This window comes from Symsagittifera roscoffensis, chromosome 2, assembly GCF_963678635.1.
Source record: "Symsagittifera roscoffensis chromosome 2, txSymRosc1.1, whole genome shotgun sequence".
Taxonomy (NCBI): domain Eukaryota; kingdom Metazoa; phylum Xenacoelomorpha; order Acoela; family Convolutidae; genus Symsagittifera; species Symsagittifera roscoffensis.
In genome coordinates this window covers 48,957,727-49,101,905 of record NC_087063.1, presented here as the reverse complement: position 1 = coordinate 49,101,905, position 144,179 = coordinate 48,957,727, and the positions used below count along the sequence as shown (strand labels likewise).

At 36.0% G+C, this 144,179-nt stretch overlaps 2 protein-coding genes across 2 annotated transcripts; both read left to right on the top strand.

Moving 5' to 3' along the window:
- The first annotated feature begins 41,648 nt into the window (after window positions 1-41,648).
- Window positions 41,649-42,958, top strand: LOC134839608 (glutamate receptor 1-like). Its single transcript, XM_063855214.1, has one exon. It carries the CDS (start codon window positions 41,754-41,756, stop codon window positions 42,894-42,896), a length of 1,143 nt encoding a protein of 380 aa, XP_063711284.1. The 5' UTR covers window positions 41,649-41,753; the 3' UTR covers window positions 42,897-42,958.
- A 33,185-nt stretch (window positions 42,959-76,143) lies between these two features.
- LOC134838978 (anoctamin-7-like) lies at window positions 76,144-136,392 on the top strand. The gene is made up of 21 exons (XM_063854350.1): window positions 76,144-76,993; window positions 89,533-89,797; window positions 90,089-90,152; window positions 90,230-90,345; window positions 90,610-90,717; window positions 90,945-91,087; window positions 98,662-98,719; window positions 98,802-98,912; window positions 99,527-99,786; window positions 100,089-100,188; window positions 104,274-104,386; window positions 123,582-123,750; window positions 124,242-124,415; window positions 124,755-124,903; window positions 125,482-125,640; window positions 126,062-126,204; window positions 131,361-131,513; window positions 131,750-131,802; window positions 132,176-132,327; window positions 135,769-135,859; window positions 136,135-136,392. The coding sequence occupies exons 1-21, from the start codon at window positions 76,509-76,511 to the stop codon at window positions 136,306-136,308; spliced, it is 3,240 nt and encodes a 1,079-aa protein (XP_063710420.1). The 5' UTR covers window positions 76,144-76,508; the 3' UTR covers window positions 136,309-136,392.
- The last annotated feature ends 7,787 nt before the right edge of the window (window positions 136,393-144,179 follow it).

Below are 144,179 nucleotides of genomic sequence, written 5' to 3'. Positions count from 1 at the left end.
AACATCAAACAAACCTTTAATGGTTTTCACAGGAACAGACCCTGAATACTCTGTAGAAGATTATTTAAATGCAGTAACAGCAAACCTGATTTTAAATATTGGACCTGAACCAATTAATACGCCACTACATCAAAACTGGATACATCGACGCACAGCGTTAATACAAACAACCTTAGATGGCGCAGCCCAAAAATGGTTTTCAGTACTACCTCTAGAAATAAAATCAAACTGGAAAAGGTTTACACAGGAATTTTCAAAAATGTTTGACTCCGAAAGAAACAAACAACAACAAAGAGTTTTATGTAATGAAATTCGCAGATTACCAAACGAAACCATCAAGCAAATAGCAGTACGAATCGAAACACTAGTTCGAAAAGCATACTCACTAAATACACATGACTATAAAAACACAAAGATGACAGAAATCTTAATGATGACCTTAACACCACAATTAAGGAAAATAGCAATAAAAAAGAGAGCATCCCATCCTTCTTCAATTCGAGAACCCGATTTAGATTTTCGAAAACTAGTAGACAAATTAGAACAAGCAGAAATCACGATGAAACTAGAAGAAACGGAAAATCTGAAATTACAATACGTTAACAGAATTGAAACGACTCCCACTAATATTAATAATATACAGGAATCAGAGACAGACCTCGTTGAAAAAATCACTGAAATACTCAATATTTACGAAAAGAACCCAAACTTTAAAGGCAAACCCTCGTTGAAAAAATCACTGAAATACTCAATATTTACGAAAAGAACCCAAACTTTAAAGGCAAACCATCTTTCAAAAAATGGTGTAATTATTGCCGACGATACGGACATAGTATTTCCGAATGTAGACAAAAACAGCAAGACAATCAAAATAAACCTCAAAAATATAAAGAACCAAATAAATCATTCTATCAATACATGAAAAAAGATCAAAATCTACCGAACAAAACAGTTTACAGTAACAACAGTTCAGGAAAACCACTCCCGAACAATACAAATTATACAAGAAATCAATCACCATATAACTCAAGTTATAGAGGAAGATCACCAGAACGAAGAAACACGAATAATTCATCACAAAATCACTACAATAGACCAAATAGTCGAAATAACTACTCCAGATCAAATTCAAATACACAACGATTTGTTTCTAGATCTAATTCCCAATCAAGAAATAACTACTATCCAAACAACCAATCACGAAATTCATCATACAATAGGAATAGAAACTACTCCTATAATCGAAATAGAAGTTATTCAAACAACCGAAACCAGAATTACCCGAACAATCAATCAAGGAATAACTCATATAATAGATCGAACTATAACAGACCAAACAAGAATTACCAAAACAGATCGCGAAATAATTCACAAAATCGACACTCAAGTTATAATAATCGTTATAGAAATTATTCCCAATCACCACACCGGAATAATAATAACTATAATAATTCTAATAACCGCCACAGAAGTAGTACACCTAAACATCAAAGACAAATCAATCAAGTACAATCTAACCCAGAAACAACATCAGACCCTCCAGGTATTGATGACACAGTAACTGATACGTTACAACTCAATCAAATAAACTGTACATCATCAGATTCAGAAAGTGATACTGAAAACACTCTTTCTATCAATATGATAAAAGTCGAAAATGACTATGAATCTGTCATATATGAACAATCCTTTCCATCACACATATATGAAAATCAATCAGAATTTCTTCAAAATTATTACACTACACCCATAAATTCCACACCAACGACGCAAGAAACAAACGAGATTAACACTACAGATCAAACCAATAAAAATACCAAAACAAAATGCTTGAATACAAACCACATTTATCAAAATATACAAAAAGAACAACCCAAAGAAAAAATTTGGACAATACCATTTCTCTTAGAAAGCCCAAGAAATAAAGAATTTCAACCACCAGACCTTGAAATAGATTTTTTAATTGATTCAGGAGCAGAATCAAACATAATAAACATCCCCACATGGAATGAAATAAAAACTTTACACCCAAAGCTAACACCTCTTGAAACCTCCAGTAAGTTAGCAACAGCACAAGGATCAACATTGATAAACTACGGAAAAATCCAATTATTTCTCCTCCCCACCAGAACAATGGAACAAAGCAAAATTTTAAATAAGCCATTTAAACAAATATTCCATATCACTGACATTAAATATAATATCATTGGAATACCATTTATTTCGAAGTATATACCAACAATTAACATACTAAATAGTAAAATATTAATCAAAGATAAATATACAAAAACAAAAGAAACATCCTTAACATTTTTTCAAAGATTAAATAAACAACCACCATTCTTTTCAAAATTCTACCCGATATTTAACCAACAAAGAAAACACCTAAAACCACTATCAGGAAACATCTATAATTTTTCAATCAAACAAGTTCACCAATATGATAAAGAACAAAACAAACAAAAATTTTTTATGTCAGATTTTGAATTCAAACCTATTCACAAATTTTTCAAAATCACAATCTCATCCATAAAATATTTGAAAAATTCGAATTCAGATATCATTTCCTTACATGTCTATAACAACACACCTTACCAAGTAACATTACCTTTAGGACTTTTAGGATATTGTGAAACCAACGCTACAATATCACCAATACACGAAAAAGCCTATCGCGTAAATAATATACTCCAATTACTAGATATTTGCCAATCTACAATTCTTAATGAAGAATTATCTATAAATAATATAATAAGTAACGAAAACAGAAATACGGATTATTTCACAAAAACTCCATATTTCAAACCTACATTCAACATAAGTAACTACACAGAGGACCAACAAAAATTTTTAACAATGTTTAATTTCCAACATTCACAAATAACACAAGACGAATTCGAAAAGTTAGCCAAACAGCTAATTAAATATTCATCAGTCTATGCAACATCAAAATTTGATGTTGGCAAAATCAGTTCATCACTACATCTCCCGTTAAAACCAGACGCAGTTTTCAAAAAACAGAGAGCAAGTAAAGTACCAATTCACTTACATGATAAAGTGAACAGATTACTCGATATTTTAGAACAATACAACATTATATCACCAGTTAATAAAGAAGAACAACCAAAAGGCAACACATTTATCAACCCCGTTATCATTCTAGCTAAAGGAGAATCATTAAAAATCGTTCTCGACGCTAGATACCTCAATTCACTCATAGATGAATCAAAATGTAATTGGCCCATTGAACCAATACAAGTTATTTTAACAAAAATAAACGGCAAATACTTTACAACCGCCGATATGAATAGTGCATACAATCAAATGCCACTAGATGAACAATCACGACGTTTAACACAATTTGTTATCGGAAACCAACAATATGAATTCAACCGCTTATTCTATGGAATATCCATAGGACCAGCAGCATTTTCAGCTTTTATGAGCAAAATTTTTAGACCACTGATACTCAAGAAAAACGCAATCACCTATTTAGACGATGTTTTTATGCAATCACAAACAAAAGACGAGATGTTCAATGTTTTAGAAAAATATCACCAAATACTTCAGAACGAAAATCTGAAGGCCGCCCCCGATAAATCACACTTCTTTTTGACAAGAGTTAAATTCTTAGGACATAATATAGAAAGAAAAACAATCACTCCATTGAAATCACGCATTGACGCTATTCAAAAACTTCAACCACCAACAAATAAAAAGAAAATCCAAGAATTTCTTGGAATGTTAAACTTTTTAAGTAAATATGTTTATAAAATGCAATTATATCTACGACCATTTTATAACATCCTTAGACAACAAAATAATTTTGAATGGAACACAGAACATCAAACACGATTTGAAGAAGTAAAGAAACTTTTAACTGAACAAATTTCAAACACAATTCCAGATTCAAATCAACCATTTTATGCAATGTGCGATGCTTCGAACTTTGGCATCGGTGCAGCACTATTACAATCACATAATGGTACAAATAAAATGAACCTCATATCAGCAAATTCTCGATTATTCACTCAAGCAGAGCTACGACTCTCAACTCTAATGAGAGAATGTACAGCCATAATATATACGCTGACAGAATATGAATTTCTGATACTTGGATCAAAACATCCAACAGTTCTATTCACAGACCATAAACCAATCATCTTTCTCTTTACACAAAAATCTAACCCAAACCACCGAGTTTACAGATTTCAACTAATTCTAATGAAATTTCCAAACTTACATATAGTTTGGACTGCAGGAAAAAATCTTGCATTACCAGACACCTTAAGTCGAAATACACCACCTGAATTACTTACACGAAAAACAACAGTTGAAATACCCAAAAACATAAAATTCTACCTTGCAGAAAACGAAACATCACCCCGATTGGAATGCAAATATGCAGTAAAAACTGATATTGAACAATCACAAATAAATAATTTACAACATTTCCCACTTTATTTAGATTGTCAAAATAATCATTATGAAGTTGATCTACTTGGAACATCAACTTTCAAACCAATCCCATATTCTCAATGGATAAAAAATAACACCCAACAAAAACGAACAAAACAACACCCGCCTAAAAAAGACCATTTTCCACTAATTGAAAAAGAAGATTTAACTGATAAAATAAATTTATCAGGACCACAAACAAATGATTCAAAGTACACAATAAATCAAGTTTTTGACCTTCACGACCCACTTGATACAATACCCTTATCTAAATTAGAAATCGAAAACATTTTTCTCCCCCCAACAGAAATAATTACAATTTCAACACTGAAACAATATCAAAATCTTGACCCGATAATTAGACAACTAAAATCATGGCACAAATATAAAACTAAACCTGTCAAGGCAGATTCAACCATTCTAGGAAACAAAACACTCCTCCGATACTTTCGCAAATTTAACAACACAACAATTAACGAAAATACAGACCTTTTAGAGTATAACCTGAATGAATCTACAGTTCCATGTCTCCCTTTAAGTATGATTCTTATAGCTTTTAATATTTCACATACACAAAATATTAAAGGACACTCTGGATCAGAGAAAACATATTCAAATTTTATACAAAACTTTTACTTCCCAAATGCACCAATTTGGATAAAAGTACTATGCAATGATTGTATAGTATGTCAACTAAATAAACCTTACCCAAATCAAAAACAAATAGCACAAAAACAAGATTTTAAAGGACAAAGCTTGTACTTTAACCATCGTATCTCATTTGATACCAAAGGACCAATTTCACCCTCATCCGAAGGAAACTCCTACATTATGGTAATTGTTGACGCATTTACACATTATGTAGCACTTAACCCAGTACCACATTGTAACGCTTATTACGCTTACACAACACTCTATGAACACTGGATAGCAAAATTCGGACTACCAGAAATTTTAGTTACAGACAACGGTACAGAATTCATAAATAATGAAATTATCACACTATGTCATTTATATAACATTAAACACAAACCACGTACATCTCATGCACCTTGGACAAACGGCTTAGTCGAAGGTATGAACCGTTCATTACAAGAATATCTTAGATGTATCATCAACGGAAATGATACAAAATATACCGAATGGTCAGCAGATGTAAAATTATTTCCCTTAGCATATAATTCACAAATTACGACAACTTTAGGAATGTCACCATACGAAATGGTTTTTAACCAAAAGCCACGCAAACCAATAATGTTTACAGCAAATTCTCATAAAAACGCACAAGGTTATTGTCAACCAAATAAAGACTCAATTTGTTATAACCTACCTTTACATACACACGATGAAGATCATTTTCATCACCCACAAATTCTTAAACTAGCCTCCGGTACACACACCGAATGGATTCTAAATAGAGATAAAAAACACAATGAAATTTATCAAAAAATAACAAAAAAGTTATTACAAAGACAAAACATTAATGAACAAATCAATTCACGTTTTACACCAGCCTCCGAATTAAAAATTGGAACATTTGTTTTAATACCTAATTTTAATACTCAAAAAGGAATTTCTAAAAATTACAACCCCTTCGAAAAGGACCATACCAAATAATTGCAAAACCCACTGATGTCACATATAAAATTACCGACTCAAACAAAAAAGAAATCGTTCAACATCGAAACAACCTATTACCTTATTACCCAAAAGAATACGCACTCCGCGAATTAACTCAATTATATTCTTTCACAGGATTAAAAATCATTCAAAATGAACCACATCTGAAAAACACAGAACAAAATGATAACCCCACCGAAAATCAAAACACAAAACCAACCGCCACCAAAAACAATACACAAAACCATAAAGAATCTTCAAGAACACTGGATAGCAAAATTCGGACTACCAGAAATTTAAGTTACAGACAACGGTACAGAATTCATAAATAATGAAATTATCACACTATGTCATTTATATAACATTAAACACAAACCACGTACATCTCATGCACCTTGGACAAACGGCTTAGTCGAAGGTATGAACCGTTCATTACAAGAATATCTTAGATGTATCATCAACGGAAATGATACAAAATATACCGAATGGTCAGCAGATGTAAAATTATTTCCCTTAGCATATAATTCACAAATTACGACAACTTTAGGAATGTCACCATACGAAATGGTTTTTAACCAAAAGCCACGCAAACCAATAATGTTTACAGCAAATTCTCATAAAAACGCACAAGGTTATTGTCAACCAAATAAAGACTCAATTTGTTATAACCTACCTTTACATACACACGATGAAGATCATTTTCATCACCCACAAATTCTTAAACTAGCCTCCGGTACACACACCGAATGGATTCTAAATAGAGATAAAAAACACAATGAAATTTATCAAAAAATAACAAAAAAGTTATTACAAAGACAAAACATTAATGAACAAATCAATTCAAGTTTTACACCAGCCTCCGAATTAAAAATTGGAACATTTGTTTTAATACCTAATTTTAATACTCAAAAAGGAATTTCTAAAAAATTACAACCCCTTCGAAAAGGACCATACCAAATAATTGCAAAACCCACTGATGTCACATATAAAATTACCGACTCAAACAAAAAAGAAATCGTTCAACATCGAAACAACCTATTACCTTATTACCCAAAAGAATACGCACTCCGCGAATTAACTCAATTATATTCTTTCACAGGATTAAAAATCATTCAAAATGAACCACATCTGAAAAACACAGAACAAAATGATAACCCCACCGAAAATCAAAACACAAAACCAACCGCCACCAAAAACAATACACAAAACCATAAAGAATCTCCAAAACAAACAAAAAATAGAAAAATGACCGAACAAATAATACCCCAAGAACAAATCGACAAATCAGAAAATAGAAAAACAACAAGACTCCGAAATCAACCACGTAAAAACTATAAAATATTCATCCCCCAATCTAAAATTTTAAAGAAAGTGGAATTTCAAAAGTAATTTTAACATTATACTTCACTATCTTGAAACCTTCGAAACATTTTTCATTTACATTTTTCAAAATAACATGCTGACAAGTACGTAATAATTCTAGTTCAAAATAGACCAATAGGATTCATCCAATCCGTCACTTTCTCTAACTCAAACTAAGACCAATTAGACGAATCATATAGAACTCCAGGCACATCTATAACTATAACTTTACGACCTCCAGGTCAAAAATAAGCAAACCACTCCAACTTGACAACTAAAATAAATATCACCATAATACCGTACCCCTCCCTTATCTAATAACCCAAAGATCAACAATATTTCCCCAACTCAGACCACGAATACCCCCAAAGCAAATTTGTTAACTTAGCCTAAAGTAACAAAATGAACATTTTAATTAGCCTAAAGTATAAAAATCTCACCATACCCCGGATCATTTGACAAACAAAAATAAAGAAAAAGACGACCTCCCAGTCACCATGAAAATTGCCCCCAACAATTTTTTACAAAACTCAACCCACTTGTCAAAAAACTAATAAATAATCCGACCACACTAGAAAATCGCCTCAAACAGCAAAAAATATTCGACCAAGAGATCATTTCTTAAATGCTCTTCTCTCAATCAGTTACTCAAATACTCATAAATCTTAAACATTTTTTTACAATACTTGAAACCTTTATAATATTTCTTTTTGATATACTTGAATCTTTTCTAATAATCCTAATCATTTTTTGTAACATTTTTTTAATTTTCTACACTATACTCGAACTATTCCTCCAACTTTCCAAAACCCTTGATTACATCCACAGGTACGAGTCATATAAATTGTCTAAATGATACGAACAATTTTCAGTAGAACCGATATTTTTTTATTGTTTGTAATTTTCATAGCATTCTTATCATCCCTCATTTTGACAATATGTAAATGTATAAAGAAAGCAATCCTCACATTTGCCCTAGCAACAATCCTTCTAATTCTCTTTTTGGAAGAATATTATAATAAGCACAAAATTTCTCACTAAAGTAATAATTCAAAAAACTATCAAAAATTGCTACCCAACAGTCACAGAATCAGTCTTCACCGACATCATCCCAAGATAACCAAACACCACCTTCAACTACTCAAAATCCTCAAACATCTACACGAATTTCTTTTCAAGACAATCCATACACTTTTGAAGAACGACATGCTCGTTTATCAGAACCACTAGAACCAGTTCAACGACAAGCACCTCTAAGCGAACCAACATATAACCTATACCCAACACTACCACAAGAACTAAGTAGAATAAGAAATCCTAGTCAAAACCAAAATACAGTCGAAATAAATAGACAAATTATACATCCTCGACGAAACAGAAATCTTCAAACTCCCCGAGTTCATTTTAATATACCTCAATCCCCATCACAAAACACTCCAGAAAACCCCATTGGTATATTACCAGAAACCCCTACGCTTCTTTCACAACGTAGCACCTCAAGCCTACCATCAGATTACTTAGGTTCAGCACCAACATCTGAGCAAATACGTGAAAATCCTTTCAACCCCACAAACCAAACATCACGATTTCCATATTGGACTACACATTCATTTACACAAGGTGAACCAAATTTAGTCAATGACCCCATAGATATTTCTACGGATACAACAACATCCTCATCACTACCAGAAACATTATCACTACCATCAACACCATCAATAAGCCAGATTTCACCACCACCTTTTAACTTAAATTTTCCAAATAATCTCGACGCCAGATATCGAGAACAATCATCAATAAATATTCCTTTAAGACTAGATTGGAATACATTTACAGCACCTCCACCACTATTTGGACAACATCAAGAAAGTAACCGCCTTCATAACTGGGCACTTAATAGATTACAATATCGCCAAGATATTCACAACGATATCCGTGATCACAATATTCAAATACTCCAACAAAACAGTTTACAATTAAAGTTTGAAATCACAGTTAAGTTAAATAATATTACCCAACATCCCTACCCATTAAATCCACCTAACATAACAGCTCAATCACTACCACCACCGTTTATAACTACTGAAGTAATATACAAATACGACAGATATACCAAAAACACAATTGGCTACATTACATTTTATAATCCATACTCAGGATTATCATACACATGTATATTCTAAAATTATTAATTTTTCTCCAACTCCTTTTTCTAGTAATCTCAAATCAAAACATAAACCCTTCCCCTCGTACAGGACCACAAGATTTATTAGTAACACATTACGATTGTGAAGAAAATGAACAAAAAACACTACATAAATATGCAATAAATCAAGTATCACAATGTGAAACAGAACCACAAGCTATAGAAACCACAGATGTAATAGCAACACTCTATTCAAAAGCCCGAGCAACAACAGTTACAGGTTATAAATTCACAGCAACATTTTCCGAAAAGAAAGTACATTGTTCACAAGTCTCGAACGGAAACAAAAACCGACTTGACCATGAATCATTCTATCAAAGTAATATAGAACGTCTTTTACATCTCAATCCCGACGATTGTAAAAATGAATTACTTAGACTAAACATCACACAAAATAAAAACTCCCAAAGAAAATTAGTGAATTTTCAAGTTTTTTCAGACTCTGTACATCAATCACAACTTGAAAGACACCAAGGACATATAAAACTAGACGAAAAATACCCGTATAACGGCGCACACGGACGATTAACCTATGACCTACACGATAAACATTGGATACCACACATTGGTATAAATGACCCATCAAACTGCAAAGCAGACACAAAAAATAAAGGATACCAAGAAATAATGTTTTTTGATTGGAAAATACAACTCGAAAAAATACAACTAACACGAGATTTATCAGATAATACAATGATCTATCAAGGAATCCGATTACCTTGTAAAAATGATCAAGGTTATTGCGACCCTACAACGAGAACACAAGCAACAATTGTTTGGTTCCCCGAAGATACATGTACAACATTTCAAGTAGCAAAAATACACGCTCGTATGATAAAATTTCACGAAAAATATTTTATACAATCAATTCCATATGAACAAGTCCATCCATCACGAAAACTAAGTTCTAATTTTAGAAACATAGACAATATAGAAAATAAATTGACACGTTTTCAAATATATCAAGAAACAGAACTTGCATGTAAATACAGGAATCCACTTCACAGAACACAATACTCTGAAATATTAGTTGAATACGAAAAAGGATTCGACATGACCACTGGAAAAGTAAAAATCGACCCATATGCCACAGGTCATCCTCTAAACGAAGGAACATCCTATATACCAGTTAATTTTGAAAAAAGCAACGGACAACCTGGTGGACATCTAAAACCCCATGACACCAGAAGCACACGCTTACAAGAATTATCACTAATGAATACTACATATTTCGGTAATATCCACTATGATATTCATTCAGATATGAAACTAGATTATACAATTAGCCGAATTTTTCAAGAAATGTCACTCTCCGAATTAGAAACACTACACCAACTATGCGAATTAGAACGAACACAAATATTACAATCACTTGCACTAGCAGTATTAAAAATACCCTATGCAGGATACTTATTATCTGGAAATAGATCAAATTTTTTAGACTATGAAGGAAACATCTTATGGTTTTATACTTGTACTAAAAAAGTATCACCACTATACGTTTTTGAAGATAAACGATGTTATAAAAGAATCCCTATCTTTTATAAGAATAAAGTACATTTCGTGGATACACTTTCACGAAGAACCTATTTCTGGGATACCGCAGTCCCATGTGGATCAGAAAACAGCCACAATGTAGTACAACTAAACCCTGATGAAAATAAATATTATCTTCTCACTCCATATCCCACATTAATGCAATCACTCAAAAAATGTTCACCAGAAAGCATTCGCGCTATTGCTCGAAACCCAAATATAGACTTACAATCAATAGGAATCTATTCAAAATCAGATATTCAACATCACATTAGAACACAACAATTCCAAGAATTATTAACACAAATGGACACTATACAAAGACAATCAATAGACCAAAATCTACGCAAACTTGCAGAAACCGCAGGATTTGCCGATATCTACACGCAAGACTATAGCGGATATTTTAAAGACATTAAAGATTATATATATCTAAACGGTGAAAAATACCGTCCCCAAGATATATCACCAATTAACATTTTTAGCTTTGTTACACTCAAAAATGAGATCCTCGATTTTCTAGGATGGCCCTACTACATCTTAGAAAAATTGACTATTTTATACGCAATGTTTAACTTTATTGGATTTCTTTTCTCACTTTTAAAAGGAATCTACAACACATGTGCTATACACACACAAGTAAACAGACAAGCAAGCGTAGCACGCATACTCTTTGCAGGATTTTTTGGAATCTTTTCTACATCTATAAACAAAATTCTTTTAGACGCACAAATAAAAGAATATAACACAAAAATAGCAACACGACAAAATACATACGACGAAGAACATAACAATGTAGACATAACGCCAACGGCACCACAATTACCACCCCTACCAAATAACCATCCACTATCCCTAGTCCCACGAAATTTTCGAAATTTAGCCATCACACATAATCCAAATTTTCGACTCACCACATCACAAAGTCCCATTCAACATATAATGACACACCAGTCACAAGAGGATAATACTTATGAACAAATTATTGAACAACCCCATACCACCGCTTTTCAGTCTCAAAATAATCATTTTTTTAGCCCACGATGAGCCGCCAACTTGGATCACTACACCGATCAAATTCCCACCCAACCAATCTTACCTCTCCAATCCCAATAATACCACTTTTTGCTTTTCCGCCACCCGATTTTTCACCTAGTAATGTAACATCAGGCATGAATTCCGACACTAATTCACACATCTCAGTTTTATATTCCATCTCACAACTCAATAACCCGAATATTGAAACCCCCGATGAATTTGCCGACTCAGAACCATCCCCATCCAATAATTTTCATAACTCTTCTAATTTTTCTCAACCCCCTTTTCAACCCATATTATCCAATAACCCTGACCCAATCACTCCCACACCCTCTTATGCTTCCCAAGTTACCCCAACCTACTCCTCATACCATTCTGACCAATCATCTCATTCTCCAGACACCCCCCGAATCTCCCCAGAGCTAGATAATTTTATTACCCTTCAACAACAACCCTACCACCTTAATACCCCAACCATAAACCAAATCTCCTCCACTATAAATTCATCCAACCCCCCTACCCCTACACCCTCTTCAAATTATACTGAATCATTAGCACCATCATCCACATCAACTGAATCTTCACTCAACACTAATAGAGCTTACCGCACTTTTAAAAGAAAGTTCCCCAACCATCCTTTCCCAGCAAAACCAGGAACAGCCCGTGAATACATCAACCACCCCAAGCATACTAACACAAAAGAATTTTTAGCCATCACCTTACCCTCATTCCCACAATACACCTTAAACATCCCCCACGACACTAACGAAACACGCAACTTTGTAGATGAATACGTTTTAATGCCCACTCTCTCTTGGACCTCATATTATCATTTTACTAACCCTCTTTGCCTACCTTTATCTAACACTCACATCGATATAGAGCGAAATACGGACATGCTATATCGACTCACTACACCACTAACCGCTAGACAATTTACTTACGTTGGATATAAAAAATCACTAAAAACACACACTGCACCTAGAGCTAACGAATATACACTCGAATACTATGATCACAACATCATCAGAGCTAACCAAGATCAATTCTTAGACGACGATCGCTTCGCTAATCCACAAATTACCGAGAAATTTTTCATCAAGACACCATATATATTCACACTAAACATCTTCGACCGAAAGTTTGATCACATTATTTCAGAAGCACTAACAGACACACAAGCATACGAAAGTTTTAAAGAACGCTTCCAAATATTTTCACTAACCTTTCATTTCCTTGCACCACACGAAAGAGATTTACACTGCTCACACGATATTATGTTGCGCACTAAACAAACCCACACATAAAGTTATTATCGCTTCATCCAAAATCACTTTGACCTACACACACCCTCTAGACAACCACACCATCGTTTTCAATTCATTAATTCCAAATACACTTCACCATTTTTCCTAAATTTCACATATTGTATTAAAGACACTAACCTCCATGGTATTCTTCGTAATTATGACCCCATAACCCAAATGTACATCTTCTGTCCAATCACCAAGACCTTCAACGCCGAAGAATCCCGACCCTTCCTTATCCCGCACGAGTTTGTACAACCTATAGAAATCCCAATTTTAGAATTCATCCACAACACTAAATTCAATCACAAATTATATAATCTAATCCAAAACACACCTTATGAGTTTGCAGTTGGCACTGAAGAACTAACCACTATTAAGGCACTTCAATTGCTTTGGCCACTGCTTCAGACTAAAAATATCATCCGCATCTTAGCTAAACTACTAACAACTTCAGAACTAATTCACGACATCTTCCCCCACGGTTTTTTCCCCGACGACTAACAGGTAAGTATGAATTAAATGAATATAACTAACTAATTGAAATATTAAAAAACTCACCATACTTTATCCATGTTTTCCTTAGATTTTTAGCCTTCATCCGACGATCACCTACAAAAACCACAAAAAACAAATAAAGATCGCAAATTTCATCAAACAGACTTCAACAATTCTATTAATCTCTTACACTTATAAATTTATAAATTTAATACCAATGCAGTAAATTCATTTCTAAAATTTTCCCCACAAGCAGTAAATCTAAATATGATGAAAATTTGTAACTTAAAATTCCCCCATAACTAGCAGTAAATTTCCAAATTCTATGCAGTAAATTAATAAAATGCAAATGCAGTACTAACCTTTTGATATTTTCATTCATTCGCACAGAAATTCTATCCACACTCGCACAGCTCGCCCACGAAGAATTGTTTAAAATAATGAATTTCAGTTTCAAGTTTTCACACTCAACAACTCTAACATATAATAACATGTTTCAAACTTTCCTTTAACCCGGTTGGAAAGGAATCATATATTAAACAAAACTAACCAACGCAGCTTACTAAACACCACAACACATAGCATAACAGCATGACTAAGAAAAGGAAACCAACGGTACCCAAACCGGATTAACCCAGTTTAAAACTGGATAATTTATTCTTTTGAAGACTATTATAAAGTCTAAGAAAGAAATAATAAAACACAAAAAAGTCGAAAGACAAACCCATACCACAAACAATTTGATTTTTGGAAAAAGGACATAACCAACAAGACATAAGAAAAACCACAACAAACCCAACATAAAACGTTGTCACATAACAGGACCCCTCACAAAAACCGCATGAAATCATACTCCCATTCCTGGCCTAACCCACCAGGAAGGACGTCCTGAGCATGCTCTATAGCCGGCCTAACCCACCGCGCTACATCCACGCTTTGTGACCACACCTCTATTTTTAATAAGAGCTACTCAAGTGTGAGTAACTCTTCAAAATAACCGAACTAAAACAAAAAGCTTTTGTGAAAACAACTAACTAAAATCATTATTAAAAAATATTAAACTAATAAAAGTTTTATAAAATGTAAAATCACATGATGCAATACATAGATCAGAATACAACACCAAGGACGAACATCAAAAGACAAAACGACCCCACCACACTCGAGAGAGAATGACCAACTACAATCAATATGCCGCTCACAATCACAACTCAAAGGATTTAGAGTACGACTTGACCTCGCAGAAAAGGACTTCATTGAACTAGACCAATGACCACCTCGATGACCCAAGTGTACGTACAGATCCGAGTAACCAGGCATCCCCTCCACGCACAATCTCCACGCCATTCCCAAACTAGACCAGACACAAAAGAAGTTCTCCACGCAGAACAGAAAAACCTGACATAGCCAACCATTCTGAAATCAGATTTGAGTTTGTTGCGAAGACTTAGTCGTTGTCACTAGAAGACACAACGTCTTATGTCTCTAACTCCAGCTTCCTGGAACTTCTTTAACAAAAAGGAAACAGAAGAAATAAGATGTTCGCCAAACACCAACTTCCATCATCCATCCTTCGAATTGCAGAAGAACTATTCTAAAAAACTCTGTAAAACCCGGATGGGTGGAACCTGATCTAAACTATATTTTATGATTGGATAAATTAAATGTTTTACCAATGTAAAGTATTTAATATTAACCAATCACGATCCATCTAACTAACAACCCACTTATTTGTAAGTGCTGAAGTTACTTGTAATTTCAGCACCAGAGAGATTTGAATTTAACTTAGAAATTAGTTGGACTCTCCCGAGCACTTCAGCAGCCGCAATAAACCAGTATACCCTAGATCTATTGAGCCTAGCAGAGACTAGTTAAACAACTTGAGACTAGATAGTATAAGAGTAAGATTAGGATCGGTATTAGACTAAGAAGTTGCACGAATCTATCCGGCCGAAAATAAGATAGCGTGACGAGCAGACGGTGTACCCTATCCGAAATTACTCTATGAGTTAACCAACTCGGTTCTAACTCATCTGGTGCGACCATAAGTCTCGAACAAGACCTTAATAGCTTAGAATTAACCAAAATAGATTAGAAATTAGAAACATTTACAAAATGTTATACGACAATAATTTAATCGAAATGTCTCTACGACTCAATAGATCAGAGCCAATATTCCGAACCATAACAGAACTACCCGGAATTGGAAGAAAACCTCGAACCAGAGACGACATACGACAAAGTAGAAACTTGCCATATAGCTATATGATAGTTAGGCAAAAACCAGAACAAACTTTTATATTTAGAATACTACTGGCAATGAATTTAAATTTTCATTTGCAAACCTAAAATTTTGAAGTCAATCTTCAAAATCATTTCAGGCGCTAAACAAAATTATTAATATACAATAACGATTGATAAAAAGATCTAAGATCGTTTTCCTAAAATTCTGCAGTAATATACAAAACATGTTTGAAAAATATTTATTGAAAAATAAAAAATAAAAATTAGTAGCATGACAATAAATGGAAAAAATAAGATTCAATCGTAAATTCACTGAAATTTATCGGTAAGTAACAGCCATAAAACGACAACAAATCTTTTCTGAAATTTTAGAAGCAAACATCAATTTGTACAGAAATCCGCTTCTTTTGCTCAGGGATTCGATCCCCTGCGGACCCAAAGGGTCCCCCCTTTGTATCATTTTGAGATACCCATTTTTGGATGACTGGCCTTAAAACTTTTGGATGACTTTTGGTTAAACTTTTGGCCTTAAGGTTTTTTGAAAAAATTGCCTGCGGCGCAGAAAATTTGGTCAATCTGGGGTCTTTATAGTGAATTGGGAGAGCTCAAAAATCAATTTGGTCGACCTAACAAAAATGTCGAGAAAAATTTCAAAATTTTTTTTGAAAATCTGCCCCCCCTCGAACGAGAAATTCCTATATCCGCGCTGATTGACAGGTAACACGAAAGTTAGCAGCCTAAAATTTTTCTACGAGGTCAGACAAGGTCAGTTTTAGATAGTTTTTTAGGTTTTTACGAGCTTGCGTAATTTTTTAATTAATAAGTATTTATTACGCAACTATTACATAACGATTATGCAATTATTCCGTAATAATAGTCATGGAAGGGCATCCGAACTATAAACCCTTTTCGACAACTAAAGGACCATATGCGCCTGGGAGAATCGAACCTACCACAAACCGCCTGACCTAGATTTGGAAACTTAGCTTAGACCTTTGGGCCATCTGTTCTTATTGTTCCGACCAATTGAAAAATGTAGTGTAACTCTGTATTCGGGTGTGTTTTAGTGTTTTTTCCTTTTTTCACTGCAAAATCAGGTACCTCAATTAATCATCGGAATGGGTCGAGTGATATATCCTATACAAGCCTTTTCAGTCGTGATTCAAACTTCATTGAAAAATTTTTTAAAATATTTCTCAGTGGAAAACTTGTTTAAAGATCTTGATTTTTGGTATTATTTCAAGCTTGTAAGATTAAGCTAAGCAGGTTTCAAAAGAATATTTATGTTTAATTTAAGCCGAAGTAATTAGTTTTTGAAGTTTTTTAGCGTCAATTTAGGGTTCAAAAACTTCAAAATTCAAAAGCTTCCTGGAAAACTAAATAAAAAATTGCTTGAATTTTTTTTTGGTTTTTTTAGTCATTTTTCTACAAAAACTGTTTTTCAATTGCCCTATTTTAGTATGAATATCCGAGTTCTCCAATTTTGTTCAGATTTTTGATCACACCACGCAGAAAATTTTTTTTTCGAAGAACTCTTTTAGTGTTTTTTCCAAGACTTTGGTCGGAATATTCTGTGCTAATTGCGCAGTAACCGGCTACCATTGTTTAGCTTCGGTGTCACTGAATTTAACGTTCAAGCTTGGACTGGTATTTGCATTTGCTTTTCAACCCTCCGTTTTAAGTGGAAACAGATGATCTAGAATTTTTGGGAGGGTTAAATTTTCAAAAATATGATTTTTGTCAACAATGCAAAAAAATTGCGCTGATGGCAATGTGCGAAAGTGTTAATTAAGTCGCTTTTGACGAAATCTTTAGTTTAACCATCCTTTGATTCCATCAAGTCCTATTCTATAAAAAAGGAACCGATTTGATGTATTTCGAATGAACTATAGATATAAAACCTATTGTGCTAAATTTTTAGCAACTAGAACAAATACATAGCTCTAAAAATCCAGGAATGCATCGCAGTCTAACATATCTTCATACGCTTTCATTCAACCAATTTTCAGCCGGCCTGCCGGAAGAACTAATATTTTAGTTCAAATTAGCGCCTGATATCCAGTAACAGTAAAAAAAAATTGCCCCTGTGATAAAAACGAGCCCATTTGATTATCATTTAATTCGTTTTAGGGTCCCAACTGAGTATAACAATGTTATAAAAGAAAATGTTCTCTGCTAAAATTAGATATTTTTTGGGGCTAGCCGGATCTACTTAAAATTATTTGCCCGGTAAAAGATAACTAAATGGCTTTTTAGTTCGCTGTATGTAGACATTGTCAATTTGGATTTATTATAATGGCGAGAAAAAATGTAGTTATATTTTAAAAGTTTAAAAGGCATTGAAGAAAAAGCAAAAAAAATTATTTGGATAGTATTTTTTCCTTTTGCCTAATTTGTCCCACAAACTAAATTGAACGAATTTGTCGTATTGCCAGCAGCAGACAGCTCATATTTTTAAATTCTATTTGCCCCTATGGTACCTAGTAAAGAATAAACTTCCTTAGTTCTTCCTCAGAAAATTGAACTAAACTCAATCCCCCTCCCCTTTTAAAGCTTTATAGCTGAATAATTTGACTGAATATAAATTTAGTGGTCGGCTCCAGGGGCGGATTTAGGGGGGGGGCGGGGGTTTGGGGGGAGGGCTGATGCCCCCCCCCCCTCAGGATTCGACCCCCTGCCGACCCAAAGGGTCCCCCCTTTGATACTTTTTCAGAAATTCATTTTTGGCCGACCGACCGTAAAATTTTTCTAAAGGCGCCTTGGGCGCCAATATATACTAACTTCGGACTACCAGAAATTTAAGTTACAGACAACGGTACAGAATTCATAAATAATGAAATTATCACACTATGTCATTTATATAACATTAAACACAAACCACGTACATCTCATGCACCTTGGACAAACGGCTTAGTCGAAGGTATGAACCGTTCATTACAAGAATATCTTAGATGTATCATCAACGGAAATGATACAAAATATACCGAATGGTCAGCAGATGTAAAATTATTTCCCTTAGCATATAATTCACAAATTACGACAACTTTAGGAATGTCACCATACGAAATGGTTTTTAACCAAAAGCCACGCAAACCAATAATGTTTACAGCAAATTCTCATAAAAACGCACAAGGTTATTGTCAACCAAATAAAGACTCAATTTGTTATAACCTACCTTTACATACACACGATGAAGATCATTTTCATCACCCACAAATTCTTAAACTAGCCTCCGGTACACACACCGAATGGATTCTAAATAGAGATAAAAAACACAATGAAATTTATCAAAAAATAACAAAAAAGTTATTACAAAGACAAAACATTAATGAACAAATCAATTCACGTTTTACACCAGCCTCCGAATTAAAAATTGGAACATTTGTTTTAATACCTAATTTTAATACTCAAAAAGGAATTTCTAAAAAATTACAACCCCTTCGAAAAGGACCATACCAAATAATTGCAAAACCCACTGATGTCACATATAAAATTACCGACTCAAACAAAAAAGAAATCGTTCAACATCGAAACAACCTATTACCTTATTACCCAAAAGAATACGCACTCCGCGAATTAACTCAATTATATTCTTTCACAGGATTAAAAATCATTCAAAATGAACCACATCTGAAAAACACAGAACAAAATGATAACCCCACCGAAAATCAAAACACAAAACCAACCGCCACCAAAAACAATACACAAAACCATAAAGAATCTCCAAAACAAAGAAAAAATAGAAAAATGACCGAACAAATAATACCCCAAGAACAAATCGACAAATCAGAAAATAGAAAAACAACAAGACTCCGAAATCAACCACGTAAAAACTATAAAATATTCATCCCCCAATCTAAAATTTTAAAGAAAGTGGAATTTCAAAAGTAATTTTAACATTATACTTCACTATCTTGAAACCTTCGAAACATTTTTCATTTACATTTTTCAAAATAACATGCTGACAAGTACGTAATAATTCTAGTTCAAAATAGACCAATAGGATTCATCCAATCCGTCACTTTCTCTAACTCAAACTAAGACCAATTAGACGAATCATATAGAACTCCAGGCACATCTATAACTATAACTTTACGACCTCCAGGTCAAAAATAAGCAAACCACTCCAACTTGACAACTAAAATAAATATCACCATAATACCGTACCCCTCCCTTATCTAATAACCCAAAGATCAACAATATTTCCCCAACTCAGACCACGAATACCCCCAAAGCAAATTTGTTAACTTAGCCTAAAGTAACAAAATGAACATTTTAATTAGCCTAAAGTATAAAAATCTCACCATACCCCGGATCATTTGACAAACAAAAATAAAGAAAAAGACGACCTCCCAGTCACCATGAAAATTGCCCCCAACAATTTTTTACAAAACTCAACCCACTTGTCAAAAAACTAATAAATAATCCGACCACACTAGAAAATCGCCTCAAACAGCAAAAAATATTCGACCAAGAGATCATTTCTTAAATGCTCTTCTCTCAATCAGTTACTCAAATACTCATAAATCTTAAACATTTTTTTACAATACTTGAAACCTTTATAATATTTCTTTTTGATATACTTGAATCTTTTCTAATAATCCTAATCATTTTTTGTAACATTTTTTTAATTTTCTACACTATACTCGAACTATTCCTCCAACTTTCCAAAACCCTTGATTACATCCACAGGTACGAGTCATATAAATTGTCTAAATGATACGAACAATTTTCAGTAGAACCGATATTTTTTTATTGTTTGTAATTTTCATAGCATTCTTATCATCCCTCATTTTGACAATATGTAAATGTATAAAGAAAGCAATCCTCACATTTGCCCTAGCAACAATCCTTCTAATTCTCTTTTTGGAAGAATATTATAATAAGCACAAAATTTCTCACTAAAGTAATAATTCAAAAAACTATCAAAAATTGCTACCCAACAGTCACAGAATCAGTCTTCACCGACATCATCCCAAGATAACCAAACACCACCTTCAACTACTCAAAATCCTCAAACATCTACACGAATTTCTTTTCAAGACAATCCATACACTTTTGAAGAACGACATGCTCGTTTATCAGAACCACTAGAACCAGTTCAACGACAAGCACCTCTAAGCGAACCAACATATAACCTATACCCAACACTACCACAAGAACTAAGTAGAATAAGAAATCCTAGTCAAAACCAAAATACAGTCGAAATAAATAGACAAATTATACATCCTCGACGAAACAGAAATCTTCAAACTCCCCGAGTTCATTTTAATATACCTCAATCCCCATCACAAAACACTCCAGAAAACCCCATTGGTATATTACCAGAAACCCCTACGCTTCTTTCACAACGTAGCACCTCAAGCCTACCATCAGATTACTTAGGTTCAGCACCAACATCTGAGCAAATACGTGAAAATCCTTTCAACCCCACAAACCAAACATCACGATTTCCATATTGGACTACACATTCATTTACACAAGGTGAACCAAATTTAGTCAATGACCCCATAGATATTTCTACGGATACAACAACATCCTCATCACTACCAGAAACATTATCACTACCATCAACACCATCAATAAGCCAGATTTCACCACCACCTTTTAACTTAAATTTTCCAAATAATCTCGACGCCAGATATCGAGAACAATCATCAATAAATATTCCTTTAAGACTAGATTGGAATACATTTACAGCACCTCCACCACTATTTGGACAACATCAAGAAAGTAACCGCCTTCATAACTGGGCACTTAATAGATTACAATATCGCCAAGATATTCACAACGATATCCGTGATCACAATATTCAAATACTCCAACAAAACAGTTTACAATTAAAGTTTGAAATCACAGTTAAGTTAAATAATATTACCCAACATCCCTACCCATTAAATCCACCTAACATAACAGCTCAATCACTACCACCACCGTTTATAACTACTGAAGTAATATACAAATACGACAGATATACCAAAAACACAATTGGCTACATTACATTTTATAATCCATACTCAGGATTATCATACACATGTATATTCTAAAATTATTAATTTTTCTCCAACTCCTTTTTCTAGTAATCTCAAATCAAAACATAAACCCTTCCCCTCGTACAGGACCACAAGATTTATTAGTAACACATTACGATTGTGAAGAAAATGAACAAAAAACACTACATAAATATGCAATAAATCAAGTATCACAATGTGAAACAGAACCACAAGCTATAGAAACCACAGATGTAATAGCAACACTCTATTCAAAAGCCCGAGCAACAACAGTTACAGGTTATAAATTCACAGCAACATTTTCCGAAAAGAAAGTACATTGTTCACAAGTCTCGAACGGAAACAAAAACCGACTTGACCATGAATCATTCTATCAAAGTAATATAGAACGTCTTTTACATCTCAATCCCGACGATTGTAAAAATGAATTACTTAGACTAAACATCACACAAAATAAAAACTCCCAAAGAAAATTAGTGAATTTTCAAGTTTTTTCAGACTCTGTACATCAATCACAACTTGAAAGACACCAAGGACATATAAAACTAGACGAAAAATACCCGTATAACGGCGCACACGGACGATTAACCTATGACCTACACGATAAACATTGGATACCACACATTGGTATAAATGACCCATCAAACTGCAAAGCAGACACAAAAAATAAAGGATACCAAGAAATAATGTTTTTTGATTGGAAAATACAACTCGAAAAAATACAACTAACACGAGATTTATCAGATAATACAATGATCTATCAAGGAATCCGATTACCTTGTAAAAATGATCAAGGTTATTGCGACCCTACAACGAGAACACAAGCAACAATTGTTTGGTTCCCCGAAGATACATGTACAACATTTCAAGTAGCAAAAATACACGCTCGTATGATAAAATTTCACGAAAAATATTTTATACAATCAATTCCATATGAACAAGTCCATCCATCACGAAAACTAAGTTCTAATTTTAGAAACATAGACAATATAGAAAATAAATTGACACGTTTTCAAATATATCAAGAAACAGAACTTGCATGTAAATACAGGAATCCACTTCACAGAACACAATACTCTGAAATATTAGTTGAATACGAAAAAGGATTCGACATGACCACTGGAAAAGTAAAAATCGACCCATATGCCACAGGTCATCCTCTAAACGAAGGAACATCCTATATACCAGTTAATTTTGAAAAAAGCAACGGACAACCTGGTGGACATCTAAAACCCCATGACACCAGAAGCACACGCTTACAAGAATTATCACTAATGAATACTACATATTTCGGTAATATCCACTATGATATTCATTCAGATATGAAACTAGATTATACAATTAGCCGAATTTTTCAAGAAATGTCACTCTCCGAATTAGAAACACTACACCAACTATGCGAATTAGAACGAACACAAATATTACAATCACTTGCACTAGCAGTATTAAAAATACCCTATGCAGGATACTTATTATCTGGAAATAGATCAAATTTTTTAGACTATGAAGGAAACATCTTATGGTTTTATACTTGTACTAAAAAAGTATCACCACTATACGTTTTTGAAGATAAACGATGTTATAAAAGAATCCCTATCTTTTATAAGAATAAAGTACATTTCGTGGATACACTTTCACGAAGAACCTATTTCTGGGATACCGCAGTCCCATGTGGATCAGAAAACAGCCACAATGTAGTACAACTAAACCCTGATGAAAATAAATATTATCTTCTCACTCCATATCCCACATTAATGCAATCACTCAAAAAATGTTCACCAGAAAGCATTCGCGCTATTGCTCGAAACCCAAATATAGACTTACAATCAATAGGAATCTATTCAAAATCAGATATTCAACATCACATTAGAACACAACAATTCCAAGAATTATTAACACAAATGGACACTATACAAAGACAATCAATAGACCAAAATCTACGCAAACTTGCAGAAACCGCAGGATTTGCCGATATCTACACGCAAGACTATAGCGGATATTTTAAAGACATTAAAGATTATATATATCTAAACGGTGAAAAATACCGTCCCCAAGATATATCACCAATTAACATTTTTAGCTTTGTTACACTCAAAAATGAGATCCTCGATTTTCTAGGATGGCCCTACTACATCTTAGAAAAATTGACTATTTTATACGCAATGTTTAACTTTATTGGATTTCTTTTCTCACTTTTAAAAGGAATCTACAACACATGTGCTATACACACACAAGTAAACAGACAAGCAAGCGTAGCACGCATACTCTTTGCAGGATTTTTTGGAATCTTTTCTACATCTATAAACAAAATTCTTTTAGACGCACAAATAAAAGAATATAACACAAAAATAGCAACACGACAAAATACATACGACGAAGAACATAACAATGTAGACATAACGCCAACGGCACCACAATTACCACCCCTACCAAATAACCATCCACTATCCCTAGTCCCACGAAATTTTCGAAATTTAGCCATCACACATAATCCAAATTTTCGACTCACCACATCACAAAGTCCCATTCAACATATAATGACACACCAGTCACAAGAGGATAATACTTATGAACAAATTATTGAACAACCCCATACCACCGCTTTTCAGTCTCAAAATAATCATTTTTTTAGCCCACGATGAGCCGCCAACTTGGATCACTACACCGATCAAATTCCCACCCAACCAATCTTACCTCTCCAATCCCAATAATACCACTTTTTGCTTTTCCGCCACCCGATTTTTCACCTAGTAATGTAACATCAGGCATGAATTCCGACACTAATTCACACATCTCAGTTTTATATTCCATCTCACAACTCAATAACCCGAATATTGAAACCCCCGATGAATTTGCCGACTCAGAACCATCCCCATCCAATAATTTTCATAACTCTTCTAATTTTTCTCAACCCCCTTTTCAACCCATATTATCCAATAACCCTGACCCAATCACTCCCACACCCTCTTATGCTTCCCAAGTTACCCCAACCTACTCCTCATACCATTCTGACCAATCATCTCATTCTCCAGACACCCCCCGAATCTCCCCAGAGCTAGATAATTTTATTACCCTTCAACAACAACCCTACCACCTTAATACCCCAACCATAAACCAAATCTCCTCCACTATAAATTCATCCAACCCCCCTACCCCTACACCCTCTTCAAATTATACTGAATCATTAGCACCATCATCCACATCAACTGAATCTTCACTCAACACTAATAGAGCTTACCGCACTTTTAAAAGAAAGTTCCCCAACCATCCTTTCCCAGCAAAACCAGGAACAGCCCGTGAATACATCAACCACCCCAAGCATACTAACACAAAAGAATTTTTAGCCATCACCTTACCCTCATTCCCACAATACACCTTAAACATCCCCCACGACACTAACGAAACACGCAACTTTGTAGATGAATACGTTTTAATGCCCACTCTCTCTTGGACCTCATATTATCATTTTACTAACCCTCTTTGCCTACCTTTATCTAACACTCACATCGATATAGAGCGAAATACGGACATGCTATATCGACTCACTACACCACTAACCGCTAGACAATTTACTTACGTTGGATATAAAAAATCACTAAAAACACACACTGCACCTAGAGCTAACGAATATACACTCGAATACTATGATCACAACATCATCAGAGCTAACCAAGATCAATTCTTAGACGACGATCGCTTCGCTAATCCACAAATTACCGAGAAATTTTTCATCAAGACACCATATATATTCACACTAAACATCTTCGACCGAAAGTTTGATCACATTATTTCAGAAGCACTAACAGACACACAAGCATACGAAAGTTTTAAAGAACGCTTCCAAATATTTTCACTAACCTTTCATTTCCTTGCACCACACGAAAGAGATTTACACTGCTCACACGATATTATGTTGCGCACTAAACAAACCCACACATAAAGTTATTATCGCTTCATCCAAAATCACTTTGACCTACACACACCCTCTAGACAACCACACCATCGTTTTCAATTCATTAATTCCAAATACACTTCACCATTTTTCCTAAATTTCACATATTGTATTAAAGACACTAACCTCCATGGTATTCTTCGTAATTATGACCCCATAACCCAAATGTACATCTTCTGTCCAATCACCAAGACCTTCAACGCCGAAGAATCCCGACCCTTCCTTATCCCGCACGAGTTTGTACAACCTATAGAAATCCCAATTTTAGAATTCATCCACAACACTAAATTCAATCACAAATTATATAATCTAATCCAAAACACACCTTATGAGTTTGCAGTTGGCACTGAAGAACTAACCACTATTAAGGCACTTCAATTGCTTTGGCCACTGCTTCAGACTAAAAATATCATCCGCATCTTAGCTAAACTACTAACAACTTCAGAACTAATTCACGACATCTTCCCCCACGGTTTTTTCCCCGACGACTAACAGGTAAGTATGAATTAAATGAATATAACTAACTAATTGAAATATTAAAAAACTCACCATACTTTATCCATGTTTTCCTTAGATTTTTAGCCTTCATCCGACGATCACCTACAAAAACCACAAAAAACAAATAAAGATCGCAAATTTCATCAAACAGACTTCAACAATTCTATTAATCTCTTACACTTATAAATTTATAAATTTAATACCAATGCAGTAAATTCATTTCTAAAATTTTCCCCACAAGCAGTAAATCTAAATATGATGAAAATTTGTAACTTAAAATTCCCCCATAACTAGCAGTAAATTTCCAAATTCTATGCAGTAAATTAATAAAATGCAAATGCAGTACTAACCTTTTGATATTTTCATTCATTCGCACAGAAATTCTATCCACACTCGCACAGCTCGCCCACGAAGAATTGTTTAAAATAATGAATTTCAGTTTCAAGTTTTCACACTCAACAACTCTAACATATAATAACATGTTTCAAACTTTCCTTTAACCCGGTTGGAAAGGAATCATATATTAAACAAAACTAACCAACGCAGCTTACTAAACACCACAACACATAGCATAACAGCATGACTAAGAAAAGGAAACCAACGGTACCCAAACCGGATTAACCCAGTTTAAAACTGGATAATTTATTCTTTTGAAGACTATTATAAAGTCTAAGAAAGAAATAATAAAACACAAAAAAGTCGAAAGACAAACCCATACCACAAACAATTTGATTTTTGGAAAAAGGACATAACCAACAAGACATAAGAAAAACCACAACAAACCCAACATAAAACGTTGTCACATAACAGGACCCCTCACAAAAACCGCATGAAATCATACTCCCATTCCTGGCCTAACCCACCAGGAAGGACGTCCTGAGCATGCTCTATAGCCGGCCTAACCCACCGCGCTACATCCACGCTTTGTGACCACACCTCTATTTTTAATAAGAGCTACTCAAGTGTGAGTAACTCTTCAAAATAACCGAACTAAAACAAAAAGCTTTTGTGAAAACAACTAACTAAAATCATTATTAAAAAATATTAAACTAATAAAAGTTTTATAAAATGTAAAATCACATGATGCAATACATAGATCAGAATACAACACCAAGGACGAACATCAAAAGACAAAACGACCCCACCACACTCGAGAGAGAATGACCAACTACAATCAATATGCCGCTCACAATCACAACTCAAAGGATTTAGAGTACGACTTGACCTCGCAGAAAAGGACTTCATTGAACTAGACCAATGACCACCTCGATGACCCAAGTGTACGTACAGATCCGAGTAACCAGGCATCCCCTCCACGCACAATCTCCACGCCATTCCCAAACTAGACCAGACACAAAAGAAGTTCTCCACGCAGAACAGAAAAACCTGACATAGCCAACCATTCTGAAATCAGATTTGAGTTTGTTGCGAAGACTTAGTCGTTGTCACTAGAAGACACAACGTCTTATGTCTCTAACTCCAGCTTCCTGGAACTTCTTTAACAAAAAGGAAACAGAAGAAATAAGATGTTCGCCAAACACCAACTTCCATCATCCATCCTTCGAATTGCAGAAGAACTATTCTAAAAAACTCTGTAAAACCCGGATGGGTGGAACCTGATCTAAACTATATTTTATGATTGGATAAATTAAATGTTTTACCAATGTAAAGTATTTAATATTAACCAATCACGATCCATCTAACTAACAACCCACTTATTTGTAAGTGCTGAAGTTACTTGTAATTTCAGCACCAGAGAGATTTGAATTTAACTTAGAAATTAGTTGGACTCTCCCGAGCACTTCAGCAGCCGCAATAAACCAGTATACCCTAGATCTATTGAGCCTAGCAGAGACTAGTTAAACAACCTGAGACTAGATAGTATAAGAGTAAGATTAGGATCGGTATTAGACTAAGAAGTTGCACGAATCTATCCGGCCGAAAATAAGATAGCGTGACGAGCAGACGGTGTACCCTATCCGAAATTACTCTATGAGTTAACCAACTCGGTTCTAACTCATCTGGTGCGACCATAAGTCTCGAACAAGACCTTAATAGCTTAGAATTAACCAAAATAGATTAGAAATTAGAAACATTTACAAAATGTTATACGACAATAATTTAATCGAAATGTCTCTACGACTCAATAGATCAGAGCCAATATTCCGAACCATAACAGAACTACCCGGAATTGGAAGAAAACCTCGAACCAGAGACGACATACGACAAAGTAGAAACTTGCCATATAGCTATATGATAGTTAGGCAAAAACCAGAACAAACTTTTATATTTAGAATACTACTGGCAATGAATTTAAATTTTCATTTGCAAACCTAAAATTTTGAAGTCAATCTTCAAAATCATTTCAGGCGCTAAACAAAATTATTAATATACAATAACGATTGATAAAAAGATCTAAGATCGTTTTCCTAAAATTCTGCAGTAATATACAAAACATGTTTGAAAAATATTTATTGAAAAATAAAAAATAAAAATTAGTAGCATGACAATAAATGGAAAAAATAAGATTCAATCGTAAATTCACTGAAATTTATCGGTAAGTAACAGCCATAAAACGACAACAAATCTTTTCTGAAATTTTAGAAGCAAACATCAATTTGTACAGAAATCCGCTTCTTTTGCTCAGGGATTCGATCCCCTGCGGACCCAAAGGGTCCCCCCTTTGTATCATTTTGAGATACCCATTTTTGGATGACTGGCCTTAAAACTTTTGGATGACTTTTGGTTAAACTTTTGGCCTTAAGGTTTTTTGAAAAAATTGCCTGCGGCGCAGAAAATTTGGTCAATCTGGGGTCTTTATAGTGAATTGGGAGAGCTCAAAAATCAATTTGGTCGACCTAACAAAAATGTCGAGAAAAATTTCAAAATTTTTTTTGAAAATCTGCCCCCCCTCGAACGATAAATTCCTATATCCGCGCTGATTGACAGGTAACACGAAAGTTAGCAGCCTAAAATTTTTCTACGAGGTCAGACAAGGTCAGTTTTAGATAGTTTTTTAGGTTTTTACGAGCTTGCGTAATTTTTTAATTAATAAGTATTTATTACGCAACTATTACATAACGATTATGCAATTATTCCGTAATAATAGTCATGGAAGGGCATCCGAACTATAAACCCTTTTCGACAACTAAAGGACCATATGCGCCTGGGAGAATCGAACCTACCACAAACCGCCTGACCTAGATTTGGAAACTTAGCTTAGACCTTTGGGCCATCTGTTCTTATTGTTCCGACCAATTGAAAAATGTAGTGTAACTCTGTATTCGGGTGTGTTTTAGTGTTTTTTCCTTTTTTCACTGCAAAATCAGGTACCTCAATTAATCATCGGAATGGGTCGAGTGATATATCCTATACAAGCCTTTTCAGTCGTGATTCAAACTTCATTGAAAAATTTTTTAAAATATTTCTCAGTGGAAAACTTGTTTAAAGATCTTGATTTTTGGTATTATTTCAAGCTTGTAAGATTAAGCTAAGCAGGTTTCAAAAGAATATTTATGTTTAATTTAAGCCGAAGTAATTAGTTTTTGAAGTTTTTTAGCGTCAATTTAGGGTTCAAAAACTTCAAAATTCAAAAGCTTCCTGGAAAACTAAATAAAAAATTGCTTGAATTTTTTTTTGGTTTTTTTAGTCATTTTTCTACAAAAACTGTTTTTCAATTGCCCTATTTTAGTATGAATATCCGAGTTCTCCAATTTTGTTCAGATTTTTGATCACACCACGCAGAAAAATTTTTTTTCGAAGAACTCTTTTAGTGTTTTTTCCAAGACTTTGGTCGGAATATTCTGTGCTAATTGCGCAGTAACCGGCTACCATTGTTTAGCTTCGGTGTCACTGAATTTAACGTTCAAGCTTGGACTGGTATTTGCATTTGCTTTTCAACCCTCCGTTTTAAGTGGAAACAGATGATCTAGAATTTTTGGGAGGGTTAAATTTTCAAAAATATGATTTTTGTCAACAATGCAAAAAAATTGCGCTGATGGCAATGTGCGAAAGTGTTAATTAAGTCGCTTTTGACGAAATCTTTAGTTTAACCATCCTTTGATTCCATCAAGTCCTATTCTATAAAAAAGGAACCGATTTGATGTATTTCGAATGAACTATAGATATAAAACCTATTGTGCTAAATTTTTAGCAACTAGAACAAATACATAGCTCTAAAAATCCAGGAATGCATCGCAGTCTAACATATCTTCATACGCTTTCATTCAACCAATTTTCAGCCGGCCTGCCGGAAGAACTAATATTTTAGTTCAAATTAGCGCCTGATATCCAGTAACAGTAAAAAAAAATTGCCCCTGTGATAAAAACGAGCCCATTTGATTATCATTTAATTCGTTTTAGGGTCCCAACTGAGTATAACAATGTTATAAAAGAAAATGTTCTCTGCTAAAATTAGATATTTTTTGGGGCTAGCCGGATCTACTTAAAATTATTTGCCCGGTAAAAGATAACTAAATGGCTTTTTAGTTCGCTGTATGTAGACATTGTCAATTTGGATTTATTATAATGGCGAGAAAAAATGTAGTTATATTTTAAAAGTTTAAAAGGCATTGAAGAAAAAGCAAAAAAAATTATTTGGATAGTATTTTTTCCTTTTGCCTAATTTGTCCCACAAACTAAATTGAACGAATTTGTCGTATTGCCAGCAGCAGACAGCTCATATTTTTAAATTCTATTTGCCCCTATGGTACCTAGTAAAGAATAAACTTCCTTAGTTCTTCCTCAGAAAATTGAACTAAACTCAATCCCCCTCCCCTTTTAAAGCTTTATAGCTGAATAATTTGACTGAATATAAATTTAGTGGTCGGCTCCAGGGGCGGATTTAGGGGGGGGGGGCGGGGGTTTGGGGGGAGGGCTGATGCCCCCCCCCCCCCTCAGGATTCGACCCCCTGCCGACCCAAAGGGTCCCCCCTTTGATACTTTTTCAGAAATTCATTTTTGGCCGACCGACCGTAAAATTTTTCTAAAGGCGCCTTGGGCGCCAATATATACTAACTTCGAGGAGGAGAGCGCGCTAAAAAAGACGCGATTTTTTTGTCAAAATTTTTCAAAAAGTGCCCCAAAACGGCTTTTTTGACACTGTTTTTTCAAAAATTTGCCTGCGGCGCAGAAAATTTAGCCAAAATAGGGGCAAAACAGTGCAGTGCTTTGGGAGAGCTCGAAAAATCAATTTGGTCGACCTAAAAAAAAAAAAGATCGTCAAAATTTTGGATTTTTTTTGAAAATCCGCCCCCCCCCCCCCTCGAGAAAATCCTAGATCCGCCCCTGGTCGGCTCTTTCTGTCGTCAGCTAGTCACGTGACAAAGTCAAAATGGTTTCAAATGAGAGTGGAGCTTTGAATAATATTGATCTAAGCTGCGTTAAAAACTTAACAAGACATCTCGTATCAGAGCAAAGCCCTGAATATTATTGCTCCCGTTCAATGTCTTCGAAATAGACTGAAAGGGGGCGTTCAACAGTGCCGAAGTACAACAGGGGGCAATACAACAGTGTCGAAGTACAAAAGTGCCAAAAATGAAAACTTTGTTTAACAGTGCCGAAAATGAAAACTTTGTTCATCAGTGCCGAAAATTTGAACACATTTCAACATATTAAGTGCGGCAATCAAAAATTAAACAGCGATCGCTTACAACCTCAAGTAGAAATTTAAAATTTTGAGCGAGAAATCTTGCAGCTTACACGTTTTCGCGCCAAAATGATTGTTTACTTTGCAGTTGCAGACATATTGCCGCCAAAATTGGAGTGATTTTTTTTGAAAATTAGCGTCAGTAATTTCCCACTCTTTACAAATGCGTGTAAATTATTCTGAAAATTTGCCGCCTTTATCGGCACTATTGTACGGGGGGCGTTCAACAGTGCCGAAGTACAACAGTGCCAAAAAGGGCAAATTTCAGAATGATTTACACGCATTTTCTAGAGAGCGGGAAATTACTGACGGTGTTTTCATTTTCGGCACTGTTGAACAAATTTTTCATTTTCGGCACTGTTGTACTTCGGCACTGTTGTACTGCCCCGACTAAAAACATCAAAAAAAATCATAAAATCATAATTTTGTTCGATTTTTTTTGAAAACTTCTACATGCTTTCTCAAGTACAGAGTGATGATCTAACCGTCTAGTAACGTTGTAGGATCTACTTAACAATCTCCACCCCTTTCAAGAAAGGGGGGAGGGGGGGGGGGGGGGGGGGGAGATTGTTATGAAGGTCAAATGGTAGATTTTTCAACCAATCAGAAAGCAGCAAAATAATAATTCTCAATAGAAAGCTCAGTGCTAATTTACTGTATGTATTTATAGTTGTGGAGATTCTTAAGTAGGTACCATAGGGGGGGGGGGGGAGATTGTTAAGTAGATCCACGTTGTATATAACGCTAAATGTCTCGCCTCAATTCAATTTGGAACGTTTTATGGGCGGGTTAAAATAAGAATTTAATAGTTTTTTGAAAACTTCATTTTGCTATGAGATTTGTTGAATTTGAGCTCAAGACGTTACTGGTTTTCAGATGCTATTTAAAAACAGCTATTCGAAAACTCAAAAGTAGGCTGGAGAAAAAAACACCACCAGCACAAGCATTCCGTTACTTTCTTAGAAAGTCGGAACAATAGTACAAGGAAGCTTAACAAGACTAATTGGATCAGAGCAAAATCCTGAACGTTTCGACTGCTTTTTGGGGTCCGGTGTAGTGTTCGCTTTAAAAGAATGAAAAAAAATGTTTTTCTCAAGTTTTTTTTTTAAAACCAGCACGCCACACGCTAAGTAAAATACGAAATGATACGTTTTGCGTTTTGCCTGCGCATTAATTCCCATTGATTTAAATTCTAATTTTGAAAAATGATAAAAGTTGCAAACAAGTTAATTTTGATTAAAATATATTTTCAGTTTTTTTAAACCATCACCCCTCGCGCTAATTCATGCATATATTAACGTTTAGTCATAACATAAAGCCTATGAAAGAGTTTTATTGAAATCAACTAGATGCCCTCAGAGCGATATGTCAGCCAAATTAAATAACGCTAACGCTTTGATAGTAGAATTTTTTGCGCATTTGGATACCAATTTCGGCAAACTGGCTGTTTTCTAACCCTCATAACTTTGCAAAACCGATCACAGTTGTAATTTTTTTCAGCTCAGGACAATATCAATAGCTTTCAATTTTTGAAAAAAAATCTGTCTCATGAAAATTCTATTTAAAAATGGAGTGGAGCTTTGAATAATATTGATCTAAGCTGCGTTAAAAACTTAACAAGACATCTCGTATCAGAGCAAAGCCCTGAATATTATTGCTCCCGTTCAATGTCTTCGAAATAGACTGAAAGGGGGCGTTCAACAGTGCCGAAGTACAACAGGGGGCAATACAACAGTGTCGAAGTACAACAGTGCCAAAAATGAAAACTTTGTTTAACAGTGCCGAAAATGAAAACTTTGTTCATCAGTGCCGAAAATTTGAACACATTTCAACATATTAAGTGCGGCAATCAAAAATTAAACAGCAATCGCTTACAACCTCAAGTAAAACTTTAAAATTTTGAGCGAGAAATCTTGCAGCTTACACGTTTTCGCGCCAAAATGATTGTTTACTTTGCAGTTGCAGACATATTGCCGCCAAAATTGGAGTGATTTTTTTTTGATAATTAGCGTCAGTAATTTCCCACTCTTTACAAATGCGTGTAAATTATTCTGAAATTTTGCCGCCTTTTTCGGCACTATTGTACGGGGGGCGTTCAACAGTGCCGAAGTACAACAGTGCCGAAAAGGGCAAATTTCAGAATAATTTACACGCATTTTCTAGAGAGCGGGAAATTACTGACGGTGTTTTCATTTTCGGCACTGTTGAACAAATTTTTCATTTTCGGCACTGCTGTACTTCGGCACTGTTGTACTGCCCCGACTAAAAACATCAAAAAAAAAATCATAAAATCATAATTTTGTTCGATTTTTTTTGAAAACTTCTACATGCTTTCTCAAGTACAGAGTGATGATCTAACCGTCTAGTAACGTTGTAGGATCTACTTAACAATCTCCACCCCTTTCAAGAAAGGGGGGAGGGGGGGGGGAGAGATTGTTATGAAGGTCAAATGGCAGATTTTTCAACCAATCAGAAAGCAGCAAAATAATAATTCTCAATAGAAAGCTCAGTGCTAATTTACTGTATGTATTTATAGGGGTGGAGATTCTCAAGTAGGTACCATAGGGGGGGGGGAGATTGTTAAGTAGATCCACGTTGTATATAACGCTAAATGTCTCGCCTCAATTCAATTTGGAACGTTTTATGGGCGGGTTAAAATAAGAATTTAATAGTTTTTTGAAAACTTCCCTTTGCTATGAGATTTTTTGAATTTGAGCTCAAGACGTTACTGGTTTTCAGATGCTATTTAAAAACAGCTATTCGAAAACTCAAAAGTAGGCTGGAGAAAAAAACACCACCAGCACAAGCATTCCGTTACTTTCTTAGAAAGTCGGAACAATAGTACAAGGAAGCTTAACAAGACTAATTGGATCAGAGCAAAATCCTGAACGTTTCGACTGCTTTTTGGGGTTCGGTGTAGTGTTCGCTTTAAAAGAATGAAAAAAAATGTTTTTCTCAAGTTTTTTTTTAAAACCAGCACGCCACACGCTAAGTAAAATACGAAATGATACGTTTTGCGTTTTGCCTGCGCATTAATTCCCATTGATTTAAATTCTAATTTTGAAAAATGATAAAAGTTGCAAACAAGTTAATTTTGATTAAAATATATTTTCAGTTTTTTTAAACCATCACCCCTCGCGCTAATTCATGCATATATTAACGTTTAGTCATAACATAAAGCCTATGAAAGCGTTTTATTGAAATCAACTAGATGCCCTCAGAGCGATATGTCAGCCAAATTAAATAACGCTAACGCTTTGATAGTAGAATTTTTTGCGCATTTGGATACCAATTTCGGCAAACTGGCTGTTTTCTAACCCTCATAACTTTGCAAAACCAATCACAGTTGTAATTTTTTTCAGCTCAGGACAATATCAATAGCTTTCAATTTTTGAAAAAAAATCTGTCTCATGAAAATTCTATTTAAAAATGGAGTGGAGCTTTGAATAATATTGATCTAAGCTGCGTTAAAAACTTAACAAGACATCTCGTATCAGAGCAAAGCCCTGAATATTATTGCTCCCGTTCAATGTCTTCGAAATAGACTGAAAGGGGGCGTTCAACAGTGCCGAAGTACAACAGGGGGCAATACAACAGTGTCGAAGTACAACAGTGCCAAAAATGAAAACTTTGTTTAACAGTGCCGAAAATGAAAACTTTGTTCATCAGTGCCGAAAATTTGAACACATTTCAACATATTAAGTGCGGCAATCAAAAATTAAACAGCGATCGCTTACAAACTCAAGTAAAACTTTAAAATTTTGAGCGAGAAATCTTGCAGCTTACACGTTTTCGCGCCAAAATGATTGTTTACTTTGCAGTTGCAGACATATTGCCGCCAAAATTGGAGTGATTTTTTTTTGATAATTAGCGTCAGTAATTTCCCACTCTTTACAAATGCGTGTAAATTATTCTGAAATTTATTCATCAGTCTAATTGAGTAGGCAAGTTCAAAACAATCCCAAAAAAGTAAAATTTTTTAAGTTGTATGCACCTAAAGTTTGTAAACCTGAAGTTGTGTAACACCGAAGTATAAGGAAGTATAACTGTCAAAAACCTGTAAACCATTTCCATTAAAATGATTATTTACTAAATTTGAGCGCAGGACATCAATGGTTATTATTTGAAATATATAAATCAAGTCAAAAAGTCGAATATTTCAGGAGAAAAATGTTATTGCGTTTTTTTCTTGGAAAATTAAAAAAAAAACATTCATTTCATTACACAAAAACTGGATATGCAAGTGGAATACGATTTTTGGATCATGTTAACTATTCCACCCCTATGGTACCTTTTAAAAAATCCACCCCCCTATAAAAACGCATTTAATTTATGCTCAACCTGATTGGTTTTGTATTTCTCAGAAATGTGTTCTGTCGCACTTCTATTGGTTGACGTTATTTCAATTCGCATTCCTATTGGTTGACGTTATTTCAATAAATTTCATCCAAACCTTTTGAACTATTTCCCCCCTATTGCAATAGGGGGGGGGGGGGTAGTTAACAAGGTTTGGATGAATTTTATTGAAATAATGTCAACCAATAGGAATGCGAATAAGACGCCCTCGTATTGAATAACCCACAGCAGCTATCATTTTGTTCCAGATGCATAAAAACAGAAAGTTAAAGCATACATCGTGACCAAGTCAATAAAAGATGACCGGGATCATGTTGACTATTCCCCCCCCCCCCCCCTACTGCAATAGGGGGGAAATAGTTAACATGATCCCGATCATCTTTTATTGACTTGGTCGCAATGTGTGCTTTAACTTTCTTTTTATGCATCTTGAACAAAATGATAGCCGCTGTGGGTTATTCAAAACGAGGGCGTTTTATTTCAATTCAACCTATAACTGGTTTGCGAGTATTCTTTTAAGAAGCAGTCATACTGGTGATATAAAATTCAAAATCTTGATCACTTTACTGTTTGTTTGGGTTGGAAGGTTAGAAAATTGTGCTAGCTGCGGTTTTTTCTATCTTCAGACAAAATTTCTATTTAAGCGGGGTTTTATGCAATCTCGAAGACGCAAACTACATTTAACTTTCAAATAAACTTGTGGGGGGATATTTTCAAAAAATCAAAAAAAAATCATTGAAAGATTTTTTTTCATGTTTATCAATTTTTGAATGTTTAAGAGGAAATTGGAAGTTTTAACAGTCGAGATTTTACCCTGAAACAATAATTTTCATATTAATTAATGTTAGACTCTCTGGTGACTATACAAAGGACACAAAGATCGGTTGATGGAATTTGTCGACCAAATAAAGTCGTCTCAAAATAAACGAAGACTTTCACACACAAAAAAGTTTAGGTGAAAAAAAAAACTTATGAATCACTTTAAAACATCTAGAAACTTAAAATAAATTTGTATTTCCTTTAACACACCTTGTTTTACTTATAAATAAAGAAAATTTCACCTATAACCACTTTAAAATTTGAATTTTATTAACCTTAAGCAACCACTTGAAAATTATTTAGATAAATTTTCTATAAAAATTTATCTTAGAAAAGTAAGGAATTTACCTATAATTATTTTAAGGCTTAAGTAAGTTTACCTTAAGTTTTTTAATAAATCACTGGTAGAATCATTTTAACTGGCGTGCAGGTTGAAACACCTTAAAAAGTTTCAACTTAGGTGTTTTTACAAAAATTTTTCTTAATTTTGGAAACAATTTTAAATAAAATTAACCTAATGTTGAGATAATTATATGCAATTTCTTTACCTTTTAAGGTTAATTACTAAAGTTTATCTAGGTGTTTTTTATAAGGGTGATAAATCCGAACTTATATGGTAAATATAGGTACAAATTTATTCCGTTTATAAGTAGGTTAAAGCGTAAATAAGGAGGTGCAAATTTGCTTACGTTTTTTGAGGTGTTTTAAGGTCATTTTACCGAACAACTTGAGATAATTTAAGGTATTTTAGTTTCCTGGTCAGTTTTTGTTTCCAAAGAAAACTTCTATAAAATCAGAAATTTTGTACGAAGCAAAAACTTGTATCCAGAACTGGAAACAGACTTCATTGACTCCATTATATTGGTGTTCTAAAGACGCAGCTAGCTAGCCCGCGAAAAAAGCGTGATGAAAAGGATATCTACATGAAGGTGTACACTAAATTGGTCCCATAATTAAGCTATTGTGATTCGTGTAAAATTGCAGGTTTAAAATCAAAATCTGAAAAAATGAAACCTCTCCAAACACATGTGCTCCTCATTTTTTCAACAGTTGGAACAAAAGTTAAAGCTAAAATTTTTCTAATAAGCCAATAATCCAACCTAATTTATACGAGTTGCGTGCTTGCCAGTGTTTCAAGACACGAATATGGCGGGTATCAATGCAAAGTGCGCTGACAATCCAGAGCGCCTTCCATCAGACAACTAAGAAAAAAAAATTTGATATTGCAAATTTTGTTTTCTATTTTTGATACAAAATCTTCAAATTACATATAGCTACAGCCAATTTATATCTATTATGTTCTCAATATAGGTAATTCCTGAAAAAAACTCACGTGCGGAAATTTTTCAATAGTTAATTGATGCATTTACGAGATAAATGAAGCAATTATGCGAAAATATATATACTTTCTTTGCTTTCAACAGTAAGAATATTTTTCTAAAGAAGTTTGATTGACGGGCCAGATCAAATAAAAGCTATTGAACACTGACAGAAATGATTTCGGATCGAATTAAATTGAGTTACAAATCAATTTTAAATCAATCCAAATTGATTAAAAATATACCCTTTAGGAACTGAAAAGATTTTTGAAATGTTTTTTGAAGTTTTGGATCGCGTTGAGTGTCTAAGCAATCAATTTGAATCAAATTGGATGGATTTTTCTATTACAAAAACTATCCGAATATTTTAATTCCATTTAAATCTACTTTAAAAGACCCCCGAGCAGCTCGAAATTTGTGTTTAAAATCTATTTCAAATCAATTTAAACAAAAGCCTAAGTAAAAAACACCAAGAAACTGGTCAATATAAATCAAGTTTTGAGCACAAAAGATGCAATCAATTCTTCGAAAATCATCAATGTAAAGTAGATTTTGAGCATAATTTTGATTGATAAATAAAAAAAACGGTCGATAATATTAAGATTTTGAGCTCAAAAACATCCTTCAATATAATAGAAAAAAGTTAACATAAGCTGCCATAATTTTAGCAAACATCTATACAACAAATTAAAAACGGTCATTATAAGTTTGATTTTGAGCTTAGAATCATGCAAGCAAATCGTAGAAAATCATCAATGCAAATCAGATTTTGAGCAAAAACTTACTTAACAAATCAAGAAAACGGTCGTTAGAAATAATATTTTGAGCTCAAAAACGTCCTCTAATATCATAGAAAAAAGTAGTGGAAGCCAGATTTTCAGCAAACATCTATGCAACACATTAAGAAAAATGATAATATAAATCACATCTTGAGCCTAAAACTTGCAATTAAATTGCCACAAATCATCCTTGTAAATCAGATTATGAGCAAAAAACTATGTAACGATTCAAAAAAAAGGTCAATACCAATCAGATTTTGAGCTCAAAAAGATTTTACAAAATCATAGAAAATAAACAAGTTAAGCCCAATTTAACATTAACCTAAACCTGTTCATTATATCGACATAAAAGGCAATGTAAATCCGACTTTGAGCTCAAAACATGCATATAAATTGTAGAAAATCATCATTGTGAATCAAAATTTGAGCAAAAAGCTCAAAAAGAACTGAGAAAACGGTTAGTAGAAATCAAATTTTCAACTGAAAAAAAATCTATATAACCACAAAAGAATATCAATGTAAACCAATTTTGAGAAAAAAAGCCAGGTAATAAATAAAAAAAAGTTCAATATAAATCAGGTTTGTGCTCAAAATATGCAATGGCATCATAGAATGTTATCAAAAAAAGCTTGAGCGGTGATTTTAGTTTTAAAAATGAATTTAAGTTTTTCAAAAGTGTTTGGTTATTTATTATTATGTTACCAGATGCTATGGGTGTAAAGTTTAAAATGATTTGCAATGAATGATGCAAAACAAGACCAAAACGGATAAAATTAAAAAGTTCCAGAAAAATAAAATAGGTTTAAATCTGGTTTTATCCCCTAAACAAACAACCAAATACTGAAAAAAAAAGATTTAAATTGATTCAAAATTGATTTAGATCAATTCTTTTGCTGGAACTTAAGATCAATTTTGATCGATTTTAAATTGATCCAAATCAATCTTAACTTTTCTTTTTAATCTGCAGCATATTTTTTTCAAGTTAAAATGGAACTTAAACCATTTTTCTCAGTGCGGGAATAATACTTCAGTGAAATAAGTAATTTCCGGCAAGGTAGGGGCGGATCTAGTATTTTCTGGAGGTAGGGGGCGGATTTTCAAAAATATTTTCGAAAATTTTGTCGACCATTTTTAATTCGACCAAATTGAATTTCCGAGCTCTCTCAAAGCACTAAAAAGACTGTGTTTTGGCAAAGTTTTCTGCGCCGCAGGCAAAATTTTGAAAAACAGGCGCGCACTCCCCCCTCAAAATTAGTATATATTGGCGCCGCAGGCGCTCTTAGAAACTTTTAGGATCCGTCACCAAATCTGGATATCTCAAAATAGTACAACGGGGGGACCCTTTGGGTCGGCAGGAGGTCGAATCACTGAGGGGGGGGGGGGGTGGGGAAGTGAAAAGCGTCCGCCCCACCACACCCCCCTAAATCCGCCCCCTGCGGCTAGATGATTTTGAAATTTTTCCATTAAAGTTTCATTTTCCGCTAGATGATTTTGAATAGTTCCATTAGAATTTCAATCCGTTGTCTTGCGGGGTTGTAGAGAAATTGACAAAAACGTAGAAAAATTATTTATTCATTTTGTCCGTAATTGTATTTCTCAACACAATTATATTTGAGTTGTACTTTTTGCCCCATAATTGTATTTCCAAACACAATGTACCTGAACGTTCCCATTGAAAATTTTATAAGAAAAATTGAAACTTTTCAAATACTTTACTTGACTTGGAAACAAAACAGTTTACCTCTGTTCTCTCTCTCTTTCGGCACTACTTTTAAGCCTCAAAAATTAGCAAAAATTTATGTCTTTTAAGCAAAAGATGAAAAAGACATCCACTGTAAAATGGTTTCATTACTCGCAGATGAACTGTCTTAGTTTTAAAAATTTAAGGTCGGCTTGCTCAGAAAAATTTATCATAAATAGTTTTGCAAATAAACTAACTGCATTCAAACGTTTTCAGTAAAAAGGTTTTTTTTGTAATGTTTTTTTTTTGCCATTTTTCAGGTCGCTGACAAGCAGTACGGTGTTTTCGACCCGGAGAAAAAGCAGTGGACTGGTTTGGTCGGCGACGTTTTGCGCGGGAAAGCAGACTTGGCAGTCGCGGGAATGATCCGAAATTACGACCGAGAAGAAGTCGTAGACTTCACCGCATCATACATGGATTACGGCGTGGGCATTTTAATTCGGAAACCACAGCGAAAAACGAACGTGTTTGGGTTTTTAGAACCCTTAACAGTTCAAGTTTGGATTTGCATTTGCATTGCGACTTTTGCGATTGGGGTGGTCATGTTCGCATTAGCGAGGATAAGTCCTTATGGAATTGACAATGTTGAGCCTTCTCTGCAATTCAACTTTCACAACAGTATGTGGTTCGCTCTCGCATCTCTTATGCAGCAAGGCACTGATATAGTGCCACGTTCTATTTCATCGAGAATGTTGGGTACTTTTTGGTGGTTTTTCACTTTAATTGTCATCGCAACTTACACCGCAAACTTAGCCGCTTTTCTCACAGTCACTAGAATGGAATCGCCTATCGAGTCTTTAAATGATCTCGCTCATCAGAACAAAATTTCATATGGAACTGTGAAAGGGAGCAGTTTGGAGCAGTTTTTTGAAGAGCAGGGGAATAAGGAATCACCGTATGACAAATTGTGGAATTACATGAGCTCCATGGACCCTAGTCCGATGGTGAATGACGTGCAAGACGGGTACAAGAGGGTGAAACAGGGGGATTATGCATTTATGTGGGATTATCCGGTTTTACAATACCAGAAGAAGAAAAATTGCGAATTAATGACAGTAGGCAAGCCATTTAATAGCAAAAATTACGCGTTTGCTGTTCGCAAAGGCGCCTTGTACCAAGAACAGATTACGTTAAGTATTCTTTCGTTACAAGAAAGCGGCGAGTTGGAAAAGATAAGGCAGAAATGGTTCGAAGCCGAATCCTTATGCACCGAAGACGAATCTTCGGACGAATCGAAAGCTTCGGGACTGGAGATGGAAAATGTCGCGGGCGTATTTTACATTTTGATTATTGGTGCATTTCTCGCACTTTTTTCAGCTTGTATTGAACTTATTTGGTACAAATTTTTCAGACCAGTTGCTCAAGCAACGCTTAATTATCCGATGGATTCGCAGCCGAAACGAAATTGTTCATCAATCTCAGAAAAAAACTCGGCTGCCGAGTGCAGTAGAAGCAACGGGCAAACGTACATTAATAAACCGCATTATTCCGATTCAGTAGCATAGTAAATGTAATTAAGCCCATAGTTTTTTGCCCTATATCAGTGTAAATGTTGCATATTGTACTTTCGTCCTACTTTAGAAATAAATTTTGCAATTTTTAACTTTTCTTTTTGAACTAATTTTGGTCATACCCGGAGCTATTTTACGATGGAGGAAAAGGACGAATTAGGGAAATGAAAGTGAATAAATAATTCATCAAAGTCATTGGTGGCTTCCACTATGATTCCATTATTAGACCGAAACTCTAGAAAGAGATGAAGATGATGATAACTTAAGAAGTACTGAGGAAAATAATTGGACCGTTTTAATCTCTTTTCCTATTCAAAATCAAAATTGTTTTTCAAATTAATCCACAGATTAATTATTTTTGGACTTCGATTTCCATCAAACTAGATAAAGATAATTAATAAAATACATCAGGCTTTGTTTAGGCTTTAAGTTGAATTTAAGCTTAAACTCTGACAACTTCAGATAAACAAAAACACAGAAGACTTAAGTCTAAAATTGACCGCAGATGTCTAGGGTTGTTGACAATTCTCCAAAATAAGGCTGAATTGGTAACTTACCATGTGAAATAAATTTTTCCTAAGACTCGACGTCTGAACAAATGTTTTCTGACACAAACTCAAAAACATTTTGAAAGTTAACCGCCCATCGAATCATTCAAGCATTAGTGTTTCCGGCAGTTTTGTGAGTGACTTAAACCTGAATAAGTGAATATAAACTAATATCTATTTTTGGACAGGCCTTCCCAATTAAGTCTAACCTCGAGTCTTGAAGTCTAACAAGTGTATCACATGTTCCAGACTGATGAAAACTAGCTTAAAACAAATTCCCCAGGGGTTAGCGATTATTTATTTATTTTCATGTCTAATGAAGTGTTCACTTTTTCCTGAATGTGCCACCAGATTGTTGAACCAACTTTATACGGCGTTATTCACAAATTGAACACATATTTAGTAAAGTTGTTCAGAACAAACTGAAACAAAATTCATACACGTAATTCTTTTGAAACAAAACCGGTTAAGGCCAGTTCATTTGCAAACCAAACGAAGGATAGCCGTTTACAGTGCAGGTAGCATAGAATGTTCCGACCATTAGTCTTACAAAAATACAACATTTTTTTTTCAAATTAGTGTCGTTTTTCGGCGTGGTGTGATAAAAGGATCTGAATGAAAAACTACCCGCATTGCAGTTCCATGAATAAAAATCGATTATAATTTTTTAATAATGTTTTTTTAAATAAAAAAAGAAAAAAAAGTAGTCATCAACAGCCAGGCGCGGATCTAGGAATTTCTCGAGGGGGGGGGATTTTCAAAAAAGTTTTGAAAACTCAATCGGCTTTTTTTAAAGAACATTTGTGAAAAAAAAACAGGCCAAAAAAGGCGTTTTTATGCATTTTTTGGGAAATTTCGACCAAAAAATCGCGTTTTATCGGCGCGTGCTCCCCCTCAAAATTAGTATAGATTGGCGCCAAAGGCTCCTTTAGAAAAATTTTAAGGTCAGTCAACCAAAAATGGATATCTCAAAATAGTACAAAGGGGGACCTGAGAAAAAGGCGTCTGCTCCCCCCCACTCCCCTTAATCAGCTACTGTCAACAACTAAGCTTACGCAAGAAGCATTTATTGTAGTCTCTTAAATGTAATTAACGGGTAACGAGACAATTGACGCTTAAGTTCTCACGTGGTAGGCCATTGAACCTATATCAAAAATAGAAAAAATGCTAAATTGATAGTGTAATTATTGCATCTTTCAATTGTATAATCAGCGGTTCTCAAAGCTCAGATTTGTATTTGATGACAAATTTCTCAGGCAAAACTGAAATTCCACAAAAAATGGAAGTAAAAAAGCTCTTGCCATCAACTGTATTAAACAATTATTCTAGTTCGAAAAAATCAGAAAGACTACTTGTAGTTATAGGCATACGAGATGAACCCAAATTCAACGAATTGCCCTGAATTAGTCTGCAAAAAAACAATTGATGGTTTTTTATGAATTTTGTAATTTTTTGAGACGGAGCACCACAATTGACTTGGCTTCGTTAATATGATACATCGCAAGAATTTTTGCGCGAAACGAGATCATGAGCTGGATTTATGTTTTGACTTTAATAATTCAAAAGCTGCAGTATTGCGACTGAAAACCCGCAGTCGGAAGCCTAACAAAGAAATAAGTTCAATATGACAAAAGCTTTTCTGAAGTTTTGTCAGCAGCAATCAAATAAGAGTACCACAACAACTTGCAGCTGAAAACAACTCGCATAAAAACAACCAACAAAATCTTAACAGAAAGACATCTTGCAAAAGGAGACGATTCGTATAATACTCGGAAGAAGATTAAATTTTCATTTAACCTGAATCTGAAACAGATAACAGTACAACGTTAAAGCTTTTGACTCCTCGAAGCTTCATTGATATAAAGGGGTTGTACATATTAAAGTTAAGTAAGAGAGCTTCGCTTCCAGCTGCGATATTAAATCTTTGTTTTGCTAGTTTCTAAGCTTTTCTGAAATCGTTTGTTGCAACTGTTCATATTGGGGATATTTATAGTGCTTTTCCCCGGATTTGAATCTAATCAGACAGTTTTTGTTAAGACTGGCTTCTTCCGTATTGCCGAAGGAAATTTGATTCAGTAAGGTGAGCATAACCTATTCCTAAGTGAAATACTCTATGCGATCCTTCGACCGAAATATTGTTTTTTTTTGGTTTTCACTTATTGCTTTGTTGAACTGATTCAATGCAGCTGGTTTGAAATCTGGATCCTTCCGTAGAATTGCACGTAAATATTCCCCCACTTAATTTTGTTTCAAAAAAATTGAGATATAACCGGAGCTGCTCATTTTCAGTTGTTATGGCGTTGAGAGCTTCTATTGCAAACTTCAATTCACTCTCAGGAATGAGTGCCAATGCAAAAAAAAATCTCTCCCTTTCCTACTTCTTCGTCTTTTTTATATTCAACCACCAAACCTAACTCTTGTAATCCAGACTAGCAAAGGTTTCTTGTTTCTGGTTTCTTGTAATCCGGTTTCTTGTTTAGAAACCAAAACAATGGTATATCAATTAATGCAACCAAGGGTTTGGACTCAGTTGTTGGTTTTAAATTAACTTAGGGAATTTAGTAAAATCTAACGGTTAATTTAGGGGAATTACGAGTCTTACTTTGGTGGTAATTTAAGTTGATTATCTTACAAGTTTAATGACATTGCGATTTGCGCTTTGCAAGTTGTCCTAATTGCTAATTTTCACGAGTTGACTTTTTTGCGAGCTAAATTTTCTTACGAATTGTCGCGTTACCTCATCTGAGAACGTTTTTCATGGCAAAAAAAAAGATTTTCAGTCAAACATCTTAATATTTTCGAGTTCTAAGGGTTCAAGCGCTCATTTTGTTTTCTATTTTGATGATATAGTTTTCAAGATGAGCTTTTTCGCTGCATTTTTGTGAAAAAAAATTCAGACGAAGTTTTCAACACATAGAGAAAACATAAATTTTTGATGCCAATCTTAGCACTTTTTTGATGCTTGGGGCAATTTTTATTTAAACCATTACTACAAAAGTTTATGTGGAAGCGAGCAGCATACCCTTAGTTTCGTTTTACTAGTACTAACTGATAGTCGAGGTAGAATACGGGATCGTCGAGACTGTCAATACATAATGAAATTTTGTTTAAATGGTCAAAACATATCTGAAATGGGTTTGACAACGTCGAACTAATTTACTTTTGCGTTAAAAAAAGTCCAAACACACCTAATTTTTGGTCGAAGTGATCAAAAGTTACCGAGTTTTGAAACATATGTCGGTGACCTCAAACCAGGGAACCAATGAAGGGCAAAAGATAACCAAAACGAAAAACTGTTTTCCTGCTATGTAGTCGGAGAATAAAACACATTTGCTTACAACGAGGGTATACTTTATAAAAATCCAGTCTGCTACCATTAAAAATCTTGTTCTGTTTCTCAAACAGTACGTTTTATCAAACTTTGATCTACTTATTAATCATCCTCTGGCTGCGATGGTAGATTTTTTGAAAAAAAAACATCTATGATTTTATTCCCGGATTTCCAGATTTTATATTTTTATATGTTTTCGATGTATTGCAAGATGATAAAAATAGACGCCCTATCTCATTCGAAACTTTATTTTGTGTTCACGCCAAAAAACGCAGCATAAAATCAAATACTAGCAAGAATAGCCAATTGATGTGCAAGTAGCTCAGAATGTTCCGTCCAAAGTCTCCAAAAAATTTCTTAGAAAATATTACTTTGTCTTGAATACACAACGAGAAATACTTAACGTGAAACACAACGTATTAAATACCAATTGACAGTGTAAAACATCTAATCCAGAGTGTGGAAAAGCCTTGCTTTCGTTTTAATCAGTGTAATTTTTTTCTGCATGATGTGATGAAAGAATCTGACGCAAAACTAAAAATAGGCATAATGGACAGTCATAGTAGTATAGTGGACAAAATTGTGGACAAAATTGAAGTGGACGAAATTGTTTGAGAAAAACAGACTAGAAAAAAAGAAGAAAAAAAGAAATTTAATTTTTTTTCAATTTTCAATTTGTTTTATTGCAATTTTTTTTGAATTTTTGGTTCTCAAAATGGCGTTGAAAAACTTTTAAAATGGGTTTTACCTGCTTCAAAAAAGTTTTCAGGGCGCTAGTTTGGTTTGTTTGCTCGAATTTTTTTCGGTCATTTGAATTACGGTTGAAAAATTTTAATTTGGTACAATTTTTGGCCAATTCCGATACACACACGCACACAAAGTTTCTCCACAGTTTTCAGGTGATAGGCACAAAAAATAGATTCGACGGATCTTGATTACGTGAAAATAGCCTCAAATGAAACAACTGCGTGTACACAATATTTGGAAACTTTGGCAGACAGAAATGCAGCATACCCAAAATTCACTACAGTACGGGTCAAAAGCAGTTTTTTTTCCAAGCAAAATTCTGTATTGGATTTTGCGAGTAAAACCTAATACAGAATCAAATACTTATTCACAATCTAACCAGCAGTATTTTAATGTAAAATTGGAAAAAAACAATTAGCTCACATCTCATTTAATCTAGGACGGTTATCTACTTAGCCGGAAAACAAAGGGGTAGGTACCTTTACCTTCCGACTTAGCTCGGAGGTAACGTGAGATATCAAAGTAATCTTCGTAGTCCATGGCGAATGCGAATATCAAGTTGTATCTAACACAAAAAGACTAAAATTGGTAGTATGCTAAAGAGATTGGTTAGCCAACTCAGCAAACAGAAAAGTTAATAAGGCACTAAGCTCAAAATAGCCTCTTCACTGAGGAATTTGTCCCGTCTTTGGAGGAAAATTGGCGTGAGGATAGATCGTGCTACCCCTTCCCCACGGATTAGGAACCACTGGTAGGATCTTTGTGAAATTCACAGGAGGGATACTACTGATTATTTAACCCGGGCATGCAAAACTGTCGACCCGGGGGACCCCCTGGGGCCGAGTGATAACGGTTACCGGAAGTGCAAATCGCCCTATCGGGACTTGGTACCTAGCAATAGGATTGACCCCAAACTTTATTATATGGAAACCCCTGATGAGGGAAGCTTAAGTTTGAAATCCCAGACCCTTCGGACCCCTACTTCCGGTTTTATGGCCTGTGCAAAAAAAAAACCTTTGACTTCTGGAAGCTATTCCTTGACCCCTGATGACCCTAGGAAGCGGAAACTTGGAAGGTTTGTAGGTAGTTGTATGACAAGCATGGCGTTTGAGCTTGGATCGAATCCGACGGTCCGACCGGAAGTTATTAGCACTGTGGAAAAATACCTCTTGGACCGGAAATAGTCAATTTGTGCAAAATAGGGAGCGAGGGCATTTTTGATTTTATGGCGTTAATGTGTAGTAGACCCAAGCCCCGGAAAAAGACGTCTGGCAAGCAAACCCTCTCCGTTGGCTCCTTCCGGTGTTAATAGTCAATCCCCGGAAAATGTGATAATGAGCCTTTGAAAACTGATAACTCGGAGAGTATTAGTCGGGTATGGATGGAACTTGGCAGTTAGGACCTCCACGCGGCCCTGAACTCATTGACACTTTCTTGACCTCTGGTGACCCCGGATGACCCTTAATTGACCCTTGGAACTGTTACCCCCAGAATGACTCGGAAATACACAAAAAAGATCCTAGCGACAGTGCTGATTCCCCATGAGTATCCTGGAGCAAAGGGGACGATAACGGAACTCACTTATGAGTGGGGGACTAGCTAGGAAAAATTTAGATACGGGATCGGAAAGAGTTAATCGAAAAAATCCTGTCCTTTGTAAATTATAATAGAAGATTGGAATTAACAAGAGGGACTTAGTAAATACTGGGGTCAGCCATAGCTTGACTAACGGAATAGAAGTAGATATTTGAAAGTGGGACCGAAGTTGTCACAGAGTTATTGGTTCACAGATGCAGAAGGAATGGGAGCTAATTCGTCAGAGTAATATGGGGACACAGGATATGATTTTATCAGCTTCAAGGGGGGTTGTTTATTGGCTTGATCGGATTCCAAGAGGTGGAACGGCTTTTCCCTAAAGGCTAGGCAATTGAAACTGGAATATATCCAAAGTCAGATTTTTTGAACCTCTATGAGTAGGGATTTAAGCGGATTCGTGGGTTCCTGTGTGGGATAAACCAAATAAAAACCTTGGAATTGCTGTCATTTAAACGCGAACTTTAGCTGAGGTTCAGTTAAGCGTATTATTTATATGAAGCGATCCGAATAGCCCGAATGAGTTTAGCTTTTAGAACTGGTGTACCGAAGGAACCTTTAGCTTACAGGACGAACGTGGAATGCACCGCAGTGAATGTCGGGACTTATATGGGAAGGGGATATTTATTTTCCACAACTGTGGGGGTTTGGTACGCGGCTTGTAGAAGAGAGAAAAATTAACCAAAACCGAGAGAAGTGTGTAGTTCCGATCGTAAGTTGAGAGAATAACACAAAGTGCTTGTGTAGCCTGACTGTTAATCTGTGTACGGATCGAAGTGAGAACCTATTCTAGAAGCTTGAGAAAACGGTTAATTTTAGAGATTGATTTCGTGGGCTGCTTAAGAAAAAGGACAACCCATCTTATTTCGAATTGTGAGATCGTTATATAATTAAACCAGAGTTAATTCCTTATAACGAGCTCTTTCAAAGTAATTTGTCATTACCTGATAATTCCATTAACCTGATTTACTTTACGTGTTACTTTATGTGTTAATTGATTGAAAATAACTTTGCGGGCTCTTTCTGGTCACGTGTCTTCGATTGACTCTAATAAGAAGTGAGAGTAACAAATAAAAGAGCATGAGGTTTATGCGGGGATAACAGTTTTTACAGGAGGTTATAAAAGAACCACCGCAATTAAACTGTAAGCGATTGTTTGAAAGATCTTGGCCCCCAATGAATTGAATATTCAGGGAATTCTCAATTGAAGCAGATTCCCTAAACTTACATTTAACATCAACCAGCAGTATTTTAACATCGACAACCATTTATTAGCACGAATCATTTTGCACTGCGATTTCTGTGCATATAACAAAAGCACATCGAAATTTTGTGTAAGCGTCAATACACACACGTCTTGAATACACAATGATAAATACTTAACGTGAAACACAACGAATTAAATACCAATTGACAGCGTAAAACATCTATTCCAGAGTGTGGAAAGGCCTTGCTTTCGTTTTAATCAGCGTAATTTTTTTTCAGCAAGTTGTAATGAAAGAATCTGACGCAAAACTAAAATTAAGCAAAATGGACAGTCATAACAATATAGTGGACAAAACTGTTAGCATAATTAAATGGGACCAAATTGTTTGAGGAAAACAGACAAGAAAATCATAAAAAAAGAAATTCGAATTTTTTTTTGCTTTTCAATTTTTTTGTGGCAATTTTTTTTGATTTTTTTTTGTTTTCAAAAGGGCGTTGAAAGACTCTAAAAATGGGTTTTACCTGCTTCAAAAAAAAAAATCAGGGCGCTAGTTTGTTTGCTGGATTTTTTTTTTTCTGTCATTTGAGTTACGGTTGAGAAATTTCAATTTGGTACAATTTTTGGCGAACTCCGATACATACACGCACACAAAATTTCTCCACATTTTTCATGTTATCGGCACAAAAAACACATTTAAAGGATCTTGATAACGTGAAAACAGCCTAAAATGAAACAACTGCGTGTACACAACAATTGGAAACTTTGGCAGAGAGAAATGCAGCATACCCGAAATTCACTGCAGTACAAATCAATTTTTTTCCGAGCAAAACTTTGTGTTCAATTTTGCGAGTAAAATTTTATACAGAATCAAATAATTATTCACAATCTAACCAGCGGTTTTTTAAAGTTAAATTGAAAAAAAAAAAAATCACTCACACATCACTTAATCTAGGACGCTTATCTACTTTGCCGGAAAAAAAAGGGGGTTAGGTAACTGTCCCTTCCAACTTAGCTCGGAGGTAATGTGACTTATCAAAATAAGTTTCAAAGTCCATGGCGAATGCGAATATTAAGTTGTGTCTAACACAATAAGACTAACGTTAAGAGTATGCTAGTGAGATTGGTTAGCCAACTCAGCAAACAAAAAAGTAAGTAGGGCACTAAGCTCAAAGTAGCCCCTTATCTGAGGGATTAGTCCCGTCTTTGGAGGAAAATTGGAGAGGGGATAGAATGTGCTAACCCCACCCCACCCCCCGGATTAGGAATCACTGGTCGGATCATTGTGAAATTCACAGAAGGGATACTACAGATGATTTGACCCGGGCATTCAAAACCGTCGACCTGGGGGACCCCCAGGGGCCGAGTAATAACGGTTCCTGGAAACTCAAATGGTTCTATTGGGACTCCGTACATAGCAATAGGAAAGACCCCCAATTTTAGTATATGGAAGCCCTAGATGATGGAAGCTTGAGTTTGAAACCCCAGACTCTTCGGACCCCTACTTTCGGTTTTATGGCCTGTGCAAACATACCCCCCTTTGACTTTCGGAAGCTATTTCTTGACGCCTGGTAACCCTTGGAAGCGGAAACTTGAAGAGTTGGTAGGTATTGGTAAGACAAGTATGGCGTTTGAGTTTGGACCGAATCCGAAGTTCCGATTGTGTGTTATTAGCACTGGGAAAAAAACTTCATGGACAAGAAGTAGGCAATTTGCTGAAACTAATGAGCGAGGGCATATTGATTTTATGGCGTTATAGTGTAGTAGACCCAATTCCCGGAAAAAGACGTCGGGCAAGCAAACCCTCTCCAATGGTCCTTCCGGTGTTAATAGCCAATCCCCGGAAAAAGTGATAATGAGCCATTGAAAAGTGATAACTCCGGGAGTATTAGACGGGTATGAATGGAACTTGGCAGCTGGGACCCCCACCCAGCTCTAAACTCATTGACATTTGCTTGACCTCTGGTGACCCCGAGGTGACCCTTAGAACTGTTACCCCCGGAATGGCTCGGAATTACATGAAAAAGTACCTAGTGAAAGTGTTGATTCCCCATGAGTGCCCTGGGGAGATGAGAACGGAACTCAGCTATGGGTGGGGGACTACGAAAAACTTAGATACGGGATCGGAAAGAGTTAATCGAAAAAGTCATGTCCTTCATAAAATATTATAGAATATTGGAATTAACAGATGGGACTTAGTAGTTACTGGGGTCAGCCATAGCTTGACTAATGGACTACAAGTAGATATTTGAAAGTGGGGCCGAAGTAGTCGCAAAATTATTGGTTCAGATGTGCAGAAGGAATGGGAGCTAATTCATCAGAGTGATATGAGGGGACAGGATAATTTATCAGCTTCTGAGGGGTTGTTTACTGGTTTGATCGGACCCCAAGAGGGGGAACGGCTTTTCCGTAAGGGCTAGGCAATTAAAACTGGAAAAGATCCAAGGTCAGATTGTTGGGACCTCTATGAGTAGGGACTTAAGCGGATTCGTGGGTTCCTTATTTGTGGGGGCAGAAACATGTGTGGGATAAACCAAATAAAAATCTTGGGATTGCTGCCATTTAAACTCGAGCTTTAGCTGAGGTTCAGTTAAACGTAGTGTTTACTTGAAGTGATCTGGATAGCCACCGGGAGATTAGTATTTAGAACTGGTGTACCTAAAAGGAACCTTTAGCTTACAGGACGAACCTGGAATGCGCCGCAGTGAATTTCGGGACTTATATGGGAGGGTTATTATTTATTTTTACCGGTGTACAAATGGACATACCAGTGGCGGGATTGGTACACGGCTTCTAGAAGAAAGAAAAATTAACCAAAACCGAGAGAAACACTTAATCTAGGACGCTTATCTACTTTGCCGGAAAAAAAAGGGGGTTAGGTAACTGTCCCTTCCAACTTAGCTCGGAGGTAATGTGACTTATCAAAATAAGTTTCAAAGTCCATGGCGAATGCGAATATTAAGTTGTGTCTAACACAATAAGACTAACGTTAAGAGTATGCTAGTGAGATTGGTTAGCCAACTCAGCAAACAAAAAAGTAAGTAAGGCACTAAGCTCAAAGTAGCCCCTTATCTGAGGGATTAGTCCCGTCTTTGGAGGAAAATTGGAGAGGGGATAGAATGTGCTAACCCCACCCCACCCCCCGGATTAGGAATCACTGGTCGGATCATTGTGAAATTCACAGAAGGGATACTACAGATGATTTGACCCGGGCATTCAAAACCGTCGACCTGGGGGACCCCCAGGGGCCGAGTAATAACGGTTCCTGGAAACTCAAATGGTTCTATTGGGACTCGGTACATAGCAATAGGAAAGACCCCCAATTTTAGTATATGGAAGCACTAGATGATGGAAGCTTGAGTTTGAAACCCCAGACTCTTCGGACCCCTACTTTCGGTTTTATGGCCTGTGCAAACATACCCCCCTTTGACTTTCGGAAGCTATTTCTTGACGCCTGGTAACCCTTGGAAGCGGAAACTTGAAGAGTTGGTAGGTATTGGTAAGACAAGTATGGCGTTTGAGTTTGGACCGAATCCGAAGTTCCGATTGTGTGTTATTAGCACTGGGGAAAAAAACTTCATGGACAAGAAGTAGGCAATTTGCTGAAACTAATGAGCGAGGGCATATTGATTTTATGGCGTTATAGTGTAGTAGACCCAATTCCCGGAAAAAGACGTCGGGCAAGCAAACCCTCTCCAATGGTCCTTCCGGTGTTAATAGCCAATCCCCGGAAAAAGTGATAATGAGCCATTGAAAAGTGATAACTCCGGGAGTATTAGACGGGTATGAATGGAACTTGGCAGCTGGGACCCCCACCCAGCTCTAAACTCATTGACATTTGCTTGACCTCTGGTGACCCCGAGGTGACCCTTAGAACTGTTACCCCCGGAATGGCTCGGAATTACATGAAAAAGTACCTAGTGAGAGTGTTGATTCCCCATGAGTGCCCTGGGGAGATGAGAACGGAACTCAGCTATGGGTGGGGGACTACGAAAAACTTAGATACGGGATCGGAAAGAGTTAATCGAAAAAGTCATGTCCTTCATAAAATATTATAGAATATTGGAATTAACAGATGGGACTTAGTAGTTACTGGGGTCAGCCATAGCTTGACTAATGGACTACAAGTAGATATTTGAAAGTGGGGCCGAAGTAGTCGCAAAATTATTGGTTCAGATGTGCAGAAGGAATGGGAGCTAATTCATCAGAGTGATATGAGGGGACAGGATAATTTATCAGCTTCTGAGGGGTTGTTTACTGGTTTGATCGGACCCCAAGAGGGGGAACGGCTTTTCCGTAAGGGCTAGGCAATTAAAACTGGAAAAGATCCAAGGTCAGATTGTTGGGACCTCTATGAGTAGGGACTTAAGTGGATTCGTGGGTTCCTTATTTGTGGGGGCAGAAACATGTGTGGGATAAACCAAATAAAAATCTTGGGATTGCTGCCATTTAAACTCGAGCTTTAGCTGAGGTTCAGTTAAACGTAGTGTTTACTTGAAGTGATCTGGATAGCCACCGGGAGATTAGTATTTAGAACTGGTGTACCTAAAAGGAACCTTTAGCTTACAGGACGAACCTGGAATGCGCCGCAGTGAATTTCGGGACTTATATGGGAGGGTTATTATTTATTTTTACCGGTGTACAAATGGACATACCAGTGGCGGGATTGGTACACGGCTTCTAGAAGAAAGAAAAATTAACCAAAACCGAGAGAAATTGGTAGTTCCGATTGTAAGTTGAGAGATTAAAACTAGTTGCTTGTGTAGCCTTACTGTTAATGTGGGTACGGATCGAAGTGGGAACCTATTCTAGAAGCTTGAGAAAACGGTTAGTTTTAGAAATTGAATTCGTGGGTTGCTTAAGAGACAACCGAGTTAGGAGAATCCATCTTAAATTGAACTTTGAAATCTTTATATAATCAAATAGAGTTAGTTCTTTATTACGAGCTTTTGCAAATTAGTTTCTCATTACCTGATAATTCCATTAACCAGATTTACTTTACGTGTTACGTGAGTTGATCGAATATTTGTGGGCTTTTTTTGTCCACGCGTCATAACGAGGCCAAACTGTGCGCTGGATAGGAGCACATTTTTGTGTCTGTATGTTCCTGGATTCCAGAGACAAGTCTTGAATCATGTTCCAAAAAGTAAGTGGATTCAAGAAACAAAATGTCAGTGGATTCCGCATACATATACCTGTAACGTAAATTTTGAGGGCATAATTGTTTTGTTGCGGATTCCGCAACTAGAAAATATAGCTAGTTGTTCTGGATTCCGCAACTGTAAGTGGATTTCGCAAAATGTGAGCGGAATCCGCAAATGTAACTGGATTCCGCAAACTGTAAGTAGATTCTGAATTTTGTTCAATACTGAACTTGCATATGAACAATCAAAAGCTGAGCTGGAATTCTTATCTCTAGCAATGCGGAATTTAAAAGCAAAGACTTAACCATTGTCAGCGGAATCCATGAACAAGTCTTAAAACATTGGTTACCGAAATCGGTGGATGTCATCTTGTAGTATTTTGGAAACACAACACCGAACAATTCAGTATTTGGAGTCAATGAGTTGAGAGTGTATGGAACACACAGCATATTGACAAATTAGGTCAGTATTTGGGTTTGTATCAATCCCAAAAACTGATTTTGGAAGCATAACGCTGAATAAATGCAGTAATTGTAGTCAATGGGTTGAGAGTGTATGGAAACACAACACACAGCATATCGCCAAATTAGGTCAGTATTTGGGATTCCATCGATCCCAAATACTGGTCAGTAATTGGGATTCCATTAATCCCAAACACTGATTTATTCTAGTAAATTTCTATTGTAGTAAATATCTATTTAGTGAATTTAGATCATGTATTTAAAAGTATAATTTTAAAGGCTACTACACATATAAATATATGTAAAGGGAATCCGCAAACAAAATGCGGATTCCACTTACAATTTGCGGATTCCACTTACAGTTGCGGATTCCGCAACAGCTCAATTTAACGATACAAAGGTTTTATCATTTGTTTGTGAATTACACAAACTGTTCTGGATCCCGCAAATACAGTTGCAGATTCCGCAAATTCGCCAATTTTTCGAGCGATTTTGATTGGTACAATGATTTAGGTATTTGTTTGTGGAACCCAAAACAGTATAGAAGATCAAAGAAAAGTAACAATGTTGCGGATTCCGCGACAAATCTGATTTTGGCCTGTTGCGGATTCCGCATACAATGCAGAGAATGCACAGTTTGGCCTCGTAATGGTGTTCGATTGAATTTAAGACGAAGTGAGAGTAACAGCGAAAAGAGCATAAAGTTTTTGCGGGGCTAGCAGTTTTTGCAGGAGGTTATAAAGAAACCACCACAAATAAATTATAAGCGGTTACTTGAACGATTCTGGCCCCCAATGATTTGAATATTCAAAGAATTCTTAGTTTAAGCAGATTCCCCAAACTTATTTTAACATCAACAGTATTCACAAACTAACCAGCAGTATTTTGACATCGGCAACCAACTACTAAGCACGAATCATTTTGCACTGCGCATTTCTGTGCATATAACAAAAGCACATCGATCTTTTTGTGTAAACTTCAATACACACACGTCTTGAATACACAACGATAAATACCAATTGACAGTGTAAAACAACTAATCCAGAGTGTGGAAAAGCCTGGAGTTTTTGTTTCGGAAGAATCAAAATTAAGAACAATTGAGAAAGAACATATGTTCAAGCAGCCAAAAGGCATCAACGGTAGTGGGGAGGAACCCTGGAAACAACACAAATTTCAATCGAGCTTATTCACATTCGCAAAGGACACAAACTCTATTTAATGTTTAATTTGCGTGGAACGCATCAATTGACCGAATGCAACTCAGTCCTAAAAAACGGAATCAAGCGACACACCATTCTACACCGTTGAACAACTCAGCAGCCCTGATAAATGCTTCTATCATTTTGCCCCAGTTTTTAGGCTTGCGATAGGGTCCCGGGTTGACCAAAACTTCTAATCATACAATTTCCATTTATGAAGAACTTCTTGTCATACAATTCCATACAATGCCATACGTACAGAACATTGTATGAAATCTCTATGATAAACATTTTTCCATATATGAAAATTGTATGATAGGTGTTTTTCCATAAACCAAAAATTTTGATTTTTTCTTTCTAAATTTAGTTTCTGAAAAATTTTCGGTTGTGTTTGCAACCGAACACAAGTGACAAAGACCTTGGTTACTCAAAACACCAAAGGTTGGACGGTCTTGCATTTACAATACATAGCAAACGACCTGAATTTGGATGTTTTTCACAATTGATATAACAAAAGTAACGAACTTTTATTTTTTGGCAAAATTTTTGATGTATGGAATTGTATGATAACCATTTTCGGTGTATGGAGGTCAACCCGGGGTCTCATTTAACCATATTGAAAAAACCCACAAAAATGGAAACATCCATATGGCCGACAAAAAAGTAGCCAAACTCTGCTCTAAAATTGCAGACAACTACAAGAGACAACTACAAAAACTTTGACAACGTATCATGATTTTGATGTTTGCTAGTCCGATTATATCTCGCCCTATTATTGAAACAACTTCAGTCGACTTATCTTACACTCGGTTTAGTTTGACTTGGTACAACCAATTTGAACTTCTAGACCTTTCTACTAGATTGGAGATTTAAAGTTTTGGTAAAAATTAGCATAAAGTCATTTACTAGTTTTTCTGAAAGACTTTGAAATTTTTTTTTTGCGCAGTTTGAACTTTTTTTCTAGACGTAAGCTCACTCAGGCAGAAGTCTGAGGTACTGACTATCATCATGGTAAATTTGCTTAAATTGAATCAGAAAACTTACTAAGGTAAAAGATTTTATGTTAGAACAAGAAAACCACACACCCGAATTCAAAACTTCGATGTTTGAAAAAATACTAGAAAAAAAACTGAAAAAACCATATTCCAATACCATTTTCTAGATGATCAATGATTTGCAGGGAACATTTATGTCTTAAAGTATTTCGCAAGTAACGGCTTTAAATAACTTGAGGTCGGTCAGCGAAAACAGGATGTCTTAAAATACAATCGGACGACAAATCTCTGATGCAAGGCAGACGCCGAAAGCTCCTGTCCCACCCCCTACGCTTTTTAGATCCTATTGGTTGTGAGATAAATTCAAAAAACATCTTCAATTGCCTCCTGTTGCATTGGTTTCTCAGAAAAGAAGATTACATGAACGAATAAAACTCTTTTCATACTGTTTTTTTTTTTCAGATAGTAGTGGGTGTGAATCGATGAATATCACAAGACTTAAAAAAAACGAGAAACATTGCTTTAAAAATGCATCATATACTTCCAGTTGGTGAAGCAGCATGATGTATTTTCTCAATAGCTTCTAGACTGATTCTTATTCTACTGGCGATTTTGCAGAAGAGAACTACCAATCACTGTACAGCAAATACCGAAAAACAGTCATGATAGATGATTGCAAGTGAAATGTTGTCAGCAAAATTTCAGGGCAAGTATAACATTTAGATGCTACAAAAAGGTCCGACCACAACTTTCCTGGAGATTGTCGAAAATTGGAAAAAAGCACCAACCCAAGGATAAGAAATTATATTTTCTAAATTGAGACCATATTTTTGCCAAAAAACTAGAATTACAATAAATGAGAGGTGAACTGTTGAACTTAAAGCACTGTAACTGTACATGTAACTGTTGCGCGGTTCGCGGTTCTGGACTTATGTTTCGAATTTGAAAGTCGAGCAAGAGCAGTTTTGCGACTGAAATTCCACAGTTGAGAAGCAATTTCAGGCCGAGCACACATTCGAAACATACCCGATTTTGGTCAAGAGATTCAAAACATAACTCAAAACATAACATCCCTAATTTTGGTCCATAAAGTTGAAATATACGTCGAGCGCAGTCAAAACGTAGGCCGGTAAAAACAGTAACTTCTATCGAAAATTCTTCAAATATCAGTTTCATCAACGGTTTCAGTCCAGATTTGTAAAAAAAAAAGCAGACAAAGATCAAGCACAGTCGAAATATAGGTTGAGCATAGTATAAAGATAGATCGAGAACAATCGAAACTTAGTTCGAGGACAATCGAATCATAGGTCGAGCAGAGTCGAAATATAGGTCGAGTGGATTTTTTTTGAAATTTAGAACTGTTTCAACAAATCGGCTCTACCAAAGAAATATCAACAAAAACGAGAAAACTTCATCAAGGCGCAATTGAAAGCGTCTCGCTATCTGAGCTATTTGATTGATGTTGAAATTTATGAAAAGCGAAATCAAATTTAATTTTTTAGATCCAAAATTTGAAATAAAAATTTAAACCAGAGAGACCAAACAAGCCTTTTGAACAGTTGTGGAGCAACCACAGCCAACAAAAAAATGAGAACGTTTTTTTTTAGTTTTTCGAGAAAATCAAGACGGTCGAAACATACCTGCTTTTGGTCGAGAAAGTTGAAAGATGTCTATGAGGGGTCAAACAAACACTTTTTTTGTAACTTTTTAGGTCGAACAAAATCGAACTTTTTTTTGAGTCAAGAAAGTCAAAACTTATCAAAACTTTGGCCAGGAAAGTCAAAACATGCCTAAACTTGGTCGAAAAACTCAAAACTTACCATAGACAGTCGAAACATACCAATTTTTTGTCAAAAATGTTGCAACATAAATCGAGCTCCTCGACCCGAGTTTGCAGCAAATTTTTTAAAAAGTATTCAGTTCTTATGGTTTTCTTTCTGAGTTTTGTGTTTTTTCTAACTGGATCTTTTTGCTCATTCAATCCAGTCCCCTCTCGCTAACGTACAAAAAATTACAATAACTAACAAAAAAGCTACATTATTGTTACAAAATTGTCAAATTGTTACGTTTCGCTTTAGAGATTTGCGTGGTTGCGACCTTCTATACTGCCTGCAGAGTAATCAGCTATCCTTCTTCCCGATTTCGATTAAGGTTTTAGTAATTCGCCTAAATTTTTCCTTCTAATTTTTGTTAGTACGCGTAACTTTATACCTACCCGCATTCAAGTTTAGGCGTAAGTAATCGATTATAACGGATTATGATAATGATGAAACGAAATTATAATGATAAAAGTATTTTTTGTCATTAGCAAGCAAAACAGCATCAACGACGACCAGTCTCTGTGTGGACACCACCCGCTCCTTATGATAAGTATCTCGCTAAGTTTAGATTCCTTATTATAAGTTGCCAAATCTAATTAGTTCGAATTAAAATTTAAATCATATCATTAGTCAAACTGACAGTCTTCTCAGAGACTGAAGTTCTTTGTTTGTTTTTCAATACGACGTCTTTACAGCACAAAAGTTAAAGCGTCAGTGAGACGTATAAAATTCATTCACAGGACATATAAAGTCCAAAGCCCGGGTTGACAAAAAATGCTTATCATACAATTTTCATATATGAAAAAATGCTTATCATACTCTTTCATACACTTTTTGTCATCATACTGTTTTTCAATACGAGTAATTAAAATAAGAAAAAAGCAATTTTTTTCCTATATGAAATCGTATGATAAGCATTTTTTCCATAAATGAAAATTCAAAAAATTTTTGTTACTAAACTTCGTGTTTCAACCGAAACACTAGCCAAGGATGTTTTGTCATGAGAAAACTCAGAGTGTAACTGGCAGTTACCACGCAGACAAACTGCATTTGGTGGTTTTAGTTATTCAAGTTCACATGGAAATATATACCAAAAAGTAAATTTTTTAAATATGCTACATAATTTTTAGCTTGAAAATTATGATGGTTGAGAAAAAAGGCCTGTTTTTTTTACAAATTTATTTTTATCTTAGCAAATGAAACAAAAGATAATAATCGTGTTTACAAAAAATTATTTTCATGTAATTTTTGGGTTTTTTGGGTGAGAAACTCATCCTGGACTACGTTATAAATACAAAAATGTAAAATTTTTCATGCAAATTTTTTTTTTCGTAAAATTTATATTTTAGCACAAATGCAAATTTGCAGCCAACAAAGGGGTTAAAAAAATTTTACCTCAATTTTTTATTTTTGTTTATGAAAAAATACATTTACAATTTTCATATATGAAAACTTTATAATAAGCATTTTTCTGACCGAAATTAAATTTATGTTTTTGATTGTCAATATGCCCTCTATCATAGATATACTTATTTAAATCAATTTAAAGTTACCCAGACACGTTTTTTGGTGATTTTTGAAATTTTATTTTTTCTATGACGAAATGACTATTTTATAATTTTCATACATGATAATTGTGTGATAAGCACTTTTTCCATAGACTTCATATATGAAACTGTATGATAAGCATTTTTCTTCTATGGACGTCAACCCGGGAGTCAAAAGATTCGGACTGATTTTGTACCAAATTCAAGTTATATAAATTAGTAAAAAGAAATATTTCATTTTATAAAGACAATTACAATTTTTGATCGCAGCACCTTCATGTGTTTGCAGCATTGAAACGAAACTGATCTGTCAACTTCACTGCCTAAATTGAAGGCTATTTTTACGATATCTGAGAAGGATGAATTAAAGGTGTAAGTAACGTCACGTAATCATACCTATCAGTCTAGGAGAAACAACCGCCGACGCAAAAGGCGCTTTCTAAGTAGGCAGTGAAACGAAAATGGATTCTCCATAAGGGTGAAAGCCTATGGAAGCCATTTTTTGCCCACAGAGTGAAAAGATATTTCCGAGAAGAGATTATTCAAAATCAAAAAATTATCTAGAGCGCAAAAAAATTACAAAACAAAATGTTTTTGAACTTCAAAAATTTTTTTCTTCGAAGTTGATCCTAAGCCATATTCTAAGTTGAATTGAGGCAGTCAAATTGCCTATACATACATAATTAAGCAGATTGAAAAACAACACTTTGTAATTTGCATAGCGTGTGGGGGCCGTATGGATAACCGACAATTGTGAGAAAACTGAAGGTTAATCGAAACTTGCTGGATCTCGTAATAAAACTATCTTCTAAGACAATTGAGTCACTAGTGAAATGACCGACATACGAGCTATTCAGCTCTTCGCAAAGAACAGCTGTTGTGCCCCTGATTAAGATCTAGAAGCATTTTTTTTAGGCTGGGTAATGTTGCTTCGCCCTAAAGCAGCAAGCACGGATCATGATGGACAGGGGCGGATTTAGGGGAGAACGCCTCTACCCCTTTCAGGGATTCGACCCCTTGCCGACCCATAGGGGCTTTCAATTAAGAAACGGAGACGTAACTTAATTGAAATGAGGCAAGTCATTTGCTCTTATTATTAGGATAAAAGACGCTAAATACATCCATTTCTACTTCACATCTAGCGTGGGGAGATAAAATGAAGAAAACAAATTATACACTGAGCCGATTTCTATCAAAAACGCCATTTTCAATTTTTTTTAAAATATTTATAAGTATCCTGTGTCCAAATCATTGTGCTTGCTTTGTGGAAGGTTGGCAGGGGGTCAAATTCGCCTGAATAGCCAGTTAAAAGTTTTTCTTCGGAGTGTATAAAAAGAGCAATATTTACTGAGAGCACAATTTTCCCCACATCCACATAAAAATCATCGGCACACTGGAAACTTTCTCAATTTAGGGATTATGACATCATGGTAAAACTTAACTATTTTGCAGTTCGAATCATTGCCTTTTTTGGTTATTTGAACTATCGAATGAAAAATAGTTTTTGGTTTGGCAATTCGTACGAAATGGCAAGATCGAGGGACAACAGGAACCCTCAAAATTTGAATCAAACCACAAAGTTGAAAACATCTGCATTATAGATAGAATAGGGTTGGTTTTTGCAAATGTTTTAATAGATAGTTCAGAGCATACAGATGTTGCAACTTCCGTGACTTTTTCTGATTTATAATGTGATCAAAGTTGCATTGGAATTTGCCAGGTTCTAATGCAGAGCTGGATTTCTTCTAAAGTTTTAACGCCCGGGTGGAGGTCTGCGAATTATCTCCAGAATATCACGACCAGCTTTTAGAACTTCTGTTTTAGATTTTTGTGACCAAGAAGATCCGTCGCAATTTTTTGGCGACACAAGCCGAGACGGTGCAAACATACATTCGAAATCGTTATGTCCGAACCTCCAAGACCAAGATTTGCAGATTTTTTAAATTTATGCATTCTGAAAATCTTTGTTTTCGTTTTGTTTAGTTGCAGCAAAATCAAACCCTCTTTTTTGTTGGAATAATTCCAGGTAAGTAGTTAGGAAGCTTTTCAGTTGGATGTAGCTTCTCGAACTTTTGTTGTTGATTGTTTGATTATTTTGGTCCAGACTTTCAAAGTCGCATCGATGTTTCAGGGCTGGCACTAGATGTTCAGACTTTCGCGACTTTAAGTCCAGGCTGCTGCGACTTTTTCAGACTTTTGCTACTTTATCTCCAGACATTTTTTTATGTCCGAGCTTGTGATATCCAACGGTACTATCGTTAAGTAAAATTATTTTATAACTCCAAAGAATCAAATTGTTCTTTAAATAAAAAAATTTCTCTGTGAGAACTGGTGAGATCTACGTAGATTCATGTTAGTCTGATTGACTCACCGGTGTACCGAAGGTTTGAGTTACATTGACCTTGGTGAAAAATAGAATATAAATGAAATAGAAATATAAAGATCACTCAAGGTTACGTTACGGTACTGTTTTTGCAGTAGCAGTACCACATACCTCCTTGGGTGAATTTTTCTTTAACATTTACGGAAATAATTGTATAATCACAATAGAAATTTTTTTTCTCAGTTTTAAAAGTTTCAATTTCATTTGCAAAGTTTTTTGTTTGCCATTTTCCTTCCTCAATCTTCATCCAGTTCTATTCTCCAACTGGGGTTTCAACCTAATCCCTCGTCTGGAGTAGCGTATCCGAACTTTAGTCTGAATAGGTATCTTTCCAGTAGCCCCAGTCGCGTTTCAATTGGTCGATCGTTCCGTGTCTTAAAGTAGGTTAATCATATCCTGTATACTTGTAGGGCCGCCTTTAAGAGAGCGCCCCGATAGTTCTTCCTCCGTAATTACTTTTATCGAATGCTTGACTGTGTCGCCAAAATATTGAGGCTCCTGACTCCGGTTTTCGACTAAGTCCTGATTTCGAAAGGTGTCTAAATGTCCGCTGGTTTACAAGGACAGATCTAATTTTGCCAGTTTACCGCTCTTTTGCTGTTTCTGGGGTGTTTAACTGAATTCGCCATCTTGTCTTTATTGTTTTCTTCTGTGACAGGTTCCCTGGCTGCCGTCGCAGCTTTTTCTCTCCGGGCTTCCTGGACAGACTTTTTTTTCTTCTCGGCCTTTTTCAAACCGACCTCTTCTTTCAATTCAGTTCGCTTGACGAACCCGGGCCTCCCTCAATTGTCTAAGCCCTCTTTTTGCATTCTTCTTCTTCGTAGCTTCTGCATTCTTAGAGGTGACTAGTGTTTGGCTTTGTTGGAATTTTTCGTCGGGGAACAATGAGTCGGACTGATGTGACTGCAGTTGCAGTTCCTCGTCCGAGTCGCTCTCCTCCAACTTCTCAGGAGAACTGATCTTTTGGAGTTTTTTTCCGTCGCTCCCCAGATGGGCTCCTACTCGAGCCTTGCGTCGGTTCTAGTTGCAGATGAAATTTTGCTTCCGCCATATCCCATTTCCGGTAGATTGAACCTCCGGAAATTTTCACTGTCTCAGACACTATTTTTTCTTTCGTGAATTCCTGGTCGCTTTTCCTAAATTTGATTTTCCGGAGAATCGTCTTCTTCGGCAAGGGCAATTTCTCTTCCTCCTTGTCTTCAAAGAATCCCCTTTCACAAGAATTGATCATTTCTTTTCTTATTTCGGGATTGGACTGTTCTGATGCATCCACAATTTGTCGTATCTCGTTTTTCACGGCGTCTCCGTGCTCTTCATTCCATCTGGCGTACGCCTCTAATAGGTCCTTTAGGACTTTTGCTAATTCTCGATCTCGTGCTGGGCTAAGTTGTAGTTTGTACATCGGATTTGTATTTCTGCTGAGTGCCCTTTTTCTGACGATTTTCAGGTGCGGGTGTTGGTACAGATTGGAGCTGGGATGTTTTCTTCGGTTGCCACTTCTAGCTTATGTGTGCTGTTTGGTGGCGTGCTTGATTCTCCCGAGATTAGCTGCCAGAAGTAAAGCGGTCTGCTGTCTGCTTCTTCTTGTTGCTTCTTCGACAATAGCCATTTTGTTCAAGATCGTTGGCGTGTCTCACTCTCCAAGCTGTCTCATTTTTGCCGAATGCCTCTGAACTATTTTGAATTGATACGGTAATAACTTATCCACCCAACAGGTCAACCTGGGTTGAAACATTTTGTTTATTTTGTTGCCATCTACGGCTGATGTTAAGTCTTTATGATCAGTTGCAATGATGAGTTTTTTTCTAATAGGTAATGTTTGTATCTGTCAACTGCCCTAACAACCGCGAGTAATTCTAGTTCATTTGTAGAGTTTTTTCTGCTTGTATATATAGGCATCAGGATGCAAAAGAGATTGGAGCCCACACTCCCTCATTTGTTTGCTGCTCTAGTGTGGCCCCAGTCCATTGTGGCTGTTGTTGCATGTGATCCTTGTGATTCTATTTGCATCGTAATAATGTACCTATGAGATAGTAGCAACTGAGTTTTTGATGCTCTCGAAAACGGCTCTATATTTTTCCCCACTTAACTTTTTTCAATTTTTAATTGTTTTTTGAGTTTTTATTTTGATTTTTTTCTTTTACTAGTTTTCGGATTTTATCTGTGGGACTCGCTGCATTCGGAATAAATTTTAGTATCTGATTGATGCTACCAACAAAGGATCTTGGTTGTTTTTCTTGGTTCAGGTGGAATTAGATTCTGAATTGCTTCTATTTTAAAGAATTTTGGTGTAACCCCCGATTGCAGGCTAACCAGTTTACCTGATTTTTGAAAAACTCAACCTTTGAACTTTTTCAGTGCCAGATTTTCCTCATCTAGGTTTCTCAAGTTTTTTCCACTAGTTTTTCATGTTCTTGTTCTTAGCTTTTTGTCACAATGAGGAAATAGTCCAAGAAACAAAAGGTGTTCTTTGCAAGGCTTATCGTTCTGTCCACGGTTTTTTGAACTCAGCCGGCGCATCTTCTAATCCATAAAACCCGGTTAGTAACATAAAAATTACTGTAGCAATACCACCCTCAAAATTGAAATTGCACTGTCGAGAAATTCCACTTACAATTTGCCAATTCCAGTTGCAATTTGCGGATTTAGCTTACAGTTTTTATTTGTTTCTGAATTCCACAAATTGCACTGGATTTCGTGATTCCGAAAGACGGTTGCGGCTTCCACAAGTTCGAGCAATTTTGAGCAGTACAATTTTTTAGGTATTTGTCTGTGGAATCCAAAACAGCAAAAAAGATCTAAGAAAAGTAGCACTGTGGTGGATTCAGCGACAAATCTGATTTTGGCCTGTTGCGGAATCCGCTTACAATGCGCAGAATGCATGTTTTGAACTCATAATGGTTTGAAAAATTTTAAACTTAGTTCCTACGTGTCTTGGTGAGCAGGAAAATATAAAACCGGTCGAATTTTTCTTAAAACAGATAAACTTCAGCGTGCAAACTAGATTGGTCTAGGAGAAAGTCATGAGCTCGACGGCGCTGCAGAATTTATATTGTAAAGTTTTTCTTGGAACTGTATGATGAAAAGTATTTTTAGCTATTTCTCAACTGTAAAATTTTTTTTATTTATCTGATTTATAAAAGTTTCATTTTGTAAGTTATTGTGTTCGTATTGGGTCAAACTCTACCAAAAACAAAAATCTGCTGATCAGTTTTTTTTAAACCTATGAATGCACTTAGGTTAATATAAACTTTTCGAGTTTTAAAATAAACTGCTAAAGTGCAGAAAAAATTCGCTATCCAAATACGATTGTGAAGGTGGCGTAAAAAAAACAGGATCGAGTTTTAGGTTCAAAAGAAAGTTTCAATTGTTAGACTTCCCAACGAAATAAAAATTTAATTCATTGATCAGATTCCATGAGAAATTTGAAAAAATGATTCGATGTTGAGAAGCACTGGTTATTTCATTGAAAGGTTTTTTAGATACTGGTATCACAATTTTTCATTCATGGTTCAGATTCTATAAAAATAGAGATAAAAATGACTCGATATCGAGAAAAACTGAAACAGGTATTTCAATTTTTTTTTTCGAACGCTGCTATCAGAAAGTTTTCAGCCATGATTCTGACTTCATAAATAATTCATCAAAAATCTTGATCGAAAGGGTCGAGAACCAATTAATATGGCTGAGTGATGTATAGTTTTGGTTAGCTTGTTTGTTAAATGCAGTTATCAGTTTGTTGAAAGATTTTTTTTTGCTTCGGAACAAGATCAAAAACAACAAATACAGATGCCTGGAAGACCTAGAACACGACTTCATGCTCATATGATAGAATGCACAGGCTTATAACGTTTTCTTGGATCATTGAACAGTGATGAAAAGAAACATTTCATGATAAAACATTATGAAGAAATTGTTTTGAAATTGTTTCATGTATTTTTGTAACATTTTAAACCAACGAAATTTCACGTGCTAAATAAACAATTTAACCAAACCGAGCAAAAAAATTAGGCCAGATGTAGATGTGGGTGCTGTTGAGCGCACAATTAGCCAAAGATCTGATAGTAACCTAACTACCCAACGCGTCAACCTGGATTGAAACATTTTGTTTATTTTGTTGCTATTTAGGGCTGATGTTAAGTTTTTATGGTCAGTTGAAATGATGAATTTTTTTCTTAAGATATTGTTTGTATCTGTCAACTGCCCAAACAACCGCTAGTAATTCTATTTGATTTGTAGAGTATTTTCTGCTTGTATAAATAGGTATCTGGATGCAAAAGAGTTTGGAGCCCACTCCCCCTCGTTTGTTTGCTGCTCTAATGTGGAAACCAGGCCATTTTGGTTGGCGTTGCATGTGACCCTCGTGTTTCTATTTGCATCTTAATAATGTGCCTATGAGATTTTAGCAACTGAATTTTTGATGCTCTCAAAAACGGCTGTATGTTTTTACCCCACTTACATTTTTTCACTGTTTAATGCTTTTTTTTGAGTTTTTTTTTTGTTTTCTTCTTTTACTTGTAGTCGGATTTTATCTGTGGGACTCGCTGCGTTCGGAATAAATTTTGATACTCAATTCACGCTAACAACAGAGAATCCTAATTGTTTTTCTTGGCTTAGGTGGAATGAGATTCTGAATGGCTTCTATTTTAGAGAACTTTGGTGTACTCTAACCCCAACATTTGGTGTACTCTAACTTTGGTGTACTGTAAATTGCAGGCTAACCAATATACCTCGTTTTTGAAAAACTCAACCTTTGAAGATTTCAGTGCCAAAAATTTTTCATCTAGGTGTCTCAAGATCTTTCCACTAATTTTTCATGTTCTTGTTCTTAGCTTTTTGTCACAATGAGGAAATCGTCCAAGAAACAAAAGGTATTCTTTTCCGTGTATCAGTGATTGTTTCATTGCCCCATTTTTAACAATAGACAAAAAAGATGATTCGATAATATTGGCACTGAAAGCAAAACCAATCAATGGGCAACTATTCAAAAACAAGTACTTAATGCCGAATGACGATGAATTCATAAGTGGAAAGAAACAAGTTAAAACCGAAAACAAAAATGGTAAACTCTATTTCACTATGCTGGCTCATTTTTGTCACAATGAGTAAGGAACAAAAGGTGTTCTTTGCATGGTTTATCGTTCTGTGCATAGTTTGGCACTGAACCGACATATCTGCTGAGCCATAAAACCTTGTTATGAACCTATAGGTTCCTGTAGCGTTACAACCTACAGTTTCAAAATTGCACTGACAAGCTGTAACTGCAGCCAAATTTAGTTGACTATAAGCTTACTTTATTTCCAGCACAGTGAAATAGAATTTACCGTTTTTGTTTTCAGTTTTAATTTGATTCATTCCACTTATGAATTCATCGACATTCGGCAAATAGTACCTGTTTTGGAATAGTTGCCTATTGATTGGTTTCGCTTCCAGTGCCAATATTTTCGAATTATCTTTTTTTCGACCTAATTAAAATTGAGGCAATGAAACAATCACTGATACAATTTCCGACAAAAGATTCTGACTTTCCACTTGTACCTCATTCTGTATGTGGATCGGTGTTATATTATCCTTGTCTTGAATCGGGAAAAGAGTGTATTTGAAGTTCGAATTCACAATGTGGTTTGTTGAAATTCCCTGTCTTTCGAACAAGTCTTAAAATTGTGTTAAAAACTTAAATATTCCAACCTTCTGACTGCACGCACAGTAGCACGTCAAACCTTGACAGATCTCTTGGAGCCGGTCTCTGTATGGCCGATATACCCACTTGTCCCTGGAGGTCCGAGCCCATTATGCATCTAATTCTGCGTTGCATTCTGCTACTAGGAACGTGGCTCGCTTCACCTCCCAGCCTGCTGTACGTAGGTCTGTCTTTAGAGCCCACAGAATAAGAATCGCTGTCGAGACTGGGTTTGCCGTGTCAACCATTAGTTGTATTATCTGATTCTCTTTTCGTACCATAGTCTTAAGTGCATTTACTTTGTTGGATTTTGGGTCTCTAAGAAGATCGATTATTTTTGTATTCTCACTTTCTCCAAATTCGTTAGTCCATTTGTTCAAGTTAGTCAGATTGACTCAGCTGTGTACCTAAGTTTTGAGTTGAAGTGACTTTGGTCAACAAAAGAATATAAATATAGATAACTCAAGGCTACTTTATCTGACTGCTATTGCAGTAGCGGTACCACAAATTTTTTGCAATCCACGACGCACTTTTGACGGCCTAGAGGGCGAGTTTCACGACTTATTCAGAATTTCCATAGTGGGTCTGGAAGAGGGCTAGACGGGACTTCCTAAATTTCAGCATGAATCTGGTGCATCATCCCCAATAAAACAAACGTTTCAACTGCAAGATCAACCAGGAATCAAAATTATTGGCACGATATAATGTACCCTCCGAAATTTGAGGTGATCAAGGCAAACTTCTGTAGCACAGTTTGGTTTTTCACTCTGAAACTTTTTTATGGAAAAAAGCAACTGACGATAGAGTGCACAAAAGGTGTCCAGTGGATATTCTGTACAAGATCTGAAGTTCGTCAATTTTTACAAAAACTGTTTCTCATATCTAAAATTTGTCCTTTTAGATTTTTGGTAAATAATAACAACTTAATAGTAACAAATAATAATTACAATTTGCCAATTCCACTTGCAATTTGCGGATTAAGCTTACAGTTGCTCAAATTAACTATACACATGTCTTTTTATTTATTTGTGGATTCCAGAAACTGCTCTGGATTACGCGGCTTCCGCAAGACGGTTGCGGATTCCGCAAGTTTGATTTTTTTTAGACTAATTTTGAGCAGTACAATTTTATAAGGTATTTGTCTGTGGAATCCAAAACAGCAAAACAGATCAAATAAAAGAAACACTGTGGCGGATTCAGCGACAAATCTAATTTTAGTCTAGTGCGGAATCCGCTTAAAATGCGCAGAATGCTTATTTTGAAGTCGTAATGGTTTGAAAATTTTTTTACTTAGTTTCTACGTGTCTTGTTGAGCATGAAATTATAAAACCGCTCGAAATTGCCTTAAAACAGGTAAATTTCAGCCTGCAAAAAGTAGGTTGCTCTAGGAGAAAATCATGAGCTCGACCACCTACAATATTGAAATTGCACTGTTTAGCTGTATCTGCAGCCAAATTTAGTTGACTATAAGCTTACTTCATGCCCAGCACAGTAAAATAGAGTTTACTTTTTTTGTTTTCAGTTTTAATTTGGTTCATTCCACCTAAAAATTCATCGACATTCGGCATTCAGTACTTTTTTTGGAATAGTTGCCTATTGATTGGTTTCACATCCAGTGCCAATATTTTCGAATATTTTTTTTTGACTATTATTAAAATTCAGGCAAAGAAACAATCACTGATACAATTTCCGACAAAAGATTCTGAATTTCCACTTGTACCTCATTCTGTATGTGGATCGGTGTTATCCTATCTTTGTCTTGAATCGGGAAAAGAGTGTATTTGAAGTTCGAATTCACAAGTGGTTTGTTGAAATTCCCTGTCTTTCGAACAAGTCTTAAAGTTTGTATTAAGCATTTATTTTTCCAACCTTCTGATTGCTCGCACAGTAGCGCAACACACCTTGATTATTCTTTTGGAGCAGGTCTCTCTATGGCCGATATAATCACTTGTCCTTGGAGGTCCAAGCTCAATAATCATCAAGTTCTGCGTTGCATTCTGCTACTAGGAACGTGGATCACTTCACCTCCCAGCCTGCTGTACGTAGGTTTGTCTTTAGAGCCCCCAGAATAAGGATCGTTTTATATTTTCTCTACCGATATAAACCGATATAAATCGTGCTCTCTTGGCTTTTTCTATAATGTCTTTTGATGTTGCCTAGTTTAGGAAGATACTGGGTTTGCCGTGTCAACCATTAGTTGTATTATCTGATTCTCTTTTCGTACCATAGTCTTAAGTGCATTTACTTTGTTGGATTTTGGGTCTCTAAGAAGATCGATTATTTTTGTATTCTCACTTTCTCCAAATTCGTTAGTCCATTTGTTCAAGTTAGTCAGATTGACTCAGTTGTGTACCTAAATTTTGAGTTGAAGTGACTTTGGTCAATAAAAGAATATAAATATAGATCACTCAAGGTTACTTTACCTGACTGCTATTGCAGTAGCGGTACCACAATTTTTTTGCAATCCAAAGCGCACTTTTGACGACCTAGGGGGCGAATTTCGAGACTTGTTCAGAATTTCCAATTTGGGTGTGAAAGAGGGCTAGACGGGACTTCCTAAATTTCAATATAAATCTGGTGCCTCAACCCCAATAAAACAAACGTTTTTTTTGCAAGATCAATCAGGAATCAAAAACATCGGCACGATATATTGTACCCTCCGAAATTTGAGGTGATCAAGGCAAATTTCTGCAGCACAGTTTGGTTTTTTGCTCTGAAACATATTTTGTGGAAAAAACTGACGATAGAGTGCACAAACAGTGTCCAGTGGATATTCTGTACAAGATCTGAAGTTCGTAAATTTCTACATAAGTTATTTCTCAGATCTAAAATTTGTCCTTTTAGATCTTTGGTGAATCATAACAACTATAACTTTTTTGTTGAAAATCGAAAAAATCAAGTTTTCGAAATGGGTACTTACGAGGCCAAACAATGCACTGGATAGGCGCACAATTTTGTGTCTGTATGTTCCTGGATTCCAAAAACTGATCTTTGAACAAGCTCGAAAATGGAACTAGGGTCGACTACCAAAACATTACAGTTGCGGATTCTGCAAAATCTCAACTTAACTATACATATATTTTATTGTTTGTTTGTGGATTCCACAAATTTTTCAGGATACTGCAAATGCGGTTGCGGATTCCGCCTAGTCGCCAAGTTTTGGAGCAATTATGAGCGGTAGAGTTTTGTGGGCATTTGTTTGTGGAATTCAAAACAGCAAAGAATATAAAAAAAAGTAGCAATGTTGCGAATTCCGCAACAAGTCTGATTTTGGCCTGATGCGGAATCCGCTTACAGTGCACAGAATGCACAAATTGGCCTCGTAATAGTTGCTTAGTTTCCATTTTAATTCTCATTAATAGTTTTGCGCTAATAGCTTGCATAGTTTCTACGTGCCTTGTTGATCATGAAATTCTTAAAACCGATCAAAACTGCCTTAAAACAGGTAGATTTCAGCCTGCAAAAAGTAGATTGGTTTAGATGAAAGCCATGAGCTCGACGGCATTGCAGAATTTATACTGTAGAGTTTTCTTGAAATTGTTTAATGAAAAATAATTTTAACGATTTCTCAACAATAAATTCTTTTGCATTTACCTGATTTGTTGAAGTTTTATTTTGCAGGTTGTTGTGTTTTTATTGGGTTAAACTGTATCAAAAACAATAATCTGCTGAGCAGTTTCTTTAAACTTATGAATGCACCTAGGAAAATATACACTTTTTGAGTTTTATATTAAACTGCTAAAGGGCAGTAAAAATGCGCTATCCAAATACGATTGTGAAAGTGGCGTGAAAAAACGCGATCGAGTTCTAGGTTCAAAAGAAAAATTCAATTATTAGTTTTCCCAACGAAATAAAAATTTTACTTATTGATCAGATTCCACGAAAATTTTGAAAAAATGATTCGAGAAGCACTGGTTATTTCATTGAAAGGTTTTCTAGATACTGGTATCACAAGTTTTTCATTCATGATTCAGATTCTAAAAAAAAAAAAATTACTCGATATCGAGAAAAACTGATACAAGTTTTTTAATTTTTTTTTCGAACGCTGCTATCAGAAAGTTTTCAGCCATGATTCGTTTTCATAAATAATTCTTCAAGAACCTAAATCAAAAGGGTCGGGAACCAATGAATATGGCGGAGTCATGTTTAGTTTTGTCAGCTTGTTTGTTAAATGAAGTTATCAGTTTATGGAAAGAAAGTTTCGTTTTTGCTTAGGAACAAGATCAAAAACAACAAATACAGATGTCTGGAGGGCCTAGAAGACAACTTCATGCTCATATGATAGAATGTACAGGCTTATAACGTTTTCTGGGATCTTTGAACAGTGATGAAAAGAAACATTTCATATTAAAACATTATGAAGAAATTGTTTTGAAATGTTTTTCATACGTATTTTTGTATCATTTTGAACCAACTTTCACGTGTTAAAAAACAATTTAACCAAACTGAGCCAAAAAAAGTTAGACCAGATGTAAATGTGGGGGCCATAGAACACAAACTTTCAGATCTGAAAGTAGATTTGAATTAAATTTTGTCACATCTGAACAGCCAAATCAAACAAGATTTCAGATACGAAGTTAGATCTGAAACAAATTTTTCTGAACTAAAATTCAGTCAAGGGGCATAGAAGCCAGCAAATGAACGAAGTTTTTGTTCACGTTTTGTTCGTTTTCTCTGCAACTATTTAAGATACTGGGCTTGCATTTCGACAAAAGGTTGATTGAACTAATTGAAAGGGCTTAACCAGGCTAAAACTTGAGAAAAAACAGGTTTTGAAAAAGGTTAATTAGCCAGCATATCATGACTAGTTTTCTTGCTGTGGAAACAAACTCACAAACAATATGAGGATCTTGAATTTTTAGGCCCAATTTATTTCTTTCGATAGCTGATGAGCTTGACTTCCTCATTATTTTTCCTAAAATGACAGTTAACTGAAGTAACAAAGTTATTTGGTCCGGCGTAAGAAAACGGCGTAAAATTTTTTGAATAACTTTGCTCTGATGATCGAATTCGGTCATCAAAAAACCATACCAGTAGCAAATGTTTCTCAAAACTACTGCCTTAGTCTAAGCACATGAGTCTCATTAGCAGTTTTGTTAAGTGTAAATTCTGTCCAATTTCTTGGTATAAGCCACCAAGAAGTTTTAGTAAATGGGTCAAGAAAACAGATATGATCGTTTCTCGACACCGGACCGAGTAACTTTGTTAATTCTGTTATTTGTCATTCTTAGGTAAATAATGAGTAAATCAGGCTCATCAGCTTCCCAAATAACTAATTTGAGCCCAAAAATTATATCTTAAATTGTTGCAGAGAACACAATAAGAACGTGAAGAAAAAGTTCGTTCAATTTTTGCTGAAATCAAAAAGTTGCAACTTCTATGTCCCGTGACTGTGACTATGAAAAAAAAATTTGATATTCTTAACGTAGCCAAGCATTATTTCAACATTTCACAACCCATTTTAGATTTGATATTTGGATCTGAAATTATTATTTCAGATCTGAATTAAAAATTTCACTAGGTACGGGTAGCAAGTTAAAGGAGCATCAAAAAGGTTATTTCAACTGCCTGTATGCTAAAATCCATCAAATGACAAAGTCTGATCAGGACAGTGAACTTATTAAAGGGCAAAGCAAACAAAATGAAGGCATTTTGGCGGTTCATTGGACGAACAAGGCGGTAAACGAATAATTGTTTCACAAAAATTTGCCCTCAAACTAACAAAACTAAGTCTAACTGCTGTAATAAAATGTGATTAAAAATTTGTCTAATACTTTTCTTTTAATTAAGTGCCTTTACTTCTGCTTGGTGGCTTTACTTTCTCTCATAAGTTCACTGTCTAGAATAGACATGTCTTCTTGTCATTCACCCTCAGTTCTATAGCCCCGTAAAAATGAGATTGGCTGCATTGTCAAATTTCAAACTTAAGAGTGTTGATGGTCCATTGAATTGATGATAAACTAATCAACAAAAACTGTTCAGGATGCTAATAATGATGTAGCTTATATACATCAGAAATCGCAACAAGTTTTCAACAAAAGACAATAAAAACAGCTCACGAAGACAATTGGTATGCTTGATCTTCTATCAAAGACCAATAAGCACATTCAAATGCAGCTTTAAAGGATAGATGCGAAGAACATCTACTTCATAAATAACACTTCAGCAACCAATTTTGAAACCTTTGTCACGCAAGACTATACACTGAAGTATGAAATGACGCAGTTTTGACTTTCAGTTCATCAAATCAGAAACATCATTTTCTTCGTTTTCTCAGTTCAGTAAGCAACAGAGCTATGTATTATTTATGACAGGTTTTTGACTAAAAATCCTTAAATTCAGCAAGTGCACTTATCGAGAATTTTTTTTGGATCTGCTTATTTTTTCAGAACTTTTCATTTTAAAAGCTAAGATCAAAAAAAATGCAAATAGAGCCACTTTTATTCAGAGACTTTGTTCCTATAAGGTCAGAATAAACATCTTGTGTTTTTGTGTTTTTCGCATCGCTAAGTTCAATCAACGAGAATTTCAAGTGCGTAGGAAAAGCAAAAAAAGCACAAGAGGAGAAAGGAAAGTTCTCAATGACAGACTGATACCATATGGCGCGCTTGCGAAACTACCAAAATAATTTTTTTTCAATAGTTCTTCCATAAGAATTTTGTAGCTAACGGTTTTAATTCTTTGTTTAAACCATTAATTTTTCTAATCCCTTTTAACATCTATTTCTCTGCGTCATTTTTTTTGTTATTTCAAAAGAATCTAATTCAATTACAAGAATTATTTCTTTGTTTCAACCATTTAATTTTCTAATCCCTTTTAACATCTATTATTCTGCGTCATTTTTATTACAACAACTTTCTCGCTTTCAAGAGCGCAAAAACACTAAAATGTAACCAAAGAAATAAATAGTATTAAAAAGATATAACCGATATTAACTTATTGAATTAATGATAAATGGGTGACCGTGTTCAAATTCGACCATCAACGCGACGAAAACTTCCCGAAGTTCCGAGTATTGTGACTTACTCTGAAAAGACCAAGATTTCACCATACGAAGATGACGAATGTTACGACCACGTTAATCGAAGAAAAATCAGCCAGAGCAAAAACCCAGCCAATAAAACGAAGACCAAATCCCACAAGAAGAGAAAACAACCCGATTATTTAATGGAAAAATTTTACAGAGAAGAAAATCGCGTCCGATTGGCTGAAATAGTGACCAATGAAGTTGACTCTAGACAGTATCCAATGACAAGTGGGTATGTGAATAGGTGGCTCGTTCACTCTCACGAGAACGTATCTGTGTTTCACGCCGATTGTAATGTTTGTGTGACCAAGAGATGTGAAGAAGTGTTAAGTGCCGACGACAGCGAAATTGATGAGACAAATATACCTTTGGGTTTGAAGCTTCAGAACCCATTGACAGAGAGAGATCTCGCGTAAGTACTGAGTTTTCAAGTACTCAAGTCACAGATATATGCGCAGAGGCGGATTTAGGATTTTCTCGAGGGGAAGGGGCGGATTTTCAAAATTTTTATTGACCTTTTTTAAAGTCGACCAAATTGGTTTTCCGAGCGCTCCAAGAAACTACAAAGGCCCCGTGTGACCAAAAATTTTCCGCCGCAGGCAAATGTTTGAAAAATGCTGTCTCAAAAATGCGATCTCAAAGTTTTTGAAAAAAAGGTTCCAAAACCAGTCTAAAAAATGCCGTCAAAAATGTCTTAAGAAAATTTTAGGGTTGGCCGGCCTAAAATGGATTTGATGAAACAATACCAAAAGGGCACCCTTAGGTTGGTGAGGGGGAAAGGGAAGAGATCGACCTCCAACCCAGTCGCACGATCAATTAGTTCCAGAACTTGAGTCCAGATGATTTCAAAACGGTTTTATGAGTACGATTATTATTGGTCTAGTAATCTGATGATATTAATAAGTACCGTGCCCAGGAGAGCGAGGTTGGCGGGTGTCCGCTGTTGTCTATTTTCGCTCAGTTCTGGCTGCCAAATTTTCGAGAGGGTATTTTTTTCGTACAGATTGCGCAGAAAATCCAAACTTCGAAAGGGCTGACCTAAAAAAGTCAATTAAATCTCCGCATGACAAAATTCTTGAGAACGCCGCTGATAGCAAACTATGTCAAAAAATCAAATCTTTCTAAGTTCCTTTGTAAGCTAGAAATATTTTTGGCAGCTTTAGTATTTCTGGAGACCATTTTCGATTGCTCGAAAAATAGTTTTCAAGAAGTTTATTAGATACCCGATAAATATTGTCTGGCCTTATATTCATATTTAAACATTTTTTTTTCTATTCTATCGTCAAATATGATAAAAAACAAACGGAAATAGGGGTCTTTTTACCTAATATTCCGCCCAAAAATCAATAATTCAAAACATCTTGAACTGAAATGGTTTTGCTTCAATCCAATTGGCTAGAATTAGGCAATCCAATTTGAGCACCATCTCCAAATATTTTGTTCACAATTGTAATTCGACTGATAAACATGCCCCGGATTTTAGTTAAGTAAAAAAAACGATTTTAGTTAACTAAAAAGTTTCTTAAAAACCAAAGAGTTAGTTGAAGAAAAGTTAAGTGAAATTCGCGTTTTTATAAATATTTCGGCAATAATGGCAATAAAAGTTATCACTTTCAAAAAGTTTTTCGTTGAAAAATGTAGCGAGTCTGAGAGAAAACCCAAGTATTTCAAATTTTGACCAGTTTTTTGAAATTTTATTTTTTGTTTCTTACGGCATCTAACCAACTCCCCCGTTTCATGTGATTACCGGCAAAGATGTCAATGTCGGCGTATAATTTAAAATATTGTCGGTATTCTGGAGAATTTCGGCAGAACTATTTAAAATTACCCGAGTTGACCTCCATAGACCAAAAATGCTAATCATACAACTCCATAAATTAAGTCTATGAAAAAATACTAATTATTCAAGGTTCATACATTTTGCTAAAACTGTTTCGTCGAATTTTCGAAAAAACTTTTATCTTGTTTTGGCATAAAATTCGGAGTATCGTACTAAATAAAAAAGAAAAAATTTTTGTCAAATCTAGCATTTTTTTGATGACTACGACGAAAATTTTTCAAAGTATTTTTGAATTTGCCCCCAAAATTTTTTTCTGTGTTTTTTTTCAAACGCAAATTGATATTCGTACTCAAATAAACATTTTTTGGAAAAAAAATTTTTTGCATGCAAAATTTAATTTTTGTGTGTATAACGTAGGCCTGGATATACTAATATTGGATTTTTTACCTTTTCTCTTCATAAATTTTTTCAAAAACGCTTAACACTCCTCTTGTCTTTTTATGACCTGTTTTGTTTTTGTATGCCTTGATCAATATCTGGTTATTTAAAAATTCAAATTTTAGAAATAATCACCTTTGAAAATTTTTGCCAAAATTTAAAAGTTTGCAACTTTATTCGTTATATTTTTTGTGTAAGAAATAATTAACGCATTTAGGCGGTTTCCAATGCACTATTAATGCGAGACGGCAAAACCTTTGGATACTACGTTTGAGTAACCAAGGTTTATTTCATTTGTGTTCGGTTACGAACACAACCAAAAAATTTTGAGAAATTAAAATGTTAAAAATCAATATTTTTGGTTTATGGAAAAATGCTAGTCATACAACTTCCGTATATGAAACAAGACTGCTCGTATCAGGGCGAATCCCTGAATGTTCCGTCTGCCTTTTAAGGTTTTATGGGGCAGTAATAACAACATTAAAAATTTAAATGTATTAAAATAAAATGAATTTTTTTTTCTAAAATTTGAATTTTTTAAATGAAAATCATCCTCCACACGCCATATAGATTACAAAAGAAGAGATTTCGCTCCTTATATCAAATCAATTAGTGACAAATAAGCGTCTTCCAACCAATTTGGAACGATTTCTAAGACGGATTAAATTTCCGCTTACACGTTAATAGCGAGTTAATAGCGCGTTAATTATCCCAAATTGGCCAAAATGGCAATCTTTAAACACCTATGACTTTACAAAAAATGTTCACAGGTGAAATATCTTTTCAAATTTGAGCTCAGGGCAACAATACCTTTTGAATGATTAAAAAAAATTCCGTCAAAAATGGCTAGTTACAAAGTCGAAATTTGTCTGAAGAAAAAAAACCCACCCCGAGCACAAATATTCCGTTACTTTTGTATCGAAAGTCGGTCAAAAATATTAATCATAGACCTTTCATGCAATTTTCTGTACTGATGGAATTGCATGAAAAGTTTATGATTACCATTTTTTCATATATGAAAGTTGTATGACTAGCATTTTTGGTCAACAAGGGTAAACGCATCTCGTTGATTAGTTTATGATTTCCATTTTCTCAGAAATAGATAGTTAACTGCAAAAAATAGTCCTTTAGCTAAAATCCCAGGCCTGCTAATAAATCAGCCGAATTGGTAAATAAAAACTGATTCTTTGGTAAAATGTTCAAATTCGTTTGAAATAAACTGCAGAATTTCACCCTGACTAGAGCAAAATACAGAAAATAGCTCCAGGCAAAAATTACCACATTCAAATCTGCTCAAAATTTGGCCTTGTTAGAAATCGGTTTCAGGCTAAAGTGATCGCGTTTTCCGTAGTCAAGTCAATCAGTGCGATCAAGGTTGTGTTTTCTGCATTTATACTTTGAATAATGTAAAGAATTAGCAAAACTTAAAAATTTGGGTGGAATAAGAAATTAACACGCATAACATACACCAAAGCAGGTTAACTATGCGCCCAAAAGCGTTCATTCTAGTAGGCGGACGTTAGCTGATTGCTCGAAGAAATAACAGTTTAGCACAAACTGTTTTCTCATCTTGAGGTCCCATATTGTTAATCGTTTGGAAATCTCGTAGTACCACAGCAATAGCCTTTTTCCGTCGCTGAATCTCTTATAAAAAGTGAATGTTAAGTTGCAAAATCGGCTATCTCTCAGAGTCTTCTCAGTAACGTTTCAATGGATACTCATTTCTAAAACTTTCGAGATTTCTTTCAAAATCTCCAATATTGTAATTATTGCTTCTAGCACACAAGTTATTGACTCAAGAATGGTGCAAAATTACAATGTGTCTACGTTTTGGGATATTGAGTGTTAAAGCTGATTTAATTGATGGCTCAAAAGTCATCAATATTTCTTCGCGAATGCTGGTGAAAAACTGCTAAGATCTTAATAAAGAGTTAAGATGTACCAATGGTAACTTGTGTATCTAACTAAAGTTAAAAGAGGATAAAAGTAATGTTTGAATTAAAACTGACTGTAGTCTAAAAAGAGCAACTAGTGACTCGAAGTCCACTGGACTTCGTAGCGTTATAATTGACTGGTACGTAATTAGGTCATAGAGGTCAAGGTTATAACATACCAAAAATACTGAATCACAACATTCCCCAGTGCACAAAAATTAATATCTGCCCGCTCAATGATGTAACCAATATCACACATATACTCCATCTCCCCTCGCTCCACCAGGGCCAAAGAAGAAACAAAACGTAACCGCATTTTGCACCAATGGATTTTTACAGAGAGTACAAATTACAATGGAGGTAATTATATGGTGATATATACAGGCTACTTACAAGTTTACACAGATATCAACACTGACTGTACAAAATGATATGTACAATTGGGTTTATGTGATGTTTGTACAATTAAAGACAACTAACTAACTCACTAACTAGGTAAATGCTACACAAGAGAGAAAAAAAAATAATCTGGGTATCCAATGGATACAAGCTAAAATCAAATACGTAACATGTCATGTTACCACAGTTTAAAAGTTTTAGGAGTTTGAGGCCGTAGAATTGTATCTAGTATGGAAATTATCTGCTTCTAATCTTACATCAGTGTCGATGCCCGAGGAAATGTCACTAATGTTGTCCTCCTGAGTGTTACTGGTAACTTCTACCAATGGTGGCGATACCCATGCAGTCCTTATCGCCTGAGAGGAAGGTGTTGACAGTTCGTCTTGTGTGGTTTCAGCAACCAAAATCGTATGACGTGGGATCTCGTCGATGGGTGTGAGATAATCGGAGGGGGACGTCATACAGAATGAGGGAATTTGTTTCGGACTCTTCGCCCCGGAAAACGTAATAAGCGGTTCGTCATCGGAGTCTACTGCACTCATCGTCTCAGTACTGAGCGTCACTTGGACGATAAACCGTCTATCGCCATAGAATTTCGGGGGGCCTGGATTTCTTCTAGCACGATGTTTTGAAGATATCGGGGTTTTTGGTGTCTCCACTGTCTTCTCCGGAGAGCTATCTACTCGAATTGGGTCATCGCTTGTGCCCGTTGGTATATTGCAAGTTGTCTCAGTGTTGGTCTGGCTTTGTGTGGTACTCCTTGAATGATCTAAATTACTATGAAGTTTAACAGTTGGTGTATTATATACCATTTCCGCATCCGTGCCCAAGTAGTCGTCAATGACTTTATCCCAAAGGTCTAACTCTAACGACGAATCAAGATTATTGTAATGTGAATTTGAACCTTTCGAGGTCGTGTAGAATGTTCTCCTCTTTTTGCTCGAATTTCCAACCGTTGGCGTGAAATTCGTCGAAGGGCCTCCTATATTCGAGTCTCGTCTCTTGGAAGGGGAGTTTCTTTTTCGCTTGCCTGCTAAATCATTAGTATTAATTAGCGCTTTCGGTCTTGCCGTGAAGGTCTTAGGAGCTGCCGGTTGGGTTTTGTTAAAGGCTAAGTCCGATTTTCTTATCAAATGTCCGTTATCTAATGTGACCGTATGTTTCGTGTCTGACAGGGGTTTACTCCCCAGTGGTTTAAAATAAGGTTCTCCTTCCCTCCTGTTAACTGTTTTCCTAAACCAGTTACCTCCTTGACTGAAGGGGTTCGACAGTGGGGCTCGCTGAAGATTTCTGTCTACTTTGTCAGCGGGGTCGCTCTCATAGCCTCTTTCCTCGATTGATCTGTCTTCTAGGTAGCCGTCTTCGAAAGCATCATCGGCACCCCAGTCTTGTGCTCTGTCCTTCGTTATGATTGATTTCCCCTTATCTAAACTAATTGCGTGAGAGACCAAAGATTTCCAGAACGTGTTGGGAGATCTATTAAAATGTTTTGAGAAAGGAGAGCATCCAATGGATGGTTGTTTCGTCGAGCGTATGTTCCAAATAATTTTATCAATAGCCGAATTTAAAGATGGTTTTGGATCGTTGAACGACATTGCCAGAAGCTTAGCTTTGACCGTGTAAATGAGTCTTTCTACTACCCCATTGGATCTATGATCGCCAACCGTACATAAAATTAAATTAATGTTGTTCTTCTCGCAGAAGTTTCTAAAATCAAACGAAGTAAAACATGACCCATGGTCGGCTCTGATGGACTTTGGAAATCCGTGAAGATGGCAGTAATCTGTCATGAAGGTTAAAATTGAAGAAGTCGAGGTGTTGTTTACTACCTTAGCAGAGGGAAACTTTGAAAAACGGTCAATGCATAACAAAAGGTATTTTTCGTTACCCCAGCTCTTGTCCAATGGGCCGGCGAAGTCTAAATCTACTTCTTCATTTGGTTCGGTCAGGTTCGGTAATTTCTCCGTTTTGTTCTTCCCTAGTAACACTTTTAGGTTCTTACCGGCCATTATGCACTGAGTGCAATTCTTTCCGTGATGGTAAATCTCTCTGTATAAGTGTGGCCACCAAATGTTTTCTGCCAAGGCTTTCATCCCGAACTGCCCTGGATGAGTCTCGTGAAGGAGTGACAAAAAAGGAGATCGTAGTGCAGCCGGCACTATCAGTTTGTTATCGTTGAATAACAGCCCTTCTTTCACATGTATGTCCCTCTGGAAGTTCTTTAAATAGGCTCCGAATTTGTCCAATGGTTTGCCTTCGAGTACTGCCTTCTTTACTTCCTTGAGGATTTTGTCTTCGTCCGTCATGAGTTTAATCAGCTTATTCGAACAATGATCTGATAGTGATAACGGGTTGTCTGGTAATCTGAGATCTCCCTTGTATTTGGCCAACAGTTTTTTGTGTAAATCTGACATTATGTCGTTATTAAAATTCAAGAAGATTCCTTTCTTTTCTGCCCTGAGGGAAATTTTTAACACGTTGACCGATGTAATAAAATCTTGTAACAGTTTTTCTTGATCTGAATTTAATGACTGATTGATTAATAATACTGATTGGGCAAGAAAGAATAGGAAAGTTTTGTCTGAGAGGTAAAAATAATTGAAATCAAATTTTGATAAGTTTAAAGGAACACAACCGCTTGTGCAAGACTCTGAACGCGAGTGATTGGAATTACAAATTCTGATAGTGTCGTTTACGTAATTCAGAATATTCGAGAAGAACGACCGTTGGATGCTTTGTGATAAATCTTTCTTTCCACCCATTGGATTATTACAATCCAAGTTACTAATCGTATTTACATCCAGTGGATAATACACTTCGTTCTTTTTACAATCTTTATTTACAGAGAGGTTCTCTACAATCTTTTGTACTGTTGCCACTACAAATTCGCTATCGTAATGTGATGTAGGAAGTGCTTTACCTGAAGGTAATCTCGACAATAAATCTGTAAATCCCATGTCTTTTCCCGGAATGTGCTTGATCTTAAAATTAAATGGTAACAGTCGATTTACCCAACGGGTTAATCTGCTATGCATAGTTTTGTTGCTGTGGTTTGCATTTAATGCAGATAATAATGCCTTATGGTCCGTCACAATTTCAAATTCGGCCCCATACAAGTAATTTTTAAAATGTTCTGTAGCCCAGACTACTCCCAACAATTCAAGTTCGTTTGTAGAATATTTACTTTCGTGGTTGTTTAAAAATCGGGAGGCGAATGCTATTGTTACCCAATTTTCTCCATTCCATTGTTCTAGGGTAGCTCCTAAGCCGTTATGAGAAGCGTCTGTCTTTAGTCTTGACATCCTTTTTATGTCGAAGTGGTTATTCTCTGTTATCTTCACTATCTGTTGTTTTAGTTCTTCAAATGCTTTGGTATGTTCGTCATTCCATTGGTAGACTGATTTCTTCACAAGGAGTGGTCGTAGGGGGGAACTTAGGGCGGACAAATTCGTGACGAATTTCATATACTGATTGATCGATCCAAAGAAAGACCTAAGTTCAGATATGTTTTTGGGGTTTGGTAGATTTTTAATCGAATCTGACTTTCCCACCAATGGTTTCACGCCCGATTTTGATATCTTGAAACCTAGCCACTCTATTTCTTTTTGGAAGAATGCACATTTTTCCCATTTTACCGCCATGTTCTTGTTGTCCAAAATGTTTAAAATGTTTGTTAGTATCGCTTTGTGTTCATTAAATGAACCTTTCGAAGCTATTAAAATATCGTCGATATAACAGTTGGTAAAAGGAATATCTTTCAATAAAGAGTCCATTACCCTCTGGAATTCGTTTGGCATATCGCCCAATCCGTAAAATCCAGTTAAAAACCTATAGGTTCCAGTGGTTTCGCCCCCCACGATACTAAAGTTGCACTGTTTGCTAGTGTCCGTGCATAATTGTAATTGGCTGTATGCGTTCTTTAGATCTAGATTACTAAACCAAACTTCCCCTGACTCTTTGCTTGACAGTTCAAGAGCAATATTATTGATCAGTTCATGTATGTTTGGCATCTGGTACTTGTTCTTGAATATCTGATTATTTAATAGTTTCGAATCTAGTGCCAACTTGATGCTACCGTCTTTTTTTCTTGTAATCACAATTGGGCTTATAAAACAATCTTCGTCGCATTTGTTCAACTTTAAGATATGCCCCTCTTTTTCCATTCTATTTAGTTCCATTTTTACGTTATCGAGTAGATGTAAGGGAACTCTTTTACCTTTGGTTTGGATAGGTTTGAATGGGGAGTGGAAATGAGTAACTTTTCTGTCCGAAGGTATTTTTCCCACTCTGTTAAATAGCCCTTTGTACCTGTGATACAGATTAAGTGTCGTATCTGAATAATTATTTGACTTACACAATTCTGTGTGTGATATGTTGTTGACGGGTAGTAGAGGCTGTCTTTGGGCTATCTCTATTCCAATTCTCGGGAGATTGTCGTTGCCCAGGATGTTCCTCTCATGTCCAGAAGTGATGAAAAATGGGGCTTCGTCCGCGGTCCATCCATTGGATTGTAACCTCACAACCACCTTCCCGATGATGTTGATTGTGTCGTTAGTGAATCCGCAGTATAATTCCCTCGTTTTCTTCTCAACCGGCTGAACCTTCAACTGTGGATTTCTCAGCCTCAATTCGTGAAGTACATTTTGTTTCAGGAAGCTCACTGGGCTTGCCGAATCCACTGGAATGTTCAAGTTGACTATCGCGTCGTCTCCCAAACCGATGTTGACAAGTTTTTTCGTTTCCAAACCATTGGTATCGTAGATTGTTCTAATGTTGAGGACGGAATAGTCATCGTTATCACTTATCCCCTCTTCGGTCCAAGCGTTGATCACTCCGCAAAAATTTTCTTCGCTTCTCATCTGAAGATCTTCTGGGGAATATGAACAATTCTGACTATTTACAGCTTCATCTACAGTATTTACAGCGGGTTTTCTTCCTTTCGATTTACAAAGTCTTCCAAAATGTCCTTTATATTTACAAATATTACACACGATTTCTTTCGCCGGACACACATTCAGATGACCCTTGGTAAACGCATTCCCGCATTTCATACAAGTATTGGATCTTTCTATGTTTAAGCTTGGTTCCTTTTTAATGTTGTTGAAGTTTTTATACCCTCTTCCACTATTTCCTGTCGTGTTGAAAGATCTAGTCATATTGGTCAGTTTGAGGTGGTTATAGTAGCCTTTTTCGTCAATTATAGCTTGGTTTAATGCATCCAATGGATTGAGAGTTTCCAAAAGTAGTCTACGTTGTAAGTCGCAGTTTTTCATGTTAAAGATAAATACGTCTCTGATCCACTCCTGTTCAGCATTAATTCCAATTTCACATGATCTCGCCAAGTCTGATAACGCGCCCCAAAATTGTTCATAGGATTCTCTATCCTTTTGTTTCCTGCTCAATAATTTGTATCGTTCGAATGTTATGTTGGTTGGTTTGATAAAAGCCAATTCTAGCATTTCGTAAAACTCCTTGAATGAGATCCCTAGGATTTTTACCCTTGGATGTTTCTGGGCGAAAACTCTTTTTCCTTCCGCTCCTAAGGCCAAGTATAGGATCGACCTTACTTTTTTATCGGCCTCGTATCTCCTCATTCCTCCGAATTTTCTCTTTTCTTCTGCTATTCTTTTCTCTTCAGCGTGTTCATAGACTCGCATTGTTTCTTTGTTCCTGGTCTCCCTGGCTTTCCTCTGTTGGTCAGTTTCTGACTCCTGGGCGCCTTCTAGGATTGGTAACGTCGTCTCCCCTTCCATTGGTTCTTTGAGATTATCTAGGTCTAGGTTTTCCTTCGCGATAATGGCCAAATGAAATTGGTCTATCCAATTGTTCCATTGGGTGGGGGGTTCAACCGTGTGGTTCGGCCAAAAGGCGGGTATTCCCCTCAGGTTCGAATCAGTTGTTGACTGCGCCATAATAAAGAGTTAAGATGTACCAATGGTAACTTGTGTATCTAACTAAAGTTAAAAGAGGATAAAAGTAATGTTTGAATTAAAACTGACTGTAGTCTAAAAAGAGCAACTAGTGACTCGAAGTCCACTGGACTTCGTAGAGTTATAATTGACTGGTACGTAATTAGGTCATAGAGGTCAAGGTTATAACATACTAAAAATACTGAATCACAATATTCATAGATAGCGGTTGCTGTTTTTGGGCAATAATGTTTCGATGTTTTCGCATGAGATCATATTAGTATGTAATTGCTGGCTGCTGGCCTGTTTTTTTTTTAAAAAACTTTTCTAAATAATTAAGTTTATCAGGAATCTTTTTCCAGATAGCATTTTTTGCCATTTTGAACTAGTACTAAAAATGACCAGGGAGAAACCAAAAACGTTTACGGGACGAAATGGAAGGACTTTCACTGTAACATCAAAGTTTTTCGGTAGAACCGTACTAACACGAGTTGATCAAAAATGATTATCATGCAAGTGCCTATTATGAATTTTTTTGTAAGTCCATATTATGTAGATAGTATTGTCCGAAACACTTTTATTTTGAGCAGATTTTCATGAATCTAAATGAATAACAAAGTAACTTACTAGGAACCCTTACTAACAGAGTAACTTACTAAACTTTCTTCTTTTCCTCGTTCTCAAAATCCCATGTATACCAGGTTAACCGAAATTATTTCGTATAATTTTCAAAATTACAAAAAAAAAAACTTAATGAAATTTTAGTGATTTCAGGTTTCAATTAAATCAAAGACAACAAATTGAGGAATAACTAAACAATTATATCTAAACGTAAGAACTACATAAAAAAAAGCATTTCGACCATGACTCAAATTATTATCGTCAGTGAAAAATTCAGTTTTTGTTAAAAATTTTCAGGAATTCCTTATAATTTTTAATTCAAAACACTCTCAGGCAATAAAGGGAGGAACTAATGCACCATGAATTCATAATGCGTTTATATACTGAAAATAGAAAACAAAAAAGAAAAAAAAATTAGTACGTCAAAAATGGCTAAAATTTTTGCAACGCGCTTTCAATAAAATTTTATTAAAAGCAATGATTTGTAATTTTATTTCAAAATAGAACATCATGCTTATAATGAGTCATATTTTTTTATGCCAATGTTTGGAGAAAAAAAATGTTTCAATTTCATTAAATGCTACAAAAAAAATATATATATTTTTGGTATTATCTGAAAAAAAAACAACAGATTATATTGCGATTATATGAGAAAAAAACATGTATTGAAAAGATGTATAAAAAAATACATTATATTTCCATTATATTTGACACAAAACAAAAATTTTCTAGGGATATTTTTGACCATATAATCTATTAGTTTTTTCTTCTAAGACAAAATGGCCATTTAACTGATTGTTAGAGGTTTAATTCTTTTTGGACATAAAAACGCCAGATAATTGATTAAAAACTTAAAGTTCTATGAGGCTGAGGCCCACCATGATCCGTGTTTGCGGGTAAGGCAACATTACCATTACCCAGCTCAAAAGAAAATCGCAATGAGTTTTTAAACGGGAACACTTTTTTTCCACTACTGGAATTTCAACGCACATAAAGTCTTTTCTACGTTTTAATCTAAAGTTCGTTACTTGTTGTTCAATTTAATTTTTTTCTGCCTACTTTTGGTATTTTGTTCCTTTTTTATGTTACTCAAAAACCGTAACTAAATTTTGTTCCTTCCATCAATTTTCTTAAATCATAGAAACTTTGGGGAGGGGGCTGGTTAGGACGATTTTTCAGGTTGGGGGGGGGAGCGGAGCAAAAGGACTATTGTTAGGGGGGGGGGGAGACCTTAACATAATCTTTTTTTTTGCATTTAGAGTTTAGGTTTAGAAATGGATTAGGCCGTACACTCGCTTTGCAAAGTTTCCGCATAACTCATTTGATAAATGCAGAAATTCTTCCAAAAGTTTACACAATGCGAAACAAAAATAAAGTGGAAAAAAATCCTTTTAATGTGATTTCTACTTATTATATAATCCATTATAATGGATTTCAAATGAATTATAATGCATTTTGTTTATGCGAGAAAATTAGATTTAAATCCATTTTTAGTCCAATTTGTTGTCTGAGCGTAGCATGGGATTCAATTATGTTTACAGAAATTTTAGACCACAAAAATCTTTTATAATCGACTTGTTTTCACTTTTTTTTAAATGCGGGCTCTTCTATAATTGCTCTAAATGCACAAACTCTTCAGAAGCTGTTAGGCTTAAAGAGGTTGTAGAGCCTTCTTTTAGTCATTGACTGGATATAACGCCAGATAAATCATTACCTTATCCCGAGTTTTAAATTTTACCGTACTTTCTTACGGCAAAACTTGAAGAGACATAGAAAAATTTTCAGTACATATCAGTTGAAAACGTTGTAACAGTTTTGTAAATAAATTAACTTGGAAGCATTTCGTTACGACGTTGGAATACCCTTTCAGATCACTTCAATCACGAGTTGAGCATACTGCAGACCCCGATGATGACTACGACGATGACGATGAAGACCTCCCGGATGTAATAAGTGACGGAGAGGCGGCTAAAGTGACAGCTGAGGTTTTGCTGGATGGAGTAGATGTGATAGAGGAAAGGGGAGCCTCTGCCCTCAATATGGCTTCCCCTCCCACCAATGGGGATGACTTGTTCGAGATGTTCCAGTCCACGTCTAATCCGGCCAAGAAGGGACCGAACTCTAAAAACAAAAAGGTTAGAAAAAACATTACGAGGCCAAAATGTGTATTTTGTGAATTGTAACGGATTCTGCAAAAAAAACGTAAGGCTGTGGTTTTATTAAAGTAAAGAACACGTAAAGTTTTATTAAAAGTTTGTAGAACACTCATATTGTGTAAATTAATAGTTCTTTTGACTGAAGCACTTTTTGATTGCAGCCACGAAAAGAAGAAAATAAATAACGAAAATAATTTAACGAAGTTAACGAAAATAATTTACTTAAGAGCATTTTCACTGAAATTTTAATGTCGCAATCAATGTTTTCAGATCCCTTTCGAGTACAGAAATCTGACAAGGGATGTATTTTTCTTGGATGGAATCAGAAAGATAGGTAAATTTTTTCACTTGTGATATAATTAGAAGAAAAGAACAAAAATGTTTCCAATCAAGGACTTTATATGATTCTAGATTTTGTGTTGGCATACGAGATCTCTGATAAAGCCGACAAGAACTCGAGGATGAAGAGAGAGTTCCGGAAGAATTACTTCATAGCCATACAACGGGCGGGACTCCAACTGGAACAGGTAGTGATAAATGTCTCAGATTGGCATCCAAACACAATTTTCAGCACAAAGTTCCAAAGACGAATCGAAAAGGCGTGTCGAAAAGTCTTCTCAAACCAGATCACCATGACTTTAAAAATGAGCGGAGTTCGCGGAACAAATCTTACTCCCATGTTTCAATGAATAGAGATATTATCAACTTCTACGCAGTTACAAAATTAGAACTTATACATAGAAATCATGCAAAAAAAGGTTTTTTTTTTGAAAAACCAAACGGTCTTTCAGCTCCACTTGCCCCAGTCTGACGGGAAGAAGATTTTCATCTGTGCACATGTGCCTCTGGATGTCATGGTGCATTATGCCGAAATGCTCAACTTTAGACTACCAGTTGCCGTGAGTATTTCTCAATTTCATTTGACTGCAAAATCAGCACAGTAGGTGAACCAAAGTCGATATACTCCTTTTTACGTTTTTCTCATTCAGACCATAGTTTCAACGCCGATAAAAAATATATTATTTCAGTTTTGATCTGTGACTTGCACACTCTGATATTATATGAGCCTAAAAAACAATTGGTTCCAACTTCGTTTAGCTTGATCGATTTCGTTTGTTTATTTTAGTTGGGTGAGCAGCGGGAAGTGAACTGGTCACATGAAGTGCAGCAGAAGTGGTTCAGCTGCATCGGAAACATGATGTACCAACACACTCCCTACATCCCCACCTGCTACCTCTCCTCCCCCTTCAAGGCCACCGCATACCAGAGGTATCAAATTGTGAATCCATTAAGTTACCACAACTAATTACCATCATTTACAATTACCGATTAATTTTTGTTGAACTTAAGACTGATCAGAATAAAGTAATGTTTACACATTGCTGCAGTTATTGCAGTGGCGCCAAGGTCGCCCACCAGGTGTGCTAAGTTATCTCACACGGTGCTAAACTTAAATTCATCTGTCTGTATATCGATATACGATTCAGACCTACTCTTTTGTTACGATAGTTTAACAAGCTCAACTCTATATCTTCCTCTACCCAATACACTTTATAAACATAAAAGTTCATTCCATTTGGGCTAAGTCAATTCTTCTCTTCTTCTTCTATATACATACTACGGTTGTATTTATCGAAATCAACTTTTAGATTTTACCGAGTTTTATCAATCCTTGAGTTCGGTAAATGTCATGGCGCAGCCAACAATTCCCGTTTCGGATGACAAGACACATCGCTGGCTTACCTCCCTTTTGGACTAAACCATCTTTATCCCCACCATACAGTTGGGACAGCTGGTTCGGATAGTTCAGCCTAGCGTTATGAATAAAGGACAATTTCAATGTGTCTGATATCCTTGTTGAACCCGGTGCGGTGCACAATGAGCACGATGATCCTTCTTCAAGGCCAGAAACTAGGCCAGACCCAGAAACACAACCAGAGGCAAATGATCGCCTCCGCAGAGATGCTGCTGCAAAAAGACGTGTCGACGAAACAAACGTTGAGATGCGAAAGAAGGGGCCGCGAATCGGAATGAACTGGTTTTTTCACGAAGCAGAGGTAAGAGCTCGATCAAGACTATTCTTTGCTCTTGGGAACGCAGGTAGAAAGAAACTAGCACAAGCTTTCCCGCACGCTGATCTCAACCTGCTTTCGCTCAGAGAATTTTTTCAAAACTGCGCTTACGCCTTCAAGGTGGAACTAAATGTCACCATGGAACGTATCAAACTCTACAATTTCCGGTACATGGAAGCTAACGAATCATTTCTGTCATTCCACTCGAGGTTGTCGGCCTAAGCGGCGTGCTGTAATTGGACTGCACAAGAGGAACGCAAGGTGGTAAGAGATCTCTTTATAGGTCGTAATCGCGACTCCGATGTACAGAGTAAGTTAATCCTGAAAAATCCAGATCATGCTGGAACATTAAAGTTAGCGTTGGAACTAGAAAAGGGTGCATCTACGTCGATGGAACTACGGAAAATACTACCTGATAACAAGAACGCTTCATCTTTTAGTTTACCTAAAATAAAACAAGCTTTTTGAATACAATCGCGTCGGGGTGGTGGTCAACCTTCTTCCCACAAACAGAACGCCCCGGACCGAAAAAATCAAAACCCATCTAGGTCGTGTTATTTCTGTGGTAATACGTTTTCAACTGATCATCGAAAAAATTGCCCAGCACGAGATGTAGAGTGCCGGTCGTGTAAGAAAAAAGGACATTTTGCTAAAGTATATAACTCTAAACGTCGAGTCAATCGTGTGGATGAGGAGGATGCACAGGCAGGTCTGGAAACTGAAATTGATGTTATTGTGTTGGATCAAGACGACGACAGCGAACCCGAGAATAGGATTCTCAGCATTCAGTCACGAAACAAACGGTCCAGAGTCCAAATTTTCAGTTTAGAACTACTGAAATGCAACCATGGAACACCTCGTAACTTGAGTGTGATGTAGCGCTCGGATGCGAAATCATTCCACGCCACATTAGACACGGGAAGCGCGGTTTCCTCCTTAAACAAAAGGGCAGCGGATGTTTTACTTCAGCAGTATCCCTGGGTTACACTTAACAGTGTTCAAAATTTGCCTAACGAGGTTTCCTATGTAGATAATAACGAGAACTCAATCAAGACTTTCGGTAGTTTGACAATCCCTACCTCTGTCTGGTGGGTGGAAAAAGCATAACGCCACGTTCTTCGTTTCCGAGAACAAAACACGATGCTTGTTGGGGCTAGATTTGCAAAATGCTGTCGGAATAGATACAATCCAGAGGAATCCGCCCCAAATGAAGAGAGTGCAGAATGTGGTGAAAAATTCAACCCTTGAGCTGAGATAATCGCACCTCGTCAAGAAGTTCCGTCAATTGTTCACTCGATTGGGCAGGTCTAAGTCTCATCAAGTACACACAAGTTCATGGACCCGTTGATTCCTAGACTAATTAAAGATCGGAAGGTGCCAATCCATATTCAAGATCGCGTGTCAGAAGAGCTGAAGGCGCTGGCAAAGGAGGGTCATATTACGAAGCTCGATAAATGCACTAGAGATCATTTCATCAACCCCATTAAGATGACCGCAAAGAAAGATGGCTCGATTAAGCTTGCCATGGACGCCAATCCCCTCGATGTGCAAATCTGAGAAATTAAGTATCAGATGCCAAATATTCCGGAACTAATCAAGTCGGCCGCCCAGATCATTAACAGTGATGTCTTTAGTTCAGTGTTGTTACTTCACTCGATTTAAAAAATGCGTTCAGTTTGATTAAAAATTTCGAAAATGACAAAAATTCATTGTAATTTCAATATCATTTGTGGAGAGTCAACAGGAAGATACAGATTCAACACTTGGGTTTCACGGTTTAACGGACATGCCGTCCGAGTTTCAAAAAGCGATGGATTTTACGCCGCAAGGATTTCCGGGACTGTGCTATTTGGATGATATCCTTGTGGTCTGTACGGGGACGTTGTCACAACATAATGAAATTGTCCATAAAATTCTCTCTCGCTTGGACGAATAAGGTTTTGTGTTGAAGTTGTCTAAGCCTGAATTCGCGGTGGAAAAGCTCGAATGGCTGGGATTTGATATCCACTCATCAGGCTACTATCCAAAATTTCCAAGATCGATACAGTCAGGAATCTGAAGGCTCCTAGAACTCTCAAGCAACTGCGGTCCTTCATGGGCATCCTCAACCACTTCCAGAAGTTTATACCTGGTTTGCATAACCTTACGTGCGAATTCCGTGAATCACTAAAGCTTTGCAATAAAAGGAAATTCGTCTGGAATGAGTCTCAGGAGGCTGCATTTCGGAAATTTCTGGTACTCATTGCAGAAATTACTGGCTTGTTCCACCACGACCGGCAAAGAAGACGCGTGAAGTGTGACGCCAGCCACAGTGGCTTAGGAGCATGTCTGGAGCAAGAGACAGATGCAGGTTTGTATGTACCTATTTTGTTCGCCTCGCATTTTCTTAACTCAGCGGAATTTAAATACGGTACGAATCAACTTGAACTACCAGCAGTGGTCTGGGCGTGTAAACATTTTCGCACTTATCTACTATGCAATAAATTCGAGATACTAACAGACCATAAAGCCATGATTTTGGCCCTAGAGGAATATAGAGGAAATTAAGCATACCAGTCACGCTTAACACGTTGGGCGGATAGGCTGTTACAGTTCGACTACGACATCAGGCACGTGCCTGGTGCCAGTCATGGTATGTCTGATTATCTTACCCGAAACCCTACGTTTAATGCCTCTCCTAGTTCAGTTTATGATGAACTGTTTGTCATGAGAACTATTGGAAACTTCACTCAAGTGCGTAATTTAATAAGGGCGGGCGCTGCAATGCCACCGGGCCCCATCGATTACACATTTGTTTCTAATATATCCGTGGAGAGTTCTATGTCAGCTAATTGGTCATTTGGCAACGGTAATTTCGGTGATAACTCGCGTGAGGGTGGATATTCAAATCCACCTAGTATCGATCAATCAGATTCAACCATATCTCTTGAGCAAACGCCGGTAGGGGGCGACAAAATTTTATCGCCTGCCTACAAAGATTTCTGCGGTTGTTCACCGCAAGAGGTAGTTATTTGCTTAACAAGTAATATCGACCAATTAGAGTATAGTCTGTTTTCGTGTAATTTGCCACCACTTAATTGGTGTTCGTTGACCGGAAATACTGACCAATCACGTTCACGTTCGCGAGCAATCTAAGCCAATCAGAAAAAAGACGTATAAAGGCATCAAATTGCTAGAGGGCCACCGGTCATACGATTCCAGGTTCAGCCAATCAGAATCAAGGTTGAAATTTGCGTCCAGTCAATGCTGAATCAAGTCATTCTCAAATCAGTTTTGCTATATTTTTCACTTAAATTCAGTAGGTCAATCGCACTCCAATATGAGTTCTCCTATCAACGCTTCCGCCTTACTCGACAATACAGCAGTTCGAGAGAACCTACTAGACTTCGTCGAAAACTTTGATGCGGGCACTAGTCACGACACACCCAACACCCCGGCTCCGATCAACCCAACGCCTTCTCGTCCCAATGCTCAGGTTCAACCGCTTCCAGTCTCTCAGAAGTCAGACTCGTCAAGGAGCTCCTAGGACACCACTACAGTCAATTGCGAATTTCATCGAAAAGTGTCGGCAACCGGGCTCGTTAGCTGCGCGCTACTGAGGAAGTTTGTTCCATCAAAACGAAGCCGTTCATCTCACAGGATAAGAAGGAGATTGTGGTTCTACCCAGCTTTTTCGATGTCAGGTTACTGGCAGAGCTAACCGATGAAGACGAGTTTCTCGTGCTGATGAGGAGGGCAATCTCAAACAACGAAACAACGATATTCAATCTTTCTCAAAACAGGGCATGTGCATCGCTCAGTTTTCGCCAGTAGCGTTGGTGGTGGATAATTGCACCCTCATTGATAATAAGTTGGCAATACTATTCAAGCTCAGGTCGGCAATTTTGACACGGCTACATTGATCTTACCCCGGACAAAAAGCCAGAATAGAGGCGGCCGAGCTCATTTGGTGGCCCTACATGAATCGACAGATCGTTGAAAATTGTCAGAATTGTATGGAAAGGACGAAATTCGGTAAGAACATGAAGTCGTCTCACACATTTAAAACTTCGCTACTGCTCCCATCCCTCTTCGCTCCTAATGAGGAATTACAGTTAGATTTTGCTGGCCCACTACAGGACAAAAAAAGGAAGAAGTTTTCATCTTGGTGGCAGTAGACAGGTAGTCAAAAATCCCGTCCGTTCTACTATTTAAAAATACCGGCTCCAAAAAAGTAGTCAAATTTCTGGAAGCATATATACGTATTCACGGCACACCAAAATCTATACGCACAGACCACGGCTCCGGTTTTAAAAAAGCTATGCTTAAGGATTGTTGCAAAATATTGGGAACCGATCACTTGTTCTGTCCAGTTGCTGTGGCTGTGGGCTAGTGGAACGGACTATCCAGACGATAAAACATAAATTGAGTACAGAGGCATCTAGCCCTCAGTATAAATGTCTCAATCATGTCCTCCACGCGATCTTGGATGAACTAAGCAAATCCAAGCACGCAACTTTTTAGAAATCTCCTTTTGAAGTACATTTTGGTCGAAAACCGAATAGGGAACTTTCTTTGGCCAGGGATAGGATTCTTGCTAAGGCTTCAGATCAAAGTACCCTAGCTCGGAGCCTCCTGAAACCGGAAGATTGACACAGCCAAAAATATAGCCAGGACAGGGTGAAAGATCTGAAACGTGGTTCAACCAGTCCAGACGTGGCCTCGCGCTTCAAGAAAATTGTTCCGGGTCAGAAAATAGCTGACACCCAACAATATAAAGCCCTTGAGGATCTCGCACTCGCTGCTAACCGGTGGAGTTAGCTGAAACGCAATATTAATGTGTAGACTGGGCGTAAATTGATGCAGGAGCTCGGGTCAGGCAATAATGAGATTGCTAATTTTCTGCAAACAGGTCTCAGCAAAAGTACCCTGAGGTTTTAAGACCGCGTTGCCGATGCACCCAGCAGGGAACCTACGGTCTCACCCAGCCAGTCGCGTCAAAGAACTACCGGTACAAGTAATTTAGAGTCTTTGTTTTTACATAGTCCTGGTAGTGTAAAATTTTTTAGAAAGTGCCTTGACAGAAAGTCCGGAAAACCACTTTATAGAACGGCAAAATTCAAGATCGTTCGGGTCACGAACAACAGGTATATTAAATAACACGTATATTGCGAACACGGGAAAAGTTTTCCGGAAGAAACACATAGCTCTAAAACGCAATTTTAATAACCGTGAGGTTTTAGCTAAAAGGTCAGCAGCAGCCCCCATTCGGGGAGTCAGGGTCGGACAAACTTTGCCTCCACGAAAGATCGCGCCAAGAGGCCAGAATACTATGCCTACGCAAAGATGTCCTATTCGATTGTTCCAGCCTCTCATAAACGGTCGGCAGATCCACCAGTGGTCCTTTTGTCGGACTCGTGTATCCAAGAAGCAATATCACGTATTCAATCACCCAGGAGATCTCCTCGGTCTATGTCTACGCCTCAGCGGGCTCCGAGGGTCACTTCAACCCTTTTTCAGGGGCCATCGGCAGAACACGTTCCTCAAACGCCTTCAAATCCCTTGTACCCGTCTTTGCCTTCGGGTTCGCCCATGGGAGGCCTCAACGCGTCGAACAGGACGGTGGCCACTTTGCCTGCTACCGACACGGCAGTTGCACGAACTCCAACTCTCCGATCTCGGTACGCCATTCTGACGTCCCAGACACCACAGCGGAGACTCCAACTCCAAGTCCAGTTACGTCAGAATTCTCAAAACCAGTTCTTGCTAGCTCAGGGAGCCCAAGCCATTTCGAACCACCACAGTCAGCGGTGCAAGACGATTTGGAGTCACAAACTTCTTCTTCTTCGCGTGCCAGGGCGTCAGGTCGAAACAGAAAGGCCCCAGCTCGCTACGGAAGTCCAATTTGCCACGAAAAGAAGTGGAAGAATTCGCTGCCTCTTCCCCATAGCCCGGTCAAATCGGAGACAGTTCCCCGATCACCCCGAAGCGTCGCTTTATTCGGAGAAACGCCGAAGATTTTGTTCAATCTAGTTCGTCGCCAAATAAACAGTCTCCGAAAGGGATTGTTTTCAAAGATTAATCTAATCAATCTTAGTTTAAAACTTTTTTCAAACTTTCTTCAAACTTTGTCTTATTGTTGTTGCTCTTAAATGTTAAACTTTTTCTCAAGTTTTTTGTTTCCCACCAAGGTGGTGGTGTTATTTATCTTGGAAAAAAATCGTACGTGTAAGATTTTTTTTATCTGGCCCCGGGTATGTCATGCCACGCATATAACATATCATGTTTATACGTTGCACACATTGCTGCAGTTATTGCAGTGGCTCCAAGGTCGCCCACCAGACGTGCTAAGTTATCTCACACGGTTCTAAACTTAAATTCATCTGTCTGTATATCGATATACGATTCAGACCTACTCTACCCTATACACTTTATAAACATAAAAGTTCATTCCGTTTGGGCTAAGTCTATTCTACTTTTCTACTTCTATATACATACTACGGTTGTATTTAATTAATTCAACTCTGATATTTTACCGAGTTTTATCAGTCCTTTAGTTCGGTAAATGTCAATAGCCTATCCGGCCTTCTTAAACAAACAATGCTTCGAAATTTTTCAAAAAAGCTCATAAAATTTAATATTGATGAAGGTGCTCGTTTTAACTTCTTTTTCTGATCTAGAACAGATTCGTTGAATATGAGCTTACAACTCTCAAGCTAAGAAAGGCAACAATTGGCGATTCTTCCGATCCATCTTATAAAAAAGACTGAACAAAAACTTTTGATTGTTTAGATTCCTGGGTTCTGATGACAGTCAAACTTTCTTCAGAATTCGTCATAGAATTAGAATAGTCAGTTTTATTTCTCGCAATTATGAGTTTTTTTATTTCTTCGCGCTTCCACTCAACCGCTTTTATTCTGACTTGCTTCCAGGCTCACGAGATTTTGAACTCGGCTGAGTTCGGCTCTCGGAAGAAGTGTGAAGTCGGCTACATTCGACTGACCGAGAGCTCAGGACTGTCAGCTGCATATCCGCTCCACGATGTAAGTCCAATTGCACTCCGTTTCTCATCCCAGAAGATGCTTCCTCATTCTATTTAAAATTAAATTTTGATGCCAAACTACATTCTTTATCGTTTTTCTTCTCAATAGGTATTTCTTATGGTTCACTCCCAATATTTTAGTTCACTTTTTTTCACAAGTCTGTGTTAGTTACGTGTATAGCCCGATTGTCCATCTGTTAAAACATGAATTCATCTCAAGAACACAAAAAACTCGTTTCACACTTTTTCTCGCTGCTTGCGGGTAAGACAACCTTACCCATCCCAGAAAATTAACCACAAAGTTGCATGTAGATCTTAAACAGGGGTGCAACAGCGGCTCTCCGCAATGAGCTGAAACTATGCTCCTATGTCCGTCGCTCCCATTGTCGATAAATTGTATTTAAAAACCTCTTTAGCATATAAGCCCCCCTCTCTTTTCTTAGATATACCCCTATTAGATATAGCCCCAACCCCAATTTAATAGTTATACCCCTATCCCCACCAACTTGTCCCGCTCTAATATAATTTTTGGAAAATAATCAATATCTCCGACTGGATGTCACCATCTAAAGTGAAAAACTTGAAATATCAATCAATTTTAATTTCTCTATTCAGGGACCCTGTAAAATAACAGAAGAGATAGCCGATGACAATTACCTCTGGAACTCAAGACAAGTTCTCAAGTTCTTCTGGTCGAGTCCTAAGCGGTGGTTCAAGTATCAGCCCATAGACCTCATCCGGGACTACTTTGGGGAAAAGACTTCGTTCTACTTTGCCTGGCTGGGCTTCTACACTGCGTGGCTGTTGATCGCCTCTTTTGTGGCCATAATCGTGGTCCTTATAAGTGTGGGCACTATGTTTTCCAATCCAGCTGCGTACGTCAAGTGCATTTGAATTTTACGTGCAGTGAACTCAGCAAATTTGAATCTCCCTTCATTTTTTGAACCTCTTTGTTATCTCTTGTTGTAATCCATTAAAAATTTTCAAACTCACTTATTTTCCTTAATGCTAAAAGTTTCACAGAACTATCATGAGAGTCAACTTGATCTCAGTTTTGTATTGTAGCATGGTTTTTGAAAAAGGCATGAAAAGGTAGGAAATAAAAAAGAACGGCGACCGAAAAACAAACAAGTGAAATTGATCCAACAAGAAAGAGGTAGTTGTTTTCTGCTTTCAGGGAGCAGATCTGCGAGAGTGGAGAGGACTTCGTGATGTGTCCTCAATGTGACTTCGGCTGTGACCCCTGGTATCTCTCGGAAACTTGCTACTACGCGAGGGTAATCGACGCTCACAAACTGTTTTCCGATTATGTGAAACATCCAATTTATATGAAAACAAGGGTAGCCGGTTACTGTGCAAGTAGCACGGAACGTTCCGACCATATTATTTAAAAAACTACAAAAAAAAACATTTTTTCAAGGTTGTAGTTTTTCTGCGTGCTGTGATAAAAACAAATTTGATGTAAAATTATAATTTAGGCATATTCAACAGTCATAGTAATGAAGGCAAATTTGAAACAAAAAAAATCAATTGTTTGTTTTTTTTTAAATTTTTTTTGCGGAAACTTTTTGAATTTTTGTAAACTTTTGATTCCCAAAAATGGCACCGAAAAAACTTGCGTAAAAATAAGTTTTCAGGGTTTAAATTAAGCATTGATAAGCTGTTGTACGCATTATTCGCTCGAAATTGAAATAAAAATCAAAAGTTTTAAAGCAGTTTTTCTTGATACTGAGAATACTTTAGGGTCGTTCAAATCAATACTGAAGGCAATTTAATATGATATATCACTCAACCCATTCCGCTAATTATATGTGGTTGCTAATTTTGCGTGGAAAAAAGAGGGGAAAAAAGAAAAAACTAGACTAATCATTCACTTCCAATTTAGCCGATTCTCGGTTGAAGGTTGCCGGTTGCCGGTGGGCGTTAACCGGCTCTAAATTTTATAAAGACTCCTACACTCTGTTGGCAAGCTCGCAACCTGTTGGCGTGACCGCGGCGATCCGTTTTTAATCGACCACTATAGCAAAATCTACAACAACTCTCCCCAAATGACTAAAAAAAGACGCATCTGTGCCAATATATTTTAATCAGAACTTTTCGAGCCGAATGAAGAGAAAAAAACTAACATAGCTAACAGAGAGTTTAAAAACAGTCAGTGAACCATGCTGATTTGCCAAATACTGCAAAATAAACTTTCAAATTTCCAACAAAAAGCAGACGGCCTTAAATCTCTCAGAATTTCTAAACTAATTTATAGTTGACACCTTTTTGATAAAAGTAACACAATTTGAGGAACCCGAATAAAAGGGTGTAATTTTAATTTCGCTGGAAAATTAGATAATTAAATTTCGTTTTCGAAGTTAGAAGTCGATCAAATTTTTCGTGACCTTCACACTTTCGCTGTTCAAAATTGGAGTTTCCCTTCCTTTTAAAAAAGGAATTGAACTGAACTTAAAAAGAAATCAAAAGTCAAAACGCGAAACATTGAGCCTGAACAATTTGAAAAATTCCTGAAAAAAATCATCGCGACCTTCATAAGAGTCTGAAATACGCTCATCGACTCATAGAAACGAAAAAAGATACTGAAATACGGAATTGGATACTTTACTACCAACATAATCAAAGCACTCGAATAGAACGGTCATTTAAAATAAAGACATGCTCAAAATTTGTCTGTTCTCCATCTGTCTTTTATTGACAAAAGAATGATTTTTGTTCTACTTTTGAAAAATCTCAGATGTTGCCCTAGTAAAGCTTTATTTTGACAACACTTTTGGCTTTTCGGGTGTTTGGTATATCTGGTGTTTACATGCTACCCTGCCCACGCATCGCACAATTTCTAGCACCCCGGGCTGATGTGATCGACTCATGATTCGACCGAAACGGTCGAACGATGTCCGTTTTCAACTTTTTTCGACTTTATGGCACATTTTTTTTTACTTTGTTTGACTTTGCTACATTTTTTTCGACTTTACCGGACATTGTTCGATTTTACCGAACATAGTTCGACTTTCTTCTTCTTTATCGGAAATTTTTCGCTTTTACCGTGAATAAGTTTTGCTCGTGCGGTGCCAAAGATTACTCTCCAATTGAATTAAATTATCATATGCTATTTATTAAAGCACTTGATCAATTTAATTTTTAGTGGCAACCCGGATCGAGGTCGCGGACTTATGTTGCAACAATTGCGACTCAAAATGTGTATCATGCAAACATTGCTACTCAAATTGGGTATGTTGCGACCATTGCGACTCAAAAAAGGTATGTTGCGACTTTGTGCGACCGAAATATTTGCGCGGCTTTGCGCAACCCAAAACAGATATGTTGCGACTTTGTGCAACCCAAAAAGGTATGTTGCGACCATTGCGACTCAATGTGGATAGGTTGCGATTTGGTGCGAACAATTTAATTGCGCGACTTTGAGCGACCCAAAACAGATATTGAAAGATTTTTTGGGACTCAAAAAAGGTATGTTGCGAACATTGCGACTAAAAATGGGTATGTTGCGACTTTGTGCGGCGGAAACTTTTGTGCGACTTTGCGGGACCCAAAACAGATATGTTGCGACTTCCCGGGTCGAGGTTTGCAATTTATGTTTCGACCGACACTACCAAAGCTGTCTATGTTTCGACTACGCTCGAAAAAATATTGAGGTAAAATTACCCTATGTGAGTTAAGGTACAAAATTAAGGTAAAATGTACCTTAATATTACCGTAATTTTACCTTAACAATCTATTAGGGTAAAATTAACCCTAACCGAACTAGGATAATTTACCTTATATCTCACAGGCGAAGAGTGTGCTGCGCCTTTTCCAATGTTTTTTTTGATAATTTTGATTTTTTTTTGGAAACTGTCGATTCGTGCTTATGGTACCAAAATTTATTTATAATTTTATCTTTGAAGTAAGTGTGTTTCATTTAGTTATCGTCATTTTTGTTAATATCCATTTAAATTTTCTGGTTTATGTTTGATTTGAATAGTTTCTAGCTTTCAGTTTTTGTGGTAACGAAAATAATGTTGCCCTAAAAAAGATTGCTTATATTTAACGTTGGGACCATGTGTAGGTCTTATCGTGGTGGTCCTGTATTTGATCAGCAAATGTGTTGATCTAGCTAACCGCTCATTAAAAGTACATATATGCTGGATGGTTTTGCAATCTGCATCCGTATAACGCTTATGCAAGCAAAAAATTCGACAACACTTCCATTACTTAAGCTTTGCGCGACTCATGTTGCGAGTTTCCTCGACCCAAATCAGCTATGTTGCGACTCCGTGCGACCCATGTTGCGAATTTGTGCGACTCATGATTTGACCGTGTTTGACTCATGATTCGACCTTGTTCGATTCATGATACGACCCTCTTGGACTCTATCAACCCTGTTCGACTCAGGATTTGACCCGGTTCGACCCATGATTCCACCCTGTTCGACTCATGATTCGAACCTGTTCGACTCATGATTCGACTATGATTCGACCCTATTCGACCCATGATTCGACCGTGTTCGACTCATGATACGACCCTGTTCGACTCATGATTCGACCCTGCTCGACTCATGATTCGACCCTGTTTGACTCATGATTCAACCCTGGCACTCATGATTCGACCGTTTTCGACTCATGATTCGATTTTGTTCGACTATAGTGTTCGTTCGACCGTCTGAATTTGCGACGAAAATCGGACTCGGCTCGACCGTGTGGTTCGATTCATGAGTAGAACATCTCAGCCCGGGGCCATAGTTCAAACCCGTTGCAATAATCTACTTTAATTTTTGAAAATTTCCCTGAAACACCCAGCCGAATTGCTGAGTTGTATGTAGCACCACGATTTGACAAAAGCTTGTTGCTCTTGGCACAGCCGTCCTATCAATAAACACATAGACATATCTGCATATTGAATGATTTTCTACCACTGAATTCTGGTCTCTTTGGCTCTAATTTACAAAATCTTTTTTTTAATCAATCAAGACTAATTCTTTTGAAGGCGTCTTTTGCGTCAAAACACATTAATACGGAAGGTGACGTCCGCAAGTCAAAAACGTTCAGAAAATTCTCGAAAAAAAAATTTCGGCAGAGCTAAAAAAAATTGTTGAATTAAAAAAGTCATCGCGGCCAAAAATTTTGCTGAATGTTTTTAAGGGAAATGCTAAACGAGATGGTTTATAAATTGTGATAATTGTGCAACTAAAATACTTCGCGGAAATCCAAAGCCCTGCTTACGCTTCGAAAATTAATGAGTTCATTCATAACTGCGAAACATCTTTGGATTAACCAATCTAAATACCTATAATGAAAATACTCATTGCAAGGTTCAAAAAAAATTTCTTAGTTTGGAGAAAGCTCAGTGGCTGTTTTGTTTTCAGGTCGCACATTTGTTCGACAACCCGGCCACCATTTTCTTCGGCGCCTTCATCTCATTCTGGTCTGTGTTCTTTCTCGAGTTCTGGAAGAGGACCCGAATGAACCTGGCATACAGGTTAACTTCATTGACTATCTTGTGTCTTTGAAAATTAAATATTATTCATTATCAGTTTTTTCATTCCAAAATTGAGATGGGTGATGATTGTGAGAAGCAATTAAATTTAGGAAATTTTCTCTTTGATGAAGAGAATCATGAGCGAAAATCATGGAAGTTTTTTGGAGGTAAGTGTGATAGATCTCTTTTAGTTCTTGTGTTCCAATTTTTTTGTCTTAGTTTTAATAATAGCATGTGCAACCGTTCGAATAATGTTATCTACATGTGATAAACAACAGATTGGGTAGCAATTTTATCAAGTGCAGTTGGTTATATTTTACCTTTTCCAAAGCTATGAGTAAAATAACTGCTACCGAAGAGCGAGTTTTTATTTCGCTAGTTGGACCGAGTGGATCTAGAAAATCGCATCTTATTTTCGATTGGTTAAAAATTGGTACATTTCAACCAAAATTTGATAAAGTTTTTCATTTCCAGCAACATTATCAACCTCTTTATGGACAAAGGCAAAAAAAACTTATTTTTTTCCAAGGAGTTGACTTTGAACTGATTGAAAACCTTCGAAATTATGGAACAAAAAACCTGTTATTATTTGACGAATATTGTGAAGAAATTTCAATTTCTAAGCAGTTTGTGAAAATTGCTTCTGCTGGAAGACACAGGGGACCCAATACAATTAATATTAGGAATAACTTGTTTCATCAAAGACAATTGGGAAGAGATGTCGAGTTACAAAATACACATATAGTCTTGTTCAAATCACCGAGAGATGTTTTACACATCAATATTTTAAGTAAAGAACTAGGTATAGGATCACATTTGAAAGAGTGGTATCAAGGTGCAACATCTTTTCCTTATGGTCATTTACTCATTGATTAAATTCCAAAAACAATTGATTCGCTAAGATATTGCATAAACAGCGGTTCAGTTCCATCAAAATTTTATTTACCAGCAGGAACAGAAACAAAGTTTTCGGGCGATGAGCATAAAATACGTCTCTATACTCCCAATATTTCAAACAATTTCCCAAAAACTTCAAAAACAATTCATCCTCCATTGTCCAAAAAGTTTAGTTCAGTTCCTCAGCGAATGTCTGTAAATTAGCTACCAGGCGAGCTACAAGATCTCTTAAAAGTAGACGTATATCGAAGAGAAATATCAGAACTTACACAAAAAAGAACATCACTGCAAAAAAAAAACTATTTTAAGCTCGCCAAAAAACTTACAATTAATATCTCTTATTACTCCTTTTGTCGTTAAAAGATTGTCATAGTATGAATCAATTTGCTCTAATTTTTAAATCAGTTTATCAATCACAAAGTGCGCTTCCAAAAAAACGAAAATTGGAAATAAAGCAAGAAAAAGGGGAGATTGTACCAAAAAATTTTGTTTCTTTCTACAGTGCTGTAAATGCGAGGTTGAAAACGAGTAACAATAAGCATCTTATTGAAATAGTTTTGATTTATCCTAGAATTGAAATAAGTCAGGAAATATCATATTAGATAAATGAGACAAAAATTATCTTTTGTAGACTTTGTGTGTGCACTAAAGTAGAAAAAACCGGCTTTCCAGATATTTATTTTACCATTTTAGAAGCAACTCAAATTCCACCGAAATTTGTTTTCAACAAGAATGCCAAAGCGAAAGACAGAGGAACTTGGATCCCTTTCAAAATCTGAAAAAGTAAGTCTGAACAGATTTGCGTACGGTTCTGTGCGAAACTTATGTAAAGCAAACGGTTTGTCAGAAAAGTAAGTAGAACAATTTTTACAAACCAAGACATCGTATTCAAAGTTTGGATCTCCAATCAGACGTCAAGAAGACTTCAAGCTTTTTTAAGACAAATTCAAGCTATTTGGTGCATAGACATGGTTTTTGTGGACAAACTAGCGAAAAAAAAACAATGGAGTCAAATATTTATTGGTTGCTGTTGATGTTTTTTTCACGATTTGTCAGAGTTCAAGCAATGAAAACAAAAAATGTCAAGGACAATTTGCATTCCTTCAAAAAAAATTTTTTCTCAAAAACATATTCCTGAAAAAATTTGAGTTGATAAAGGAACAGATTATGGGGGATTTTTAAAAAATTTTGCAAGGAAAAAGACAATAAAGTTTACTCGACAATGAGTGAAACAAAAGCTGCATTGGAAGAGAAAGCCATTGAACTATCCCAAAACTGCTGATTCTAGATATGGGGCTCAACCATTCGACAATTTCCTCTTTCTCGAGAAGAGGGATCTGTGGAGAACCCAATTATCATCGAAGAGGATGAGGGGTTCTCTGAGCCAAAGACCCCAGTCAGCGAACAACCAAGACAACCACCGGCGATGGAGGCAAGACCAGCTTTGCGCTCCATTGAGAACTTTCGAAATCTTGAGTACTCAGCTGCTCGACAGCTCTTTGATTTGTAAATAATTTGGTTGACGTCTTGTGTTTTGTTATTTATTTTGCTTGCATCTATTAGTTTTATATTAAAGAGATAGGAACAAAGAGATAAAGTCAAACTTTTTTAAAAATCAAACTGAATTTGCAATTGGTAAACAAGTTTACAAATTTTCTTTGCAAAGAAGATAAAAAAATTAAATCAATTTCAAAAGTTGTGAAAAATTTCACATCATTTTCGCACACAAGATAAAAAACATTACAATTTTTGCACAAGTGTTAAAAACTTTACAATAATTTTTTCACCCTGCAAAAATTTTCCTAAAATTTTTCCCCACTTGCTAAAAAAAACAAATAAATTTCTCAAATTTAGAAAATTTTCATTGGGTGTTTTCGCACTTCCAAGAAAACTGTAACAAGATTTTCTTGCATTGTTGAAAATTAAAACTTATGAAATTCTTTGTTTAAATTTTGATCATAAAAAAATCCATATTTTGCATAATTGTTGATCAGAAACATTAGAAAAACAACATAATAAGATAAGGAATAGCACTCAAAGCCATCAATGATGAAAACATTTTAGCAAAAATTTAACAATTTTTTTACTATAAAATTTTGCGTTTTTCGCGTTTGCATAAGAAGATAGAAGTTATTTTTTGTACTTACACAAATTGCTTATGAAATTTTTTGCATCTTGTAAAAAAATTTAGTTAAAATTTTGCAAATTTGTTGAAATAATCAAATCAAAAATTACATATTGAGAAAAAGACTGAAGTACTACACGTGTTAAAAACTAGAAATTTTTTCGTTGGAAAAACTTGAATTAAAATTAGTTTTGACAAGACTTTTATAAGCAAATCTTCAATTATCAAATCTTCAATGACACGCTCACTATTTACAGAACCATAATCATCAATAAAAAATTAAAAATTTTCAACAAATTAGACTCATACTTGGATGTTTGAACTTTTCGAATCCCTTCCAAAAAAGCTGATCCAAGACGCAGGCTTCTGAGCAGAACTGAGATGATATTTTTTGAATGTTTTTCGCACCAACCAAATCTTTGCAACACTGGGTAATTTTCACGGTATTCTGCATTTCCAGTTGTGTTCGACCACACGTTTCAATTGATTGAAAACTTCATCTCTTGATGAAATAATATTGGAAAATTTTTTGTATTTGTATAAAGTATAAATACAGTCAACAATTTGGTAATGGAAATAATTTTTATCTAATCTTTGCAAAACATGATCGAGTGATGATCCAATTAACACTAAGTGAAACTTGCAATTTTCCACAGGGCAGAATGATGAATGTTTAGATACACAGTAGTCTTGCGTGGTGGCAATGAATTTTTCTTAAAAGTTTTCTGAGACAGAGATAAAAAAAGATTTTGCATTGTAATCTGATTAAAAAGTGGGTTATAATTGACACATAGCAGATGCCATCAACGATTATTTGTTTAAAAGATTTGTAACTACATTGACGTGTTTAAGTAGTAGTTCTAGCAACTACGCATTATCCATAATGGTTTCACGCCCACTCACTATTCCATTTAAAGTAATAAAACCTTATTTGGAAAATACAGTGAGTCATCTACATTTCCCAATTTGTATATATTTACAAATATCATTATTTTGAAATATCTACTACTGATCAGTTGGCTCCGAATCTCAAGTCAGAAATTTATTCGCCAAAAGATACCATTCCCAACTAATTTGAGTTTGCTAAAAACCAAACGAGAAAAAGGAGATTTTCTTGGTCCCAAAATTGCTAACAACGGAAAAATTTACTTTGAACCTTGCTTCCAATTGCTTAAAAAAACCGGAACTAATCAAAAACCCCAGCAAGTCTATCTTAGTGAAAAAAAAGGAGAAAAGATATCAGCAATACGGAATATTTTTATTCACGATGCTGAAAACGTTGGACTCGTTCCTGTATTGGAACCCTATTGTGACAAAGATTCAACTATGGAGCAGGAACTTGCGAACTGTCATGCGGTGTATGACATAGCAGCGTACCAGAAAAGAAAGGTGTGTTTTACAATCAAGAAATACAGTGTGAACAAGCCACCCTACATTCATATACGACTCTTCGCTGCAAAGGAGAACGAAGTCTTGAAGCAAGTTACCTATGTCAACTATGCTTTGAACGATTCCAAAGAACTCGCCCAAGTCTTGAGAGGTTCTATGTATGTTGAGAAAAGTCATGTTCAATAATTTTGTTGAGTGATGTTATTATAGTCATGTATTTCAAATATTGATCTTCTTGAATCATTTTTTGAAATTTTTTTGAGCTGAGCAGTATGAGTTGGAACGTTGATTTTTCCAGAAACCTCGTTTTAAAGCTCCATAATAAATTGGGACTTTTTCATATCGGCTTAGAAGAAAAGTCCCAGAATTTTTCACCAACAGTTTTTTGGCATTTCGAAATTTACCAAAACTGCAAAATTTGGATACAGAATCACAAATTTTTCAATTTGAGTGGACTTCACATTATGGAAGACGTAAACTTTTTCTAAGTTATCGTACAGATATTTAAAAAACAGATCTTATAGAGTATCGTAGGAAAAAAAACTCTTAAGAAACAGTCAAAAATTTCAGTTTGAAAAAGAGGAGTAAGATAAACTGGTTGATTTTATCCCCTCGGTTTTGTCTTATATCGAAACGTTCAAAAACATTTGTATCATTATTGACGAATGCACTGTAGAAAATGAACGTTCAGAAATTGAATGAAGTTATCAGAAATTCCGATTTTTAACTTTTACTTTTCATCAAAATGAAAAAATTATTTTCTTTGTACCGTTATGGTTTTTGACCCAAACATGAATTTGAAAGAAATGGACCAGAAACTTCCTTTTGGGGTCTAATTGGATACGGAAATTCCTGTATGCATGTATTACTGTTTTGCAAATTCAAAAATCTTCCGACTTCAAGCTTTTTTACATGATGCAGCTGGATCTGTGAAGTCTACTACGCATAAGTGACCTGGTTTTAGTTATGTTTTACCTAGATTTCCTAGTTCTTGTTTTCTTGGTCACGTGACTGGATTGTTCTTCTGTTTATATACTAAAATTTTTGCTTCGACAATATGAGCATTGTTTGATTGTTAGTCATTTTAACCAAGGAATTCAGCAATGACAGTTAGCATGATGAGTCTGGTTGTCTTGGATTTTGAGTGTATTGAAAACAAAATCGTGAACGAGTTAGGAGCTCATAAAAATGGACATTTTGTGGGATGTTTCTTTGTTCCGCCCAAAAAGTTCAAAGTTACATCTCAGTCTGTTTGGTGTACGAAGCATTTTCATGGAATCAATTGGAGCCGTAGTCATGAAAATTATACTGAGCTTGAAAAAATATTGAAACAGTATTTTGCAAAATTATATGAAAAATGTAAAACTTTGTCAGAAATTTTGGAAACAAAGGTAACAAGCTTGGATGACTACGCATGGCCAAAAGTTCAAAAATAGATTTTAAAAGATGAGGAATATGATTAGAGGTGTAGCAAATACCTATTTCGTCATGCAAAAACTCTTCACTGTGCAGAAAGAAAAACATTTGCATACGGAACATGGACTCGAAATTTTTTCAAAAAAAAATTGTAAATTACATAATTCATTTTGTATTATCTTGTATTTTTGAAAATTAAATCATAATCATTATCGGTTTTTTTCATTCCAAAGTAAAGATGAGTGATGAATGTGAGAAGCAATTAAAAATAGGAATTTTTCTCTCTGATGAGGAGAATCATGAACGAAAATCATGAAAATTTTTTGGAGGTAAGTGTAAAAGCTAAGATCCCTTTTAGTTCTCATGTTCCATTTTTTTTGTCATAATTTTAATACTAGCATGTGCAACCGTTCGAATAGAGTTATCTACTACATGTGAAGAAACAACAGATTGGGTAGCAATTTTATCAAGAGCAATTTGTTATATTTTACCTTTTCCAAAGCTATGAGTAAAATAGCTGCTACCGAAGAACGAGTTTTTATTTCGCTTGTTGGATCAAGTGGACCTAGAAAACTGCATCTTATTTTCGATTGTTTAAAAATTGGCACATTTCAACCAAAATTTGATAAAATTTTTAATTCTCATCAACATTATCACCCTCTTTATTGACAAATGCAAAAAAAACCTTAAATTGATCCAAGGAGTTGACTTTGAACTGAAAGAAAACCTTCGCGATAATGGAACAAAATATCCGTTAAAATTTGATGACTCTTGTGAAGAAATTTTGAAATCTAAGCAGTTTGCCCAAATTGCTTCTGCTGGAAGACACAGGGGACTCAATACAATATATATTGAGCATAACTTGTTTCATCAAAGCCAATTGGGAAGAGATGTTGGGTTACAAAATACACATATATAGTCTTGTTCCAATCACCGAGAGATGTTTTACATATCAAAACTTTGAAGTTAATAACTAGGTCTACGATCACAATTAAAAGAGTGGTATCAAAATGCAACATCTATTCCTTATGGTCATTTACTCATTGATTTAATTCCAAAAACAGTTGATTCGCTAAGATATTGCACAAACAGCGGTTCAGCTCTATCAAAATTTTTTTACCAGTTTATTAATTTTGTTCCATTATTTTATTTCGCAATGATGAAACAAAATACCTGTTAATATTTGATGACACTTGTGAAGAAATTCCAAATTCTAAGCAGTTTGTGAAAATTGCTACTGCTGGAAGACACAGGGGATTCAATACAATTTAGTTTAAGCATAACTTGTTTCATCAAAGCCAATTGGGAAGAGATGTTGAGTTACAAAATACACATATAGTCTTGTTCAAATCACCGAGAGATGTTTTACATATCAATACTTCAAGTAAACAACTAGGTCTAGGATCACAATTAAAAGAGTGGTATCAAGATGCAATATCTATTCCTTATGGTCATTTACTCATTGATTTAATTACAAAAACTGTTGATTCGCTAAGATATTGCACAAACAGCGGTTCAGCTCTATCATAATTTCATTTACCAGCAGGAACAGAAACAAAGTTTTTGGACGATGAGCATAAAATACGTCTCTATACTCCCAATATTTCAAACAATTTCCCAAAAACTTCAAAAACAATTCATCCTCCATTGACCAAAAAATTTCATGCAGTTCCTCAGCGAATGTCTAGTAAATTTACTACCAGTCGAGCTACAGGATCTCCGAAAAGTAGACGTATATCGAAGAGAAATATCAGAACTTACACGAAGAAGAACTTCACTTCATAAAAGAAGAACTATTTTAAGCTCACCAAAAGGCTCACATTTAACATCTCATATCACTCTTTTTGTCATTAAAAGATTGTCATAGTATGAATCAATTTGTTCTAATTTCTTAATCAGTTTTTCAATCACAAAGTGCGCTTTCAAAAAAAAACGAAAACTGGAAATAAAGCAAGAAAAAGAGGAGATTGTACCAAAAAATTTTGTTTCTTTTTACAGTGCTGTAAATGCGAGGTTGAAAACGAGTAACAATAAGCATCTTATTGAAATAGTTTTGATTTATCCTAGAATTGAAATAAGTCAGGAAATATCATATCAGATATATGAGACACAAAAAATTTTTTTGTAGTTTTTGTGTCTGCACTAAAGCAGAAAAAATCGCTTTTACAGTTATTTACTTTACCATTTTAAAAGCAACTCAAAATCCAATGAAACTTGTTTTCAACATGAACGCCAAAGCGCGAAAGACAGAGGAACTTGGATCCCTTTCAAAATCTGAAAAGGTAAGTCTGAACAGATTGTGTTCTAGGGGTAGAGTTGCATACGGTTCTGTGCGAAACTTGTGTAAAGCAAACGGTTTGTCAGAAAAGAAAGTAAAACAACTTTTACAAACCAAGACACCTTACACAAAGTTTGGATCTCCAATCAGACGTCGAGAAGACCTCAAGCTTTTTCAAGAAGAATTCAAGCTATTTGGTGTATAGACATGGCTTTTATGGACAAACTAGCGAAACAAAACAATGGAGTCAAATATTTATTGGTTGCTGTTGATGTTTTTTTTCACGATTTGTCAGAGTTCAAACAATGAAAATAAAAATGCCAAAGACACTTTGCATGCCTCTAAAAAAATTTCTCAAAAACGTATTGTTGAAAAACTTTGGGTTGATAAAGGAACAGATTATGAGGAAATTTAAAAAAAAATATTTCCAAGGAGAACGACAATTAAGTTTACTCAACACTGAGTGAACAAAAGCTGCATTTGCAGCGAGAGCCATTGAATCATTAAAACACATAATTTACTGCTACATAAAAGATCATGGTGAAAAAATCATTCACAAGTTACCTCAATTTGTGTCTACAATGATTTGTCGCATCAAGAGATTTACTGGGAAATCTCCTAGAGATGTCGAGAAACTTGATTTCCTCTCAATTCTGTACAATAAACCTCTAACCAGGTATAAGAAACTTAAATTGAAAGTTGGAGATAGAGTGAGAAATTGAAAGAATGATATTCCTTTTCGAAAGGGATACAAACCACAATATACAGATAAAATTTTTGAAATTTCGGCAATATCTACAAAAAAGCCTCTTACCTACATCACCAAAGATCTCGACAAAGAAGAAATTGCGGGAATCTATTTGAAAAAGAGCTGAGAAAATGTTCAGGTTAAAGGTAAGTCATTTTTTAAATTGAATTTCTGTCGATCAGTTGTCATGGATTCTTTTACTACTGAGTTAGTTTCTAACGCTTTTTTAAATTTTTATCCAAAAAATAGTTTTAGTTCTTTTACAAATTTTCTGCCCGAGCAAATACAATTGAAAGGAGAATGGGAGGTTGCTATTTCAGAAATATCATAACCTTTTTCGTACCAAAATAAAACTGGGGGAAAGTTTACTTTCGTAGATGGCAGAGAAAATTCTGGGGAGAAAAGAACGATTGGACCGATGCATATTGAACCAGGATTGTATCCAAGTATAGTTGATGCTACAACTATATCAAAAAAACTCGAGAACGTCTAGGTGCTCAAGCTTTTGATATAGCGGAATCTACGTATCAGTAGATAAAATTGCATAAAAAGTTGCCGTTCATTTACCTGAGAATCAATCAGCGTTTATGATTCAAAGTTCTGACTTGAGTCACATTTTGGTTGTGATTTAGAACAAAATCGAACAGGGGTTATAAGGAAAAGACCGACATTATCCTCAGTATTCTAACGACCTTAAAAGTGTACATTCTTGATGATATATAGTGATATTCTAGTATATAACATAGTCGGTGATACAAAAACTCCCTTATTGCGTTGTATTCCATTCAGCTCCAAAGTGAAAAGTGGAGATATAATTTCTACAGGACAATACATGAATCATCAGTCCTTTAAAAATTTACAGTTTAAAAAACTGTTAAAAAAACTCTTTTCATAGTAGTAAGATAGAACTAAGAGATAGTGCAGGTGAAAAAATTCCTTTTGTATCCGTAGGAATTATCCGAGTTGTTCTCTTGTTCCGCAAGTTTTCGAATACTCATTTTTGATTTAAACTTCAAAAGAAATGGTTGCTCAAATTTCAGCTGATTTCACTCTTTTCGAAGACACCCAAGACAACGTGGAAGAGATTTTTGAGCTCTTGCACAAACTCTTGTGAAAACTGCAATACCCTGTATTAAAAAATATATAGTCCCAGCTGCAAAAAGAATTGGAGCAGATTTGTTTGATACCGCTGCTCCAGAGACTGGGGAAGTTGTTAGTGGACGTAAAAAACTTAGAACATTTTCAAAATATGTGGGAGCAAAAACAGTTCGGAAACAATTGGGAGGTGAAAAAAGGAAATCCAACCGTAGAACCAGATCCATTTCTCAAAAAAGTAGATCGAAAAACGGTCGCTCTGGCAAATATATTTTTCACACTATAAAATGAGTATAAACCAAAGTCATTTTCGGTATGGGGTTTTTACAAATTCTTCATTGGATATTTTTGATAAAGTCCCAGTTTTGGAAACAATTATATTATCTTACACTTATGAAGTATTCCCCAGTGTTTCTCTAGATGAAAGCAGTATTGAGTTTGAATTTGAAACAGAACCTAATGTCTACTTGGATATGCGTGATACCCATCTTAGTTTAAAGCTTCAACTATTCAAGGAAAGATTGTTTGACCCTTTCAGAAAAGAAAAAGCAGAACAGAAAGCAAAATCTGAGGATGACTCAGATGAGGAACCACAAACTTATTTAACTTATGTAAGCAATCTGCTACATTCATTAGTCTCCAATTGTGAAATTTATTTCAACAAAACAATGGTTTACAACGCCAAGAGATAATATCCCCATAAAGCACAATCATCGAACGAATTCAACTCGTCAGCAGTGAGAAATATAGGAACACTTGCTTGTCATGGATACAGTTTTGAAAAAAACTCTGGTGCATTTGATATGCATCTTTTCACTGATACAGCAAACTCATTGGAACAAGGATTACTTTTTCATTCTGTGGAGCCTCGCCATTGCTTTGTTTTTTTTTTCTTTGCGAAAATGTCTTAAAACCAAATACCAAAGTTCGAATTAAACTTACTCGAGCTAGACCTAATTTTTACATGCTATCTGATCATCCAAATGTCAGTCTGAAAATTGATGACTATTTGCTGCTTACAAGAAGAACTTTGGTTGCTGAACCTAATCATCATTAATTGCAATGGAATCTGGAAAGAGAACCTGCTCAATAAAGTTTCATGGTATAAAGCAAGAAAATTTATCAATACATCTCGTCAAAACCAATTCATTTAAGAAAAAATATTCAATAACGCTCCATTAAGGAGAGTAGCTGTTGCAATAATAACAAATTCAGCTGTTACAGGACCTTTTCATGAAAATCCTTTCAGCTATCATTATTCCAATTTGAGAGAGCATAGAATTATTCGGGGATGGAAGAGCAATTCTTTTATTAGATACAACTTCTCCTTGTCGTCCTCATGTCACAACAAGGAAAGCAATGAAGTTTATCCACTATTTACCAGCTCTTCCTATAGAAAATTTTCAAAATCACTATATTTTTGTTTTTGACTTTACTTCACTACAGGATGCAGCTGAACAGTTGCTATATCCAGAACTTAGTGCAGAAAGTCTGAGATTAAAAATGTTTTCCAGTTTCCTTGGAGCAAGTAACGGAAGTGATAGTCTTGAAAGAAAAAAAACTATCAAATGTTCAAATTGACAAATTTGGAACAGCCGCTGAAAATGTTTAGTTTTTTTGAGTTTTCGGGTCTTTGGAATTTTTTTTGGACTTTTCATTGTTATTGTCTCTGTAATATCTATTTTGTTTTTCTTCAGACCTGATTCTCCAGAAACATTAGACATTAAATGCTGGTCAAATGAAAACCCGAGATACTTCTTCAACCTAGACTGTAAAATAGTATTCAATAACTTTTGTCCAGTTCATAAGACTTGTGAATGGGACTTTGTTGATTCAATACCTAAATGGGTGTAAGTCAATAATCTTGGTTTTTTATCCTAAATTACACTATCAAACTACCTATTTCTTTGTTTGTAGATGTAAACCAGCTAACAACTACAATGATGGATAATTTTTCAGTTTAACAAATTTTTGAAAGAATTCCTGAGCTCATGTTCAAGTACATAGGATCTTACCCCTCTGATAAAATACCTCAACTAAAAAAATACTCTTTTGCAACCATCAACTCAGCTCCAAGCAATGATAGAGGAGAACACTGAATCATGATTGCCCGAGTGGACAAAACGTACTACTTTGCTGATTCTCTGACTCGAAAAAGAACAACTTATTCCTTTTCAGCAAAAAAATATTGGCAAATGGTTCCCAAAAAAACTAGAAAAAAAACTGAAATTTTGTGTGGATTTTAGGCAATTTATTGAGCATTTCTTCTTTTAAAATTCTACCAGATAAACTTGAAAAACTTTCATGATGTGCATGTTTTGAATTTTTTAGGTAATTTTTTGTAAATGTGTAGTTACTTATTTGTAGGTGTAAATTATGACAGTATATTTAATATTCAATGCAGTTATTTATATACTTTTATTTTAATTTAAATTTTTTTCGAGAACTTTTTAGTAGATTTCAGCATGGATTTAAGTAGAAGTTTCAAAAAGTAAGATCATCTAATAAAATAGTTACTGGTCGAATTATAACAATCATTGTCGTGTTTTGAAGTTTTGTGAAAAATTTTTGATAAAAATCCAAGTTTTTGACTTACCATGTACCAAAAAACTAAATAAAAGAACTTCATTTCAAAATCTTTACGTAATCAACAAGTGATATTTAACAATTAGATAACGCGTGCCGAGGTTTTTGCGGAAAAACTAGACAATTCCACACAAAAAAAAAAAAATCATTTTTCTTACCATTATCTTACCATCACACAAACCAAGAAAACCTTACCATTGGTGTTCCCTATTCTTTTACCTTGTAGACTCTGTACCCAATGTTAATACTTAGCTGGAAGACCGGTTGCTCTATTCCTTATCTTAACACATGGGGATCCTCCAGGACACCCCCCCCCCCCTGATCAGCTCACTCTTCTACTACTGTCCTCTATGCAAAATAAGTGTACTCTAAAGGGTTGATAAAATAGTTTCACCCATCATATACATAATCAAAACTAGGAAAATTGAGATTCATTCTCAATACCCCATTGTGCAATTGTGTTTTATGTTTTTTTCAGCCTTTTGCGAGGCTCAATTCTTAACCTATTTTAAGATAACTCTAAGCTAATTATCTCAACAGGGAGGAAATTTTGGTCCAAAATATGGAAGGAACTATCTACGCTCACTAAAAAAAAGATCTATAAGATGTGTTTTTTCAAAAAAAAATGTTTTTCGACGATCAAATTGAGTCAAGCTTACTGAACCTATGCTAACCTTAGGTTAAAATTTTAATAAAATATTCACAGAAAAACTAAATAGGAAAAAATAACCAAAATTCCCCAAGATCAGTTAAAAAAGTTCAATTAGGTTAGTTAAATTTCCATTTTAAGTAGATCAGGTCCAATTCAGCTAGAAAAACGTCCATTTTAACAGAATTTTGCTAAATTTAAATCAAAAAAAGTCCAAGTAAGCTAAATAAACTTCCATTTAAACAGAATTTTGCCTAGTTTCAGTCAAAAGAAGTCCAAGCAAGCTTCCATTTCAACAAAATTTGCCCATTTTAAGTCAAATTAGGTCCAATTAAGTTAGATTAAAATTCATTTTAACAAAATTTTGCCTAATTTCAGGCAAAATCAGTCAAAATAAGCTATATAAACTTCCGTTTCAATAAACTTTTGCCAAATTTATTTCCAAATAAATCCGATTAATCTAGATAGCTTCTCATTATAACAAAACTTTGCCAAAATTAAATCAAATTAGATAAAATTCCAAATAAACAGAGTTTTTGGCCAATTTAAGTCAACATAAATCCAATCAAGCTTCCATTTTAACAAAATTTTGCCCAATTTAAGTCAAATAGAGCCCGATAAGGTTAGATAAGCTTCCAATTTAACAAGCTTTTGCCTCTTTTCAAAAAAAACCCGCATTAAGCTACATAAACATCCATTTTAATAGAATTTCGCCCAGCTTATAATAAGTCAAAATAATTCCAATTAAGCTAGATATGCTCCCATTTTAACACAATTTGGCCCCATTTTAGTCAAAATAAATCAATTTATCTAGATAAATTTCTTTTTCAAAAAAAAGTTTTGCCCAATTTAAGTCAAATTAACTCCCGTTAAGTTAGATAAGCTTCCATTTTATTAAAATATTGCCCAATTTCAGTCATAACAAGTCGCATTAAGCCACCACATAAACTTCCATTTCAATAAAATTTGGTCCAATTTATGTCAAAATAAGCCCGATTAAGCTAATTAAACTCCCAATTTAACAAGGTTTTGCCCCAATTTAGTCAAAATAAAACCGATTAATCTAGATAAACTTCCTTTTCAGCAAAATTTTGCCCAATTTTAGTCAAATTAAGTCCAATTAGGCTAGATAATCTCCTTTTTAAAAAAATTTAGCGCTCTTTCAACCAGAGTAAATCCGGTTAACCTACTTGAACTTCCATTTTAACAGAACTGTGGACAATTACTGTCAACATAAATCCGATTAAGCTAAGCAAACTCCTTTTTTAAGTAAAATAACCCAACTTCAGTCAAATTTATTCCAAATAAACTCAATAAACCACCGTTTTAACAGAAATTTTCCTAATTATAGTGAACAAAACTACAATAAAGACGAATGATTTTCCGTTTTAAAAGTTTTTGTTGCTCAATTTATGTCAAATTGAGCCAGATTAAGCCAGATAGACATACATTTTTAAAAAAATAACCAGATTTTTTTTTCAGACAAATTACAAAAAAAACAAAAAAAAAATTCCCATTATAATAATTTTTTGCCCTTGTTTGTCAAAATATAGCCAATAAAGCGGAATAATTTCAAAGTTTAACCAAAATTTGTCTAATCTTGGTTAAATTAAGCTCAATTAAAAAAAAAAAAACAAAACCAAAATCCAAATAAACCAAAACTTTAACAAATTTTGCCAAAAAATTTCATTTGAGCTAATTTAATTCAGTATTAATCTAAAATTCAACCAGTTTTAGTTAAAGTATAGCCATTGAATCAAGATAAACAAAACAATTGCCAATAAATTTACTCAGTTTTGGTTTAAAAAAAATAAAGAAAGTTAACCTTCAAAATTATTTCAAATTAGGCCATTTAGGATAAAAAACTCCAATTTAGCTAAATTAACGCTTTTAAGATAGATAAAAAACAGATTTTTTTGAAAGATTTATCTGAAAACTGGCCAAAACAGACCTAAATTTGAGAAAATAATTTGAAATTTTTTTCTACAAAGAACTAATATCAAATTTCATTCAAACTCTAGAGTTGATAATTAAAATTAGAAATGCTGGATTAGAATTAGAATTTGTCAAAAAAATCACAGTTCATGTTTTCAAAATTTAGCTGAAAATAAACTGTTTTCTATTTGCTTAATCTCAATTGTTTTAATGAAATTTAAAACACACTGAAACATTATCAATTATTTTTTTAAATCAACTTAATCACAGTAGAAAGGAATTTAATTGAGTTAACCTAACAGTTTAAGAAAAATTAAAATCAACACATTTCATAATCGATGTTCGCACTTTAAAATTAAAACTGAAAGTAGGAAATAAAATTATTATAATTCTTTGGAACTTTACTAACGCTGAAAAAGAAAAATATCATTTAAAAAATTCATGCTGAACACCTTAACGAAGAGAAACACAAATTTCATGTCTTTGTCTCCCGAAATAGAAATATTTCTTCAATAAAAAGCTTACAAGCAATATCACCAATATATCAGAAGATCAATTATTTGCTTCGCTCCCATTTGACTTTTAAATTAGTTCTAGTACGTCGATTCCATAAAAAGTTAAAGGCAAGTTTGAAAAAACTTTCAAGAACATTCAAAGCTAAAATAAAACAATTAAAAAGAAAACAAAAACGGCAAAAGAGGTCGCGTATCCAGACTTAGCTCTCAAAAAAATTACAGGTTTAGATCCGATTGAAGGAGCAAGAAATTTTATTAAAATATTTTATAAAACTAGTATTTTCACAAGCCACTCAACCAGCAGTTGCAGATGCGAACCAATTCGCATATGATAACAGAAAATGAGCTTCTTTCTAATCAATATTAGGAAGTACGGATTCCGAATTGTTCAGGGAAAAAAATTACAGAGCAAAGGACATAAGGGACTGAGCAAATTTTTAAAGACAGTAAAAAGTCAGTCCTATTATTTTTTAAAAACTCTCAGAGTCAAAATAACTATATCAAAAGGATCAATCGGTAAAAAAAATTGAAAAAATAAATACCGTTTAATACATTTTCATGATTAAACTGCAAACATACATTTTTTTTTCAATTATGTTGTATACTATTTCAAAGTTTGAGTGGTCCAAATATTTTTTTCACTAATCTTTAAATTATAACATTTCTTATGACCATGCAGGTGATTATATTCTTTTAAGACAATCCAAACAAATTTTTCTTCTGCGTTTCTCTGTGTGATCTTTTCTAAAACTTCCTGAAACAGTTCAAATTGGTTGAAAGTGTATACCTGCAAAATAAAACAAAAAATTTTTTTTATTGGACCTTTATGGAACATACTTAAATCAACGGATTCTGTAGCGCTTGCTTATGATTTTTGATTGGCAATTATTAAAGCAATGATAAACTATTGAAGGTCAGGAGCTCAAACTGAATTAAATTTTGAGTCAATTTCACTTCAAACTCAGGCGGTTTTATGACTGAAAAAAATCGGCACAAATTTCAAGAAAAAAATATTCTCCAATTGGAATCAAAGCGCACAACAAACTTGGGTTGAAACCTTTGATGTATCACTCTTTGAAAGTTGTAGCAACAGATTTCTTGCCCCCGGAATCCTCTTAGTGCAGAAGAGCTGATAGGTTGATTTTGAATTTCGCTTAGGCACAAAGTTACAAAAAACACTAGCAGAATAACGTTTAAAACGAAATATCATCTTCTCAAGTTATTAGGATTACTTCATTGTAAGATTATTTTGTTTGAGAAAACGGTCGAACCAAAATTTCGACCCAACACGTCGTAGATTTATGCCAAGATTGTTGGTGTTATTTGTAGCTTCTAATTAATGGTCCCATTTAAGTTACGCCAAAGAAAAGTAATGTTGGTGGCTAGACTCGAATGATAATTGCTCTTCAACAATGTGGCAAATTTCATATTTTTCCGTCACAGAAAAAAAAGTGCACGCATATCAACAAGTAGTACCTAAAAGCTTATGGTTTATAACTGTTAATTGAGGAACTTTAAATTTCAACTTGCTCAAACACTTGCCAATTTGTTTATTTTTGATATAACCGGAGATCACTGAGACCTAAAAAAACCAGTATTAAAAAACTTTGATGATTAATAAAAAACTATTTTAATCTCAGACAAAAAGACCATGTTAGATTTTAGAAACAATTAATTGTCATCAACGTAACTATTCATTTTTTTCTACAGTAAAATGAGCATAATGTTTGCTATAATTGCAAATCGTAAGCTAAATTGAATAGCCGATGAAAGTGAGATATATCGAGAGTTACTCGAAAAATATTTTGCTGAGGACAATGTTCTGCCTAAAAATGTGCATCATTTTTGTGCTCGATTATCACATCTTAATTGAAGTCGACCATATACTTGATAGTGTGAACAAGATTTGTTTTTTCCCAGTTCAATCCAAATTGATTCTTTCTAATAAAAAACTCACCCATTTTCTTGGACGAGCAATCACAATTGAAAAAACAAGCTCTCAATTTTGTCAAACTATCGATGTTTTCTTGAATCAGCATAAAACAAAAAATATCATATTGATTTCCCAATGAAAAAGATAATACTTGTTCAATTGTGACAGTTTCTGATGATAGTTTACTAATTCTCCTTTTTCTAATTTACTGATTCTCTTTTAACTTATTCTGCTTTTTCTATTTTCATACAGCTTTTTCAAAACTTGAGTATTTAGTCGTATCGACAAATTGCACTGTAAGTCTTGAAGATGTGTCTAACAATGACACTACCCAATTGCACGACTAAACAAATTCTGTAAACGATGGCTGATTAAATGCAATAATTTTTTTTTTGTAATTTTTCATTGTGCTGGGTTTATCCATGACACAAGAATACCAATAAAAAAGAGAATACCTAACTTACAGCAAACAAAAAATACCAAATCACGAATTACTTACCTTATAAAAGTTACCATTATTTTATTTATGTACGACACATGATTCCTCTATTATCTGATTATCTAAAACACAGAGAAAATAATTATTTTGATTATCTCTAACAACGGAATGCAAATTGGTAAGAAAATGGCAGCTCAAAATAAAACTAGACGAGGAGAAGTCAGCACAAGGAGGAACAATGAAGGTTACATTGCATTTATGGTTGTCAGACGCAAAATCCTAGCAACATGGTTGCAATCAAGATTTGAAGATTACGGATACCAAAAAACATCAAGACGGGGAGGGTTGCGATTGAGTTCTAATGACTTTCCAGTGGTCAAATTAAGGAAAAAAACAAATGGAATTATCGTTATAGAAGGAAACGAAATGAAAGAAAATGCATAGTTCCACAGAAAAAATCAAAGACATCATTTCATCTTTAATTTTCTAAACCAAACGGAAAAGATCTTTCAAATCCTTAACTTCAAGACAAATAAATGTGTATCGAACAACTATCTATCTAAAAAGGGGTTGAGTTGTAGTATTGAGAATACTACACTAACTTATGGTTTAACTTAGTTTTCTAACATTCTAAATAACCCTCCGATTTGAATAATTCTTTCCAGATCAGACTCATTTTTTTCTGCTGCATTTGGCCTGGATATTGAAAACAAGAATGTCGCCAGTAAGGCAGATTGGTATATTGTCCAGCATTAAAAAGTAGACTGCGCGATTTTAACTTAGATCAATGTAACTTAACCTATAAACCCCAAACCTATTTTGGTATTTAAGACAGTTTTTTATCCATTTATAACTCATTTATACTTATTTAATCATCCTTTTAAATTTATCTGTTTTCGTAAATCTCATTTTAACTCTAGCACCAGATCGATTATGATCCATGATAACATCTAGCATGAGGCTCATGTTATCTTTAGTTGCCAATTGAAACAAAGTGATCTATCAACCGACCCAATCGTTTCTTTTAGTAAAGTGATAACTGTCAACTTTGAAAGTTTTTGTAGCATAAATTTTTGATTACACTTGTTAGATACAGTTTTAAAACACGTTTAGTTGTAAATAGCACTATAAGCAAGAAAAATAGAAAAAAAATGGTTATAATTGTCAAAGTTCTCTTTTCCTATTTTTAGATGGGAAGTGCACGACTTCCAGCAACAAGAGGAAAAGCCCAGGTACCAGTATGTGATGACAGCCACAGAGAACAAGCCCAACCCCATCACGGGGGAGGAAGAGCCCTTCTTCTCCCCTAGGACTCAAAACATGCGCATTGTCATCGGACTGGTCACACTTCTCTTCATGGTACACTTAATCTTCACGTTTTTTGAGTATTTCTATCACATTTCTATCACGTCGATAAGTCATTGTTCATATAAAAATCATCAGTTTGAACAAATGAAAAATGTCGTCTTTAGTCTAACATAATTTTCAGGCGCAGTTTCAGTTTTCGAGAAGATTTGTGTCATTGGTGCTTGTCAATCCCTAGAAACATGAGTTCTTTTCTAGAAAATCGGTTTTTCAAATAAACTACTAGGTTATTTATAGAGAAAAGCTTCATGGCCATTACTGCATTCGACTGACATTTTTGTCTCGATTTTTTTTTGAAAATATTCCTCTTAAAAATTTTAGGTCCAACCCTGGTTATTGTTATACTTCTTTTTCAATTTGCTTTTTGAAAAACTTTGCTCAAAAAGTTCTCATTTTATAGTTTATTGTAAAAAATTGAATGAATTTTTTGTTCATGTGTTTTCGCTCTTCTTATCCTTGCTGTTCACACTTCTCGTGTACTTCAGATGATGGTGGTCTTGGTCTTTGTGGCGGGCGTGGTCGTCTACCGCAGCCTCATCATGGAACCCCTGTATGACCTGAGCCGCACTTCAGACAGCTGGGACGAAAAATACACGCCCGCAGTGGCGGTGGCAACAGGAGCACTTATTCAAGTGCTCCTCATCACCATATCCGGCATCGTGAGATCTACTTCATTTTTATTAAACAATCTTCTGATTGTGGATGATCTTATACCTAATTAGTCAATCCGAATTCTTGCAAAAAACGTCGCCTGCTTGTGGTCAAGATTTCTCGGTCATGAAAAAACGACACGTTTCAAAGTTGGAATTGAAAAAGCTCATGTGATCCTCTTAAATTCTTTCAAAGCTGGCTACTTTTGTCGTCTTGTTTAAATGAATCTTTTCAAATAATCTTACGCCCTCGTTTCGCATGAGCTTAGGATATCTTAGGTTAGCTTCTTTAAGCTTTCAACGAGCAAAATTTAATTTAAAAAAATGGCCCAATTTACTTTTTTCCAGATCTACACGAAAGTGGCGGAGGTGTTGACGGATTGGGAGACCCACCGGACTCAGGGGGAGCATGAGAACCATCTGGCCTTCAAGATATTCGTGTTCCAGTTCCTCAATCAGTACTCGTCCGTACTATATGTCGCATTCTTCAAGGGCAGGTTAGATCAGCCACAGAAAAATCGCTTCTCGTTAACTCGAAAGTAGTTAAAAGAAACACCTGCACATTGAAACTTGTGTTCGCCGTGGTTATGTTTTATTGGAACAATTCATTGGTCTTTTATGATGCAACAAAAATATACGATTTTCCGACTGCTCATGAAGCATCAGAGAGTCCTTTTTATTCAAAAGGTCGGAGAGTGAAGTTTCGGCTCGGAATCTTTCAGATTACTAACTTTTATATATTATAATTATTCATTTACATATAATTCAAATCTTCATTATGATGATTTTAAAAAACTAAAAGGGACATCACAATACATTTTTTAAGGACATCTATTTTTGCGATCTAAGCATAAGTTTTTTTTCTAAGGCGCTTCGGAGCCAATAATAACTAAATTATGGGGGGGGAAATGCCAAAAAACGCAACTTTTTGTTCAAAATTTTTCCAGAAATACCCAAAAGTGCTCGGGTATTCAATTTTGTCGACCTATAAGAGTCGACCAAATTTTTGAAAATTTTCCGCAAATGCGTCATATCCCTGGAAAAATCATAGATCCCGCCTTGATTTTACGCTTAGATTTTCTGGCTACCCTGGCAATTACACTATGGCGTTTGGATCCGATGCGAGACTGGAGCAGTGTACAAATAATGACTGTCTAATGGAGATGGCACAAAATTTGGCTATCATCTTTGTCGGCAAACAGATTGTCAACAACACAATCGAGCTGGGAAAACCGTCAGTGCAGTTCAAAATCATTTTCAGAAGCTTCATTGTTTTGATAATTATATTAAATTATAAATGAAGATTAAAACAAGTTGAACTAAGAACGAAAAAAAAGGTTGCAACTTTCAAATTTTGAAGAGATTTAATTTTCGAATACAAGTTTTCAATCGTGATGCTAAAAATTTCCAGACAAGCTCACCTTTCTCTTATTATTATTAATTTTTATGATATTCAACTTTGTTCTCTTTTCCTGGTTTTGTTATCTTTTCCTGGTTTTTAAACTATAAAAATTTCAATTTGGTGATAAGAATCAAAAACTATGATTGTTAAAATGTGCAACATAGCTTTTGAGAGTCCTTCGTAAAATAATTCGTGCGCTGTATGCTTTTAGCGATATGAATGGTTTATAACACTGATTATGTTTGTTACTTAGCCTCCTGATGAAGATGTGGAATGACTATCGGACGCGTAAGGAGGGGGAGGGGAAAGACGGGAGAAGTGTGAGGAAACACCAGATAGAGGAGGAGTTCAACCTACCCGAGTGTCCCGACCTGTTCGAGGAGTACCTGGAGATGGGTAAGGGACACACACACACACACACCCACTAACACACACAGTAAAACACACACACACACACACACACGCAACCATTAACGCTTTTAATATCTAAGCCATTCGTTTTTATAAGAATTGAAATCTTAATTGTGAGGGGCTACGTATTGGATGTCATATGTCAATCATTTTAGTTATTGTTCATATTGTGAGAGTTTGATCTATCACTGTAAGGTGTTCGCAGATAACTGCCTGTCAATCTGTATTTAGTTCTGTTTGGCTTAACTCGACCTCTAAACCAGAGTTGGATATTACACTACAAAATACAGTTGAATGAAGACTAAACCGATACTGTTTTACCAACTCTTGTAATGGCGCGGTCAGAGGAAACTCCTGGGAGTTGTGGAATTTTGGCCTCAGAATCAAGCGAAGTCACAGCTGTTGTGGGAGCACTGGAAACAACAGATCCACTGGGCGATGGTGGCAAAGCAAGGACTTGTTTCATCGGACTATTATTTTGATGCAGCACTAACAGCAACTCAAATAAATGCACTCGGGGTTGTCGGAGGAAAAACAAGGGAGGAATGAGAAAGGGCTCTCATCTGTAATCTCTACTTATGCCTAGGACACAAAGGACAACGCGCACCGCACAACCAGCAGCCGCGCAACCAGCAGCCGCACTTGAATTTGGAAACCATCCGATACCCAAGATTTCTCGAAACCTGTGAAACAATGTTTAAAAAAGAACGAAATGAGATTTACTAGAAATATCAGACATTGCAAAAGGAAGGGGACAACTTAGAATACTTCTATACCGTGCTGAGTGGAATGACGAGTAGGTGTAATTAAGGAAGGCAGGAAAAAAACCCGGCAGGAGCTCTGCAAATCAAGACCGAACCACAGCAATTTTCCAGGACCAAGTGGACTCTAACGGGGACGTGGAAACTTCCAAATCCGTGGGGGACCTCGGAGGCCAGACCGTCAGTGTTACAACTTTGACCAGCTTAGATTCAACCCGGGATACATGCAGAGATCCCTGGCACGATCTGCCACATGCAATTTCTGCAGAAAAAGTAGGCCAGAACGAGAAAACCTGTTAGGTAAAACGGGTGTCGTGTGGGACGGTTGGTCGGCGTTATCCAAAGGAATGATGTGTCTGACGTCGACGACACACCGTTGGATGAAACGAGTTCACAACATGCCACCTTTGTTGGTTTGTTCAGTAAGAAAAGCACGCTGGTCATCAGAAGGCTCAGATGACTACCTGGTCATGACAAAACGTCGCAAGAAAAAGACACTACTAAAAGTCGCCGGACCGAAAATGAAGATAGCAAAAAACGGGCATCCAATGAACATCTGGATCAACAGCTGATCACCAGCATTGATTTTCACAGTCGACAACCTCAAGAAGACGTTGGGTAGAACTGACATCAACTAGAAGAAGAAGATTACCAATAACGACGAATTCCGTGACTATAGCAACAAGAAAATTAACTTTTTGTGAAAATTTTTGGATGTAGAACTGGCCTCAAACGGATGGACAACCAGACCAACCGTCAGGGTCATCGGAGGAAGCAAACCAACAATCGTGGGAGGCGACTTAATGGCGAATCTTGGCCTACAAATTAAGCAGACAGATCCAGGGGGAACAGTGATGAACATCTAGGGAACAGAATTGGGATGAAACTACCACGAAGACAGAAACAGGAAAGCAGAGGACAAGGACATCAACCAGTGACAACTTTATTTCAGGAGGCTTTTTCCAAAACTCTTTACTAGAACTGGAAAAACTAACAACTGTAGGTTTCAAGCAGAACTTCTCCAAAACTTTGTGCCGGTACAACAAAAAGATCGTAGAGTGCCGGAAACCCTACAGGAAAAAAGGGACAAATAAATTGACAAGCTATTCGAAAAGTTACAAGAATGATCCGACCGTTGTTTTGTTTCAACAAAAGTCATCACAGTGAAAAAAGACGGCTCCGTTAAATTAGCACTCGAATCGCGAGAACTTAACCAGCAGGTGCACGATAATAAATATCAGATGCCTAACATCGAGGAGCTTCTAGATACGATAGGACAACTAATCGTAGAGAAAAAAGGGGGAACATTTTTTAGAAAAAACCTTGATTTTGGTTAAAAATTTCACCTTTCGGAAAAACATGTAAGCTAATTAAACACGGTTTGGCCAATCACAACAGAAGTCGTGCAAGCCCAAACCAACGGTTGAGGGCGGATAGTCATGCGCGGGACAACCGACCAATCAAAATCGAGAAACGTGCATAACGCATACATCGACGAAATGCACGGGACAATAAGTGTGCGCTTAGATACCGTTTCCCTTAAAGTCGGTTAAATTTCAAAAAAAATATATAATCAAATCTGTACAAATTGGACCAAAGTTCCGATTGTTTTTTTTTCAATATTAGAATTAAATTTAAATACGATTGGACCAAAACTTTAACGCTTGTGATGAATTAACAAAATTAACCCCAAAATTGAAGCCTTCACCAAAAGTACGCGCGACACCAAAAACAATACCTTATTGCCAGTTCCTTCCAAAATTACTGGCGAATTATTATTGCAATAAATCCAAATCAAAGGGTTATGTCAATTACTGCACACGATTGTAGAATACTTATGAAAGCCACATCACTACCTGAGTTAATTAATCTAGAAATTATTGCTTCTGCGACGGATATTATTTTACTAAAAGTGCGATAGATTCTACAAACTTTTGCTTCAACGGCGTACTTTAATTTGCGAGAGGCTCTACATAAGAAGAAGAACGTCAAGGAGAAGGTGTATAAATTGGGCACAATATGCAAAAGACCTGTCCTTAAGGGACGATTGTGCATGGCAAGATGGGCTTCTAGTTATCCGTTTACTCCAGCAAAAGCCGATGGAGTCAAAGACCCATTTTTACCACCATGGGAAGCGAAACATATTTGAGGCAGCCCGGGAAGTGTGGTACCCCTACATGTACCGCAGTCTGGCGGCAAAGGCGACCTTTTGCCAACAGTGCAGGAATGCCGATAAGAATTTGAAAATGTTGCTACCCAAGTTAGAGGTTGGGAAAACTCCAAGGAAACATAAGGGAACATAACGAGTTCCTACAATTGGATTTTTGAGGTTCAATAAATTACTTAAAAGAACAAAAAAATTACGTACTAATAGCAACCGATCGTTTCACGAGATAGCCTTCAGGTATGTTAACGTCAACAAACACGTCCGATAAACTTTTAAAATTTTTAGAAAAATAACTATGTCAACATGGGGTACCACGGAAAATTCACGTCAATCGAGGTAAATGCTTTACGTCTAACAAGTTTCAGAGCTTCTGTAACACCGAGGGAATCGAACTCATATACTCCCCAGAAAACGATTACCGTGGCACGGGAACGGTGGAGTGAACGATCACCGTAGCACGGGAACGGTGGAGTGAACGGCCGGCCGTAAAAGTTCATAAATCTCATGAAATTACGGTCAACAGGGCATAAAGTGCATTACAATTTTCTACAAACGCTTAAAAGAAGCTAACCTTATTGTAAGCGCATCGTGACCGGAAAGCCAATATCGTTAACTTAATCTAACCAAGAAACCGAGCCCTAAAAATTGGATTGGTGAAACGTCATGAAACAAAAAAGTTCTTTCTTAGCCGAAAACGATCCTGAGCTGGGAGGAATGCTCAGAACTTACTTAAGCCACAGTCTTGAAGAAATCGCCATTGAAGCTGACAAATGATCAACAGGTCACCTCGAACCAGGGGGAGGGAAAATGCGAGGAGCAATAATTCCAAGGAGATGCGAACGGGGTTTAATGTCTACCAGCGGAAGACGAGCAAATCGCTCAACCGGTATAGATTATTAAAATCAAAAATAGCTTCTGAATTTAAGTTTGAAAAAAGGATCTGTACTTGGGAAAAGTGCCATGGCGACGAAACTGAAACTTTTACCAGCGAAAAAACGGAAGGCCGCAACAGTATGAGAAAGATTTGCACAAAAAGAAGAGCAACAACAAGCCAGAAGTCTTACCAAGCGAAGAAATCCCAACCACCCGCAGCAATGATGAATCAATTCAGACGACTCAGACAGCAAGGACTACCAACCATTGGAAACAGTATCACTTCGCCAACCATTGGAAATTGATGAACGAGCAAAAACCGTACCGTTGGGTCAAGCGACGAGCGAGGGGAGCAAAGAGACTCAACGAGCCAAAAACGATCCACAAATCCGACCAGCGCTAATATCAAGAGAGTGCCTATCGAATAGCAGCCAAAATGAAGGAGAACAGAACGAGAGCACAGCTCAGAACGAGCCCAAAGCACAGAACGAGAGCTCTGAAAACAGACGAAAAACTAGGAGGATTCATGATCGACTTAATTACATGTGAAAGTCCAAAGGGCGTTGACAGAAAATAAAATCCAAGTGGAGATGGAAATTGATTCAAAATTTACTTAGCCCAGGAAGAGGGACGGCATTAAGCCTAAAAGTTAAAACAGTTCCGTTACCTTTCTAACCTCTTATATTAATTAAAATTTTATGTATTAAAATTTTACATCCGTAGGGAAGAGTGAGGGGCTTCTTATTGGATTTCATATTTCGATCTTTTTAGTTTTTGTTTATATTCGTGAGAGTTGATCAATCACTGTAAGGTGTTAGCAGGTACCTGCCTGTCAATCTGTATCTAGTTCTGTCTATCTTAATTTGACCTCTAAATTAGAGTCTGTATTTTACACCACGAAATACAGTTGAATAAAGGTTAAACAGATACTGTTTACCAACCCTTGTGAAATTTAATCTCGTCTTCCACCTTTTTACGTTTATGGGGGCCTAAAACATGGTAAAGTAGTGACGGTCAGAAATTTTGTTAAACTTGAACTTGGCATCACTTGAACTTCGAAATCCACGAAGTAGTGAGAAACTTTCCATCCGATATCGTATGTCTTTAGCATTAAATCAGTTACAGAAAAAACATCCTAAAAAGTTATTGATATCTCCCATTGGAACTAAAATTGCACGTTTCTCGGCCACCATATTTGTAAAATACTAATAAAATTTGTAAAAATTCTTTTTCTTTTCTTTGCTGATTTTATATTTGCTTACTTCTACCAAAAATACCTAGTTACAGAACTTGAAAAACAGCATGGCGCTGACTGATTAATTCTTTCATTTTCGTCGTAGTGCTGCAGTTTGGCTTCGTGACCATCTTCTCATGTTCTTTCCCCCTTGCCCCAGTGTTCGCCCTGTTGAATAACTTGATAGAGATCAGACTGGATGCCCACAAGTATGTGTGTCAAGTGCGCAGAGGCATTCCAGAAAGGGCCAACAATATCGGTCAGTTTCTGCTTTTATTAAACATTTGTGCATTGTTTTTTTTTCTGAAAACACATTCTGGTTTCAAATTGAGTAAAATGATTGCTGTTGTAGTGTTTTAGATCCTATTCTTTGCGACTAAAGTAGGGTGCAAAAAATCACAAAATACCGGCTTCGGAATCCATTTTTGGAAAAAAAACATTACTTTGATACTGTTAGTTGACTTTTAAATCGCGATTCAAACTTTTTGCTTTCAGGTATCTGGTTTGAGCTCATGACTGGAATCTCAAGAGTGGCAGTATTGTGCAACGTGAGAAGTGATCAAATTTCATGTCAAGAATTCCCCTTTTTTCTAAATTGTTCGACTTTTCTTCGATGAAGCTTAGATGTGAATATGCAATAGATAATTCAAAAACAAAACCCATTTCAAATCAGTCACATTGAATCTTCTCTGTTATACGGCTCAAAATAGAACTTTTCGTTATTTTGAATTTTCAATCATAAAGCTCAAATTTGATTGGTTGGATGGAATTCAGTTTAGCAAAAAAGTTTCATTAAAAGAGAAGCTTAATACAAAATTTGGTAATGCTGGACCCTATGAGAGAAAAGATACGTTACATGGCCACCAATGATACGAATGAATTGCAACAGTCATTTTTGATTCCTTGTTTTCTGTTTTTCAGGCTTTTCTGATTTCGTTCACGTCTGACTTCTTGAACAAGCTGTTCTACAAGCACATCCAGGACGAACCGGAACTTGAGGGATATATTGACTTCAATTATCCCTTCGCTCCAGTGCAGTATTATGAGCAGACAAACAGCACAGCCAAGTGCAGGTTAGAAGTTAATAAACTTTTTAAGCGTAAAAGAACAAATGATTGTCCCCTATATAGGTCGTGATGATTATGTTTTTTTTTTTCATTTTTTGTGTTTCTTTTATTTTTTTTTGCGATTCGATTTTCGATTTTTTATAAAAATCAGTTCATGTCCTTTGATAATAGGAAAGCAAATTCCACGTTCCAGCCGAAAAAGTTAGAGGTCACAAAAAACGTGAATGAGTTCTTGCTTCAAAAAGAACTTCAGTCACAAAAAACGTGAATGAGTTCTTGCTTCATAACTGAGTTCTTGCTTCTAATCTCGGGTATCCGAAAACTACGCCACCTAAGGAGTTGCCTTCGTATATGAACCTTGTACTCCATATAAAAGTTTAAAAGCTCCTGCTGTACCTCGAAAAATTTCAGCAAAACAGTGTCTATTGAAAAAAAATCAAAGGATTTAGGGGAGGGTATTGAACGCCTTATTTTTCAAGAATTCGACCCCCTACCGACCCAAAGGGACCCTCCTTTGTTTTATTTTGAGATATTCATTTTTGGTGAAGGACCCTAAAGTTTTTCTAAAGGAGCCTTCGGGACCAATAAATACTAATTTTGACGGGAAAGCGCGCGCCGAAAAAGCGCAATTTATTGGTAAAAGTTTTCCAAAATCTGCCAAAAAACGTCTTTTTTGGCCGGTTTTTCAAAAAAAGTTTGGTTTTGCCTGCTTGGGTCTCAATAGTGATTTAGGAAAGCTCAGAAATTTAATTCGGTCGACCTAAAAATAAAAAAGGCCGACAAAATTTTTTCGAAACTTTTTGAAAGTCCGCCCCCCCCCCCCTCGAGAAAATCCTAGGTCCGCCCCTGAAAAAATTAAAAAATCCTTAAACGTTTTAAACAACTCTTATTTTTATGTGGAGTAAGTTTCAGAAAACGAATTTTACTCCAATCTTTTTTTTTGTTTTTGTTCCGACTTTCGATACGAAAGTAACGGAATATTTGTGCACGGGTGGGTTTTTTTTCTTCAGACAAATTTCGACTTTTTAACTAGCCGTTTTTGACGTTTTTATATCATTTGAAATCTATTGTTTTCCTGAGCTTGAATTTGAAAAGATATTTTACCTGTGATCAATTTTAGTTAAGTTATGGGGGTTTAAAGATTGCCATTTTGGCCAATTCGGGACAATTAACGCGCGATAAATTTCGCGCTATTAACGCGTAAGCGATATTTAATCCGTCTTAGAAATCGTTCCAAATTGGTTCAAGGAAGCCTATATACCATATTTGATTTGTTAATAGGCGCAAAAACTATCATTCTGTACTTAATATGACGTGTGGGGTGATGTTTTTACATAAAATCTCAAATTTTTCCAAAAAAAAATACTTTTTTTTTATTACTTTGAAATTTTTCATCTTATTAATGCTCCATAGACCTTAAAAGGTAGTCGGAACTTTCAGGGCTTCGCCCTGATACGAGCAGTCTTGTTTTGTCTTGCAAATGGAACAAGACTGCTCGTATCAGGGCGAAGCCCTTAATGTTCCGACTGCCTTTAATGTTTATAGAGCATTAATAAGATTTAAAAATTAAATGAAAAAAAAACTAAATGAAAATAATCCCCCCACACGCCATATAAACTACAAAAGAATAGATTTCGCTCCTTGTAACAAACAAATTATGGCAAATAAGCTTCTTTCAACCAATTTGGAACGATTTCGAAGACGGTTTAACTCTCCGCTTACGCGTTAATAGCGCGAAATATATCGCGCGTTAATTGTCCCAAATTGACCAAAATGGCAATCTTTAAACCCCTGTAACTTTACGAAAAATAATCACTGGTAAAATATATTTTCAAATTTGAGCTCAGGACAACAATACCTTTCGAATGATGTATAAAATTTCCGTCAAAATTGGCTAGTTAAAAAGTCGAAAATTGTCTGAAGAAAAAAAAACCCACCCCGAGCACAAATATTCCGTCATTTTCGTATCGAAAGTCGGAACAACAACAAACTCAAGCGATAACCAATAACCAAAATTATTTGTCACTAATCTATGTCGAACTTTGCAAAAGAGGCTTATTTCCAGGACTAATTTTGTTCCGACCAAGAAGTGGAAAGGAACCTAATATTCGGATGTAGTTTTTGTTTCAATACAAATGCAAGTAACACCCAAAAATGTCTCAGCCAGAGCCTTGTAGTATATCAAAAGGATTACTTTTAATTCGCGATTACATCTATTTAAAAAGTCTAAAGCTTTTACAATTGTGAGGAAAATCTGTTGTGAATTTTCGCTTTTCAGACTTCAATAGAACTGAGATTCCATGTTTCAAGTCTAAGCTCAATGTCACCAAGAGTGATACAGAATCTTTTTTATAAAACAGTTTCACTAATCTCTGTTTGGCTAATCTTTTCCTCTTCAACTAACCGGACAAAAAAACACATTTGAACAAAAAAAAGTTTTGCTCAATTAAATAATGGCGAAGATTGTGGTTTTTGGACATCTACTTGGTGGGTTCAATTTTCATTGCAAATATTTCCGAAAAGTTGAAACTTTAAAAGCAAATTCCTTCAAAGCAATAGCTAAATGCTCTATGAAATATTAGTTTGAATTTTAGTTGGTGATTAGTTTTTTTTAAACTTTTTTGAAGATTGTTGTACTGCTAGTGTATGAACCTATAATTGGAACTCTTCAATGGTTAAACTTTGTTGCCTTTTTTGGCACTTACAAACTTATTTTACCAAAGAAAGTTAAAAACACACAAAGGAAAGTTTATGGTTTTCTTGTCTTCTGTTCACAGTGGTTGTGGCAGGGCTATTTTCAGAAAAAAAGGGAGTCCTCCTTTATGCGCAAAAGACTAAACACCCCGAAAGCTGTGTCTGCCAATCAGAAGTCATTTTTCATAAGCAAATAAGTTAAAAAAATCGGTCCGATAATGGACAAAATGATAGAGTTGATGATGATGTGGTTGATTGGTTGGGATTTTTTGCGCGTTTGGTCTTTCCGCGTATGAGCATAACCCCCGTAAGCAATTTACATTTAGCAAGTGTTTTTTTTCTGCAAAATTTGCTTTAGCATAGATGTGAATTGCCTCTAAAAATACAATTTTTTCTCAATTTCGGAGTTTCAATTTTGGAGTTCTTGTATCATTTTTATAAAATAGAAATTGTATCACAAGTTTCTTAACAAGTTTCAAATCTTCCTTAAGTTGCATTAGCTCAGACAATTTGATTTTGCAATTTATAAATACATGATAATGCGGTGTACAGTTTCATAGAGCAAATTTTAATACACAAAAAAATGTTAGGAATCCAATTTTTATAAATGGAAATGGTAAGCTTTTGAGTGCAGTCTAGGTGTTCTAAAGCAGTACTGATTTACTTTGCAACGTGAAACCGGGGAACTTCAGTTTCAGCAATATCTTTGAAGGCGTCATTTTTTTACTTTTTTCTTTTTGTGTTTGTTGCTAGATACAAGGGACTGAGAGACGAGGAGGGGAGTCTGCTCGACTATTACTGGAAGACGTTCGGCTTCAAACTACTCTTTCTTCTTCTTTTTGAGGTGAAGCTCGATAGAAAACAACTTTTAAAACATTTTTCACCACAGAGTTTTTAGTAATGCACTTTTTACTTCCTACTCATTGCTTCATAATGAAAAACCAATTTCCCGAAAACTTTGCTTTGTGTTTTGCGACGTCCTGCTTTGCAGAGTTTTAAAATTTAAAAAAGAACGGAAAAGTTGAATATTGCATAAGGAGAAGCAGAGTATCGACAAACTTCGGCATTAAAAACTTCGGCAAGTTTCGGCATTAAAAACAACGAAATGATGTGTTTAAGCACCTGGTGATAGTAATTGGGATCCTGATCGATCTTTTTGTTCCCGACATCCCAGAGGACTTGGATCTGAAGATTAAACGAGAACAGTTCATAGCCAGGCAGACACTGGCCGACGGATCAGACAACCAAGACAAAACAACTGAAGCAGAAGAGAATGAGAGGCATAATTTATAGACGCAGCAAACTTCTAGAATCAGAAAGATTTTAAAAGCGTTACATTTCTCAGAAGAGATTTTGATTCTACAAATCTCAAAAAGTTTCGGCATTAAATTAATTTTTCATGCCAATCAATTGAGCTTGACCAAACTCAATTGATTGGCATAAAAATCTAATTTGATACCGGAACTTTTTAAGAGTTATAATTAAATTCAATGAACTTCTAAATGCTGAGGCACGCAAAAATTTTGTCAGCGCTCAGCAGTTTATTTACAGCTCCATTCTAAAGAGACCACTATGTTTTAATTAAACGCATCAGTTTCTAAGTGCATGCAACGTTTTCCCTGATACGCCCAATCTTGTTATGTTTAAGAACAAATTGTTAAGAATTTGAAGGGTAAAATGGTACAAATTAAACCATCACGATGAAGGTTGCTTAGTAATTTGACCTCAAATTGTTTGCTTGAATTTTTTTTAGAAAATTTAATTTATGTATAAACTAACTCTCACATTTCAGACGGTACGTCGACAATTCGTAACAGGCGACAATTACTAACCAGCAACAATCCTTGCTAATTCATTATATCGTGAGATGTCGCTAGAAACGCTACAAATAACTATTTAAAATACAATAATTAATTGTGAGTAGATCGACATCAAATTGTTCGTAACTGGAATGAATTATGTAGGCTGTAATCTTAAAACAGCGATGACAGAACATGAATAATTAAAAAATCAACACCCTCAACTTGAAGTATGAAACTTCACTCTGAAAAATTCAGCCGTTCTGAAAGAAACGTAACGATAAACAAAAAAGTTTCGTTCCAGAGTTCAGTTTCTATCTCTTTTTCACTTTTTTCGGTTTAAGATCTCTGGGCAGTCTTACCACTGATTTTTGGTGATATTAGAAAGGATGATATACCTCTGGTCACACTGGTGGAACTCTAATTTTTGACGATTGTCCTGCTGAATTTAACTGTGGTTGAGCCAGATCTCCCAGGCGTCACTGAAACAGTTTTCATGTCGATCAAACAATTTGACTGCATGGCGGAGAAGAACAACAAAAAATCGCGTTTGCCTCTTGCTGCGGTTGGAAGCTCTCACCAGTTTGCGAGTCAAATTTGGCCTCATCTGTCACCTCATTTGTCAACGCAGGAAAATCTCTCGTTTTTGGGAGAATTTCCTGCGTTTGATTTTGTGAAGTATTGTATTGCCTTCATGTCGCCTTTTTCAAATACTTTCTTCAAATTGTGTAGCCTCTGTTTCTGATGTGATAAGAGCAATAACTGGGAGGCTTGCATTGATTTGCCATTCTTGTGAAATCGATACCTCGGGCTGTTTTAGATAATGCGAAGTTTAGCCAGCCCTGAAACATGCCTCCTTTAGATTCTGGGTAACTGGCGAACTCTCCATGAATTGTTGAAGTTCGTAATTGTATAATGTCGACAAAAGGTTTGTTTGTTAAGTTTAATTGTAGGCAACTGTTAGGCATCAAATCGAAATCTTACTGCACTGTTCTATTTCAGATCACATCGGACATAGAGATCGCAAGGTCACGACAGCAGGTCCCCAGACAGAAGGAACAAATTGATAGCACTTACATAAACTCAAAACTGGTTCCTATCTCGAACAAATTGATAGCACTTACATAAACTCAAAATTGGTCCCTATCTCATTCGGGCAAACACACATAAATTTTAAAGCGTAGATATAAAATTTATCAAGTCATTGTTTCTTTTGCTATAGGTTCATGTTACTAGTTCAGTTTTAGTTTAAATTGAGTTTTCAGGCACACCTGTCAAACCTCTCTTTAAGGTTTCTTTCTCGTGTTATCATGTTACTTGTGCTCTATTCGATGGATCATAACTCCCCCCATTTTATCAACTCCGCGTCTCTGTCGTGTTGATTTTTTCGTCGCTGCCTCGCCTTTTCTTCGTTTTCCACCGACGGTTCTCGGTGAGATCTCCCTGTCCGTTCCCGACGGTACATTTTCTTGTCCCGCTCGCCGTAATCCTCGCCGGTTCGTTCCTTTCAATTTCCCACTGGCTAACCTCGTCGTCCTCGCTCTCGTCCGCGCTGTATTCTACTATACGGTGTTTCTTTGATTTCCGCGCGTTTTCCATCTCAACTCGATCCTTTTCGGCTTTTCTTTTACACTTTGAGTTTTCACTTGGGCCCGGGGTACTTTTTACGCTTTTACTAGGACCTGGGGTGCACGCATCACTTTTATCCTCAGTTAGGCTTTCTTCAGCCGCCGATCTAAAAGAGACACCACTTCGCCTTAGTAACGACCCTTTTTTTATCTGCACCGTATGCTTAGTTAACTTTTCAATTTGCGATGGTAAACGTTTATACCTTCTTGGGTCCTTCAGGTTCGTTTTCCAGTCCTTTGGTAGACTGTTGTTGAGCTGGTCTTATGCCTTTTGAGCCATGCTGGAGCTTTAGGTACAGGTCCCACTTCCTTGGGATCAGCTACTTCCTGAGCCTTAGGATCCGTTTCGGCTAACTCCTCGTCATCCAAAATGATTGGGGTTTTCCTATTCTCCGGGGTGTATACCAAATCTCTCCTCTTCTCTCAATCTAGGGTTAGCTCTACATCCGGGAGATTGCCCGCCTTGTCTAAATAAGATAACTTCTGGTTAACAACATTGTTCCAATTTAGATTTTTCAATGATGGTTCTTTCGTTACGTTTCGCAGAGCCGTATTCGCTTCTCTTCCATGATAGGCTTCAAAAGGCGTTATCTTAGTCTTAGAATGTGGCACAAAACGTAACGCGCTGAGCGCAGGGGATATCATTACTCCAAACTTATAGTTTTTATTTTCCTGAAAATAAATTAGCACGTAATTTTTATCGACCCAATTGTTCGTTCGACCATTCCCGTCGCGCGATGGTCCTTAACCGGAGATTTAATGAGTTCAATACCTTCGTAGTTACAGAAATTTTGAATTTCATTCGAGAAAAACCCAGTGGCAATATGCAATTTCCTTGGGTGTCCATTAGTATTTATGTACTTCCTTAGGAACTTCAATACATTCTTAGACTTGTTACTTGAACAGACATACGCCGACGGCCAATTCGAAAAAGTGTCTACTGCCACAAGTACATACTTTTTCCGACCGCTTACGTAATTGACCGGGCCCCAGAAATCTAATTGGACCAAATCATTCGGTTCCTTAGGCACATAAGTTTCCCCCATGTCACTTTTTGGTACATCTGGTTTAAGATTTTTACCTGCTTCTAAGCAGCTTTTGCAGTGTTTTGCTGTAGCGGCGATGCTCCTGTGCATAAATGGCATCCACACATCTTTTGCGGCTGCAAACATTTTGTCAGGTCCATGAAGGTTAAAGTGTAAGCGATTGAGTACTGCTGATGACATATCCTTCGGTATGGCCAACCGGCCGTCCATCAACTGGCAACTTTCACGTACGGCAAAGTCATTGTAGTGTTGAGCGTAGTATTGTCCCAGTCTTGCTATGATCTCCTTGGCTCGTTGGGTTTTTGTCTCTGATTGTATCCCTGATGGTTTTCCATAATTGGATCTTTTTCTATATTTGCTTCTATCAATTTCAAACTCAGGACCTCCGGGTGATCAATCTTTTTAACGATTTTACTGTCTGGTGGTACTATAGAGTAAATCCATTTGTCATTCTGTACAAGTGGGTAGGATAACCCGGGGAACTGGTGGGGAAACGAGATAATCGTGTTTAACTTCTTAGAAATTGTCTGCTTCTGAGCAACTTTTTCAGGTGGTATTAATTCAATATCTGAATCTCAACTGACACTGGGCGTTTGATTTAACCGATTAAGAACAACATTGAGGTTGACATCTCCAGAGTTGGTCGATGTGTTAACAATGGCGGAAGTTAGTGGGTCATTTTTTTCGGGTGAATTTATCATGTTTTTATTACTCATTTTACTCATTTTACTCATAATTTAGGGCTTGCAACTGGAATTTACGTATTGAGAACAACGTTTGATTTTCTTTTTTCGGCATTTGCATATTTCCACCGGTATGCAAATATCTCGATGCTGATTGTTTAACCGCCGGTTGCATGTAAACACGCCCTCTAGTGAGCGTTTGTGCTCACGGTGAATATTCGCATATTCAGCTTTTCTTTCATTCCCATTGGCTGAAACTGTTTTAGTTGTGTCGAAACATGACTGATCGCTCTCCGCTGTCGGTTTTGGCCTAATTTCATTCACTTTCTGACCCCTAGGCTTCTTTTGATCCTTAGGCTTCAATGCTGCGTTTATCAATTTTATTTTCGCTTCTGTAAAACTTTCATCATAGTGACTTGTCTCGGGTGCCTCTGCGGACGGAAACCGAACAAATAGTCTGCCATTCTCATTTTTGAACCCTGTCTTTGCTCAACTTTAAAATCATATGGCACTAATCGATCGTACCATCGAGTTAATAGGCTGAAAAACGTTTTATTTCCCTTCGGTGAAGAATTTAACAATGTAAGTAGTGCCTTGTGATCCAATATAACCGTAAAATACCGGCCATATATATAATTTCGAAAACGTTCCGTGGCCCACACTACTGCGAGTAATTCTAATTCATTGGTAGAGTACTTTTTCTCAGCCAGATTAAGATATCTGGACGCAAACGAAATCGGGTGCCAACCGGAGGCAAAATACTGTTCTAATATGGCCCCTAGGCCATCGTGGCTAGCATCACAAATAATTCTAGTTTCACGGTGAATGTCAAAATGTCGTAATTTGACAATATTTTCCACGAGCGATTTTAATTGTTGAAACGCATTTTCGCAAACGGGCCTCCAGACAAAACCGTTATTCTGACTTAGTAATGGTCTTAATGGTGCGCTTACTTCCGCGAGTTTAGGAAAAAAATTGTGTAAACTGTGCATTGAACCCATTAAAGACTTCAATTGCTTTCGAAGTTTTGGGGTTTTCAGATCCTCTATCGCTTGTGTTTTTCTTACTAGAGGCGCGATGCCATTTTCCCCAATCTGATATCCGAGCCACTCGCACTCGGTTTTCGCAAATTCACATTTTCGTAGTTTTAACGCGACATTAGAAACGTCCAGCTTTTTCAATATATTTTCCACTAACGCAATGTGCTCGATCTTAGTTCCTTTAGAAGCAATTAAAATATCGTCGATGATCGCGTTAGCCTGAGGGAATTCCTTAAGTAAATTATCAATGACTTTTTGGAATTCCGCCGGCGTTGACGTAAGCCCGTAAAATCCGTTTTTAAAACGATAAGTTCCCGTGGACTTTCCGCCGACTAGTGAAAAATTGCATTGCTTGCTTGTTTTTTGTTCTAATGAAACTTGTCCGTACGCATACGTGAAATCCAACGTTGTAAAATTTACATTCCCCGCTTTTCTTTCAGCAATAATCTGACTTATTCCGTCTACTAGTTCGTCAACATTCGGCATTTGTTACTTATTCTTGTGGACCTGCTTGTTCAGTTCTCTTGATTCCAGTGCTAATTTGATACTTCCGTCTTTTTTTTACTGTAATCAATATAGGAGAGACGAAATACTTATCCGAGCACTCTTGTAATTTTACGATATGACCTTCGTTTATCAGCCGATGAATTTCTTTATCTACCTTGTCTTGTAGACTGTTAGGCACCCTGCGCCCCTTTTGTTGTATGGGCTTCAAGTTTTCGAAAAATTCAGCGCTTATTTTCGCGTTCCGGATCTTGCCTATTCTAGTAAATAAATTTGGGTACAACTTACAGAAATATGTTTGTAATTCATCATATTCCTCCTCTTCTTGGCTGCTCCCTTCCCCTGTGATTCCCATCACTTTCTTCCTTTGCACTAACTCGAGGCCTAGGGTGCCCATCAGATCACGCCCCAGGATTGACTGATGATTTCCGGATATTACTGACACTTGTGCTGGTGATGCCCAACCGTTCAACGACATCATCACTGCTACCTTTCCCAGTATGTTTATTCGGTTGTTATTGTAATCCAAAAACTCATCTTTTGAAGGTTTTAGCTGAATGTTCGGTTTACTTAATGTTGTTTTTAGGTCCGTTATGTTGAAAATCGTCACTGGGGATCCGCTATCTATCCACAACCACATTTTTTTTCCTCACACCTCAACCTGGACTCGGGCCCCAGGGATCTTCAGTTCAGTTTCGTTTTTTAACTTTTTATTGACATTACCATGTAATCGTCCAATCCTGACGTCATGGATTTATTTTCCCCGCTTCCCTGCTGATTCACCCACGACACTGGACCTTTTCTGCCAAATCATTAACATTCTGCGTGCTCTGATGGTGCTCATTTTCATCTCTGACTAAGCCGACTCGTCCTCGTCCTCTCCATTGGTTAGTACCCCTCCCAATTCCTCTGCATGTTCGTTCAATGTGTCCCAGTTTTCGGCACGAGTTGCATGTTGCTCCCTTTGCAGGACAATTTGCTATGTGATCAAGGGTAAAATTTGGTGCGTCGCAATTATAACACCGACAGTTATTGCTGCTTCCCCCACTATTTGATCCTTGGGTGTATCCTCCACGACCCCCGTATCCTCGACCTCGGAAAAATCCGTGTCTCCTTCTTATATTATTGACCGGCTCCTGTTTTTATAGAAATCGCCGGCGCTGTTGAAGCCGGTTTTCCAGTATATGATTTGTATGCGCGCTCACCACGTTCATACGATAATGCGATCCTGTAAAATTCCTCTGGTTACTTTGTTGATCGAGATGATTCTCGTTGGCAATCCGATTCCCGCATATTCATAATGAAAATATCACAAACATTTTCGGCCGCAATCGCAAAATCACATCTGCCTACTAGGGCGCTTAATTCCGCGTGGAGTTTGTCGAACGTTTCATTCTCACGTTGTTTTCGTCCGTAGAAAAGTCCCTTTTCATGAGTTACATCCCGCTCACGTTGAAAAACATTTTGCATCTCGTCAAGGACCCGTGGGTAACGTTCCGTTTTAACATTAACCGCCGGTTTTTGTGCTTTGAATATCCTTTGCGCCTCGTCTCCAATACAAAGGTATAGATTAGACTTCAACTTCTTTTCCGAATCGATACGGTTTTTTCCATTGACCTCCTCAGGCAACGCTGTGATAGCCGCCGCATTTAAAGTACTCGCAAAGTAGAAGTCATCGGTTTCAATGTCGTATTTTGCTATCATCCCCCAGTGAAATTTAACTAGCCACTCCTCCCAGTAAACTGGAGGTTCCGGTGTTCGTGCATCCCAAAATACTATTATATTAAGTGGATTTTTTCCCCCGCTTTTTTTCTCTGCTGGCTGCGCCATGTTGAAGTTCGTAGACGTATAATGTCGAAAAAGGTTTGTTTGTTAAGTTTAATTTTAGGCAACTGTTAGTCATCAAATCGAAGTCTTACTGCACTGTTCTATTTCAGATTACATCGGACATTAGAGATCGCAAGGTCACGACAGCAGGTCCCCAGACAGAAGGAACAAATTGATAGCACTTACATAAACTCAAAACTGGTTCCTATCTCGAACAAATTGATAGCACTTACATAAACTCAAAACTGGTCCCTATCTCAGAATTGCACCGCTTTTGGTAATGTTAACGCCCCTTTTCTGAAGATCTGAAAGGATAAGGTAAGATCAAAGATCGGATTTTTCGCTGGGCTGGCAGTTCATATGTCTCCTAATCGGCTCCTGACCAATACGGTTTGGACTGTTTTATAGTTGCTTCAGCTGGGTTTCCTTCCTCCACTTCTTTCAAAGATTCGGAAACTGATCACAAATCATCCGTGGGCAATATGAAGACTGGATTGTTTTTCGTCTTTGATTGACTCTGCGCTCATCTTGCGGAAGCTACATTCGGGTGATTTGCGGCTATTTTTAGTAGACTCCTAAATCTTTAGTTTTACTAAATTCTAGATAAAATAGTGTTCTAACACTGTTCAGTTTTGAA

Bases quoted from the DNA above. Each gene is read 5' to 3' on its own strand.
- LOC134839608 (XM_063855214.1), top strand. From the start codon at position 41,754: ATGATCCGAAATTACGACCGAGAAGAAGTCGTAGACTTCACCGCATCA.
- LOC134838978 (XM_063854350.1), top strand. From the start codon at position 76,509: ATGGGTGACCGTGTTCAAATTCGACCATCAACGCGACGAAAACTTCCC. The intron at 89,798-90,088 runs GTTAGAAAAAAC...CAATGTTTTCAG, and splicing joins CGAACTCTAAAAACAAAAAG to ATCCCTTTCGAGTACAGAAA. The intron at 99,787-100,088 runs GTACGTCAAGTG...TTCTGCTTTCAG, and splicing joins ATGTTTTCCAATCCAGCTGC to GGAGCAGATCTGCGAGAGTG.